Source organism: Saccostrea echinata, unplaced genomic scaffold (assembly GCF_033153115.1).
Source record: "Saccostrea echinata isolate AGI-Se365-2 ecotype Australia unplaced genomic scaffold, CSIRO_AGI_Sech_v1 ptg000002l, whole genome shotgun sequence".
Classification (NCBI taxonomy): Eukaryota; Metazoa; Mollusca; class Bivalvia; order Ostreida; family Ostreidae; genus Saccostrea; species Saccostrea echinata.
In genome coordinates this window covers 20,013,301-20,157,479 of record NW_026889751.1, presented here as the reverse complement: position 1 = coordinate 20,157,479, position 144,179 = coordinate 20,013,301, and the positions used below count along the sequence as shown (strand labels likewise).

The following is a 144,179-nucleotide window of genomic DNA, read 5'->3' as shown; positions in this document are numbered from 1 at the left end:
AAGACACTCGTTAAACTTTACAGCCTTCCGATGTTCGAGTACGACTGAGTCAGCCATTTTTTGTTACAAGTCACCTACATATTGACGTCATTTTCACATTGTGACGTCACAAACATGGAGCAAACATAATGTTACAACTGCTATTTATAGAACATGATTATGACTATTTGTGTGCAAAATTTCATACAGATCTGAACAGTGGTTTTGTAAATATAGAGATAGTTCGCGAAATTTTTGATCACCCCTCGTATATATATATATATATATATATATATATATATATATATATATATATATATATATATATATATATATATATATATATATATATATATATATATATATATAACATTTAATTTACGATAGCTCTCAAACTAACATAAACATAGCTGCCCCAGCTGAAGCAATCTGTACGTTCCGCTATGGGATTGGAACCCCCGACGTTCCAACTCCTTACTCCAAGACCCAACCAAGGCTGTATCCTAATTATCAAAAGAATTCTTATTTTAAAAAGTTTCAGAGTTATTGTAAATTAATTGTGCTTTATATAATGTTTATTTAACTGCAATGTGTATCGAAAAATATTCTCTAATAAAACTATGTATGTTCAAATACTCGTGTCTCATATTCATACTCAATGACCGTGTAGTGTAGGGCGGTGCCGCGAGAATTTTTTTGATTTGCTTAGAAGCGCTGTACTGCTAGGAGACAGACTCCGTAGGCTGAGAGTTAACAGAACAGTCTTAATTTTAGTCTGTATATTATCTGAGTCTTGAATACCAACATCTTTGACCTTTTGACCTTGACCTTGGAGTTTGACCTACTTTTGAAAAACTTTAACCTTGGCCATAACTTTTGAACAATTGGTGCTTGAGATTTCAAACTTCACATGTGTATACCTTGTGACAAGACCTTCCTTCAAATATCAATAACTTTGACCTTGATAAATGAGTTTGACCTACTTTCGAAAAACTTTAACCTTGGTCATAACTTTTGAATGGTTGGTGCTAGGGCTTTCATACTTCACATATGTAATCCTTGTGACAAGATCTTCCTTTAAATACCGACATCTTTGACCCTTTGACCTTCTGACCTTGACATAGGAGTTTGACCTACTTTCGAAAAACTTTAACTTTGGCCATAACTTTTGAATGGTTGGTGCTAGGGCTTTCATACTTCACATATGTGATCCTTTTGACAAGACCTTCCTTTGGATACCAACCACTTTGACCTTGACCTTGACGTTTTACTTATTTTTAAAAACTTTAACCTCCGCCATAACTTTTGAACAGTTGCAGCTAGGGATTTCAAATTTCACAGGGATATTCCTCGAGCCAAGACCTTTGTGTACCAATATTTTTTGGCCTGGATTTTGACTTGCATTTGAGAAACTTTAACCTTCGCCATAAGCTGCCATACGGGGACATCAGTGTTTCACAAACACATCTTGTTTAATGCTGCGGTACTTCAAACTCAAATAACCGTCACGGTAGCTCAATCGGTAAAGGCTCGCTCCGTGATCGGAAGGTCGTGTGTTCGAATCAAGGCTGCGACTGACCTAAGTCGATAGAAACTAGGTAGCAACTGTTCCTTCGCCAAGCGTTTGCCTCTTTGGAGTGGAAGTTGCGGGTCTTCGGAGGAGACCTTAAAAACTGAGGCCCCGTGTCACGGTAGGCATTGGCACGATAAAGAACCCTCACTGATCAATGGCCCTGAGTGATGAGTAAAGGTTGCCCATAACTTTTGACCGGTTTGGAGCTATGGCTTTCATATTTCACATGTGTATTCCTTGTGACAAGATCTTTCTTTGGGTACCATGAATTTTGACCTTTTGATCGTGACCTTGGAGTTCGACCCATTTTTGCAACATATTTTTAGAGTGTAACCTTGGCAATAACTTTTGAATACATGTAGTTGGTGATAAGGCTTTCAAGCTTTACAAGAGTATACCTAGTGACAAAACCTTCCTTCAGATACCAACAACTTTGACCCTTTGACCTTGACCTTGGATTTTGACCTACTTTTTAAAAAATGTTAACCTTGGTCATAACTTTTGAACCCTTAGAGCTAGGGCTTTTATACTTCACATATTTATTCCTTTTGAAAATCTTCCCTTGGATACCAACAACTTTGACCCTTTCACCTTAGAGTTTAACCTACTTTTGAAAGACTTTAACTTTGGCCATAACTTTTGAGCGGTTGTTGCCAGGGTTTTCATATTTCTTGTTAGAAATTCTTTCCTTGGGCACCATTAATTTTAACCATTTGAACTTGACCTTGATGTTTGACTTACTTTTGAAAGACTTTAACCTTTTCCATATCTATCCAATTGTTGCTGCTAGGATGTTCATATTTCAAAGATATTTTCCTCGAGACAAGACCTTACTTTGGGTACCAACATATTTGATTTGTATTACCTTTGATATGAGTTGCCATACGGGGGCATCAGTGTTTCACAAACACATCATGTTTTTAATATGTTGACGGTGCGACCGCTGGGGTGAGCGCATTGTTCACTCAACTTTAAGATCCGCCTCCCAAACCGCACGAGACATTTGGAACGTCTAGACTGTGACGTCACATGATGTCATATGTTAGCTGCATTCAAATTTCCATAAACCAAGTTTAAAAAGTGCAAAATTTTAAAGAACGTTTTATCTACTATCTGTATGCAATATCCATTAAATTAAGGTAAGTTCATTTTATGTGAACTTTTAGTTGTTGCTACTGCACGAACGAAGTTATCAGCGAGAGCACAAGCGTTGCATTGTGGGTCCAGAGTTACTGCGTCAAAAAATTCTATTGAATGAATGTGCTGTAGTCCGAATTTTCTCTTCGTTAGAGCTCGCAGTGACGAGCGGCTTTTAGCACCGCTTGCTGCCCTCGCTATTATTGATTATGATCATCAGGTTCACCCCTGCACCCCTTGCCACTAAACAAACAAAAATATTTTTGTTTGCTTGGGGGGGGGGGGGTTTCAGCAATCTTCAAAAACAAGAAAGTTATGAAAAATTTGAGTTAAAGATGGGGAAAGAAGTTTAGGAAGAGGGGGTTAAACATACCGGTATTTAATAGATAATTAATGATGAAGAGAATTTTGTCTATATTTATGCAAAGGGTCAATTTTTCTTAGGTTATTTTTCTCTTCATGCTTTTATTTATCTACAATTAACGAAACTGAAATTCAAAGTGGTGGTGGAAAGGGGGTCTATCTCAGCTGCATCTTTCAAGATTTTTATTTATTGAGATTCCTTCTTTATATATACTAATGTAATGTTTTTAATTAAATGGAAACATCAGAAAGTTTCAATTCTGAACCCCCCCCCCTTTCCATATATCATCTTATTTTTGGAAACAGCATCAGAGACAGTTAGATTTAGTTGATTTGGAAGTTCTTATTAAGATAAGCCGCACGAGCTTTTAGACGAAAACCCCACCCTCCTAAAACATATACGAAAACGGCCTATTTTTCGTACGTTTTGCTCCCGAATCATTTATTCTTCTAGCACATAAACAATGTTTTCATTAAATAAAAAAGAAACAAAGATAGATTTCACCTTTTATTTAAAAATTCTCACAGCCTCAGAAAATATGATTCCGCGACTATGATTTTTCCTATAAAGTGTTTATATTCTACCTTATGGACATTAGGGAGGGGGAGGGAAACAACCAAACACCTTCAGTACCAAGCAAAAAATTCCTTCAGCAAAAAAAGTTCATCAGAGGTTATTATCAATGGTACACAAGCATCAACTAGCTATGTTTTCTTTGGTATACTATAAATCGGCAAAAATATTGGGGGGGGGCACTTCCCCCCCCCCCCCCCTTGCCCCTCCTCCTCTAGTTCCTGCGACCTTGTAGCATAATGCAACGTAATAAATTTTATGCTTCACGAGTTGACAAATTGCAAGACTATGAATTTCAGTGATATCACAATCGATCACAATAATGTATAATTCCCCGCCTATTTTAAAATGCCGACGTCAGACATAAATAAACAAAAGTAATAATACATAAAAATACATGAAATATATAAAAAATAAATTTCTTTGAGCACAAAGTTAAATTAATGAAAGATTTCGAAAAAAAAAATCCATGATGTAACATGGGGATGGAAATTCATGAACCATAATGAATTAATATAATTAAACATAATTACCATCGGCAAATTTTAACTGTGCAAATAGATTTTTGTTTTTCACTTTCGCTAAAGAAGGGGTGGCAATAAATCTTCTTCGTCTGTCAGTTACCTGTCTATCTATCCGTCTGTCAATTAGTTTGTCTGTCACAAAAATTTTAATCTTGGTCATAACTTTTAAAATGAGAGGAGATAGGGTTTTTTTACTTCACATGTTACGTGTCACAAGACTTTTTCGAATGTATTATGATTTTGTCCTCTTGGCCTTGACTTTAAAATTAAACATTAAAAAAAATTACAGTGTTGGTGATAAATTTTGAATACGAAAGATCCCTGGTCTTTTCACTTCACATGAGCATTTCCTGTGACAACATCTTTCAAGGAGAATTATCACTTTGTAATCTCATGACCTTGAATTTGAGGTGTGACCTACTTTACATTGGCTGTAGCTTTTATACGTGTATCTGAAGAAACAGGGCTTCCCTACTGTTATTTTGCATTATCTGTGAGACATGTAATAGCCTTTGTTAACATATGATGACTTTTTTACCCCATAACAGAAACCTTAAAGTTTGACCTACTTTTCAAAGATTTTAACTTTGACCGTAACTTCTGAACCTGAAGAGGAGGGCTTTAATACCTTTATACATATGCATTTTTTCTTGTGACAAGCATTTAATTTCTGAATTTACTAGGATTTTTGAAATCATGATCCAGACCAGTTTGATCATATTTTCCATAACTTTTGCACCAAAACAAAATGCCTCCATTATTAAACATTTCATGCATGTTGTACAGAAAAGCAAGGACGGATGAGACAGTTAGGATATGCTACAAATCATTGCTCCCGAACTAGTAGGACCCCGAAAGTGGCGGAGCACAATTCTTAAAATTTGCTTGTCGGTTTTGAATTTGCTTACATATTGTTTTTTCGATTTTCCAGACCTCTGCTTCAAATAATTGTTTTATGTATAATCATACCTCGGTGAGAATTATATGGCTTTTGTAATTTTATTAGAATTGACATTCCTAAAAGGCAATTTCTTCTTAGTGCCAATGAAATTTTATTAGACAAATCTAATAATTTTATAATTTACCATTTTATTTTAGCTGCTACATACAGTAAAAATACCGCAGATGGAAATGCTTACAATAAAGGAATGTATGCTTTTTGTAATTTGCCAATGAAAATAAATGTCTTGAGGAGTTTATTTTCAAATAATAAACTGTTAAAGATGCCATGTTTGAATTTTCATGGCGACTCTTTAGAGAAAATATTGCAAAATGTGGTGAAAATAGTAAAAATATAACTTTGTTACCTAGGTCTTTGGTCTAGATATCTGAATGTACAATGCTTACTAAAAAAGTGTATTTTTTAAAATGAAAGAAGCATACTGGTATTTTAGCAGGTTGTATTTCTTATCCTTAACTTACATTATTACTTAGTAATTCTACATTTAACGTCACCTAAAAACCTTCAAACGAAGGAGGGAGAAATTAAAATTAAAAAACAAAACATAAGCAAAAGCAAAACAAAAAAAAAACAATTTAAAAGAGAGAGAGAGAGAATTCATGAATAAAAACACTGTGAATATTAGAGAAACATGTAACCTTAATCTATTATTAATTTTTATAAAGCAAAGATATGACAATGGGAAGGAAAAAATTCATTGGGGGTAACCCAATTAAACGTCAAAAAGGACCCGAATGTTGCCTTTTCCGAAGGAATGCAGATTTAGTTGCGTAATTTAGGTAAAATAATGTATTAACCTTAATAATATATTGACATTTTGTAAAATATGGATTTCCTTTTTTGCAGTTTTTGTTCCTTTTTAAAGAAATATCTCTGAAACTACGCAAGCAGGTGATGTTAAACATAAAAAAACCTCATAGTATTTGGTGTTGCTGACCTTAAATTGGTTTATCAATATTATATGATATTAAATGAAAGAATAATATTTTCCTTGATCTTTTTTCGGTTTCCGATTGTGAAAGAAAATAAAACTAAAATTATTTTAGGAGCTTGGTACAAAATGACACAAAACAACCTTCGCATTCTTTTTTCAGAACGTCTAATTATGCTCCGATAAGAAACAAACAGCTGGATATTCTTTTAGCTTGATACATGACACAAACACACTCTGACAGGAAAAGAACAGTCTGCGGGGAAACATTATTGAAGCGCTGTTGGAGAGCTAGATAAAAAAAAATATTCGGAGAAAGATATTCGTCCGAACATACTAGATATTTGTTCGGACGAATTAATTAGATATTTGTTCGGACCAATTAGAAATTGTTCAAAGAAATTAGAAATTCGTTTGGACAAATTAGATATTTGTCCGAACAAATTAGTTATTTGTCCGAACAAAAGTTTTTCGTCGAACGAATTAGTAAAAATGGCAATAGCTGACAGAACACCTCGATTAATGCGTGATTTGCTCGGAGACGTTCCATCCCACACAAAAATGAACTTTAAAATAATCCATACCTTAACAGAGCATAATTATAGGCGTACCCTCCTAGGCGTAAGCCTTACTGAAATTTTTTCTATGAAGAAGGACTAAAGAAGTCAACGGAATGTTATAATTTATTTTAAAAATTATTTACAAAATTTAGAGCCGGAATAAATATACATCTTGAAATCATCTATTAGTATTTTAATCTTTTCTTTGCCAGAATATTTTCAAGTATTCCCCCCTTTTAAAAACAATCCATTACTTTAATCTTGGCAAACTAAACCATTGTATGTTTGTACTTCTAAAGACTTAACTTTATTACAGGATTCCCTCTTGAAACCTTTTCAGTATTTTTGAAAAGTAATGTCCTTTTTAATTGTTTTTTTGTTTAACAAGTTTTGGACTTTTTTTCTGGGGGGGGGGGGGGGTTCTCGGGCTGTTATAAAACATATTTGTTTATAACCAATCCCCACGAGAAATTAAAGTCCAGGCTTTTTTACATCATTGACAGATGCTTTTTTCTGTTAAAATGGAACTCGTAAATTTTATAAATTACATGTAGTTACCTTGTCATTGGTCATTTGCAAAATTATTTTGTTAAAAAACATTTTGATTGTACAAAGAAGTAGTCTGAAGTTGATATTAAAAGATGTTTGGGTTTCTGATTGACAATATCTTTGTGGGTTTTGGAGACCAGGTCTTCCAACAATCTGTTGCAATTGCAATGGGTACCAATTGCGCCCCGTTGTTAGCAGACCTATTTTTGTATTCATATGAAACATAATTTATTCCAAATTTTATACATAAGAAAAAAGAAATCTCTTGCTGTGGCCTTCAACCCGATATTTAGATATATCGATGACGTATTATCAATTATCTATAATTACTTCAATTCATATGTCGACACGATATATCCCAGTTAGCTTTAAAATAAAAGATACCACAGAGCCTGACACATCTCTTTCATATTTGGATATTTTACTAGAAAAAGACGTTCATGGTAATCTAACAAACAAAGCTTTGATAAACGTGATGACTTTAACTTTTCAATCGTCATCTTCCATTACTTATGCAGCAATGTACCCTTATCACCCCTGCATATGGGGTTTATATCTCTCAGTTGATTCGATACGCAAGAGCATGACATTGAACGAATGAACAATTTCTAATACGAGGTAGTTTTTGACAAACAAGTTGCTGAAACAAGAATATCAACAGTCTTGTTTAAAGTCATAATTTCGTAAGTTCTATGGTCGATACAATGACCTTGTCAGCAAATATAATCTACCATTAAGTCATATGCTTACTGACGATTTTCACACTAATTGTTAGGCCATTATTTACACACTGAATTGTCGACGCATTTTCCCGATATTTCCCGATCATGGCAAGGAGCACACGGCGAATGTGACCGGTAGGCAGGGGATGCTCGCTCGGCACCTGATCCCACCTCTGATGATTTTGGAGGTCCATGTTTGCTCTGCTCCCGATTTGTATTGTTTTAATGGACTTTGAGCTTAAATACTGTTCATTATCTCCTTATTTCATACATGTACTTTCATAAAACTTTTAATATAAATACTTCATTTTTATTTAGATTTTTACAGATCTAAGTAAAATACTACTTGGTATATTGAACGACCACTGCTTGGAATGGATTCAGAGCTCCTCTTTTGATCCTTATCCTTTCATCAAAATACTTATGTGAGAAAACCGGTATGGGACCAACACTTCAAATTTTGAGCTAGTATTCCCCAAGCTGAATGGTTTAGACCATAGGGGCAGGGGACGTCGATGTTTCCGAGTCCGATGTTTATTCATTTAGTATAATACAGTAAGAATAAAACTTGAGGAGTAGGGTGGATTTCTTGATTTTGTTTTATTTACAGAAGTAGTAACTGACCACTGGTACCACAGCGTGAAAATTTCAGCAGCAAAGGAAATAGTTTTCTGGTAGCTAGAAACTAATATTGGTTTATGACAATAGTTTATTCGTCCGAACGAATATATAATTCGTCCAAACAAATATCTAATTCATCAGAACAAATAAATATTTTTTTATGGTCCTGTAGCGGCGCTTCTTGATGCGATACATTAGTACTATTGTCTTGAATTTGACATTTACCCCAAGTGGTTTTTGTAATGTCACCTAAATACAACAAATATCAATAAAAGGCGTGGTAATCAAAAAGCATAATGCACGTGGTATTTTTTTTTTCTCTCTCTCTCTCTTTCTTTCTCTCTCTCTCTTTCAGTTCTTATTATTAATTTTATTTACATTTTATATCATTAATAGTCAATTCCCATGCACATTTGAAATATACGCTGTTGATTTTTTTTTTATTTTTTTCAAATAATATGTATTGATGTGTTTTTATTAATAAACTTTCAAAAATTGAAAATATGTATGTTCACACTTCACAATTATTACAGCGAGGTCAATATGAAAACTGTTCTAAAAATATACATGATATTCAAGTAGGATTGAATAATGATTTAAATCAACTTGAACAGTGGTCTAAACAGTGGCTATTGAAATTTAATCCTTCGAAAACCTAAGCTATCTTTTTTAGTACTAAGAAAAATGTAGATCTACAGTGGCTTAAATTTCAAAATTGTTATTTAGATTTTGTATCATCACACAACCACTTAGGTATTCTCTTTTCAAACGACCTTACATGGTCAGCGTACATTGATTCTATCAAGGCCAATGCAAATAAAAAATTGGGTCTACTTAAAAAATTGCAGTTCGATCAGGGTCAGTTCTAAAACTTTATCTCTTTTATATACTACTTTTATTAGACCTCAGTTAGAATCCGCAACTGAAGTTTGGTGTGGGTGTTCTAGTCAAGTTTCCGAAAAACTAGAAAAATTACAGTTAGCAGCAGCAAGAATAGTCACTGGATTAACTTCTTTGGCATCGCGAGAATCTCTCTATTTTGAAACTGGATGGGAACCACTTGCTATTAGAAGAATGTCCAAAGAAGAACAACTATATATAAAATTTTTCATAATATGGTACCCGAGTATCTGAAAGAAATATTTCCAAACATTCGATCACACGAATCAAATTACGTAACAAGACAATCACAAAATTATTGCATCCCTAAGTGTAGATTAATATTCATAAATCATCTTTTGTCCCAATGGCAATAAGGGAATGGAACTCTTTACTTCTTGAAACAAGACAATCCACTACTATATGTTCCTTCAAAAATTGTGCAAACTCTCAAAAAAACACCTACTCCTGCCTTTTTTTTTCTTTTGGTGTTCGTTACTGGAATGTAATTCATACTAGATTAAGACACAATTGCATTCGAAATAAAGATTTATCTAGGTGTAGCATTATTGACAGTCCATTTTGCACTTGTGGAAAAATAGAAGACGCATATCATTACTTTTTTTCTTGTGCAAAATACACTGTCCCAAGAAACGATCTGTTTAATGCTATTTTTAGAATGATTAATTTACGTATTGTAGACAATCACGTTCTGTTATGGGGAGATGATTCGATTAGCATTTCTGAAAATGAAAGCTTATTTTTAAATGTGCAATTGTTTATTAAGAGATCTGGTCGTTTTTGAATTTATATATTTAGATTCGTTTGTACATACTACATCAAATCAATTTTGAACTTGCATAACCTATGTAAGCTGATAATCATATTGACCTTCGGTTCCAGTGTTGTTTAATTTTTGAACATTATTTTGTGTAATTAATTGTTTTAAAGGAGAGGACGTTCTAAGTTTTAAGAACTTGTGTCCGATCCTTTTGTTTTAATATCTAAACAATAAAAATATGTTCAAACACAATATGAAATTTTAAAAATTTCTCTGGTAAACATTGTGAGGAAAAATAGTACAAAGTGATAACAACGGATTTAAAATACTCGATTCTGCAAATAGCAGACAAACCAAACACAATCTTAAATTTAAATGAGATCGAGATTACGTATTAGAATAATTGTAATTATAAATACACTCACGGCTGGAAATCAAGTGGTGAATTGTAGCATTGGACAGGTCAATCGAAGTCAAATTAAGGTTAAAGCTGAACACGATTCGTAAAGGAATGTGCGCCATATTTCTCTCCAACTGCAATTCTTTCTTGTGTCCCTATATACGCTGTTCACTTGGACACGACTCAATGTCATACGTTTTTCAGGGTTTACCTGTGTTGACGTTTCTATATTGCCACTGTATATACATGTACATGTATATAAAATACCTGATAGAGACAAAAGTAGCTGCTGTGTGCTTCTTCCACGACAGGAGAAAAGTGAACAAAGAAATACGACATCAGTTGCACAGGTCAATGCAATACAAACATGAACTGCAAATGTAAACAAAGGCAATGTAAGCTACGTATCGTTCATTCCATGCACGTAGCCAGAAAGTAATCAGATGTAGCGAATGCAAAGGGTAAGTACTGTATACCCCAGTGCTGACATGGGAGATAGGAAAACTATTATGGAGTATGGCTTTTTACGAGTCGTGTTCAGCTTTAAATCAGTCATAACAGTGGAAGCGACAAGTTTGTTTTAAATATTTTATTTTTGTAAAACTAAGTATGAGAGTATGTTTATATATCGCCTCATCTCCTTTTGATATGGCATTGTTTCGTTCAATATACAACTTTAGTTTTCTTAAGAACATCAAACAAACATACGATGAAAAAAGCATGAACCTGATTATCTGTTTATATTCAAGAAATATTCAAGTCTCATGCCTTAGATTTTTAGTTTTTTTCCTTTAATAGAAGTCATATCTTTTATGAAAAGATCGTTAAGATATCGGTGATTTACATTATGGAAAGAAATAAACATTTGATAAAACTTCAATTTACTGTTATTGAATTGGATAACAAATTAAACGAGATGTGTTCAGCTTTACAATCGTCAACTTTCCTTATTTATGTAGTAATATTCCGCTTTCATCCGCATATGGTCTTTAAGTCTCCCAACTTATTCGATACTCAAGAACATGTCCGAGTAAAAATTAACAATTTTTAAACCGAGGCAGGCAACCTACAGATAAGTTGATGTTACGGGGATTTTAACAACCTCCGTTAAAGTCAGCATTTGTAAATTCTATGGTCATGTTAGAAAATATAAACTATCGTTGGGTCGTATTTTGGCTGACGTGTTTCAAACCAATTATAATTCCTTTGTTTTTATACTGAATTTGACTACGAAATCTTCCGTCTACCTGATCAATACGTAGGGCGCTCACGGTGGGTGTGACCGGTTAGCAGGGAATACTTACTCATCCTAGGCACCAGATTCCACTTCTGAAATTTCCGGGGTCCGTGCTTTATGCTCTCTTCACAGATTTGTAATGTTTATAGATTTTTTTGAGATCGATCACTGTTCGTTATCTTCACCTTTTTCATTTAGAACTTTTTAGATTAGTCATTCTTTCCCTTTGAAATCCCACTAAAACTAAAAGAAAATAACCATCTCTTTTTTCTTATTTGTACCTATTTGTTTTAAGCATTATATACTGTATATACCAATTTCCTTTTACATATTCTAGTATAATGATTACAAAGTGTCTGGTTTAATAATGAATTCCATAAAAATTATTATTATACATTTAAGAATTGTTTCCTATATAATTCTGTGCTTAAAAAAGTCTAACATTTCTAATGCTTTACTGAGTAGTTATAAACAAAAATGTGCAGAGGAAAGGGGTATTTCGAAGAACACTGATTATGCACATTGTTTTGCATGTAAACACTGGCCACCAATTGCCAAATCTTTTATTCTGAGATGGAAGTCTAACGGATGGCCACCGAATCATAGTTTAAAATTCATCATCAACTCTGGTTGTCATGTTATACCAATAGGATTGAAAGGATCACCAATAGAAGATTATGAATGGAGAATCTCATTTCCTCTTGCTGAACATAAACTTGTATTCTGTATGAATCACACACAGTTCATGTGCTATTATTTGCAGTTTTATTCTGGGTAATTCAAAAACATACAGTCATGGACTGGAATCCATTAACCCTATTGTCAGGATTTTGGTTGTGCTTCAAGTTTTTATTGTCGTGTGTATATAATGGTCTTCTACCAAACTTTTTATAACTGAAAACAACATGTTTACTTCTAAAGTATGTGGATATGCATAACAGGAGTTGTATGAACAGCTTTTTCATATGTACAAGCAAGGCATTGAGTGCTTATTACATAGTAAATCACTCAGGTGTATCTTTATTTCCGTGCTTTGTAACAAGCAATGTGTATTAAGTACGAATGAATCAGATATGTCTGCATATCTCATCGACTCAGAGCTTTTCTCTACCATTGATCATGCAAACGACTTTATAAAACTTTGTTCTAACCTACGGAGGTGTTTCATTATATTGTTTTTCACATTCCGATGCAAACAAATCCAAAATGTCAGTCAATGGCAACAGATTGCTCTCAGGAATTTCATTTCATCAATACTCAGATGTATGGTTTTTCACTTTAACAATATATCAAAAACTTCTACAACAAAGACAGATTAAAAATTATGTATACTTGTGTGAATATGTTGAAAGTTAGTACAGAAATGGGAAGTATTTCTAACAGGACTTATCTGGGTTTTCTTTTATACTCTGTTGGTAGAAATAAAGATGCAATTAAGAATCTAATTATGATAAAAACAAATTTAACTCCGTGAGCCTTATATAATGAGATGAGGTACGAGACATAAACAGAAGTATTGTGAAGAGGTGGGAGGAAAGGCACCGATCGAGTGAGAGAATTAAAAGGGTTTTTGCAATGCGCTTCAACTCAGGAATTCTTATTATAAAAGAGTTAGAATTGGAACACAGAGTAACACCACGGTCAGATCTTATTGTACCTCCACTTGTAATGGCACTTGTGTTGCTAGTGTTATGTTATCGAGATAACCCACCAAAACAACAGAAAATGCTATATGAACTGTATACGGTTCTCCATCATGATGACGAACAATATATTCCTACACAACTCAGAGAGATATCATGGCAGATACTTGGAATCTGTCAATCGATCTGTGGGGACCTGAACGCGGCACTTGAGTCCTATGTTAACTCTCTTTACCAAATACCAGTTCAAAAGATACAGGAAGCAACTTATTATAGAATACAAGATGTCAAGCGTAGAATTCAGCACTCATGAGCAAGTGAATTGTTATGACAGAAAAATGGGTTTTTTTTAATAAACATGTAAACAACTTTTTTTTACATTCTATTATACTTATTTAAATTTCATTATTATTTTTATATGTACGAGTAGTCATCAAAATGTTTGCAAACTAATTGAATAACGTCAATTTAAAAGAAATCAAATTGAATTCTAGTATTTATTCTTTTGTAAAGAAGAACTCTCCTGCATGTTTTAATTTTCACAAATGCCACCGTTCTGCCCACGCACGAAACACTTGGTCCATGCTGTCACGTAACATGCCCCATAACGTACTGTTTATATGCACCATAGCTACTGTTTACATGCTCCATAGCTACTATTCATAGCAGTTTAAAGACTTTCCCGGAGCTTTTCTTACGTACAACAGTGATCGTTTTTTTTTTTTAAAATAAAGAATGTTCAATCAGCACAAAATTATTAGAATGTGTGGAATAAGTGTTTATTTCCCAGTATGAGCTAGCATGAAGTCCATAACTTGAGTCCGTGGTCTTGGAGGCACCATGTATCTATTGGGGATCACGTATGGGTGTCGCCGAAACCTTGTGCAAATCATTATATATACGAGGTTTGGTCCAAAGGTAATGTAACGTGCTTAAGTCCGTGTATTTGGGTATAAATCCTTAATCAAGACAATGAATTTAACAAATGATTAGAAATGATAAGTGACAAAGCATGTGAAAATAAACGAGTCAATATACTAGTATACAGATATAATAATAGGATTCCCTATCCTAAACATAAAAACCAACAACTAATGCGTATGGGTCTGGCACCCGGAGGGGTCTGTGTCCTGGATGTATCTATCTGGACCGGTACGTATCTCGAACCGGGATGTGTCCTGTACACGGACAGGTCTAGGACAGGTACGGGTCTCCGAGGTTTCTGTCCTATACACAGACAGATCACTGAAGAGAGTATTTACCACTTTATTAAACCTCAAATACTCTACGTATATAATTAAACCCAGTATACTAGACACCGTATACTATATCACCGTAAGTCTGCCTTACTGCAATTTGTCGTACCTCGCTATATTAGACCGTCAACCTTCTCCTTTGAGCTCCGACTGGCAACTATCAGTTTTCTACAGAAAATTTTACTAACATTTGATATTTTCTTTAAGTCTTTGATTGTTTAAAATTTAAAACTAAATTCATTGTTCTATAGTAATTTTGAGAAGCAGAAAAGGAGATATATTTTCATATGCCGCCGTTCCGCCAAAAACATAGTCCCTGCTATCTTTCAAACTCAGTTTACCATTTCTATTTAAAGTGTACAATTATGTTGAGGAAAGAAAAATATGATTTTTTAAATCCCTTACATCTAAATATATAAAACATATAAGCAAATATATAATTTGAATATTTCATTTAGTCAGAAACCAGACAAGAATCCCTTCTTAAAGGGATATGTCGAATCAAGTGAATGAAAAAGAATATTGTTAATTGATTCAACGTCTTCGATAAATTGAAATGATGGCTACAGCAAGAGACTTCTTCGTTCAATGTAGAAGTTTTTGAATGTAAATGAATCATATTAATACAAAAATATGTTTGCAAATAATGGGGCACAATTATTATCCATGAGCATTACACTGATTGTAGAAAGGTTTGAATTCCAGAAAATGCGTAGAGATATTGTTAATCAGAAACCCGCGTGCATCTTATAAATATAATCTTCGGAGTACTTGTTTTTAAAATCAGAATGTTTTTAACAAAATAATTATGCAAATAACCAATGACAAAGTAGTTAAAGTAATGAGTTTCATTTTAGTAATAAAAAAAAACCCAGTTGTCTATGATGTCAAATACTATATTTTTTTCTTTGAACTCTAAAGACAACCCTTGTAATCTGTTAAAAAGGTTTTTTTTTTTAAAGAAAATATTGGAATATGTAGTAAAATGAGAGATAATGAAACGTTTTGACTTATCACTGGTGTCTTAAATGAAACTCTCTAAAATGTTTACAAAATGTTAAATGTAAAAGAAAAATATATATCTACTTAAAAAAAGATATTCCCTTTTAAAAAAAATTTCGAAGCATACTCGCGCTTTTGACATTCAATGTCAGTTTTGTTCATTATTTTGTGTTGAGAGGAAATTCGTTTTTCAATATTTTTTAATAACAATGACGCACTCACAATATTTCCGTGATCTTTTTTTCTGGTACTGATGGAAGAAGAACACGGGTATGGCGTGTAAAACGTTGCTTTATTCGAAAATCTTGTGATATCACGGGACAGAAAAAATTTCACGTGATTCAATGTGACACAACTTCCAGGAACTTTTTTCTATTTATGCTCCGTTCTGAAATTGCTTTTTTAACTTGATACAAAACGACACAAACAAAGGTTAATCGCATTTCTGAAAAAAAGTACCAACAGAAATTCGGTGAAATTAGGGAGATATGCAAAACAATTGAAACCGAAAGATGAATGCCGCAATTATACATTTACATTGATTTAACAGTTACTAGCATTTCCTGCCCCTGTGTTGTGAACTAAGAAGCCATTAAGTATGAATGGTGTTCGCGTCTTCTTAACGGTCTAAAACCACGATACTTTTTCATTTTAAAGAATGGGTCTTAGGCTTATGGTGTGGATTAATATATTCTTGTATTAAAATAAATATTCTTTCAAATATTTTACGCTGTTACATGTATATATGCATCATGTTTTTGATAATTCATTCGTACATTAGCGAAGATTTTCTCTGAAGCCCATTTTTGTGTTACTGTATCTCTGAAGATATCTGAAGTATGATGGGTGTACATATAAATAAAACTTTAGGGAAAAAAGAATTTTACTCATATAAAGTGCCAATGCTATTTTAAAGTGGTTGGAGCTAAACACATAAACGCTTAAACACGTATTTCGTTTATTTATTTTATTTTTATTTTTCCAAGAATCATGAAGATTAGGAGTAACATCCAATGAGAGGAGCGATTTCTCTGAGTCATGTTTCATGTGTTATTAGAACATGTTTTAACAAGCATGCTGCCCGCGTGGCGCAGTGGTTAGAGCGTCTGCTCTAGAGTCGCTGGGTAAGGAGTTGATCCTTACGTCGCGGGTTCGAATCCCACTGTGGGACGTGAAGACCGGTCCTTCGGATGAGACCGTATAAACCGAGGTCCCGTGTCGCAGTAGGTGCTGGCACGAAAAAGATCCCTCACTGCTCAATGGCCGTAAGTGCCGAATATAGGACGAAATTCGCAGCTCTCCACCGGCAAGTGGTGGCGTCTCCATATGAGTGAAAAATTCTCGAGAGAGATGTTAAACAACATACAAACAAACCAAAAACAAGCATGCTTCTAGATTTATGCAATTTTTTTATCTTGTTATTTGTACCTATACTTCAAGCTGTTCTGTCAAATTTCCTTAATAGATGCGTAAAGTTTTACTATATTCCTTGTTTGCACCAGGTTAAAATGAAATAAGAAATTCCATATCTAGACTTATAGCCATCTGAATAAAATTTTCCTGGATATACATGTATTCATGTTGATAATGATCTGCTGATTTCTCTTTCAGAGTTTTCTCTAATTTCATGTGTAAGTTGCAAAAACGAACAGTGTTTAACACAGGCATATTTTTTGACACATTATCATTCATCATGAAAAATGTCTCGCTGAAAAGCATCAGATAATACGTTAAAAAACTTTAATAAAACTGAATCTCTTTCTGGTGATATAAGTTTTAACCTTTTTTAAATTCAATTTATTCAAAAACTTCTACATGAGAAGAAAACAAAAACATGTGCTGTAGCCTTCAACTGGACATTAGGATATTATCGACGACTAATAATTATCAATTAACAATAGTCATTTCTATTCATATAATCGTGTAGCTCTATACTACCGTCACGGTAGCTCAGGCGGCAGAGCGTGATCGGAAGGTCGTGTGTTCGAATCAAGGCCGCGACTAAAATCATTTAAAATAGGTAGCAACTGTTCCTTCGCCAAGAGCTCGGCACTTTGGAGTGAAAGTTGCGGGTCTTTCGGATGAGACCTTAAAAACCGAGGCCCCGTGTCATGATAGGCGTTGGCACGATAAAGAAACCTCACTGCTCAATGACCCTGAGTGTCGATTAAAGGTCAAAATTCATAGAAACCTCATTATAGGTTTAATTTTACAAACTAACGTTCTGTAATGATTTAGTAACAGATTTGACTGATCATGCGCAATAAAGATTTAAATAAATCTTTTTTCATATCAATAAAGATTTAAATCTCGCTGAAAAATAAATTACTAACAGTCAATGGACTTGGATTTGTTATAAATATCATTTCTGTGTTCAGTGTGTCTTCGTTTAACTTACATGCTTAAAATTTTCTTCAAAATACAAACACACTCAGTTACGCATACAAATATAATCAATGAACACCGATAAAAAGTCCCTAACTTAACATAACATGGTTATGTTTGGAATTAGAGTCGAATATTTTCTTTGATCTACAATTTTACAAATCATAGATTCTTATTGTTTAAAAGAAATTTTCTTGTGAATATCGTTTGATCAATTCTTTGTGATTATGATTGTGGTGAATTAGCAACTCAGATATCGATATTTTGATTATTAGCTTGTTCAAACTCAATCAATACTAGGAGAAACACTTTTCTTTCTGTTTTATCTCTTAATGTAGTATCTATGTATATATATACAAATACAAATATCTATTGGCACAAACACAATTGCAATAATTGACAAAGACCCATTGAACATAATTAGACAATGTTTACATAATTTAAAGTAATTGACTTCTATGTTCAAAACAGTCTGTAATAAATTTCACAGTTATTTTTAAGACTTTATGTATATCACTGTTTACATATACTTGTAACATGTGTCTTTCATTGTCAAGATTAATATTTTCTTTGTTATAAATATTTTTAAGATATGTTTTTCTTACCTTAGAATAAGAATAAGATTTAAGTTGAAAAAGAAAATGAATTTCATCCTCAATCACAATGTTGCAAGCATTACAACATCTTTCGTTTCTTGATGTGGAATTATATCTACCACTTTCTATTGCTAGTTTATATGCACTTAACCTAATTCTACTAAGAGAGGATCTCTCAGATCGTTTTCTGAGTAAATCCACATATGGACTTCCTTTTCTTGTGTATATTTTTTTTAAAAATAAAATTCAATTTTTTCAGAACCAAATGTTTTTTATGTTTGCTCCTGAGTGCACTGGTCAATGATTCTTTGTTTTATGTTGGGTAAAAGGTGTTGAATTGAACCTTTATATTCTATATAAATCAATATAAATATAATACATATAAATAAATATACATTTATATTTATATATACATCTGAAATATATGTAATTCTATTTTTTTTTTCATATATTGTTTTACGAATAATTTAAAAGGGTTTTCGAAGCAAGAATCCATAATCATTTTGCTCTGTCATATATATTTTGGAAAAAAAAACATGAATTCATATTGCGGCCAAAATCTTTGAAATAAAAATAGGGAATGGATGTGGACAAGTACACAGGCAGCAAACTAAAAAAAAAGAATACTTTGTTATTCTAAACCTTTACAACATACTTATTAAATTAAATTTCATTCACAGATTTTTGAAATTCATTGACTTCAGATATCCAGAATCATATGAAAAGATGCTCTCATTTAACTTCTTTACTGATGAGTTCAATGAAGATTCGGATCTAAAATCGAAGCAAAATATATATAAATATAGCCCTATATACAGAAATTAGTTCTATTTCAAATTTTTGGGGTCAAAACACCTAGACATGGAAGTAAAATTAATATTTCCTTGTTGTGTTTTTTAATTAAGAATTTTTCTGCAATGACGTGAAAAAGATGGAATTTTCATTACTAAGTATTATGATACGAATTTATCTTTTACATAGAGCAAAGTTGTAAAGACTTATGGTAGCACTGAATACCTAAGTAGGTGTTAAGGCGCGAAACTCGGGCAAAACCTGTATTTTTTATATAGGTGCATTGCAACATAGGAAGTATTAAAAATGTTTAAATCATCACCCCCGAGGGTAGTATATAGGGTCACATTTATGGGCAATTGTTTTTCATGGAATACAGGAAAACAATCTTTAAAAATCTTTTCAAGAACAGCATTGTTTAAAGTCATATTTATATGAAAGCATCCCAGGGTAGGTTAGATTCAAGTTTGTTCAAATCATGACAACCAGGGGTAGGATGATGCTACAATATATGAGATTTTTCTTTTTACAGAGGAATATCTAGGGAAAATCATTTTGATTTACGACTGCATTCATTCAGAAAATAACACAACCCGTTATTTGTGAGCAGGTTATGTATTTTTCTGCAATGGCTGCGACTGTCATTTTAAAGTTAAAATAAACAAGATATGTTTGTGAAATTGGTACCCATGAGAATTCCGACTGTTTTGATCTCCAAAGACTTCAAAAATATTGACAATCAGAAATTCAAGCACTTCACTAATATCATTGTGGACTTCAACTTGAAGTATGGTAAAATACTGGACCTTCATGTGATTAAGAATATTACTGCATCAGTTCCTTTGATGGCAAATTGAAGTTTGAGGAACAAAAGGGTTGCTTGAGCAGTATCCTCTTCTGTCAAACGTGGCGGCTTAAAAAGTCTATGATTTGCCAGATCCATAATCACAGATCCGAGTCTGTATTCTGGTGTCGAAAAATTCAAATATGGACTTTCCTTAGCTTTTTTTCAAAAAAATCATTTCAAAGGGACAGAGTAAAGTTTGGTACGACTGTTATGGAGACTTAACTGTTTATTTACGCAAAGTAGAAGTGAATCAAAATAGACATCGTGTATAATCAATCAGGTGCGAAAAAAGGAGTAGACTTAAAATATTTTGAGTTACATGTTGTTGTGTATGTGTGATAAAGGTCAATATAGGTATTTAACATCTCGGTACGTTACAATCCTCCCATCTGGTGTTAGGATCAGTCGTATAACACCACAGACCGTAATGATTACTAGGGTTCCGACAGAAGTTCTCCTACAATGGAATATATTTATCGATTAATTACTGAATTCATTAATTGCTTGATTTAGTTATTTATTTAAAATTTAAAAAAAAACACACAAACAATTTTGCTTCACACCATCAATGATTTTAACACGGTACTTTCTTATTATCTTTCATAAGTCTAAAAAAGAGTGCGATCATGTCCCAAATTCAATTTCGATCCCTAAAAAGATGTGTATTTTTAGTCATATCACTGACTAAGTGTAAAAATTCATTACGTCTTTATTTTATTGAATAATGATATATTCAATGAGTAGACGTTTAAAAAAATCAAGTTAGTTCATTGCCAAACATACGCTAAAAACTACTCATATTATCACCAAAGAACTACTCACATCATTACCAGGAAAGATATAAAAAACAGGAATATGGGGACTTTTGGCGTCCCACCGCTGACACGTTTTCCCTGTCATAGTTACGTTCCTCTTGCCTCTATAATTGATTTGTTTTGGATCATCCGCTCCTGTACACTCTAAATTAAAAAAAAAAAACTAAGTACCTAATCCTTTTTTTTAATATTTTAAAATTTAATTCAATTGCAATACATACCGTGTATACTCGCCTATAAGTCGGTCCGCCTATAAGTCGGTTGTATTTTTAAAGCTTAAATTAGAGGAATTGACCCGCTAAAATACCAATCTTTTCATAACTCGCGTATAAGTCGGATAAAGAGTTTTCAACCAAAATTTAACTCCCAAAAACCGACTTATAGGCGAGCATATACGGTATGACAAAATAAAAGATAAATCTATACCTTCACACATTGCGGTTTCCCATTTTTCGGTCTCCAAACAAGATATCTGATTCCGACCTACACTTAGTGTTCTTGGTGCACAAGTATAGTTGACTTTTTCCCCGACATAACTCTCTGATGTATTTACGATACTGAAATTTGGTTCCACTGGAACATATCCATCCAAGTAGTGAATAATTGATGCTCCACCACAACAACCTAGTGGTTCGATGATTTAAAAATTTAAATAGATATGCATATCCTTATCTAAAAGTAAACACATTTACCTCTTAGAATTATTTAATGCATCTGATAGTTCCCTTTTGTATAGAGCACAATGAAGCAAAGAGATTGGGAAATAAGAGGTACTTTACCGCTGCGCTCGCTATAAACAGAAAGTCTCGGATTTTACTGATCAGATCTGCATTGCTAAATTGATTTCAGAGAATTAGTACAGAGAATTGATTATTAGAGAATATATTTCTTACCACTTTCACAAAAATATTGCCATCCTTCTTCGGATTTTGTAGGAAAATTGTCAAGGCAATGGATTTGGTAATGCAGTCGACACCGGTTGTCTTTCATGTTGTATCCGAAACACTTGCAGTTGGCTGAACACTCTATCGCGCACATGGATCTAGAATCAGCATGGAGATGTCTAAGAAACCCAACATAGCTGATTTTATTGTCCATATCCGATATAGCTTTGAAGAAATGAGTTTCTGTGATCAGGGACACAGGGATAATGTATAATAAAAATACAAAAAATGTTGATTTTATAAAGATGTGGGAGAAAACTGAGAACATGACGCTTTTATTTCGATCCTTTCGAAAATGGTAATTATGTATCAAACCAGACACAAGAAGTTAAATGCAAGTTAATCTCCTTTGGGTGTCATTTATCATCGATACTCAAAGAAAATTGTTAAAGACGGATCAGTATGGAGGCGTGGCTTATTTTATCACATTTGAATTCATGGTTATCCTGAAAACCCGTGTAATCCTATAAACTTCTTTAAACTAATTAATTTTTAATTATTTTGTAGGTTTAATTTGATGTACATTTGCTTAGGAATAACAATCTTCCACTGTATTTTGGAGTAGCCCTCAGAAACGTTTAAAAAAAATTAAAACTTTTATTGAAAAGTAGAAGTGTCTTTATTTGAAAGATAAATGATATATAAATATAGACATAAACTCATTTATTTAAGACTGAACAGTTTTAGAGAGCAAATACTCTTTTGTAAAATTTCAATTTTTTTTAAATAAATGACCAATTTTAGTTCCATGGCAACTGCAGGTATTTTGGATATTTAAACACCAGAATCTTGGAAGACACTTACACTTTCAATATTTACATGTAGTTTGATATACAATAAAAAAAATTCAGAAACCATTTAAATTTTGACCTGATCAAAAAAAAAAAAAAAAAAGAAAGAAAGAAAGAAAAAAAGAAAAAAAGAAATTAATACTTCAAAAGAATTGGTGGAACAGTTACAGAGAAAAAAAAAGATTCAAAATTTTCAATTTTCATACTTCGTGTTTCAATGGAACTAGTCGCCATTTTGAAGATTGATTGATTAATTATTATTGTTTAACGCCGAGTCGGCAATATTTCAGCCATATTTCGGCGATCATTTTGAAGAAGGGACACTTGTAACAATATTTTGCCCCTCCCCCCATCCCTCATACAATAGTACGGCCAAGTTATTTTATTGGGGGGAAATTGGCTCGGGAGAAATCGCACCCTATTTAACTATTACACAGAGTAGGACTTCTCCCCGGAAAATTGAATCTGGTGTGGGATTTCCGTAGGGAAAATGCTAGAGTCATTTTTCCATGGGGGAAATCCTACTCTAGAGCCAGTTTTCCGGGGATAGCCTACTCTAAAAGATCGGATTTAAAAAATCCAAAGAAAAAAAACAGATACAAAGACGGAGATAACCTGGGCCCCGTTTTAAAAAAGAATTCACGACTGAGATCAAATATATTGTACCGAATAATTTTTTTTTACTTATTTTTTTTAACAATTAAGAAACTTGTTTACACAATATTATTTTAATTAGAAAATACCAGGTAGGCAAGATGTCAGAAAAAGCTAAAATTCTTGTTCTTAGTCTTGAGTTCTTTTATACAAGGGGGACTTGTGACTTGTGAAAAAAAAGCCAAGGGGTGGGAGAATAAAAATACTCTTTTCAATGAATAAAATTCAATAAATGCTGACGCTTTTTAAAAAAAAAAATATTTCGAAAGTCTACCAATATAACAAATGGATACATTTTTGGTTGATAATTCGTTTAAATATTTTATTTAAAAAATGTTTACTTGTTTTTTTTCCTTAATGTTCCAATCCAACCTTCTCGGTGAAACTATAGGGAAGTATTCAATAAGCTGATTTTAATTGGCAGAAACCATGATAAAAGATAAAAAATATCATTTAAAAAAAATACACTGTAACAAACAGTATCAATTATTAATGAGAAAAGCATCGATTCCATAAAGAGAGAAAAATGTTTGGTTTGTATACCTATGTTTTCGTGTTCAATTTAATCTTCAAATTTGGAATATCAGAACGGAGAAGCGGATTTCCGGATCTATTTATATTATGAGTCAGTAATTGTTATATTAAAGGCGTAAATATTTTATGGCAAAGAAGGCGGTAACGTGTTTGTATGTAAACTAATTTTGTTTTTTATTATTAAAAATATAATTAAGAAAAATGTATATTCACTTCTTTACGAATTTTTAGAGACATGTGAATGATTTTCTATAAAACAGCATAATATGTTTAATGAACTGTGGATGAACATTATTGTCAATTCGATTCCACAATTCTCTCTAGGCTAAAACATATGGTTAAAAAAAGGAAAAATATCAGTTAAACATTACAATCAATAAAAGTGCACACATCAATGCATTCACAATCTTAGGATACGTTTACGCATATAAATACTTCATGCAGCATAGAACAGACTTTACACAAAACTTCTTTCATTTATTTCACCCATATACGGCTGAAATACTGCCGGTATGATATTAAACAATAACTAATCAATCAATCTTTAATTATGGTTTATTTTTCTAATAAATTTTGACTGTGAAAATAATTTTGTCAATATTTCTAGAGGACATTAACATTTCTCATTTTTCTTTATTCTCAATTTCCTTTGCATCTTTGTAAACGACACAATAACTCGAGCATGTAACATCTTTGTACTTACAATGAACTTCGAATCCACACTCAGAGCTTTGGAGAAGCTATTAATTTTTTTTCTTCATTACTTATTGACATTTTGCAAACAACGTTTAAATTATTTTCATTTCTCCAAAATTTTGTAATTAATGGCTCCTCTAGGTTGAGCCCTAGGATTTGGCTAATTTGGTCATATATATAAAAAAAAAAAACATTAAATTTTAATAAATCTTTACTTTATCATCCCCCCTTCAAAGAAGGTGTGGTTCTTCACTTGAACAAAATTAACCTGAATTATAAACTTTACTAAATAAATGTATCTACAACCAGTAGAGCTTCTACATGTAGGTCATGAAAGTAGGAATGAGTATCAATACATAAAAACGTATCATGATATATTGGTATGTTGAATTGTGTATCATAATACGTATCATTTTTTCATCCTTGTTCCCTAAAAAAGGTTTTTGAAAAATTCTACTAGCACTGTAATATCTTCAGGATAAAAGTACTCTTCAACCTACAGACACATGAATAGCTTCGAGGGTTTCGAGTATCAATTAACCAAAATTTTATCTCTTAATTTATAGGCAATTTTATTAAATTGCAAAGTGATTAACTAAATGATGTGAATTCTATTTCAAAATCCATAGCAGAGAAAGAAGATTTTTCTGGACTGCCGCACAGGTAATCAAATTCAAGCAAAATGTATCATGATATACCCATATTTTGTTACAATCCTACATGAAAGTATGGTTCCTACATGTGTTTTTAAAAGTATATACAGTTGAACTTCTATATCTTAAACTTAAATATCTCAATAAACATGGATATGTCCAAGTAATTTGGAAGTTCTAGACACCTTTACTCTCTTAGTTTCGAGATAACGAAGTTTGACTGTACCATTTATTTACATGTATAAAAATTTAGAAAATATCACAAATACATGTACATCCATAAAATGCATCCACATTAGCTAACAATCTTCCTAAGAAAAATATGTTAATAAAATTCATTTTTCTCCAGAAAAAAGTAAAATAAATAAAATTACTCTGATTAGATTTTGGATATATTTTCAAAGAATAATTCAAAAATACTGTTTTGTGACTGAATTTTTCAGAGCATGAATATTTCATCAACACATTGTTTGTTATAATTTACTGATTGTGTTTAGATGGCTGTTAGACATTTGTTTATTAGTTTGGAGTTGGTTGGAGAAGAATTCCAGGATCCTCCACCAGGAATCTTCCTGAGCGTAGCTGTGAGCTTTTGTTTCTCCTCCCCATAGAAAGTCAAATTCTGAAAAAAAGAATTATCAACAAAGTATGGCAAACGTTAATTATTTGTTCAAAAAATATATATTATCAAAAAAAAAAAAAAAAAAAAAAAAAAAAAAAAAAAAAAAAATAGGCCCAAGGGCCTTAACAGTCACCTGAGTATGCTATAGCTAGTAATACAACCATGTTAAGGATCTATGGAATGGTAAATATTAAAAAAATATGCAAAATAAATTTAAACTCAAAAAACAAGAGATATAGGATGATAGGGTGTCAATAAGATATTTAATCTAGTAGTACATGTAATGCCAGTGCTATCTACACCATCAATAGCCTGGTACATAACAATTGCTTTTACATACAACAAGGTACATTGTATTCACGGAATACACACTCTGACCATTTAGCTTCTTTTAGTCTTTGTATAGTAATGGTTAATGTACAAATGTAAGGTATTTTTGTCTCATTTTATCCATCAATTATTCACAAGTCTACATGACTACTGGACTTTTGCTAGAAACGCTGACTTTTTCAATCGACAACTTACTTTTACACTAGGAAAATATATACGGAAGCTCTTTTGCGATATAAATATTTAGCTTTAACATTAACTAAATCGATAATAATCAGCCATTTCAAAGCCCATATTACGTTGTCTAGGAAGGGAGAAGCAACTGACATACAAACAACCTCCTTCCTTCCCATCTTAACCAAGTTCTGCCAAGTTTTCCTTCCGGAATGTTTTTTCTTCATTATTTAGTTCCTGAAGAAAATGAAAATAAAAGGAGATACTATCTCTCATGAATAACGCATTTTCAGTGATTTCATTCTATCTCCAATAATCCCTGGTGTTGGTAAATGATGTGAGTGCCTCTAATGCCATAACTTTAACCATTATTAGTGTTTTCTTTTCTATTATCAATTCCATACCTCCGTACATAACACAGGTTTAAATGTCAAAGTAAGCCGTCAACTGTAAAAGTCAGTGTTCTCGCAAAAGTCCATTAATAACTATGAAAGTACATCAGTGCATTTAATCTGTGAGTTTGCAAATTCTTTTAACTTCCGCCAAATATAACCCCTATCCTATAAACTCTTTGTAACACAGAAACTGCAAATTTTTACCACATAAAAATATAAAAGTAAAGAATCGAACTTAAAAATTTCAAGAAAAAAATCCACTTCAAATTTGAATCTGAAGGAAATTCTTCCTGTAAAATGCTCCTTTATGTTTATATTCTACAATCTGCTTTGTTAGGGACTTACGGAATACTTTATGGTAGGAATGCCTGCAGTGAGGTGAATATGGTGGCTCAATAAGGTGCCCAGTTTTGGGGTACCTTATAACCTGGAACCGATGTTTATGTTCTTTTGGCACCAATTCCATAAAATTTTCAACTGTGGAGTACTTCACACATCCATCGTCCTCTCCCATAATAAACAAAAATGCAGCTTCACTCTCCCATCCCTACAGAACAATGAAAAATCTCTGTATGGCGCATATCTCATTGCCAAATTTGGATGATTTTATTCTGCTTGAATTTAAGATACCAATTTAATATGTTCTTAATAAATTCATTTACTTCCACCAGTATTGGTGAAATGAGTGTCACTGTAAGCTCCAACGGCACAAGAAGATGGGGGGGGGGGGGAACCATTTAACTCTTCTTCTTAGACATAGTTATATTGAGCATGCATTCTACTTAGTAAATATAAACGATTTTTCATTCAGCAAATGATGGGAATAGACAGTTTATGTAGTCAATACTGACCTCCTTACATTGAAATAAACAGATGTTTGGAAGAAATACTGTAAACGTACATTTAGTACAATAAAAATTTAGCATAATCTTCATCAACTGATTTACAGAATTATGAATTAGGGCATTTGGAGCCAAGGTTTTTTAATACACTTTTTAAATCATATATTGGTGTGTATTTAAATTAGCGGACAGGTAGTAGCATGAGAGGTGCTAAAATATTATTATTTCTGCTAAAGTAGGTACATTTACAGTAATAATAATAATAATAATAATAATAATACTTTATTTAGAGAAGGTAGCCTGATTAGTGTGACACACTATTCTTCCCCAGGGCCTTCTAATTACAACAATATTACACAAGTACATCAAAGTAGCAAAGATTAACAACTAGCAATTGAAATATAATACACAAACAATGTCACATGATAATAATGACAATCATCATAATTATAATAATAAACATATATATTATGATGACAAATAAATTTATATACATTTGTAAGATTTGACACAATATACATATACAAAAGATATAAATCAGAGTAATGAAATTCTATTGTTGAAGATATACTTTTCTACATTTCGTTTAAAGACTGACAGAGTTGGTGCACATCTTAAATCTAAAGGCAAACTGTTCCAAATATGAACACCAGAATACTGGAGGGAATTTTTAAACAAATTAGTTCGGTGTTTTGGAAGGCGAAGGTCAAAATTAGATTCTGAACGTAAAGTGTAAGCATCAGAAGTTTGAAAAATAAATAAATCTTGCAGGTAAGCAGGGCTCTGATTGTTAAATATTTTGTACAATAAGATACATTTGTGTAAAGTAACTAAATCAAAAACAGATAGCCAGCCTAATTTTTCAAATAATGCCTTAGATGGAGCATCAGGGGCAGCATCAAGAATAATTCTAGCGGCCCGTTTTTGGAGCTTATGAATTCTCTCCAAGTAACTAGCTGGTGCATTACCCCAGACCGTCAGACAATAATTAATAGAAGGCAGGATAAAGGCATTGTAAAACAGTTTTCTAGTTTTCAGAGGAAGAAATTTCTTGATTTTTCGCAAGGTATATAATTTATATGTTAAAGATTTGCAGACTGAGTCAACATGGTTATGAAAATTTAGCGTTTGATCTATATGTACCCCAAGTAGTTTTTCTGTTTCAACATTGTCAAGGTGTTTGTCAGAGACATGTAAATTGAGATTTGGATTTTTTAATTTCGATTTTCTTTGTTGAGTTCCCACCAGCATACATTTTGTTTTATCAACATTTAAAACCATTTGATTTTCTAAACACCAATTTTCAATATTTATTAAGTCAGAATTTAGAGCTGTTTCAATACTCAATATATTTTTCTCATAAACATGCAGAGTTGCATCATCAGCAAACGTATCAATTTTTGTATGACATATATGTAAGGGAAGGTCATTAATATACAACAAAAACAATAAGGGACCTAATATTGATCCCTGTGGCACTCCTGCTGTGACAGGTAAGACATCAGAAGACGATGTACCAATTTTAACGCATTGTGTCCTGTTATTCAGATACGAGTGAAACCACTAAATGGACAATTCATCATAGTTGTAATTCTTTAATTTATCTATAAGAATGTCATGACTCACTAAATCAAAAGCTTTGCTGAAATCCAAAAATGTTGTGCCTATGAGATTACCTTGATCCATAGCATGCAACCAAGCATCAGTTAATTTAGTAAGTGCTGTTTGACAAGAGTGAAATTCTCTGAATCCAGATTGAGATTTTGTTATAAGATCAAAAGTTGAGGTGAAATCTCGCATTTGGTTTGCTATGTGCTCTTCTATTAGTTTAGATAATGTTGGTAGTATAGAAATGGGACGGTAGTTACCGGGGTCTGCTTTGTTGCCCTTTTTGTATACAGGGGTGACTTTTGCTTGTTTCAACTTCGATGGAAAAATACCATTACTGATACTAGCATTAATTAAATGAGTGACTGATTTACCAATGATACTAGATGATAGTTTTAGGAGACGAGGTCCTATGAAGTCAATGCCTGCCGATTTATTGACATCAAGCCCGTTCAACAAATTAATTACTTCATTTTCACTGATTGGTGTAAGGCTAAAAAAGTTTTCATTACCAAGTTTAGATTTTGTGAATTATCTTAACAATTCTGGGTTAAATCTGCAGTTTGGAAGATTAAGTAAAGTTTACTTGAAATTCCTGTAAAGTGTTCATTAAAGATATTAGCAATTTCTTGTGAATTGTTTGTTTCTGAGTCATTATAAATGATATGGGTAGGAGTAAAAGTTTTAGAATTAGATGCCAATTGATTAAGATATCCCCACATTTCTCTACGATTTGAACTATCTTCGATGGCTGATCTGTAATACAAAGTTTTTGCATTGTCAATCAAGAGTACAACTTTATTTCTCCATGCTCGGAAATTTCAAACTCTCCCTTATAGTGGTAAAAATCTCGTAAATGTCTAGCTTCATTTATTTCCTTCGTTAGCCATTTTGGTCTAGTTTCACTTTTAACTCTTTTACATTTAACTTTGGCATGTCTGTCAAGGACATTATTAAACATTTTATAGAAAGTATCAAGAATGTCATTAGGATCGTGTAATTCTGCAAGACTATCAAAATTTTCATTTTTTAAGTCAGACAGGAAATTTGATTCGTTAAAGTTTTTGAAATTACGATATTTAATTTCTAAGTGTTTGTTTCTACGTTGCATGCAATTAGATTTCCGGGTTGCACAAATAGGGTAATGGTCAGATAAGGATATTGGGGGTACGTTTACTTCACACATGTTATCTGATATGGTAGTATAAAAGTGATCAATGAGCGTACAAGAGGTGTTAGTAACTCTAGTAGGTGCATTTATTACTTGTGTTAGTCCAAATTCCTCTAAAGCAGATGTCCAGCATCGCGGGGGGTCTTTGAATAAATCAATGTTGAAGTCACCTGTAATAATAATTTCACTGTCGTCACAGTAGGAGGCGAGGTTTATCTCCCTTGCAAAATCCTCTACCCAGCAGGAGTGGGCAGATGGTGGACGGTAGACAGAGCAGTAAAAAATAGGTTTAGAATTTTTAAGATTGATTTCTAGCCAAATAGTTTCAATATTGCTTACTTCAAAATCTGTTCTATGTTTATAAGTAATATCATTTGAAACATACACAACAATTCCCCCACCTGACTTAAAACGTCTATCCTTTCTCTCAAAAGCAAATCCACTAATATCTAAACCCGAGTCACAGAAATTATCATTTAAGAATGTTTCACAGAGCCCTAAAATATCAAGAGAATGTTTGTCTTGAAGCAACAATTTGATTTCGTCAATTTTGGGTATTAAATGACATACATTCAAGTTTCGAAAACGTAAACCTCTTTTAACCAGTCCAAATCCAGAAACATTACTTTGTGTGTATGTCTTTTTGGGTGAATTTTCTTTCTGAATTAAATTATTCTGAGGACTTATCTGTGTAACATTCTTAGTAAGGCTAATTTTTTGTACCCCTTCATGAACACTAATATCAAACATGTTTTTGTTTTGAGCATTTGAACACTTATTGAGCATTTGAGGGGTGTACAAGTAGTGTTCACATGTACAATTAACATTGTTACATTCATCACATAAATTATTTAGCACAGAGTAAATACTGTTATTTACAGTAGACAAAAGTGTATTTGAGACAATAAGTTTGGGATCTTCACGATTTTGTTCTTCGGCATTTCTTTCATTGCCGATTTCCTAAAAGGAACATAACTTTTGCTTATGTCCCATTTTACCACAATGCCAACACAATACTTTTTTCCCATGTCGGCAGTTCGAGTAGAGTGGCCCTCTTCTCCACAATAGAAACAAAAACACTTCCTTACTGCAAATGAATCGGTATGAACACTGTTTTCCTTTTGTTTAAGAATATGAGCATACTGGTTTGTGTTTTTAGTAATTCAGCTGTGCCTTTATCAGACAGATGAATGCCATCTTTCCAGTAGAGCTCGTTTGCTTGATTTTTTTTGGAAAGACTTGCTCATCAGGATAAGAGTAGTTCCGTATTCTTTGCACACGTATTTAATAATCTCATTTACCACACTTTCATCTGCATCCCTACGTGGCAAGACTTCGGAGAGGTACACTTGTATTCCTGGGTGTCGTTTTTGTAGATCACAAATAATTTCCACGAAGTCGTTTTCAGTTGCATCCGGATCGCGGTTACTTGAAACATCATTCCCACCTGCCTGAATGATAATATTACGAAAGGGCGACACATTCATTTTGGCCAATTTTGCTCTTATATGGGACACTTTGGCTCCTCTGTTTGTAGACACTTTCACAGATTTATTCAATCCACGGGTTCTCACTCTTTGGAGGATTGAACTTCCAATTATGAGAGTTGATCCACTTTGAGATTGCGGTGCCTCTTCATTTTTTGTTGTTTTCAGGGTTCTTGGCGTTTCTGCTTCTGCTTCCGGGGGGTAGATTTCTGTGTTAGTGCTCGACTCAGCCTTATGATTCACAGTGTTGCACTGAACATGTCTAGAAATGCCGTTAGGCAACTTTGTAAGCCTCTCTGTAGATGTCTCCTTATGCTTAACTGCCAGTTTGTATGTTTGAGTATTGGTAGACACCAGCGATTTGGGTTCTTGAGTGTTCAATTTATCTTTTAGTTTTTCTATCTCAAGGGTAAGGAATCTAACAGTCTCGGTCACTTGTTCTATTGTAGCTGCACTATTGCAGTTGCTGCATTCGTTTAGCTCATTGTTTTTACATTTATTTTTTGGTGTTGAAGCGAACTGGGGTTGTGGTTGGGTGGATATTTCAGCTACGACAGGTTCCATATCATTTACAAGTTCCTGCAGAAATTTTTTGTACCAACTAAAAGCAGCATCTCCTTGGATATGGAGAGAGCATGTAGATTTGTAAATTGTTACAGTTACTGAGTTACATGGAGTCTTATAAATCCATCCATTTCTGTTACTCTGATTGTAGAATATCAGGTTCTTCTGCAGGAGTCTTGATATTTTAGAGTACTTTTCATTCTCAAAAGTAACTGTAAAACTCTCATTATTTAACTTCACTTTTAAATTATCTGGTATACTCACATCTTCTGGAGTCAACTCATTATGACTGGTAACAAATGAATTTGAAAGTCCACTAAAAGAGTCCAAAATTGATCTAAATAAACTTGTATTTGCACTAACATCCATTATTATCCATCTTGTAATCGTTATCTCCTATAGAATCTTGTTTGAGATAAGAGCATCAGAAAACACGTCTGCTCACCTTGACTGTCTTATCTTGACAGTACACTTGTGTATTTAACAGTTGCATTGCCTGTCTGTCCATGCATAGAAAAATTAACTTCAAACAATATTAACTTTAAGACAAAAACAACTTTCACAAAATTTAGTTTTCAAGAATATTTACTAAACAGTAGGAAGGAAACATGAAAGAATGTCTAAATGCAATAGCATTAATGATCAAATTAAAATAAATTTCAAAAGATAACATGATGTATTATTATGCTACCTGTCAGTTTGTTTCTATATAATCAATACTCAATTATTTTTGCATAGTGTTCTAAGGATTTATATAGCGTAAGCATACTATGCCGAAATAGTGCACGACTTCTTTTTCTGAAGAAAATCCGACAGCACCCACACCGGGGATCGAACTCACAACCCCAAGATTGTCAGTCCGACGTGCTACCAATTTGTATTTTAATATACATAAACTGAGTTTCAAATATTTGATACTTAAAGAAAAAAATGAACAATTTTCTTAAATAGTTTCTTGCAACATTTTTACCTTCACTCAACTAAAATTGCATGAAACTCTCTGTACATTATACCTTATTGCATGAACACTCAAAGTTAAGAAAAAAAGATTATGACGTACATGTACACAACGTGATGTCATAATAGGAAGTAGTGAACATAGAGGTAATGAAACATTGGAAATGGAGAAAATATTGTCATTTTTAAACAACAGTCAGCATAATAATAACAATAGTGTTGTGCTTTGCATGCACCATGTGTCAAACCCTGACTACTATTTAGGCATTATGCATGCAAAGCACAACACTATTATATAAATATAATAACTTCCCTGAGGTGTTAAGTGCAATTACTTACTTTGATGAAGAATTCATCTGTGGGATGATAACAATTTGAAATGTCAGTTCCTTCTGGTGTGGCCTTCATTTGATCAAACTGAAATCTGCAAGGAAACAAACAAATGAACAATAACATTATCAAATGTTCACAAAAATGATCAAGCATTTCTGAAAATTCATTAAAGTCATATTAAAGATAGTTTCTCTTTATGAGTTGAAAATAAATGTAAATAAAATGCACTGCTTGAATACATATGGGTAGCCATATATTTCAAATCAAAGTCAAGGTGACCTTCTTCTGGATTATGACACACCTAAACCCCCTCTCAAGGGACATTCACTGACAATTTTTGATTGTCTCACGATGTGAAATATATTAGTGGACACGGTAAAAAATAACAGATGAAAAGAAAGACAGATGGACAGATGTTAAAACCCATACCATAACATGGTCTGTCAAAAGAAAATAGTTTGTCAGAGATATAAGGTACATTTAAGTGACATTGTCAGGTATGTTATCATAACTGTTCCATTTTTCTGCAAATCAACGCTGCTTTCTGAGAGAAAAAAAATCCCTTTTTTCCACTAGCAAACATATTACCGCTTTTCTGTTATTTCTTTAACTGTTTAAAGGTACTTCTTCCAGAAGCATGGAAACAGCTTTTTCCCTTTGCTTACCATGAAGAAGGGGGGGGGGGGGGGGGGAGTGAGTTTTGGAGTATGAAATTGTGGTATAAATTGTGGTATTGTTCTCATATATGAATTTGCTTCTCTTAGAAACTGTTTTTGACTTACTCTAAGTTTTGTATGTCTCCTTTGCTGTACTTGAGAGGAGCATCAGAATAAAATGTTACTCCATTTACCAGAACTACAGCTTTGATCTGAAGAAAAGAATGAATAAAATTGATAAAAAAGGATTACATAAAGAATCTGTGAAATACATACATATGTAAATGATGGCAATGAACCCAAATATATGACTCTGTATTATATGTCTCAAAGTAACCGTGTCACAAATTTATCAAACTGAAGACCTTTAAGTTACAAGATTTGTTTCAAGGTAATAAACATTTGAAATAGATAATCATATAATTCCAAATATCATGTGAATATCATATATATAATTACATCCTCACAGTTCAAGATATGAAAAATAGATTTCAGATGAACCCTTTGCTTGCATCCATTTGTTTAATTCAGATACTCATAGAACAGAACCTCATCCCCAGTTTTTAATACACCCTTGCTCGGAGCAGAGTATCAAAAAATTCCACTACAAATTTGTCTGAAGTGTGATAAACATGTATCCACCCCCCAATAGTCTGATCTTCAAATTTGATGGCAATGTACCCAAACACACATGTGAATTGTGTTGAGAAGAATGATTATGGCATGAAAGTAATATGGAAGAAAATAACTGATCTGATGCTCTAAAAAGTACTGTTACTACTAGAATTTGCAAATTACCTCCATATATTGATATGAAACTATTTAAAGTGTTTTTTTCCAAGTGGGGAGAGTTTACAACAATTACAAAGTAATCTTGATGAACCCCCCTCTCCCATATAGTATTCACAAAAATATCCAAGCTCTGCATTCATCATCTTGTGAAGTACAGGACTGTGTGTCTTACACCCAGGTGTAGTTTTTGTCTTTCAAAATCTTGACCTATAGCCTCCACATGTAAATATCCACTTTATGCATATGGTATAAACATTTATTTAGTTTGATTACAATTACGCAAAGAATTGTCAAAAAATTGGGTGGAAAGTACAGCTTTAATATCCAACTGATCATGTAACTGAATGGTTCATAGTAATTTATTCATTTCTTTGATTTTTGCTTGCTTGTTTGTTGTTTAACATCCCTTTCGGTAATTTTTCACCCTTATGGAGACACCACCACTTGCATATAAAGGGCTGCAAATTTTGACCTATACTCGGCACTCAGGGTTATTGAGCTCTGAGGGTTCTCTTTCACACCAGCACCTACTGCAACACAGGACCTCGGTTTATATGGTCTCATCTGAAGGATCCGTCCTTCATATCCTGCAGAGGGATTCGAGTAAGTGACATAAGGATCAACTCCTTACACATTGCAACTCTACAGCAAACGCTCTAACCACTGAACCAGTGGGTGACTTCACTTCTTTGAAGGGGAATAAAAAAGTAAAATAGACATCCTCAAATCTACTAACAAATTACTTACCTGTGGCACATGTCTACAGAGCTCCATGGCATACATGCCTCCCTTTGATAGGCCTATTATACCAATCCCATCATGCCTCACTTCTGGTAGCCCAGCAAACCACTCCGAACTCTCCTTTAAGACATAAAATTTTAATAAACAAATTTGACTGACTTATAAGCATGTATGTAAACATTCAGGAACATATGTTTCATTTAGGTATCAAAATTTTATCAGATATGTAATTTAACTCCAATATACACAAAATAATTATAGTTGAACCTTGATATCTCAAACATCAATATTGATATGTCAAGTTATGAGAAAGTCCAAGGAATGCTTGCAATGAGATAGTCCAGTGAATGCTTACAATGACATAGTCCAGTGAATGCTTACAATGAGATAGTCCAATGAATACTTACAATGAGATAATCCAGTGAAACATCTGGCAAAGTTTTTGGTAAATCTTCATATGCAAAAAAAGGCAGAGCAAAGACACAGTACCCTCTGGAGGCTAATAATGCTGCACGATGATCAAAGAGCCCCCCTCCACTACCAAACATGTCAATTATCCCAGGAAATGGCCCTGGTCCTAGAGAGGAAAATATCCCTCTTTTATTCATAGAATTCAAAATCAATTTCATTGAAGTCAAATTCTGATTGTTAAAAGGAGAAGAAATGTACAAAGCATTGTTCACAAAGATTATAAATTTAACTTTTTTTATTGTCTAATCACAGACAGTCAGACATTAAAAATCTGTGTAAAAATGATTTTGATATGTACTGAAACTTACCAGGGGGGATGAAGAGTGCACCTCTCATGTTGCCCTCACTAACTCTCTCTCTTCTAACATTCTTGTCTTTGTACCATCTATACACATCTAATGTAGCTAGAGGTTTCGGGGGTGGATCAAACAAAGTTTCCCAGGAGTGGTGACCTTCAATAACTGACAATGTTACGACAATGGGAGAGGTCACATCCTTTTTAAGAAGTCTAATATTCTGTCTTGTAAAGGGCTCAGGCTTCATGCTCCAAAATAACCCCATTGGCTCCAAACCTGTATTTTATGTAATGAAAATTAAGTTCTATTAACTTTGCATAGAATTTTATTTCTTTAATAACTATGCCCCAAGGACTCACCTCACAAGCATTTTACCAAAAGAGAAAAATGTGCAACAAATAAATTGTGTGAAAAGTTGCACATGAAAAGTTTTACATGAAATTTGCATTAAAATTTTTACACAAATCTTACCAAAAGCTCTTGATATGTAAAAATTCAGGTGAAAGAACTTAAGGTCACCTTTCTCCTCCATGGCACCTGATCCAGTGTTTTCCCTTTATTTCAAAGTATTAGGGTTATAGATCAATTGTAACAGGCTTTGAGATGAAGTTTATGAACAGAATCTCTGTGGACCTTACAAAAATTATTGTTTTAAAAAATTTTTAATTTCTAAGTGGCATTTTCATCAACTGAAGTGGTCAATTTGGCCAGTAGCTGGTTCTTAGGGAAAACACTGCTGATCCACTTCTAATGTTTTTGAGGTCCGTGTTTGTTCTGCTCAAAAATTTGTATGTTTAATGGACTTTTGAGCTTGAATGCTGTTCGATATCTCCATATATTTCACTTTAAAAAATATTTGCTTGTCCCTTCCTAACTCTGGATGAAAAATAATGGGTAAGTAGGAGGAAATATTTTTTTTTAATTCAACAACACCTGCCAATATGAGGTTAAAATGGTTAATTAAAAAATATTTTTTTCCTGGTGGTTTAAAAAAGTTTTGAGTCTGGTCGTTTTTATTCAGTTGATTGGAAGATGGCAAACAAACAATTTATTGAACATGGCCTTATGACTTTTACTTTGAGCTCTGTTTACATGGACTTTACATAAACAAATTCGCCTAATTATGCATTGTGATACAGACCTGTATAGGTTCCTTGTACTGAAGCTTGATCCTCCACTATAACATGACCCTGTTCTGTTGCTGTATAACACCCATATGATGCAAATCTATTGTTGCCCTCTTGTACCGAGGCCTTGATTGTGACAGGTCCGTTCTTAGGTAGACCATCCACTTTGATGTGAACACGCTCATCCACTAAAGCATTGCGTGGAATAACTGATATTTTTACGTCATTCATATGGAGAGTTGATGTGGAAAAGCAACTCATTCTCTGCACTGTTGTCGCACTGGAAAGCAATTCTGAAATATTTATAAAAACAACATCATCAAATCGTAACAAATACAAGGTACAATGTATATCATTAACAGCTATTTTATTGCCTGGGACATAATCTGAATCTGCACAGTATGGGTACCAGCAAATTTTAATATGACCAAATATGCCCTATCCCTTGAGAATACTTTTTAAAATGTTTTTTCTCTATATACTCTGTTGTAAAACTTTAACCCCCTACTGATCGAGTTCAATTCCCTGCCCAAGGACTGTGATTGGAGCAAACTTTACTGTTTAACTTCACATTTCATTAAGAATGATATATAACCGTATGTTGGACACACATGCAACAGATGATTAAGCAGGTAAATAGGATTATATCATTTTAAACCTATAATCAGAGATGTATGATATGATATATACTATAACTATCACAGAATCACAACTCTTTGAGATCTCTCATCTCTGAACATTATTGCTTACTTTTTTTCAATTCTCACAGTGTAAATCATAAAAATCTTTGAAATGATCAATATGATCAAGGTTAGCGAAATAAAAAAAAATTTTCATTCATGTCAACTATATCAACATATATCCTCAACGATATATATACGTATCATTCAAACCCGTGTTTAGCCATTTCAAATGTCTTGTACTGTATTACAAACGTAGATAAAACTTTTTGTTAACAAGTGAATTTGTATCCTGTAATATAAATTTCACACAACTGCGCTTCCAACAGTGGTCGCACCGTCAACATATTTGCCTCTTGAGGCCCTTTCACAATTGGCACACAAGCAGACGCGACAAAATATTCGTGTGACTGAAAAAAATTGATTTGGATTGTAAACTGTTGCCGAAATAATTGCATATGAAAATGTGTTCGTATGAAATTCACAAGATCTAAAGAGACCGTTGTGCGATGCAAACGCATTAAATCTTGCAATATATCTTGCGACTATATGCGACTGATGTACAATGAAAGCGAATGTTGTAAGATAATGCAATAGGATCCCGCGAGTGGTCAGGTGATCGGACGATTGAACGTGCGCCAATGCGATTGGACATGCGGCGCTCGTCCGATCATGCTTTCCATGGTTCGAGTGCATTTAAGCAACACCCATCAGCCACACAATTCTAAATTTAGAGAACCCGACAAAGTGCTGTGATTTTTCTTATTTCTTCTAATATTGTTATCGTTTAGAATGTGCGTAATTAATTAATGACTGTATTATTATGACATCAAAGTGTTTCGGCAGTTTGATATCCTATTGGTGTATAAATATAATATATATGGTGTGTATTTATATAATATTTGCATGGCAAATTGAAGCTGATAAATCGTGTTATAATAGTAAAACGTTGCAAGATTACATGAGACACGTTGAGCAACAGTCTCATGGTCACAAAACACTGGTGCGATTCATCTTACGACCTTTAAAAATCGTGCATCACTCTTACGAGTACATAAAACGTTGTAAGACGTTCGTACTAATGTTCGTGCGTTGCATTGCGATAATTTGGATCGCATTCGTATATATTCGGTCGCGTCTGAATAGTGTGCATGTCCACTATTTTGAGGAGACTTGATGCGACCACTAAAACGCATGCAACGAATGCGAGAGCTAGTGCGAAGCTAAAAAATTCCGATCGCAAAGTGTTGTAAAGTGCTCGTGCACCAATTGTGAAAGTGCCTTTAAAAAGCAACGCCTATGCGAAGACAATTTCATTCAATGTGTTGCAATACAAACTTCTTAATGTATTCTGCAGGACCATACTTTTTCAACAAAATATTCCGCAAATAAACTGTAGCTTTTGCATGTTTTTTTTCTATCCCAAAACATATACTGTTCTCAAAACTTAATCCAAACTATCTGTTGTCCGACGAACTCTACTTTCGTTTTAATTTGCTTATCACAATTTTAAAAAAACATAAATGCCGATCCCGATTCAAATCTGAAATTTCCTCCAAGACTTTTTTTAATGTAAAAATTAAAAGATACAATAATGTTAAATTCTACACATTTTTTTTTGTTGATGAAATTAAAAGAAAAAAAAATGAGAGAATTCCTCTTTAATGATTTATATTTTTTTTTACACAAGCGGTGTGAATCCAATCTAATTAAAATTAGATCTTTGATCCGCTCTGGACAACTAGATCGCTACACAAAGCGTAGCGATCTAGTTGGAGCGGATCAAAGATCTAATTTTAATTAGATTGGTGTGAATCCGACGCACGAATGAGGGCGAATGCAATACAAGGCAAGGACCAGTTCCCGCTCTAGCTGTGATAATATATTTCTCAATTTTCAAATAATTCGTGGACAAGTAATAAATAATAATAAATATTATGTTGTTAGACATGTCATCTTTAAAACACTTTATGGAATAACTTATTGATTCATTGATAATTTGTTTTTAAGTTAACAATCAAGCATAATTTGTGGAAAACGAGTCTATTGTAGCGATAAAAAAATGAATGGAGCAAGTCTTTATTCTAATTAAACGTTTAAGCAACAAGAAAATGATTGCAAAATGTACATGCTGTGAACTTTGAAGAACGTTCAAATTCTATATGATTTTTTTTAATTCTTTAAAAACATGACTGAAAAAAAAAATAGATTATTAATTTTATAGTCGCCCGCATCCTCGCAATGCCAGGGTACGTTGCCGTTGGAGCTGGCAAATTTTAGGGCTTGCTTCTCTCATTGAGAAGCACCAATCAAAATTAAATAGTTCGATAAAGGAAACAAAAAGGATTCAGTTGACACCTCAAATATATATATATATATATATATATATATATATATATATATATATATATATATATATATATATATATATATATATATATATATATATATATATATATATATATACACACATACATATATATATATATATATATATATATATATATATATATATATATATATATATATATATATATATATATATATACACACAGTTGTTTATCATAGAATGCATGGCTTGATGTGTTTGGTTGAGAGATATAACCAACCAAAATTCGTGCTGAATTTTCCCGAAAGACGTCGCTACAGTCAGTCCATGAACTTTCGTTGCGGGTTCGAATCCACTGCGGGGAGACCGGTCCTTCGCATGAGACCGTATAAACCGCTGTCCCTTAAAAAAATTGTCGCATGCAGTAGGTGTTGGCACGAAAAAGATCCCTCGCTGCTCAATGACCCTGAGTGCCGAGTATTGGTACAATGTATATACTGTATATGTAGGTATAAATTTGCAGCTCTCCACCGGCAAGTGGTGGCGTCTCCATATGAGTGAAAAATTCTCGAGAGGGACGTTAAAGAACAAACAAACAATTAATATTTTATCATCAATAAAATTAAAAAAAAAAAAAGAAAATTGGTATTATCATCGTGGAAAGATGATAATATTGACAAACAATTTTGAAAAAAAAAAAATAAGAAAACTCTTTCATCAAGTTTTAAAAATTGAGAAATATCTTGTCTCAGAAAGGGCTGGGTTGGGTGGGGGAGGGGTTAACTTACTGCCCTAAGATACATCATCCATGCTCAGTTGGTTAAAGTAGGACTAAAATTCACTCACGAGGAAAACAAAGGTCAGATTCAGCATCCGAAGCAAGTTGGGTAATCACAGTTCAGCCCTTAGAAGTATCATTCATGAGAGTGCATGTGGTTCAGGTAGGGATCATACTTACATTGGAATGGACCTGCTCCAAAAACTTTAACCTAGACATTCATTTATAAAATTTAGGTCAGATCCAACATCAGATGCAAGTCTTGTAGTGTCCATCCATATAGATGCATCATCCATTGAAGTTTGGTCCAGGTAAGGCTTTCAGTTATACTTCGGAATGGATCTGCTCTAAAAACTTTAACCTGTATACTCATCTGGAAAACGTAGTTCAGATCCACTATCCATGCAAGTCTTGCAGTGTTTACCCCTAGATGCATCATCCATGAAAGTTTGGTCCAGGTAGAGCTTACAGGTATACTTCGGAATGGACCTGCTCCAAAAACTTTAACCTGTTTACTCATCTGGAAAACATAGGTCAGATCCACCATCCATGCAAATCTTGTAGTGTCTATAAGACCCTAGATGCACCATCCATGCAAGTTTGGCGAAGGTAGGGCTTAGTTTTGATTTCGAACACTTTCCGGGTATGAAAGCAATATTCAATCACTTATAATTATTTAGTCAATTCGCTGTGTGAAAATTGATTTTCATTTTATTTTTAAAAATTAATATCAATTTACCTCGATAATTCACAGGTGCCAGTAGTAGCCCAGGGTTCAACATTAAGGCACTTCCGACAGACTCAGACTAGTAAAAGTTAGGTCCGGTCTAGTTTATTTTGTTTCATGGTAGCCCGACTGCATGGTCGTGTAAAAATATTTCGACCGAAGTTCAAATGAAGCAAAACTTATACAACAAATTTACAGATTTTTCTTGTTTATCGATTTGTTAGATCAGGTTTTACTTTCAATTTTTGATCCCAATGAAAAATAAAACAACCACGAACCATAAAAATTATGTTTGTTTCCTGTATTGCTGTAATCCGACCGACCCACTCAAATATTGCAGCCGGGTGGATTTTTTTCCCCTGCCAAATCTGTGTTTGATCGATCAGCTGATGCAATTTTTGAGATATAAATATGTCAACCTAGTCAACATTCACTTTAAATCCGAAGAGTAATGATCATTATTATATCATCTAGCAATCCCCCACAACTTTTTGAACTTCGTTTTCTTTAGTCTTTAGTCTCGTTCAACCAGACACTCTGTTGTCTCCGTAAACTCCGACGAGCAGAGAGTCTGGTAAAGAAGCACGTTAGCGTTTGTAACCGTCAGAGGGCGCTATCTTGTTTTCATTTTGATGACCCTGTTTGAAACGAATGTTATATATGTGGATTGTGACTTTATATTAATAAACTGATCTTTAATTAGGGATACCAAAGGAGAAATAACAACTAGAGCTAAGCTCGTTGCAAAGCAACGAATAGGTCTTCCTTTGGGGCTGCGGAAGGAAGAAGTGACCTTGAGTCAAGGTCATGCCACATTCTAAAGTTATACATGTAAGCGATCTTGTAAGGGGAAGCAACTTACAATGTTTCGCTAGGAAAAAACTGTAAAGGAATGTACATGACCTTGAACATTCCAAATAACCTTGCATCAAGCCAGGACACACTCTGGTTATAAAACCCAAATTGTGTGTTGCCTACTTGAAAAGTTCACAGTGACACGTGTTCTTTTAGTCCATACATCCAGTCAAAACATCTTATCCTTAGTGACCTTGAACTTGAGTGAAAGCCACTCTGCATGATACCAGCAATGTTTCCTAGTAGAAATACGATAGCGAATTTACAGTTTCTCTGTCAGTGACCTTGACTCGTCCAAATGACCTTGCATCAAGGCCATAACACACACTGGTTAAGAGCAATCCCAGTCTGTGGAGTTCTGACTGGATAAGTTCAGCCATGTTTTTTCAGACCATACATCGAGTCGGAATAATTTGTTATGTTTAACACAATGATTTAACTAGAAATATGTCCATAGGACATGAATGCCCCGCCGAGGGTATATTATTAATGCAGCATGAAAATTTGTATTAGTGTATGAAATTTGATGAGAATATCTTGAATAGTTTCTTTAAATTGAAATCTAAAAAGTTGGATATAGCTGATAAATTCTCATCAAATTATATATAAGTGCATAAGCTTACATAAATACATCTTAAAGGGTTTCTTTAAAACTAAGCAAAATGTAAAGTTAAGAAAAGTGAGATCAAGGTCACAGGAAAGTTCAAGGTCAAACATTTTTGATGCAGTTGAATAGTTCTCACAAATTCGTTACAGCATATTTCTAAAACTTAAAAAATGTAACGTATATATAAGTTTTATATAAATATTTTGAATGGTTTATTTAAAACTGAGCTAAAATTTGAAATAAATGAAGTTAAGGTCAAAGTAAAGGTCAAGGTCAAAAAATGTTGATGCAGTTGAATATCTCTCATCAGTATGCATCAGCATATGAAGTTTGATGAAAATATCTTGAATGGTTTCTTTAAAACTGAGCTAAACACTAATTTAAGACAAGTGAGGTCAAAGGTCAAAGGAAAGGTCAAGGTCAAAAATGTTGATGCAGATGAATAGCTCTCATCAGTATGTATCAACATATGAAGTGTGATTACACTATCTTGAATGGTATCTTTAAAACTGAGCTAAACACTAATTTAGGAAAAGTGAGGTCAAGGTCAAAGGAAAGGTCAAGGTCAAAAAATGATGCAGTTGCATAGCTCTCATCAGTATCTATCAGCATATGAAGTTTGATGAAAATATCTTGAATAGTTTCTTTGAAACTGAGCTTTGAATTGAGCTTAACGCAAGGTGCGTCGGAAGGACAGACGGAACGATGGAAGGACGGAAGACGGACATGTCAAACACTATATGCCCCGGCTATTTTCATGGCGGGGCAAAAAAATTCATTGAGAATGTTTTATGTACAGTTTGGATAAGTAGTAAAACGTGGAGATCGGTCCTTTGGATGAAACCGTATAAAGGTCTCGTGTCGGGGTAAGTGCTAGGATGAAAAGGATCTGTCACGTTATAAATTTCGAATTTACCGGGTGGCAGTAAATACAAAATTTACAACATGACATGTCAATTTTGTATTTACTGCCAACCGGTAAGTTCAAAATTTACAACATTACAGATCCATGGCACTTGATTCCACCTCTGATTTTAAAAGGTTCGTGTTTGCACTGCTCCTGATTTGTATTGTTTGAATGGTCTTTTAAGCTTGAATGCTGATAATTTTCTCCGTATTTCATCCCTTACTGCTCAAAGACCGTAAGTACCATGAACATTGTACATGTATAAATTTTCAGCCATTCACCATTTATATCCTATTAATTTTTTTTTAAAGTCCATCTATTTTGTTAACATTAAATTGCTGGAAATATAGTCAAAAAATCCGGAATGAAAAAAATAAATGTTAGAAATGAAATTTATTAATTGTCGGAAGTACAATGCAAAGTTCCGGAAATCAAATGCACCGAAAATGATACCTCCCCCCACCCAAAGAAACTAATAGTAAACACTTCGACGCTCAGTTGACCACTCCAATGAACACATAAAATCGTTACATTTTTTAAGGTTTAGAAATAAAATGAAAGACCTTAAAAAGTTTATAAAATAAGAAAGCTTAATCACGGATATTAATCGTTGCAGACCTTGTTTTTCATTCATTTGACGATTCGCGAATAACAACTGTCGCGTATGATTTTTGGTTTACATTAAAATAGGTTGCGAATTTCTCTCGGAATTCAACACCAGCCCTCACCTACATGTATTCGTACCTGAACAAACCAACCGATTCACATTCTCGTATGGAACGCCGCAGCTGCCTTATGTGGGGACGATTCATTATATGCTGATACTTTAACATTATATGCTGATACTTTAACATTATATGCTGATAGTTTGTCATTATAATTATGCTGATACTTAAACATTATATGCTGATACTTTAACATTATATGCTGATACTTTGTCATTATATGCTGATACTTCAACATTATATGCTGATACTTCACTATATGGTGCTTTAAAAAATAGGTTAAACATCGGGATCTTCATACTAAAATTCTTTAACAATAGAAAAAATCCAAAAAAAATTGTTTTCAATTCCAAAATTTTAGTATATATATACATGTACATGTATTGGTGTATATACATGTACATGTATTGGCAAATTGATGGGACGAAAAGGGATAGGAGGTACGTGTTAGCAGTCTTAAATATACTGGCGTATTTGGAAAGGGGTAGAGAGTAAATATATAATATTAAGAGTGAACTAAACGAAGATAACTTTGCAAAAAGCGCGTGTACTGCACGAAAATTTAAAGATAGTTTGGAAGTTCATAAACTCTTTATGGTATTAAAACTTCGCTGTTTTTTTAAACATCAATGATGTTACAGGACATCAAAGCAGAATAATGCAATTTATAGAGGACAAACATTGATTCGTTTGGGGGGGGGGGGTGCAGTTTTTTTTTTTCGAGTCAGATTATTTATTTTTATGTTACTTTGTGAATGAGAGATTATTCATTTTCTAGATGACCAGGTACAGGTTATTTATTTTCTCACAAAACAAAAACGTCTAACTAAACTCGAAAACTCCATTTCTTTGAGGAGAGGGGTGGGGCTACCACCACGCCAAAGTCATCTTAGTACAGATGATTAATTCACATAATCTGATAACATCCCCCCACGCGTATTGCACGGTCGTTCCGGCCTCAGAACCACGCGTCAGCACTTAAGTTTTTGATAGCTCTTTTATGCCCTGTTCACACGGAGAGTTTAATTCGAATTAAACGTAAGTTACTGCGAATTAAATTTGATCCGCGTTCACACGGAGAATTTAATGCGAATTAGTTTAATTCGAATTAGTTTACTGCGCATTAAATTACTTCGCATTAGCTCCGTGTGAACGCTAAGCGAAGCTAATTCGAATTAAATTTTGACGCATGCGTAAGGGCAGAATTAAGCCACAGGCCACATGTCGATGGTCAAATATAGGTACTTGTGCCAATTTTGAGTCGAAAACAAAGGAAAATTATGTTAATCACTAAGATGTGTACAGACACTATGACATTATGTCAAATGTATATCAACTGTGCACAATATGACGTGATTTGTAAATGACGTCATAATAGCCTCACTGAATTGCCTTGTTGTAGAAATAAAAATATAATTCGCATTAATTTACTTCGAAATAATTTAATTTCGTTTGTATTCTAGCCTCTGATTGGTTAATATCCAAAAACGAACACAAATTATTTCTGTATAACCTGGTTTGGTATGGGGACACCCCCCCCCCCCCTGACAACCAGCTGAATCACCTGTATCCATACGATCTTCTCATTTCCAGTCCTTGGGTTTCATGGAAAATTCCAGATTTAATAAATGTACCTTTAACTTCAAACAATAATTCGATCTTACCACATGTAAACAAACAACAAGGCTGCTAGGCCTATGTATCAGTTTTTACCTCCCCTCGCTTCCCATCACTTCCGTTACTATGGTTGTATTATTGAGCGGCAAATTTGAACTAATAAAAAGCAACGAAATTTTACACCCATAGTTATTTAATGATTTTAAAATTAAATTATAAGGAATGACTCAAATTCTTGGCCAAATTATTCGAGTATAACCTGGTTTGGGTCAGTTTACGCTGTTTTATAATCCGCTTCGCTTCGCGGATTATAAAGCGTAAACTGACCCAAACCAGGTTATACTCGAATAATTTGGCCAAGAATTTGAGTCATTCCTAAATTAGCTGTCATGTGAACGCAATTTAATTCGCATTAGTTTAATTCGCACATCATTTTATGCCCTGTTCACACGGAGAGTTTAATTCGCAGTAAATTAATGCGAAGTAAAATGATGCGAATTAAACTAATGCGAATTAAATTGCGTTCACACGACAGTTAATGCGAAGTAAACTAATGCGAATTATAATTTTATTTCAACAACAAGGCTATTCGGTGAGGCTATTATGACGTCATTTATAAATCACGTCATATTGTGCAGGGCAGATATACATTTGACAAAATGTCATAGTGTCTGTACACATTTTAGTGATTAACATAATTTTCCTTTGTTTTCCACTACAAAAAGCACAAGTACCTACATTTGACCATCGACATGTGGCCTGTGACTTAATTCTGCCCTTACGCATGCGTCAAAATTTAATTCGAATTAGCTTCGCTTAGCGTTCACACGGAGCTAATGCGAAGTAATTTAATGCGCAGTAAACTAATTCGAATTAAACTAATTCGCATTAAATTCTCCGCGTGTACGCAAATCAAATTTAATTCGCATTAACTTACGTTTAATTCGAATTAAACTCTCCGTGTGAACAGGGCATTACTTCGCATTAATTTACTGCGAACTAAACTCTCCGTGTGAACAGGGCAATATATGTAATTTTCAAATCGGTAGGACAGGGGTTGTTGTTCAGGGATTTCATTGTAATGACATGGACAGAGTAGTTTAGGCTACTAATGACTCAAAAGCTTTTCCAGAATCTAGCTGCCATTGCATTTTAACTGGACTATTTAAGTTGGTCTATACATCCAGTGCCATGCATGCGATCATTCTGGAAAACTGGAAAATCACCGAAACTGAGCTTATGAAGTTAGTTTCAACTTTGTGAATATTTACGGAGTTGTAATCTTGCCAACACCCCCCCTTCCTAAAAAAAAAATTAAAATTTATAAACTCAAAAATAATATTTTTAACATCCAAACAACTAATATAATATTTCACTAAAAATTCTTCAATTTGAATTAAATTATACCTCATGCAGTATAAATTTATCCATAAGAAATATTAAAATACATGCATTTACTTGTATTAGTTATATTTTGCAATGCTACATATAATCATGTAACTTGAAAGCCCGTAAACACATTCCAGAGGGGTATACAGGATTTCAAGGTGGGGGGGGGGTGTTTTGTTTGTTTGATTATTGTTTAACGTCCCTTTCGAGAATTTTTCACATATATGGAGACGCCACCACTTGCCGGTGCAGAGCTGCAAATTTTTTACCTATTCTCGGCACTCAGGGCCATTGAGCAGCGAGGGATCATTTTCGTGCCAACACCTACTGCGACACGGGGCCTCGGTTTATACGGTGTCATCCGAAGGACCGGTCTCCACGTCCCACAGAGGGATTCGAACCCGCGACGTAAGGACCAACTCCTTACTTCGCGATTCTAGAGCAGACGCTCTAACCACTGCGCCACGCGGGCGACGGGGGGGGGGGGGATATTAATGACAAAATGACAACATAAACTAAAAAAAAAATACTTGTAGTAAAATTGAGTATATAAGAGCAAAGATTTTCTCAAGATTCAGGTTTTCTCTATTGAATATCAAGAACATAAAAGTTTTCTAAAACTTTTCTTTCTTTCAACCTCTTACTTTTTTCTTCATTTTTTTTAAAAACGTATATATATACCACACCTATATACTCTATGTGTACATATATAGATTGATCGATCAATCGATCGATCGATAGGTATGGTACATCTTTTTTAAGTATGCATGCCAAGTTTAGTGAAAATATACCGTCTGGTTAAGTTTAAGGGACCATCTCAAAATACAGGTACATTTACTGTAGGATTATATAGGAAAATACCATTTTTCGCACTTCGGAGCAAATTATACAAATGCTACCATAGACTTTTTGCTCAGATTATATTATTTGATGGGTAATACTATATTGTACATTTTGTGCAAGAAACACAAAATTCTACCGTTTGGTTTCCAGAGGGGGCGTCTCAAAATGTCAAAATTCATAATATTTTCCTATTTTTATGGAGTACAACAAAACATGACAGATACCACAGATTTACATAAAAAATAATAAATATGATTGTTAGATTCTCAATTTCCTATGTTTAAAATTTCAAGAGCATATATTTTGTACTTTTTATTTTATGGAATAATTAATGACCCAGCTTAAAGAACTTCGGTTATTCATAACGTCAAAAACACACTATTACGACGTCTATCTACCTATCATTTGAAAAATCTTTTTAAAAATCAGTTATTTGAAAACGTAATTAGATTTTTTAACTTGAGATTTCCTAAATTTGTTAATTTTTATAAATTATGTAAAATTAGTTGCTTTCAAAGAGTAAATACGCTTTATTTTACTATGCTGCGCGAAGTATTGCGCAATGAAAACCCCAGTCGGCCCCCTTAAGATACAACGTAACTTAGTTTTCCTTGAAATAATGAATGTGAACAACGATCGAAATGTCTATATTCACTTGAACCTTTAAAATCCGGCCAAAGAGACCTTATTAGCTGAGAAAAGGCGTACATACGTTGAACAACCTGCAATATTCCATCTTATTAAAAACTTCTCACACACTCTGTTAATACATGCGTTTTGGACGATTTTGGTATCACGATCCCGATTTTTAACCTATTTTAAAAGCACCATATAGTGAAGTATCATCATATAAATGTTAAAGTATCAGCATATAATGTTGAAGTATCAGCATATAATGTTGAAGTATCAGCATATAATGACAAAGTATCAGCATATAATGTTCAAGAATCAGCATATAATGTTGAAGTATCAGCATATAATGTTGAAGTATCAGCATATAATGTTAAAGTATCAGCATATATTGTTGAAGTATCAGCATATAATGACAAAACATTCAGCATATAATGACAAACTATCAGCATATAATGACAAACTATCAGCATATAATGTTAAAGTATCAGCATATAATGACAAAGTATCAACATATAATGACAAAGTATCAGCATATGATGAATGTTCTCCACATACGGCAGCTGCGGCGTTCCATATTCTCGGCTCTGAAGGAAAATATTGTATTCATTAAGGGGGGAGGGGTGTACCGTTCACGGTAGCTCAGTCGGTAGAGCGCTCGCTCCGTGATCGGGAGGTCGTGAGTTCGAATCTCGGCCGTGACTGACCTAAGTCGATAAAAAATGGGTAGCAACTGTTCCATCGCCATGCGCTCGGCACTTTGAAGTGAAAGTTGCGGGTCCTTCAGATGAGACCTTAAAAACTGAGGCCCCTTGTCACGACAGGCGTTGGCAGGCCTTGTCCCTCACTGCTCAATGGCCGTAAGTGCCGAGTAAAGGTCAAAATTTGAAGCCTTTCACCGGTATATGGTGACGTCTTTATATGAGTGAAATATTCTCGAATGGGACGTAAAACAACATACAATTCAACCAATCATTAAGGGGGGAGGGGTGTACGTATCGTGATGAGCGGAAATTTGATCACCTGTCAGTCCATTAAACATGAAAGATTATTTGGAATATTTGTATACAACTGCGTGGCGTTCTTAGAACCACATTAGTATTTGTTAGAAAAATTAAATAATTATTTAGCTGTTTAAGATTTGTTACATATTTGTAAGAACCACTTTATTTACAGAACAAAGTTTCATCCTTTTATAGACGCCGTGATATATTTGATAGGCTGTTTAATTACTATTCGGATATATTGCCATTCAAAGGACTTACACAGTTTTTTTTTTAATATTACCAAAGGTCGTGGTCTAAAACAAATTGACAAAACCAGACCACGCCGTTTTATTTAGAACACTTAGGTCTGAAAACGTTCGTTCATTGAAGTTAATTTGGATAAAACGTCCGACATTTTTCAACCTCGTTTGCTATAATTTACCGAATCGGATCTTTTTTCCGTATAGTCGAAATGCATGGACGAAGGATAAAAAACTGTATGCTGATCATTCAAAACACATCATTGCGATTGTGTATTTACATGTAATTTATGGAGACATTTTTTTTTCTGTTTTTCCTTATCTGTGAATTACCCGTTTGCTTTGTACACAAGCATGTGTTCATACCGCTGTTCATACGTGCTATCAATGTGATCAGAGAGAACAAGATATCCCCCAGCAATTTATTTCTAATTATGATAACACTCAATGAAAACAATTTAAGGGAAAATAAATCTACTGACACCTCAGTATATACATGTCTACTTCGATGTCACCAACCGTAACAGTGCCTGACCAGAAGGAATTTAATATTACCGTTATTAAAAAACTCATTATCAGCTGAGCAGACCGATAATTAAAGTACCTCAAATAAACAGAAATTCAGTAATTAAGAAAAGATTTAATTTAATTGATAATTCATTGTAGAGATAATGAGAAACATACAGAATGTAGGGAATTTTCTATTTTGTTTTTCTTCGTCAACTATTCTGAAATCTCGGGATGTATATATTTTGGGCGCTCTTCCATGTAAAACTGCATGTGCTTAAAAAGCATGTATCCGTAAAATCGTGTAATTGGGATATTCTGTTTTATTCGACGAAATAAAAGAAATGCATAAGTATATCATTCTCTACAATACAATTATAAGTTTGGTAGCAGGTAATGCAAACACAGAAGTGATTAATTTAATTTTCGATTTTCCCGAGAATTGAAAACGTCACCTCCACTTACAATTATCATGCATATGAAATGGGGTTCGTTTATATGAAAATAATGACAAACACCATGCTGTCTCGTTGTTGATAAATATAATCTATCTCAGTATCATGTATTATCACAGCACTGAAAGATATATAAACAATCATTAATATTCTATAACAAAACATACATATAGATCACTTGCCTAATAGCACGGTCAAATGAAGAGTTATTTCCCTTTAATTGTGCTCATAGCTGAAATCTTTTAAGAGTTATCTTTCTTAATCAATAATTACGTACAGATCATAAAAACTCTGGCATATATCATAATATACTGTCCTCTTCCATAATAATATATATAGACATTATTTAAGATATAATTCATACCTATATGTGATATAGAGCCATAACTCCAATTATATACAAAGCTGAACACAGCTGTGCTCTATTCAGTGATCTGTGTTAGTATGAATAATATAAATATAACTTTACTGTTTTGCACACTTATTCTCAAAGATATAAAATATACTCATTATTCTGAACATTTAAAAAGTCATAAAATAATCACACAAACTAAACTTTCATACTTTATATTAGAATATTGTTATTTTGAACTTTAGCAGAAAAACAGCTATATAGAGATAATGAAATTAGAAAAAAATTAAACTTACATTCTGTCCTTTCTTGGTCATTGTCATAAATCAGTCAACATCCACAAATATCAAAAAGCCAATATGTCTGCTCAGACCAAAATCTGAAACAAAAGTAATTAACTAGGTAAAACCAAAAGAGAGGGAAACAAACCAACCAATGAAATCCAAGTTGGCCTGGACACTACACAAGATATAAATAGGAAGGGACAGGGGTTTAAATGACCACTGTGATGTCATATATCTAAAAATAACTCAACACACATATTGATGTAAATAATTCTATGTAGATCTATTCAAATAAAGGAAATGCTGTAAAGAAATAAACATGATAATTTAACTGAATTAATTAAATCCTGAAATATAATAATCAGTATATGAAATAAATCACCCTATCACACATATGTACAAGCAGTTTAAAACATGAGACATAAAAATAAATTGTTGCAAACCTAGTGGTTAATGATTTCAAACCCAGTTTTCCATTAATCGCTGTGACTACACATTGCATTTTAACACCGATATGACCGCGGCTCGTTGATCTCTGCGGCCACGTATGTTACAAAATTCAAATACAAAGCGACAGAGCGGAATGTAAACTGTGTGTTGTAAGAAGGCGTGAATTATTGTATGTTTAAATGTATTATTTTATGTATATAGTTTATTTAATATTAAATGAAAAATTAAATGAAGAAACGAGAGACTGATAGTAAAAATTATACGTAAATTACTTTACACAAGTATTAATACTTAATACTTCCATCATTAATTGCAATTATTTGCCGTAGTATCTTTTCAATTAAAATTGAAATAGAATACAATAATACGGGATAGAGAAATAATTTTTTTTTAAATCGTATTGTTGTGTCGACAGTGAACAGGCCGGTGAAAGCGATTAAAATTCGAAATGATTTTATGCACTAGTGTTTGGAATTAAGATTAAATCAAAGATGAGATTAAGTTATCCGAAAGATTCGATATAAATTAAAAAAAAAACATAATGTTTCATTAATCATTGTTTCTAAATAATGGATTTAAAACGCGATCACAGTCTTCACAGATGTTTGTTTTGTTTACATGGTTTATGTCCGCGGGTGGCTGGTACACTGGTGACCTCGGCAACGTTGGATCGCGGGTTGTGTTACATAACTATAAACATCGAAGTGAACGTGGAGAACGTAAAATGCGTACAGTCAATGATCAATAATTATTCGATGCTTAAAGTTTAATATTACTTATATAGTTATATAGAAACATTTAATTCCTTCCTTTATTTGAAGACGTGTTCCCTTTAAAACTAAAATAAAAAAGAAAAGAAAGTTGTAAAAAATAATTTATGAGTGAAACCACAGAACACGTTTAAAACCTTATTTAGAAGAAAATTAGCATTAAATACAGTAGGGTATATTATTTATGGCAAGTTTGTTTAAGTTATACACATGAAGAGTTCCAATTTACTTGCCGAACGAAAACGCTTACCTGTTTACGGGACCTGCTTTTTACCGACATGTTAAGCAATACTCGAAAAAAAACAACATTTTTATGAGATCAATAATGTGTTAAAGAACAACTTTAATTCCGAAAGCCATATCGAAATATTTATTACCGTTTTTGAGTTATAAAGCGAAAACTTTCAAGAGCTCTGGATCCCTAATTTTAAGGGCCAGCCACTTTTAAATGACATCAAATGAAAGCTCTTGCAATTATGCACAACTTTTATTCTACATGTTTTAACAAAATATTTTTAGTTTTAAAGATATAAACGAAAATATGTCAAAATTTTTTGCTCTCTTCCGCGTTCTAACTTTTGACCCCTCTCTAGCGCCATTTTTAATGCAAAAATCAAAAAACAAAAACCGATGTGCACAACTTCAATGCTTCTTCTTTTCAATTTCAAAGGGTTTTTTGTTCCAATTATTACAGTCTCAGCTAGAGCCTTTGTCTGAAAACCAAAGGCCTTAAAATTTCAATCAAAGGGGAATAACTCATGAACAGAAGGTAATTTCTGAATTGTATTACAGTATTCTGAGAGTGTTTTGTAAAGTCTAAAAGCTCTTAAAACTTGAACAAAATCCGTTCAGGAATGAGGAAGATATGAAGCTTCAAAGTTGGCGTCTAGGAAAAAAAAAGGATAATAAGAATAATCTTCACCATCAGAATCAGTAGAAGGTCTTCCGTTTGGAACGGAAGACCTTAATAATCTTAACCATCAGAATCAGTATAGAAGGTTTTCCGTTGGAACGAAAGACTTCAATAACAATCGACGAAATGTGTACTATGCAGGTAGGGTATACTGCTATCACTTTTGCTTCCGACAATAATTTTGGCAAGACATTGTATAACACACCCAGCCATAACTGCAGGGCAATACTATAAACTATTCATTTCTAGCTGCTATAATTTGTAGACATTCAACTTTTATATCTTTAAGTGATTTTTCTGCCGATTTATCATGTATTTGTTTCAATTGTGGTGGTGTGCGCTTTTCATCCAATAAAAAACTTAACCAGGAAACAAACCTTTTTGTTGCCTTAGTATACATATCAATATTTCATTAATATTGCTGCCATTTGACTTTCTCTTGAACGCTAACTCTACCAAGATTTTTCCTTCCTGCTAGGTCATTTACAACAACTGTTGCATGCTGTGCTTTTAGTTTAACCAGTCATAGAACTAAATCAAATTGAAATACATCTCCCTTTCTGATATTTTCTTGAATTTATTAAAAAGATGTTTATTTTCTTTATTTAAACCAACGTTTGAAAAGCATCGATTTGCTTACACTGACGATGTTATTCGACTATGGATTTTCTCTTCATGATCATATTCTTCAGATTATAATATTAACTAGTTCTAATTGTAACGGGAACCGTTACAGATGTTCCCCAAACGCTCCCCCTACCCCCTTTGGGACCCCATTACCTATATGCTTCAACAAATTAAGCAAAACCTTTGTATTAGAGACTTAAAGAACTTATTTTCAAAATTATTTTGAAAAAATAACAATGCAAATATAGCACAGCTAGCATAAGCAGATCAGACTTATGTACTTATGCAAGCACACGATTTCAAAAAATACCATTTAAATGTAAAAAAAAAAAATAATAAATAAATTAATTAATTAAAAAAAGCTTTATTTTAAATTTCAAAGAATTTCACTGAAAACAGAGAAAGATACAGCAACATAAATAATAATAAGCAAACAGAAATCAGCGTGAGTGAGTGCATGCATGAACATGCCTTATATTATATATTATATTATATATTATATTCATTTCTGATGATTGAAAATATAGGAACTTTATTATTTGTATATACTTCGAATTTCAGCTTCTTTCGTTAATAATTAAGAATGTTAATATAAATACTAACAACCATAGCCAATCAGATTTCAGCACACGTGCTTGCGCGTATTTTCTAGATTTCTCGCATAAATATTCTTATAGTGCCCTATAACATATACCAACGTCTTAAATTTCAAAGAATCATATTGAATATATAGTAAGAGAGATAAGACCTATAAAGTATTAGCCAATCAGATTTCAGCACACGTGCATGCATGTCCTTGCATTCAATTTTGATAGAAGGATAATCTAGGAACCCAGTTTTTGCTGATTTGACCATGTCATCTTGTCTACACTACAAATCGTCTTTATATTTTGAGTATCAAATCATTTAATTAAAAAATATAAAAGTTATGGCTTTATTAGGTATATCAGTCATTTCACTCATTGCATGTGTATGCATGTGCGCGAAAAATGATCTTCGTTCCGCACATCTACACAACATGTTTGTTAACCCTAAAAATGTTTCATCTCCATTGGATGAGTAGTTTCCGAGAACATTCGAGGACAAAAAAATACAGGAGAAGAAATTTTGAAAAAAGAAAGTAAAAACAATATATTCCCAAACTTCGTTTGGGTAACATAATTGATTGAGTAAACCTCGTATATTTGGTCAGGTCTAGTGAAAGTGAGGTTAGGTCTAGTAAAATTTCCAGGTACTAGTCCGACTGGTCTAGTTAAGTTGAGCCCTGTCAGTAGCGCCTGTCCAAAACCAATATTTTCTTCATTTGTATTTAAGAAGCAGTGTTTGTACATTTATGTAAATATATAGCTGGTCTATGCTTAAAAATGAAGCGGTGCAAGAAGAGGAAACAGTATTAATGAGGAAACAGAATGATTAGAAGGTCTTTCGTTTAGTAGAAATACCTCAATAAAGAAGGGGGTTCGTGGATCGTGAAAGAAGGAAAGCGAGAAAGGCACGGACAATCTCCCGATCTGAAAGAAGATATTTTTCAATTCTAAAAGTAAGGAAAAATTATATTTTTTCAAAAATTATATTGTCAATATAATTTTTTTTACACATTTGCTTCCTATATTTTGTTGAGAAAATTATTGACAATTTATTTTCACTAATGTTTTAAGGTATGTGAAAAAGAAAAAAAAAGCTTCACGCATGATTCGAACTCTGTCTACAGCTCACGGTAAGGCATAAGCCTGAGTGCGTTAACCACTATGCTACGAAGTCTGCTTGTCTTGTTTGGTGTCAGTGTGATTTAAATAAACGAGTTTGTTGAAGCGTATTTTTTTCCAGAAATGTTCGATTTTCATAAAGAATGGGTTCAGACTCCATTTTTTAAAAACATGAAATAGATTTTGCATTTACTTTTCCGTCATTTAAACGTTAATGAAGAATGGAGACTTGACCCATTCATATTCAAAAATCATTTTTTGTGGCTCTAATAAACCCATTTTCCACTAAATATGCTTTACTGTCAACTTATTAAAAACAAATTATCAATGAAAAAGTCGTTCAATAAAAGAATTGAATTTATTTTAGAAAAATATAACTTTTCCGTGAACTTTAAAAATTAAGAAATATATTGTCCCAGCGTGGGGGATTGTCCTGTCCTTGCACGCCCTCTTTCTTTACAGACAAATGATACCTGCAAATACGTATACATGATAAATCGATTTCAATAGGCAAATATTACCCGTACCCCTATGACGTGTAGTAGACTTTAAATATTCCGTTGAATTTTGTTCATCAAGCAAAATGAAAATGGAATCTCATCACTTGTGCTTTTTGGTCTTTGCAATAATATGTTTAGTCGGCAAGTAATAAATATACCTGAACTGTTAAATTTGTACATATATACTGGCAATTTTCATGCAGAGAATTAAACGCCCTATTGTATCTGAATGTGAAAATAACACTTTACACAAAATCTCGATGTTAAGGACAGATATACAAAATATAAATGTATATTTGGACCAATTTTTGTTGTTAATGATAGCAAATTTCTAAAATATTAAGAGATTGTAGACCTTTTACGATATTCAAAATTCTACCATTCTGCAATCCTTATTATAAATCTGTACATTTTTTACCACCTTTTAGCATAGCATTGCCATTGTGAAATTTTTAATGTAAAATTAAAATTTACGGGGTTAAACATATTCATTTTACTTATATAAACATGACATTTATAAAGTATATGTCGTTTATTTATAGGTTATATATCATTTTACCTGAGATGACTTTATTCTATTTATAGTCATTTTTATTTCTAAAGCAATTTACTTCTACCTGACAACTAAAAAGCTATGTTTTAATTTTTGTTAACATTGAATGCTAGCATTCAATGGTTTCCCTTTGATTTCTATTTTTGATAGCATAAAAACCTACTGATCTTGGAGAACTGCAAGCGGTCGGTATCAGGTGCGGATCCAGGAATTGAAGTTAGAGGGGCGCCAAAAGTAGGCAGGGGGTCTGGGGGCCGCCTTGAGGCCCCCAGTGGGCCCAGTTCGAATCCCTGGTGGGGGCCCGAGGGCGAAGCCCCCGGAAGCTCCTGGATTCTAGAGATTTTATAGGGAAAAAATGAGGTCTACCGAGTGGACATTTTGGTATTGATCAACAAGTAGATCTCGAAACAAAACGAAAGTAGGAGCGAAACAAAGACATGATCGATTTTAATCAGACTGAAAGCAGTTCATATGTGCGAAATCATCTTGCCCATATTAAAAATAAGCTAAGATATGAATAAACAAGATGTGTTTGTGAAACACTTATGCCCCCGTATGGCAGCTTATGGCGAAGGTTAAAGCTTCTCAAATGCAAGTCAAAATCCAGGCCAAAAGATAAAAAATGTTGGTACCCAAACAAAGGTTTTGTCTCGAGAAATATACCTGTGAAATTTTGAAAGACCTAGCTGCAACTGTTCAAAAGTTATGGCGAAGGTTAAAGTTTTTTAAAAGTAAGTAAAACGTCAAGGTCAAGGTCAAAGTGGTTAGTATTCAAAGGAAGGTCTTGTCACAAGGATTACATATGTGAAGTATGAAAGCCTTAGCACCAACCATTCAAAAGTTATGACCAGGGTTAATTTTTTTTTTCGAAGTAGGTAAAACTCATATGTCAAGGTCAAAGTGGTTGGTATCCAAAGGAAGGCCTTGTCACAAGGATTACATACGTGAAGTATTAAAGCCCTAGCACCAACCATTCAAAAGTTATGGCCAAGGTTAAAGTTTTTCAAAAGTAGGTCAAACTCCTATGTCAAGGTCAAAGGGTCAAAGTGATTGGTATCCAAAGGAAGGTGATGTCACAAGAATTACATATGTGAAGTATGAAATCCCTAGCATCCGCCATTCAAAAGTTATGGCCAAGGGTAAAGTTTTTGAAAAGTACGTCAAACTCCTAGGTCAAGGTCAAAAGGTCAAAGTGGTTGGTATCCAAAAAAAGGTCTTGTCACAAGAATTACATATGTGAAGTATGAAAGCCCTAGCTCCAACCATTCAAAAGTAATGGCAAAGGTTAAAGTTTTTCAAAAGTAGGTCAAACTCCTAGGTCAAGGTCAAAGGGTCAAAGAGGTTGATATCCAGAGGAAGGTCTTGTCACAAAGGAATATACGTGTAAAGTTTAAAACCCCAAACAGCAACTGTTCAAAAGTTATGGCCAAGGTTAAAGTTTTTCAAAAGTAGGTCAAACTCCAAGGTCAAAGGGTCAAAGTTGTTGGTATCCAAAGGAAGGCCTTGTCACAAAGAATATACATGTGAAGTTTGAAACCCTAAGCATCAACTGTTTAGAAGTTATGGCCAAGGTTAAAGTCATAAAATTTTGCAAAAGTGGGTTAAACTCCAAGGTCAAGGTCAAAAGGTCAAATATGATGGTACCCAAAGAAATGTCTTGTTACAAGGAATACACATGTGAAATATGAAAGTCATAGCTCCAACCAATCAAAATTTGTGGGCAAGGTTAAAGTTGACAACAGACAAACGGACAAATAGACAGACAGGGCAAAAACAATATACCCCCGAGATCTTTCGATCCGGGGGCATAAAAATTATCTTACTAGAGAACTGACTATCGTTATCTATCTGTTTGTTTAATACTGTGATTAAAGGAAATTTCGTGTTAATATAGCCAAAACAAAGTTCCGCACTTTTGTAAAGGCCCAAAGGTGACAAAACGAAAATTTTTATATATTGGTATAGCTATTGAAATTGTGAAAGAATTCACTTATCTGTCAAGAAGTAGAAAGGTTACTAATACAAATAAACATTTAACAGAGGAAGCATCTAACTTTCTTTATGAAGTTTTACGTTAAATTACTAATTGTCAAATCATCCTGTTTGAAAAGGTCGACAGTTCAATTTTACTTTATTCCTGCAAAGTCCTGGACCGTTCAATTTTAGATATAATTGGTTGAATTGGGGAGAGTACTTTTAACTGTACATACTAAAATAAGAATTACTGCATACTGGTAAAACATTTTACTTTGCATATTGGTAAAACATCTTACTTTGAAAACAGTCAAATTTTTGCTGTTTAATGTATAAATTACTTCTACTACGTGCTAAAATTGACATTGGTAATTAATCTAAAGGGTTAAAAAACAAAATCTATTTAACTGATTGTGGATATAGAAATTAATTCAATTATTCAGTAGTACATGTACTTGGTCAATTGAGAGTTTAAAACAAAATTAACATGATCACTTAAAACAAAATAGGGAATCAAATTGCAATAATCCGTCAAAGGGATTTATAAATAATCTATCACGAACTTAAATTTTGAATGTCAATTTTATGTAGATGATGTCTTCAGTAATTATAAGGAATAAATTCTAGCTAAATTCAAAACTTCAAATCATAAACTATCAATATTGAAACGGAAAGATGGAAGGTACCGTAAAAAATATGTCATAGGTGACGAATTCCACTATGCATTGTCTTTTATGCTGTACAAAGTTAAAAGATGAAAGAAAATTGTACATTCCCAAATATTATACGTTAAGACCAACTATTATCAAATTTAATGAATTGTTTTCTTATAAAAATGTAGGCGTATTAAGGATATCAACTCCTCAGCCCGATAGGATAACTCTTAAAATTATAATTTAGTTCAAAATGACACTTGAATCTTTTAGTGCAACAATTTTCATTTCATGCACATCAATATGAGTAAAGGTTCTTTGAAGTCTTAGAAATGATATTGTAAAAAGTTTATATTTGTAACCCCCCCCCCCCGCAAGTACAAAAAAATAGTATTACATTTTTAGAAAAATCAAATTTTCTTTAATATAGCTTCAAATACATGAACCAATGCTTGTCAGTATGATCTTAAATAAGAAGTGATCCCTGATGTCTTGCAATGATTTACTACTTTATCAGTATCTCTTTTTTGTTATTTAAATATTACATACATGTGTGAGCAGAATATATAACATATATACAAAATGTGTGTATTACATTGTGTTTCTAAATAGATATAAAATTAATGTTATTAACCAGGAGGTTTGACTTTCTCGTTTACAGTTTTTATAAACGAGCAACGTTTACTTTAATAATCAAACATTTTTGTTTTTTGTTTGTTTGATGTTTAACGTCCCTCTCGGGAATTTTTCACTCATATGGAGACGCCACCACTTGCCGGTGGAGAGCTGCAAATTTTGACCTATACTCGGCAATTAGGGCCATTGAGCAGTGAGGGATCTTTTTCGTGCCAGCAACTACTGCGACACGGGACCTCGGTTTACCCGGTCTCATCCGAAGGACCGATCTCCACGTCCCACAGTGGGATTCGAACCCGCGACGTAAGGATCAACTCCTTACTCCGCGACTCTAGAGCAGACGCTCTAACCACTGCGCCACGCGGGCGACTCAATCATTTTTGGAAGAAAACATTTCCATTTTAAACTTCATAACATTTGCTTTTGAAACATAACACTTGGGAATATACAATTTTCTTTCATCTTTTCACTTGTTATATCATAAAATATAGTGAAATTCGTCACCTACATCATTTTCACATAAAGGCATATTCTGCTATCTCTTTCTGTCTTTCAGTACCTTCCTATCTTCCCGTTTCAATTGGTAGTTTATCATTTGATGTTCTGAATCTACCTAGAATTTGTTTCTTATGATTACTTAAAACACTAGGCCTATGTACATAAAATTGACATCTAAAATTTAAATTTTTGAAAAAATTGTATATCATACCATTTGAAGAATTATTGCAATTTGATTTCAAATTTTGTTGAAACTGATTTCAACTTTTAATAAGCCCAGCACTATTGATTGATTGGTTCTGATTCCATATATTACTATATCCACAATCGTCGTAAATTGATTTCAAATTCTTTAACATTTAGATTCATTTCCATTTGTCAAATTTAGCACGTAGTAATTTGTACATTATACAGCAATATTTTGAGTGTTTTCCATTTGGAATTTTTGAACAATATGCAATAATTCTTGTTTTGATATATATACATGCAGGTAAAGGTACTCTCCCCAATTCACCATATACCATAAAATTGGAAGTATATGGTTTTAAAAGAAAAAAGCATTTTACAGAATTTTAGATATACTATCTCTATAATTTCAACATACCATGACCCCCATACTTCACAGCCATATAAAAAAATTGGAACAACAATCTTATCAAACAAATACAATTGATCATCAAGAGAGAGGTGTAATTGGTTACTTTTTATCAAAATAAAAAACGCTCTTTAAGTAGAATATTGTTTTGTCTTAATAAATGAACCAGATGATGAGAATATAACTCCAAGATATGTAAAATGCTTAACAATTTCAATTTCTTTGTTTTTGTAACAAAAAACATTCTGTGGTGTACATGTACTTCCTCTCGAAAAAATCATTATTTTGTTTTTTGTTTGTTTGTTTGTTGTTGTTGTTGTTTTTTTTTTTTTTTTTTTTTTGCAATATTAACCTTAAGTTTCCAATTTTCACATTACAATAAAAAAAACTGAGCAATTGATTATGTAAATCTTCAGGTGATTCAGAGAGTAAAACTGTATCGTCTGCATACAAAATAACCAGCATCTTTAACAAAATACCAAGTTCTTATTTTTATCTTATTTGTTGAGACTTCAATGTTATTATGTGTACTTAAAAAAAGATTCTACATAATTTAGGAATTAAGTAAATAAAATGGCAACAGGTTTTTTTCCTTGTCTTACCTTTATTCTGCATGGAAAGTATTCAGTATCCATATTATTTACTGCTATTCTCGATTTGCCCCCAGAGTACACATATTTTCACAATCACATCAAACATTTTCCAGTAATACCATTTTGAATAAAGCATTTGCCATAGTCCTACTCTCCATACATTGTCAAAAGCAGCCTTAAAATCTATAAACGCACAATACATTTTCTTTTTCAGTAAAATGGATAACTCATTTAACGATTGTAAGGTGAAAATATTTTCTATTATTGAATAATTTGACATTTTTAAAAAATTGTAAGTTCTATGGTCGATACAATGACATTGTCAGCAAAAACAATCTATCAATAAGTCATATGCTGACTGACGTTTTTTATACTAATTGTTACGCCATTATTTACAAACTGTCGACGAATTTTTCAGTTATTTACTGATCATGAAAAGGAGCACACGGCAGGTGTGACCGGTCGGCAGGGAATGCTCACTTCTCCATGGCACCTGATCCCACCTGATGTTTTGGAGATCCGTGTTTGCTCTGCTCCCGGTTTGTGTTGTTTAAATGGACTTTGAGCTGAATGCTTTTCGTAATCTCTTTATTTCATGTAAATAATTTAATTTGGGTTGTAACGCTTCATTTGATTGGATAAAAAGCTAATATATATCTTATTACCTGTGTTGCCAACGTCAGAATTACTTACGTCAAAAACGTATCAGTCCGCTTGACGTTATTTTTTCAATATGACCAATTTTGAAGGCGTTTTTAAAGGAGAAACTGCCTTCATGTCAATACCTCATGGTGAAAAATTAAATTATAAGGAATAAGTTTAATAGCTACAATCGAGGTGTAATCGGAGTTGGAACAGTTTACGTTTTTTATAAACTGCTTCGCGTTTTTTAAGCGTGAACTGCCCCAACCTAGGTTAAAGCAGTATAACTTGGGAAGCTTTTTAATCCATTCCTTAAATAACTTACACATGCAGCTTAGTAAAATAATGGGTCTATAATTTTCAGGGGCTTTGTCGTTTCTCTTATTTTTAAAGATATTCAAAATATTACCAACAATCCAAGCTTCAAGTAAAACTGCTGGGTTGAGAACAATATTAAATTTCATAACATATAATGGTAACATAAGACTAGCGGAAGATTTTATGTTTTCATTAAAAATTTCATCACCACCAGCACTTTTTTTTCATACTTGCTATTGCTTGTCTTATCTCATCTTCAGTTACTACCGAGTCTAATTCTTCATTAATACATGTACCTATAAACTCACTTGATACAAATTCTTTACTGTTTACATCACCCTTGTTAATATTTTTAAAGTATTCGTAAAATTCATAAATGTCAATATTACATTTTTTATGTTGTTTGGCTCAAGTTCAATTTCTTCAAAAGCTTCTATTGAACTATATTTAGAATTTTGGGGGGTATGTAAAATTTCTAAAATCAAATCTTCATCAAAATTAATTAAATTGGAATTTAATCTTAACCAGATCATACTTACAATTTGTGTGAAATTAGTTACATAATCTTAAATAGATTTGTTCTATCCAATATCAATGCCACCTGAATGTCTGTTGGAAAATTCGTGTTTATTTTTAGCATCAAAGAAAAAATCAATATGATCAATCAGTGTAGTATCATAATGATAGCACAAATTTTTTACACTATTATATAATAACTGAAATTAAAAGAATTAAAATACCGTAAAAATATTTTTTTTTAAAAAACGCGCAATTTTCTTCAAAAGGCTTGATACACGTATCTGTAATTTTTTATTCAAAATATATTGTTGATTTTCAATTAATTATTGCATAGCTGTTCTTTATTTGCTATTTCTGAAAATATATATCAAAATTGAGATTTGATAATATTTCCTTTACAATATGATTACTTATATTGATTTACAAATGTATTGGGTACACCTAAGTGAATATCTATTAGTAAGTGTGTACTTACAGGACTTGGAGAGTGTGGAGAGTGTTGTGCAATCCAAAATATAATAACGGGAGATATGGAAGATTATGGCACGCCGATTGCTTCAAAATTATTTTCTGCACAACGATCACGATTTTATACACGAGCTTGATGAAAAATATACACGAGTAAAATAAAAATGCACGTATCGGTAAAAATTGCACATACTTTGAAAGATTTTAACACAAACATAACGAAAAATACACGAATCCGAAATTTTTTACACGATTAAGGGGTATAAAATGCACAAACGTAAAATCAAAAACTGCACGAGCAGAGGAAACTAAAAATTACACAAACAATTTTACTGCGCATACAGCTGCGCATATCATTATTATGCACATAGAATATTCATTGTGTCCTTGGTTTTCTGTACTCTTTATCTCTTCATGAATGCTGGGTGTAATCGAGAGAAAATGGCGTTGACGATGATATGCATGTTTGTTTGCTTCTTTATTTCTTTGCTAAAACTCGATCCGATTTCTAGCTAATGCCAATCGAACGAATGAAATGTTTTCTTGTGAACTGTGTGAAAAAATTTAAAAGTTGTTCGGAGATATTATATTTTTCTTATATTGACCGAGATCCTAGCCAAAATATGGAGGTATTATATGATGCCGGACATAAATTGTGACAAGAAAGAAATTGCATGTTTGTGTTATAATGCGGGGGAAAAAAGTACCATTGCATATGATGCACTCGACTCCGAACTAAAAGTAATACGCTCTATTGTCTTTTAAAATTCTCTAACTTATAGATACAACTTTAACGGAAAGTACTTGTATAAAATAAAATTAACACATGCGTAATAAAACAATTAATAACGTGGATTCTTCATGAAAATGATGGCAAAATTATTGCTGATTATAATTATTTAAATTGTAGAATTTATTTTGGTACTCCTCATTTGTACTAATTATGAATTCATTTGGGCAGATTTTTTTTCATTTAGGAATATAGGAAATTATTCAGTTGGCTGGATATATTTTTTATTTTCAAAAAGATTAAAAAGTGGGAATTACCTGACCTTAGATATACACAGTATGTTTTTAAAGTCAAACATAAAAAATATTTTATTTCTAATTATACATGTATCTTCACTCATAAAATATGAGAATATCAATTTTGGTTGCACATCTGTAGCCTACACTGTTATGAATTCCTTCCATGATATCGCATATTTTCAGTCATAAACTACTCAATAAAAAACAAGACATTCCTAAGGGTAAGCGTTACCCTCATTCGTAATGGCGATAACTTGCTAAATGTTTTCACTTTTAATAAATAGGACCAGATAAAGGGAAAATATATATACTCTATGTGCTTTAGTACATGCGGTTTTGTGTTTTGTTACTTAAAATTTGTCCAAATGAAATAACAAAACTCTACTCAAATGATCCTGGCACCGGTAAAACATATCATCATGGCGGATCTGGTTCGTGGATTGATAGAGTAGCAACCTCTGAATCTACGTATTTATTAAAGTTTCAAATCGTTGGACCATGATGACACATCAGAAATTTTAAAACATAGTGAATTACTAAATACATCTACGTACAATGTTACAAATAAGAAAATGGGAATGGATATTATAATAAATAGAAAGAACAAAGAATGTGTTGTATCACTCTTAAATAATGCAAATAAAATTAAAATCATGTTCTTTATGGAGCTCGAGGTTTGACAAATATTTTCCAAGACAACAATTTCTCTTTACATTTCGAATTCGTATGCATAAAATTTTAATTATTTTCCGAACACTAAGTTTTTGTAATATAGGCTAACACTTTTTTACCCAAATCTATAGTCATTATAAAAAGAACATGACTGTATAATTATAAAATGAAAATAATCTTCAATAACATTCAAGGAACATATTTGATACAAGATTCACTTTTTAAAAGACTACTAGTATTCATGTGCATATCTAACGTTTTTGAAAAATCAGATTATGAGTTAAAAAGCCTAATCTATGCAATTTGTATTTTGTACGTATACATGTACAAATAATTAAAAAGTTTGCTTTATAGCAATATTGTACATGTGTATCAATGGCATCAACCATGCAGGTCTTGTTTTACTTCGAGCATGACTACGAATAAATATAAGAAAACATATGATGAATATAAACCTCAAGAAATCTTTGTTTTATTACCGTGTGTTCATTATTGTCAAAATCTGCATTGAAAATAAATGTGCATGTGTAGCCAAGTCCCAGCTAATTAAGTTCATCTTGTATGTCTTCTTGAATTTGGTCTTACAATATCGTTACAGTTCAGTTGAATTGCAATCCTGATTTCGATAGACTATTTTATGTACCCTTAAATTCTTAGAAAATATTTCAGGCACGTAGAATCAGGAGGGGTCTGCCCCCCCCCCCACTTTTTTTCCAAACATAACCTACTTCTATTGTAAATTTCCACTGAAAAGCTGGTTGCCCCCTCCCTTTGTTGTAGGATAGTTTAAATCAAAGTAATTTGGTATTATAATGTGTTTCGAAAATACTTGTTTTGTTTTTTTCAGGTAGGTTGTCAAAAAAAAAAAAAATCTGACCCCCCTCCCCCGCTTTCAAAAACGATACTACGTGCCTGTATTTTATAATTTTAAATTTTCTTAACTCCTTTATATGCATTTTAACTATTCAAAATAGACTACCGCCGGTACATTAAAAACAACATAAATTAAACTTCAATTTACATATATAAGTAAAACAACTGTATATTTTTTCTACATTTTCATGGAGTTTTTATGAAATCACCACACGTTGCTCAAAAGTTAAGACTACATGTACTACATGTACTTTGTAACATACATATACCAAAAAGTGAGATATGTGTTTCAATATTAAAATTTAAGTTGCACAATTAATATTTGCTCGATTTTCTTTACTGTTGACTTCCAAAAAGTTTTCGGTCAAATTCCACAACCCAGATGATCGCAACATTGCTTCAAAAAAAATTTATGAATTGCTTATAATATAATCTTTAATCAAAAGGTATTATTGGTGTGTTAAATAGCTATAAATCGATTAACATACATGTGTCTTTCGTTCCAGAACCAGCAGGGAAGGATCTCTGTATGAAAAGGTCACGCATGCACATCCTTGATTATTACCAAAAGTACACACAGTAGGTGGTGGAGGAGAAGAGTTTGATTTGTTGTTAACTCTCCTGTATTATATCACATGTTTTTATTTATTTTTATTTAGGCCTATATGTCATTGTTTTAAACTTTCAAAAGAAATTGCTATATAGAGGAATGACATACTTTAAAAAATCCAACAATTAAACACACAACTGGTAATATGCCTCCCCCTTTTTTACGTTATCTATAAAAGTATTCTGTGAAGAATGTTTTTTTATTCTGCGTTGTTCATATACTACAAGTTTAAGATTGTGTGCCTGTCAATTTATCTACATGTATAATATACGTTGTACATATATTCTTGAGAGTCTAGCGGAATTTTAAAAGAATCTTTTTTAAAAAGATTACCAACACGTTACTCCTCCTTTTGTAAAAATTTTATAGTATGTTTCAAGCATCCAAACCACATTGAACTGTTCTCTAATGAATATTAATGAAATGTGCGCAATGAGGATGCGTAGCATATTATGTCGATGTTGTATTCTCACTCGTGCAGTTTTCGTTTTTACGTTTGTGTAATTTCCTCACTATATCGTGTAAATATTTTGTTGATTGTGCAGTTTTTCTATAGTTTGTGTAAATTTCAATAGCTTCGTGTATATTTTCCTCACTTTGTGTAAGTTTTTGCTTACTCGTGTAATTTTTGTTTTAGGTCGTGCAGAAAATAATTTTGAAGCAATCGGCGTGCCATAGAAGATGATTGGTGTAAAGATTACTGCTGCCACAGCATTGGGAGAACGGAGTGCTGCAGCGACATCTCTAAGCGCGCTTCTGAAACGGTCCGAAGTGGCGTATGTGGAGCTTGGTTCAAAGAATATGTGTAAGAATTATTACAATATTTTTTTTAAAGATTCGTTTTGGCAGCACCTCAAAAAGTACATGTAGTGTTAGTTCACAAAAATGTTTTTACGAAGAGTCCCCTCAATTATAAATTAGGTGGGTTTTTTGTAATATTTTGTTTTGACATTTATCATTTCCATGTTACATGTTTAAGAAATTCGTGTAATGATTATTTGGAAACTATTTATTTACTTGAAAAGGTAACTCTACAGATACCTTAACTTAATTTTTGGCAATCAAATTGAACGTATTTGCATGTATTTTAATGTCCACAAGTACATTTAAGGTCATGAAATGAAATATAAAATTGTTGAGATACATTGTAAATTTTGAATACATACTTATTAAGTATCAAGCATACATAAAATCAAAAGGAAAATCAATATCTTTTTTAATTCTTGATGGTAGATGGGCGTGGATCATTGGTGGTATTTTTGCATTGGTAGTGGTGGTTGCAATATTAATTTGCTGCTTCAAGTGTCGCTCTTAACAATGTCGTTGTAGCAAGGGAGCATCCAAGTAAGTTCGCAGTCCAAAACTTCTATATTATAGAATGATTTGTGCCAAAATTTTACCAAAGTTAGGTGTAATTTATTAAAGTATGGGTTACCTTTCTATAACTCACACTTTTCTACAACTCCGCTAATCGAGTCATGGCAAAAGAGCATTTAAAAAAAAAAAACAAGCCACATTTTTTTTAAAATCGAACATTTATCGTACTTGATATATAAAATTAAAGCTGAAATATTAGTCATAAAAACAATCATTCTAGACAACCATTATCAACTAAAAACTTGCATTTTAGACTTTGACTTTCGTTAACAAATAAAAAGGAAATGGAGAAATCGCTTGATTTACTTTTTTCTTCATTTTTTCAAAAAAATATTCTCGTAACCAGTGAGACATTACCTACGTATAGCCAGTATTGGTAATGATTCTGTCGTTATCTCTTAAATGATTCTAATATCATTCTATTTACAACCAAGAAAATTTGGTACATAGAATTGAAAGAAATATGCCTCATTTAAACAGGCATATTTTTTCAATTACACGTTTGTACTACATGTAAAAGGTCGACATAATACGATCAATTTTAGTAAACTACGGTACAAGTCACTTACCCCACATAATATTGTTGATTATGTGCAGATACGATCCCTCGTGTCATTATGACCACGCCCATCTGGTATCTGCACATAACGAACAATATTTATGGGCTAAGTGCAACATACATGTAACCATTTTAGAATATGTTACTTTTTTGCAGATTTGATTGCCACAGTTTCGAAGCAGACTGTATCTACGAACTCGTAAATTTTCAGACAATATTTCCTATCAAAGCAATTAAATAACAAACTAATCAGAAGAAACAATTTTTCTTTAATCCTTTATAAACCTTTATACCTTAGCTTATCAACTAATTTATTGTGTCACAATATATCTATCCTTTTTTAAAATAAATACATGTATTTCTTTTTGGTTTTGTATTAATATTATCAAAGAAGCCAAAAAAAAAAAAAAAAAAAAAAAAAACAGCAACAGAAATTTAATAAAGACAATACTGCGAAAAATTAAATATACGTACATATATATTATGATAGTTACTGAATCATTGGCGGAATAGGTCATGTCTGCATAAATAAAATGTAAATAGAGAATTAATTTATGAATGACAGTCGATAACAAAAAGTCCATGACATACAGCTGAAGATGCCACAAAAGGATTGAAAATTTCTTCACCCTAATTATGTTTCATTCATAAAATGATACCATTGCTCTTCTGGCGATAAAGATGAGGCTGAAAACTGTACCATCTGACTGTTGAAATAAAGCCACAGTGATCAGTGGCACCCAAATACTACTTCTTTAATAATTACCACACTATTTGTAATAGCCAAATAGTATAGTTTTGGCATTGTTAGAATAACTAAAAGAAGCGTTGCATTAACTATTGCATCATAAGATTAAAGTTGAACGTGTTCAAATTTCGGTAATGGGGTTACACAGTTAATAACTTTGCTTTAACTTAAACCCCAATTAAACTTTTGCTGTTATTTTATAACTACAGTATATGAAATCCGGATGCAAAATCTCTGTAAAAAACCCAAAGGAGCTAGCCAATGCAGAATTAGATGTATAAATAATAACAAGGTAAGCATAATTTGTGCAGAAATTCACACAGAATTGTCACAGCAGATATAAATGTCTGCTGCAACTGCTAACACAGAATAGGCTCAATTTACTTAAATATTAAAAACAGACACGGATGTTATTTCCCAGCTTATAGATGTACAGATCCTTTATTTATTATACACAGCAAAACAGTACATGTTCATAACTTGCATATACCGTAGAAAAACAATATTTTCCCATTTTGTTCAGGTGGACGTCATCAGATAAGAAAAGTCTCAGAATGTCTTCTATATTGGTGTCTGATAAAAAAGGTCTCATTATTATCAGTCGTTTGCTCTCAAGGAATTAATAAAAGCTATTGTGGTAATTTGGGTTTCCAAAGAGTACTTTTTAGCATTTGTATGAAAAATGCAAATTTATAAGAATTACATCGATCAAAAACTGTTATATCATTTTCAGATAAAATTTGTGTTTTGTGTTAAAGTATTTGAATGTTAATGTCATAAAGGTTGAACAGGTGACATTCCATTCAACTATACACATGTATCGATGGTTTTAAATTGATTTAAGATGTTTAATTGTAGAAAAAAAGAACGTAGAAGAGACATATTCAAAAAAGCAAATATCACAAGATGAAACACTTCCTTTAAGTTTGGCTTAATGGCTTAATATAGGTCCTTAATGATGGTTTAATGGTTGTCTTTAAGTCACCGTTAAGCACCTTTAAGCTACCTTTAAGTAATAAATACACCACCATTAAGTTACCATTAAGCCAACTCAAAGTCCTTAATGGGTGCTTAAAGGTAGCTTAATGGTGGCTTATAGGTGCTTAGTGGTAGCTTCTAGACAATCATTAAGTCACCATAAAGCCACCATTAAGCCAGACTTATAGATGCTTAATGTCCAAACTCCATTAAGCTACCATTAAAGCACCTTTAAGCCACCATTTAGTCACCATTACGCAATCGATAAAACTGCTTTTATGGGTTAGATATTATTTTTATAATGATTTCTTTACAAAAATTATAAATGTCGAGTTTATACATTTGTTAATTCGACGAAAATAATGTAAAAGAAAGAAAATTAAAAAAAAAAAAGTAAATAAAAAAAACATCCACACTAGAATTCGATCCAACGACCTTTAGTTTGTAGGGCGAACGCGTTAACAACTGAGCTAGAGGGGTTGTTGAACTTATAGTGAAATATAACACATTTATTTTTTTAAAAAAACTTGTTTGGACTGGTACCTGTACATGTATTTTCTAATGTTTATATTTATTAATCAATAATACAAATAATTATATTAATTTTTATATATATTTTAAAAAAAGAAATTTTTATTAAGTTTTATATTACGTTAATATTTCATATAGTGGACCGGAGTTCGTTGTGATGGTGTGAAACAACTTTCTGTTTTTAAGTTACTGAATTCCTCATTCTGTTATTCGCAGATTTATAAGCATGAAAAGATTGAAATTCAACAGATAAAACAAAATTTTGTTATTAAAAAGGAATATATCATCGAAAGAGAACGCTGGAAAAAAACAGATTATAGTTCTTATAAATATGCTGCGGATATATATATATATATATATATATATATATATATATATATATATATATATATATATATATATATAAATCATATATATATAAATCATATATATATATATATATATATATATATATATATATATATATATATATATATATATATATATATACATATTGGCAATTTAATTGACAATCTTTGCGTAACATTTAAGTAATAAAATATTTTTTAAACATATCATCTTCAGTTTTTATTCTTTTTATATCATTATGGGTATCAAAATAATTGTCTTTTTGTCCACAATCATAATTTCTAATTTGATATGTTTTAGTAAATTTTAAGTTTTGTAAAAATAATAGATCGTCAAAATCTGTCACTGTACGTTCCCGTGTATAGTTTCCTGTTAGCTGACCTAGACTGGTGGGGACATCTAATTAAGGTCTATTGTCTAACCAGTCGATATATTGTACACTGTTTATTTTACCCCGCTTTCCAATGTGTATAAACCTGGTCGGATGCCCTGTTTAATCTGATCGGCTGTTCTTCTGAAAATTGATTTTGAAATAACAATCATTGAAGACCGACTATATTTTGATCAATTCTTACTTCTGCATTATTTTAAATGAATTCTTACTTCTGTATTATTTTAAATAAACTCTTACTTCTGCAGTATTTTAAAAGAAAGAAAAAAATAGCACTTAATCACGAATTAATTTAGATTATTCATGAAGTAATTCAATGATTGGCAATATAATCTGTACCTATATATATCTTTTATATCTTAAACATTTTTCTACCCAAAGAAAAATTAAGAGACTTAGAAATATTCCAGAAGAAATGACTCTAATTAAAATATTTCCTATGATTTCGGCAGCGGAACGTGGCTTTTCAAACACAAAAGAAAAATACGCTATTTTTAAAAAAAATATATATATATTATGTATTTATGGATAAAAATATTTTTAAAAGAAGTATTCAATAATTCAAACTGATTTTAGGTAGCGAAAATTTTAAGGCATTTAAGGCAGTTCCCGAGTTTACACCCATTGACAAGAATGTTAGAAATAGCGAGAAAAAAATTTATGAATTGAATAAGTATTTGCATAAATGATATTGAAACAACTTTACACTTAACAAGTTAGTTTAAAGACTTGATACTGGATGCGTTAAGGTGGTTTAATTAAGTCTGGACATTAAGCCACCATTAAGCTGCAGTTTTAAGGTGGCTTAATGGTAGCTTAATAAAGTTTGGACATTAAGCACCTAGAAGCTGCAGCTTAATGGTGGCTTAATGGTGGCTTAAAGGAAGTAACTTCTATAAGCCACCATTAAGCTACCATTAAGCCACCATTAAGCGATTGCTTAAAGGTGGTCTTTCGTCCTGTGTATTGAAAAAAAAACATCCAAGAATGGAACTTTCAGCATATAATATTTCTAGCCCCATCAGTTTTACTGTAACTAACAGAAATGAAAACAAACACTTAATGTAGATTCATGCAAAATAACGTTTTATCTTTTAAAAAGACGTTAAGTATTGTTGCCGTTCAGGGGTTTTCTCCCTTATGCAACTTGTGGTCTCCCAAGTCTGTATATTGGACAAAAGAACTCTAAGTCAGGATTAAAATGTATAAAAATTTATTCTTGCTTGTATTTAATTTTCACAATCTCTTTGAATGATTATCCCTATTTCTTGCTCCCGTAGGAATATTATTTCTCTCCCAAATAGAAATGGGAATAAAATATTCTCAAATGGGAGAATTAAGTTTTAGGGAATTTAAATAAATTTACAAAAGTATAAAAGTATTTCCCAGAAATACTGGGAGTCCCTTCACAATACAAATGATAGTCATGGGAGAGTTATTTCACCTCCCACTAATTTTCTCCCACAGAATAATTCAATGTAATTATTAAAAGTAAAAATAAAATATCCCAAAAAATTCATCAGCTCCCATAAATGAATTATTTTTCAATATGAGTTATCCATTGACTTTCACTCCCAGATATTCTGGAGATGTGAGCTGTAAAAGTCAACTTACAAACTGACTAGTCGATCGATCTGCGCTGGCTTATATAGGCATCGGGCTCGATTGTCGTGACGTCACGACAAAGTGAAAATACCCGCCATCTTTGTCAAAGCAAAAGAAGCTTTGATATGCTGCCATGCCGATCGGACCGACGAAAGAAAACACGCACCCTAGGGCGCGGATAATTTCTGTTTGGAACATTTGGGACTTATTGCTGATGAACTTCGTAAACATAAACAAAAGCAATCGTAAACAGTTAAAGCGTGACTTGGGAATGTAAGATGTCGAGGAATTTCGGGGTAACGCTAATAACCGACCTCGTTCCAATAATGAACATGGTAAATATACAATTGATGATAAAATAAAACATACAATTAATAAAACATATTATTCGTCGTTTTATAGTCCAATATGTTACAGGGAGTATTGTTTAACTTGTACTGTGTATTTCCACAGAAAGTGTTTCCCATAGTAGTGGGAATAAATAGGGAACCGTAACAGTATCTAGCTCGATAGATGTACTCGTTGAATGAACGCATTTTCATAACCTGTGTATATGTAAAGGACTAGAATGTCATACAAGTAGTGATGCCACATCTTTTATCACATTCTGTGAAAGACAATAAAGATATTTCAAAAACCCGACAAATTCCTTTAAACTTTTATTGTATGAAATAATTTATATTAAAAGGATTTAATTTTTGTGTCATAATGCTTCATGTCTAATTACAGCAAAGCTATAAAAGATACTATCGCCAAAAAAGAAAAGCAACGAATACATACAATGAACTGATTCCTATAACAGGAGGCTAACACAGCAGTATTTTTTTCCTTTGAAACGCACAAGTAAATGCACACCGAAAGTCAAACAAAAGTACAATTATAAGACTTTATATTAAACTTTTGTTTCGGATTGCACATTATAATTCCTTCACATTTTTATTGTCGTAGTGTACGCTCTCACTACAATAATATCTTGTCAAAATAGTTTATTTAATTCCTATGTTATCAAAAACACAAAATAAAAATTAAGCATTAATTATAATTTACTTCTATACTGTATGTAGGTCTCGGATTTCAGTTGAGAAGAAAAGAATTGATTGATGCGCCACCATGAATCTTCTTGCGCATAACTATGATGTTTGGTTTCTCCACCCCACCAAGCATCTTCGTCTGGAAAAAAAATCAAATGAATTTAAATATAAAGCAAAATACCACAAAGACAAAGTTAATGTGTTTGTGTGTGGTCTTCTTTTTAAATCTCGCTTAAGACAAACTGAGGATGCATGATCAAAAAAATTATTGCAGATAATAAATTAATGATAATATGGAATAAATCTCAAAATCATAATTGTCCACATAATTTCATTTATTCTGAAAAGATACTCGAAGAAATCACAAACTAAAGTTGTATTTCTCTTTGAATGATAAAACGGGGATGAACAATTGTCAAATTTTAGAAAAATGCATAAATCGCGTAAGGGTGACATTACATAAAACAATGTCCGAACTTAAAAGAGCCATGAAACATTTAACAATTCTTACATACTTTTTAAAAACCTTATTTAACTACGTTTACAGACAAATATATTCTAATAACTTTTTACGCTACCATTTTACAAAGCATATTTTTGTGTCTATAAATGAGGTAAAGTTATTTCGTTGATGATCATCTGAAACGCAATAAGTGGCCTTACCAAACGTAACATTATAAGAGGATCTACAGTGTGGCATATACGGTGGTTCTATCAGGTGCCCAGTCCCAGGATACTTAATCATCTGGAATCTATGTTTGTGTTCTTTTGGTACAAGTTCCATAAATCTCTCAGTAAGTTTTGGATTCAGAGTATGGTCATCTTCTCCCACAATACACAGCACGGAGGCAGTGCCAGTCCATGCCTGGGAAGATAAAATTCTAGAAGCTGATTGGTATTTTTATTCATACCTGTATAAATAAGACTGACCATTTGCATTGCTACGAAAATAACAATTGTCTTTATACAAACCTTGATGTAGAAATCGTCAGAAGGGTTATGGCATCCTGTTGTATCCACTCCATAGGGTGTGAACTTTACTTCATTAAACAAATATCTGAAGAAAATTTTGATGCTTCCTCAATAGTTAAGAAGTGTATAAATTTTGAAGTCTGAAATTCTGAGAAAATGCACATGAATATTTCTTGAGATAAGTTTAGAAATTCTCCTACTCGGTGCATTCCTTGTAGCCTTTGCTGTATTTCATAGGCACGTGAGAGTAGAAGGTAATTCCGTTCAAAAGGACTACTGCTTTGACCTACATGGTGAAAAACACGCTTATAAATTACGAATGAAATGTCATTAAACAGAAAATCCGAAGAATATTTCTCGTTCCAGCACATTTTTTTTTTCATTATACCATATCACTATTATCAGCTCTAAATATTATATGAATTGTTTGGAAATAGAACTGAGATTTAGGAACCATTTCTCCCCATTCAGTACCTTAGAGGAATGTCGAGCCATTTCAAGGGCGTATTCTCCTCCTTTTGACAGCGATAGGACCCCTATACCTGTAGACGTCAATACCGGTAATCTACTGAACCACTCTGCACTCTCCTAATTTGTAAAGAATACAATAAAAGGATTTAAAACTCTAAATTTTTTCTCTTAACATCATAAATCAAAATGACCTTCTTTAATAATGATACATGTATCTGAAGTTAATAATTATTCACAAAAATACAGTATATACATTCAACTGTATGATGAAAGCTAGAGATAAGGAACAGTGATCAGTCTCACGAATCCAGTAAAGAGACGAATCATGATTAGGTCAGAAACACGGAATTCTGGACAAACCAGAGATAGGATCAGATGCCTAATGGGAGTAAACATCCCTTGTTCACCGGTCAATACCACCATAGGCCCAGTTAAACTGTATAATTGGTAGTCGGAAAAGTGGCGTGAAAACAGTGTTCTGACAATTCCAGTCAAAATATAATCCAACGATGGAGGGATTGAACATGTAATTGCGAACAAAGTCCTTATAACAACCGTTGAAACTGCACAATGTAGATTTTAAAGGGGGGTCCTTGAAAGCAATAAAGCATCAACTTAATCGGCAGTAACCTGCTTTTTTTTTAAATGTATTCAGAACCGATTCAGTTGGGAGACATAAAGATCATAATCATATGCAGGTGATGGTGGAATATTACAGCATAAAATGGAAAAGTTGATGGGAAAGCTAAATTTATCCTGTTTGTAACATCTTTAAGCAAAAACTTACTATAAAATATTCCAATGTAACATCAGTCGAGAACTTAGGTAAATCTTCATAAGCGAAGGAGGCCAGTGAGAGAACACAGAATCCCCTAGAAGCTAGTAGAGCCCCTCTGTGTTCAAAAACGCTTCCTCCAGTACCAAACACGTCAATTACACCGGGAAACGGTCCAGGTCCTGTAATGTTTGATAAAATATCAAATTTAAGATTTTCTTCTGGAGGGAATTCTTTAACTAGGTTATTTTTAAGAAGACTTTATATAGTTGAAGAAACTGTGCATGATACATAAAAAAAGTTTTTAAAAATTTCAAATAAGCATCACTTTTTCATTAGATAAATAAAAAAAGACCATGCATTTCAGTGTTTGTCTGCATTTAATAAAAAAATCAAATATAACTGAGTAGGATACCTGAAGGAGTAAAAAGCACACCCCTTATATTTCCTTCCCTCACATTTTCTCTTCGGACACTTTTGTGTTTGTACCATCTGTAAACTTTCGATATGGCTAGGGGCTTATTGGGCGGATCAAAGACCTCATCCCAGGAGAGGTGGCCTTCATACACAGCAAGTGTCACAACGATGGGTGTTGTCACGCTCCTCTTTAGTAATCTATTATGTTGCCTCTGGAAAGGTTCGGCTTCATACTTCAGAATAGTCCCATAGGTTCTACACCTATGAAAATATGTAGTTGTTTTATATCTATGGTTATGAATGACATGGGTGGATGAGGTTGTTGAAATCCCTGTAACATCAACTTATTTTTCAGTGGCCCGCCTCGGTTTAAAAATTAATCGTACTCAGGGCATGCTCGTGAGTATCGAATAAGTTGGGAGATGTAAATACAATATGCAGGTCATAGTGGGATATTACTACTTATATAAGGAATGTTGACGATGGAAAGGCTGAGGTCATCTAGTTTGTCATACAATTTAGTTGTTGGTTTGCCTTTATCGTCTTTAGTCATTAAAACATCCAAATATGAAACGGAAATGGTAGACTCTGTGGTGAATTTTAACTCAAAGTCACTGGGATATATCGAGTCAACGTACGAATGGAAGTAATTATCGTTAAGAAATAAATACTTTTATAAACCCATTTTAACAATTTTTTTTAAAAGTCTATAGTCTGTGGGAGAATTAAGATTTTTAGAATTGAAGCTTAGACAAAAAATTGAAGATCTAACATGATTAAGAATGTTGTAACTGGTTTCATCTAATGAATATAGTCGACATTACATCTTTTACTTATAAATTCTATATGCAACATAAGCTATGAGTGTATTAAGTGATACAATTTTTCTAGTACGCTCAGAGCTGATTCCAGTCATTACACGTTTCCGTTTGATATCTATATTAAGGGAAAAACTTAATAGGTTCCATATTTGAATAACATTTTCACATTTAAAAATGAGATGTTTTGAAGTTTAGTTAATGTGGCATAATTCGCAATGTTTGTTTTTTTTCTCATTTGATTTATTCAGATAGGGATTATCAAAGAGAATATTGTTTAAAAGTTTATAATTAAATTCTTTAAGATATCTATCGGGCAAGACATATAATTTACATTGGTATATATTTTTCTATTCTGTAGGTTCAACATTGAAAGTACATGTAGGTTCAATATTGAACTCTGTTTCAAACTGTTTGATATCATGGTGTACAATATTTTAATTTGTTTACAAAATTTTCATAGAAAAAGCTGCATCTTTGATCTAAATCATTCACATATCCTGTGTAAAAGAGAAAATATTTTCTGTAGCATATGTTCACAAACTTACAATTTGAAAAATCAAATTTTCTTGTTAAAGGTCTGAAAACAGAAGTATGATTTTAAATTCACATAACCAGTTTGACTTGTTTTCTATGGAATATAAATGTAAGTAAGGTAGATCGAAATCATCTTGGTTGACTGGAATGTTAGAAGTATAAAACACTGAAAATTGACTTTTGAAGAATTTCATCTTTAGAAAGTGAACTGCGAGTATAAGTTGGATTTCCAGACGGGAAATTATAACTAGGTTCTTCTAAAATACACTTACATAACAAGCCTTACAAACAAATACGATATTGTTACAAGCCTTGCTGGCTAGAACCATAACATATTGTTCATGTAGTCTTTTTAATTCTTTCATCACCTTCCTTTTAGTGAAAACGGAAGCATAAATGGTCCCCATATTGCCTTTTAAATATCTTATACGATTTTGTAATATACATGATGTATTTCTAACACAATCTATTCTGACAAAGTGTTCTGATCTTCTTTTTCATATTTTAGTTAAAGTTGTCATAAATATATTAACTATCTTTTTACAGCTGTATTTTCTTTTTTTTTAAATTATGTTCTTTATGGACTAGTTTCTATTTTTTAAATGTAGTTTAAGTTGTCTCTTTAGTAATCATTTTATCTTATCACATCCCGATAGATGTGTATACTTGTTTGCAAGACACTGAGGTGGACTATTGATTATACGATAAAACCGCCTATCGATTTACAGACCTTTATTTCTCGTTGTGTCGGACAGTATCAGGTACAAGGTTCCGATTTCAACTCCCCAAAATGTTTACAAGCATTCGTTTTTAAAGATATACCTGATAATTGACGACAGTGAGCAAAAAATGTCATGAGTAATTCAGTTAAGTCACTTTAAGAACAGAACATATGGTCGTATCACTCATTAATATAATAATTAAATATTTTGTGATTGTTAGATCTGTCAGATTAATGGATATTTAACTCTTTGATAAATTATCGATAAGTAAAATTTTTAACTGAACATTTTAAAATAAATGATAAAATGTTTATTAGTAAATATTAATCTGTGACATTTTGTACAGCATTGTCTTATGATTCAATATTTTGGAAATGAATCAAACAAATCAACAAACACTATAAAAACAATGAAAAAATAAAAATATTTTGGTTGTGGTCGCAGACCTTTCTGTATTATTAAAAAATCGTATAAAATTAGATATTCATTCATTTTTCCTAATTAAATATATTTTTTATTTTACATTTTCACTTATTACACTTGTAATTAAATGAGTTTAATTTTATAAATCTCCGATGCTTTTATCTTCCCATACGAAAAAATACTATTAGAATTCAATCGGTTTATTCAGTTCGTTGACGAACAATTGAGCGTCAATTAACCATTAGTTGAACTTATGCCATTCAAATGAGGGAGTGTTTAACTCATTTTCATATAGATGACCACTGTTAAATGCTCCTATATATTCTTTGAAGTAGACCATTAGTTGAATGCTCCTATATATTCTTTGCAGTAGACCAAGTTAAATACCCTTCTATTTTCTTTGCAGTTGACCACTAGTTGAATATTTCTCTATTTTCTTTGCAGTTGACCATTAGTTGAATAATCCTCTGTTTTCTTTGCAGTTGACCACTGTTGTATACTCCATTAGTCAGTGCATGTTGCATTTCCAAAAAAAAAATGGAGAGAGTTTTGAAAACCAAAGGCAGGCAGTGTGCTTGGAAAAGCTGCCATATCTCTGAGTAGGATAGGAAAAGTCAAAACAATGGGGCTATTAAAATGATATACATCTATATATATAAATGCATAAAAATAAATTGAGCTGGCACACTCTCACAAGTTGCTATGCCTCCTTTATTTTCTGTGCAAAAAGTAGATTTTATTTTAGTCTAAAGCAATGGAATATTTTTACCAACAGCACAACAAGAAACACTACAAAACACTCGATGCACAACAAGTTTTCGGAATTCTTTCAATATTTTAACAAGTACACAATAGTAGGAACCTATACTAACCATATTATCATGTCTTTCTAATATCTTTTAGAAAAAATATAAAGAAAGAAAAATCTTTAAATTTTATACTTACATGGATTGCACAAGCTGAATCATTCATGAAAACAATTATTTCGATTCAAAATTCTCCACTTTCTAACAAAACACACACTGACACACGTTACTTGATTCAAATCTAGATTATTGTAAGAATTATGGAATTGAAAACCCGATCTTTAGTAATGTCATTCCAAACCCAACATAAATAGAGTCAAAGGGATTTTCTAATACTGGGTGGTCAACTATAGTCAACTCTGCAAGATTTCACAAATTCGGAGTGTTCAACAATGGTCAACTCTTTTCTGACGTGAAATTTTCAAAGTATTAGCATTCAACTAATGGTGCTCTCGGTGAAAAACAGTCAACCGACGGTCAACCGACCATTTTATCCAAAATAGTTGACAGCTTTTCAGAAAAGCATTTAACTCCTAGTGGTCAACTGTTTTCTAGTATTCAGTTGACGACTAGTTGACGGTCAACTAGACATTTTCTTATGGGTTGTCGCTTCTGCTTCATATAAAAATATCATTATATGTATATCCTTTTCTTGACAAAGTGATTCAACAAACAATGAAAAAAATTGAATAATTTTTTAATCGATCCTTGAAGTATCTGACCCACTATCAAGAAATACATGCAAAAATTAATAATCTGTCCAATGCTTTGTGCTACTACACCTCCCCCCCTTTCCCAGAAATAGAGTTTTAGAGTTTGCCCACCCCTTTTTGGGTTTCCTTGTCAAACTCGAACTTTTTTCACTGAAGAAGAGAATCATCTGCCCTGAAATTCTCTTTATCTGCGGCTTAAAACTCGCACTTTGTTGTAGACGTATTGTTTAAAACAGTCAACTGTTGATACACGTGTGAATCTGGGCATATCTGGACTAACGGGATTACAAGATACGCTTCAATGTATCGATACGGTACACTTCTTGTAAGGAACGGTTCGTTTCGTTTATGGGTTTAGTGGCACATTTTAGTGTATGTAGTATTTTATTAAATAAAACTTGTACAAATTTTCATTCATTTATCTAATATCTACTAAGTAACATTCTGTTATCGGCGTGTTACCTACCAGTATATGTTCCTTGTACAGATGCCTGCCTCTCCACCATCACGTGACCTCCCTCTGTTGAGGTAAAGCATCCATAGGAGAAGAATCTTAGACCTTCCTCCTGAAATGAGGCTTTAATAGTAATGGGTTTATTTTGGGGTAGACCTTCCACTTGGATGTAAACTCTTTCATCAACTAAGGTTTCCCTTGGTTTCACAATTATTTTCACTCCGTACATTATGTAACCGCTGTTGGTATACATGGGCACGGCTGAATATATACGAGGTGTATAAATGTATACTATGTGATTAAACCTAAGAAATCACATGACATATACCTTAATCCTTCAAAATATGCCCCACCTCACAATACAGTAAGATAAAGTTTTATGATTTTTTCCTCTGATCTATTTATTCTGTTAGAATAATTTGATCAAAGTATGAGACGAAATTCGAGTGCAAATTTCGTGAATTCGTTTTTCACTTGGACGTATCATTTTTACACTGTAAAAAATGATGTTTAACTTGTGTTTAATTTTTGAACAGTCGTGTTTTACAATTAAACATGGTGGGTTTACATGTAAATACAAAACATTAGCGTTTAACATATAAACACGACTATTTAAATTGGTGTTCAGAAAGTAGGATGTTTAATTATCCATCTTAAACATGCAATGTTCATATGCATTAAATCAAAAGAATTAAATTAGGTGTTGCTTCTCAGTATTGCTGTGTGCATTTGCCATTTGTACAATTTCTTAATTTATGAAGTAATTCCGTACATACTACAGTCCCTGAAACGTTCTACTTTCCCACTTGAACGGTGAGCGAACGCTGAACGAACGGTTAACTAACCCTGAACGAACGCAGAGCGAACGGTGAGTGAACGATATGTGAACGCTGAACGCAACTTGGTGAACGATGTGTGAACGCTGAACGGTGAGCGAACGCAGAACGCGAACGGAGCGCAAACGCAAAGTGAACGGTGAACGAACGGTGAACACAAGATGAACGATATATTCGGAATGCCTCTGATCTTTTCCTTGCATTGAAACTATTTCATTGTTTTATAATGTCAGGTGCCAAAAAAAATCAATCAATCAATCAATAATAGATAAGTAAACCAATAAATGAATGAATAAATAAGTCGATAAAATAAATTCTCCAAAATTGTCCTGAGAAAGACGATGCATGCACAATAAGTTTTTAATCACACGATTTTTATCGCATTAAAACATTGCAATTGTTGCCGAACGCTGAAGTATAAGTATTTTTTTAGTTGGAAAATGAAAATGTTTATTCTTATTTGATAACAAAATCAGAGAAAACTTCTGACTTATGGAATGAATTAAAGTGGTTTGTAACATCTATTTATATATCTCCGTGTTAAAGCGATTTCGTGTAAAGTAATGAAAAAAAAATTATTTACAAAGGTCAGTGAACGTTTTGCATTTATACGCTCGTATTTTAAATTTTTAATACAATAATATATTATGTGTCATTTCTATTTTTCATGATGATTTATTCAGGCCCGTAGGAAGCAAATTCGGTTTGGGGGGGGGGGGGGGCACAGCCATACATTTTCAGTTGATAGTTGAGGGGGCACTACCAAAAATTTCCTGACAAGCAAAAAAAAAAAAATAAAAAAGGTCATCAGACTTTTTATTGCGGGGAGCACAAGCATATAGTATCTATGTTTACTATAATAATCTATATATCGGCAAAGTTATTGGGGAGAAGGGGCACGGCCCCCTTGCCCCCCCCCCCGGTTCCTACGGCCACGTTTATTGAGCAGACCTCTACATTTATCTGTAGATGGCCGTGATTATACTCAGACAAAATGATACAAAGATACATATTCATATTATTTGTTATAAATTCAATTTTCAGAACTTGATGTTCAAGTAATATGCTGTTATAGTTTTTATTAAACAGACAAATGAGAGAGAGAGAGATTCCGTTTAGCTCCCCCCCCCCCGTTTCAGGCTTCACTAAATGTTTGTACCTATATCAAACAAAAACTCTGAAATTTTTTTCTAAATATATCAGACAGTGAAAGCAACTTTTTTTTTTAATCAACAAATCGTATCCATCTATTTGACAGTCATACTCGTTTTTATTTTCCTGCTTCAAGTTCACACGAAGTCCACGTGCTTGTCCTGTCAATCATTCGACACTGTGCGGTGTGAAAGTTTCGACACATCGAAGACGAAGTGCGAGTATTCCAACAAGTTATAACATTTATTTTTATCATTTCTAGATTTGATTCCAACATTTGAATAATAATTGAATAAAGTACATTGGACATTAACACTTGAATTTGAAACATACTCTCTGCAAATTCCAAATACCACCGCCGCCATGTACATTTTGAACTACTATTGTTTTGTGACTTTTTTAGATGCATGTTTGTTTTGAGACTGAAAATTTTGTTCTAAAAAAGACCTTAACTTTTTTTAAAATGTTAATTAAAATATTCTGGAAATACAATACTGACTAAGTAACCGATTTAGGGGGCAAAAGGGGGGGGGGGTATTAATCATATTGAATGGCAAACATATAAAGTTACGGAGAAGAAAGATTTTTTTCTCTATAACTATAGACTTTATAGTAGAGAAAATTCTGTAGTGCATTACATTTTAAATAAATATTTCCTTTAACCACAATATCAATTTAATTCGCTCCAAAGATAATAAATTAACATGATATCCGCAGTACTATGTATAACTCTCAGAACTAGTTCTATAATATTTTCTGTAGTAATTAAAAAAAAAGTGTTAGAAATAGATATTTTCGTAATTTTGCTGCTTAATTGTTTGACTTGGATAATTATATCTCCATTAACGATTTGTCGTCTTTAACAAAACAACAAAATGTTGCAGTATTTGAAGTATTTGCATATTGCCTTTAGTTAAATTTAATATTTCAGCATCATTCTACATAGGTACAGAATGTGCTTATACATGTAACAACATTTATTTTCCAGAGTAATTTAATAAATAACCTAACAGCTAAGTTAGAATAATAAAAATATATATCGTAGATATTTTTCCCCATGAAATAATGATTCTTCAAACACGATATGTTAGTTATTAAATTAAAAAACCTGTAACTCCTAATCTACAAAAAGATAAGTCCTTTCACTTCGGAGTTCCGAATGACAATGAAAACTGAACGATAGGTGAACCCTGAACGCAAGGTGAATGCAAAGTGAACGGAACGAAGAGCGAACGCTGAACGCTTTGTGAACGGTGAACGCGAGCGCACGGTGAACGGTGAACGCAAAACTGTGAACGGAGAGCGAACGGAAAAATGGGAAAGTAGAACGTTTCAGGGACTGTAGTAGATGTTTTTCGACACAGAAAAAATACGAATAACCAGGCAATACGTTGACTTTAGATCATACCAAAAGCAATTACAATTAACATTAATTTATGGTAATTTTGTGCCAAAAATTCATAAATTTCATAAACTGTTAAAGGGGAAAGAGAAACATATATTATGATGACTTTTATAATTTTATCAATATTTTAATCACCGGTGTTTAACACGAGTGTTCATTTCTTAACCATCATATATTTATAAATTAAACATATGGTATTATATAGAAATTGCAAATTAAACACCTGTGTTTTAGGCCTATCGTCTGAGTACAAATGCGGCCATGTGCAGCCGTCGGCATAAAATATTTGTAGTCTTTAAGTATATTGCGATATCTAATTAATTTGCAGGGACGTTCATCTCTTATTGTGAATCCTGACAAGAATACATTACTTGATAAAGTAAAGTGATTTTAAACGAAGTTCACACTTAACCTTGAGAGGTGAGTCTAAAGGGCATTTCAAAGAAAAAGGGTCACCCCCCCCCCCCTACACACACACCCTCACACACACCCACACAAATATCATTGTTTCCTAGCCTACACTAGTTTTGGGTCTCCCAGTAATATGAAATTTAAGTAAATGTAATCCAATTACCTGCCCTTGATAAAATTTATGCTCCCTATCACGCATTATTACGTTGTATGATTATTTAATTGCTGACCATACATAACACATAAGCGTTAACAACAACACCTTTCATCCCCTGCCCGCGCATGTATTCTTTAAGGAGACTTTATATTTTTGGGGAATGTTATTTACATGATAGAAAATGCCTTGGGTAGCCCCCCCCCCCCCCGTCTCTTAATTGTTGCTGTTGGGCTGCTCCTGCAGGTACATTAATATTTATTTTTTTAGTGTATGCACTGTTTGTATGCTTATATGATTTATTTGTATTGCAGATTTTTATTTCAAATTTGTTTCTCAGTATGTATTATATAATTAAAATTGACGTGAAGGATAACAAATTCTTTTTTTTTATCTCAATGTATTCTTTTACAGATAATTTTCTGAATTTGCATAGTAAATATTTTTTATCTATCTATTTTTCAGGATATTTCTGATAAGAAGAAGGAATTAGAAATACTAAGGTTGAATAAAATTTTGGAGAATGGAAAACTGGAGATCATCATCCGTGGCAGAAGAACCTGAGTTTTACACACAAGTAGAGGAGACTGTTTAACTCGGTTAGAATATTATATGAAATTTAGTGAGTGATACCCCGGCAGCTCTCGTGAAGTTGCAAGAATATTTAATGAATTAGTCGTTTACAGGTAAAAACTGGAAAATTTCTTCATTTGGTTAAAACTCTGAATATTAGTGAAAGTAAAATCATACAGGTACAACTGGATTTATTAACTGCAATACATACGCAATGTACATATCCCGTACCCAGGCAAAAATTACATTTTCAGTCTTTAAGCATTATATTTAATTGTGAATTTGTTTGTTTTATTAAAAAAAGATGTAATGGACGCCCTGTCCCTTTTTTAAAATAAAGTTTCAAAATTTTATTCCTGAAAAATAATATTTCATTTTATTAATCGATTTTCCTATTTCACCCCCCCCCCCCCCCCCGCTACCAATTTTATTGAATTTTAGTTCACATGCAGGTTTTACATGTTCATGCTTTTTTTTTTGTTGTTGTTGATAATCCTATCTTTCAACTTAAATTGAATAATCTATCTACATGTGTGTTGATAAATGTTATAATTGTTTATAAAGTTTGAATCTCTATTCAACATTAAATCATTTATTAATTAAGCTTTATGTACATGTTCATCATCAAGAACAGTGTGTTTTGTACTGTTTTATGTTTGTTTCAAATAAAAATGTTGAAAACTTATAAACACGTATAAGTGTTTATTTATTTTGTAAATTAAACACATTGAAGTGTTTAAAAAATGACGTATAAACATGTTCAAGTGATTATTATCTGTTGCATCGAAGAAACATGTTTAAAGTGTTTAGGTTGAACGTGTTTATTAATAAAACATGAAATGTTTAAATTTTAAACACATACGGTGTTTATTTAGTAAACTCCTTGTGTTTATTCAGTGTTTAATCTTGAAACGTTTTGTGTTTTTGAAGTGTTTAGTATTTAAACAGAATAAGAAGGAAGCATTTAAATATTAAACCTCATGTGTTTAGAATTTAAACATTCTAACGTGTTTATTTCTTAAACACTTCACGAAGTGTTTAAATTTTAAACGTCTTAAAGTGTTTATTATCTGTGGCAATTTGGTGTTTATTTTTAAAACACTTATTTTTTACAGTGTAGTTTATACAATTAAAGAACATATTTGATCGCGAGATTTCATTCCTTCGTGCATATAACGTGTTAAAAAAGTACCAAAGATCGCGTTTTCTTTTAAGAAAAAGGAAAATCATTCTCCGAACAAAAATTAAGGTTAGTCAAACACAAATCAACAGTCACATACACATTTTGAGCATATTTTTTGAATATGTATTTCAGATTTTTTTTTCGGGGTGGGGGGGGGGGGAGGGGGTATTTGAGAAGAAACTTAGTACTCTGTAATTAGGTCCTGCATTCTCTTTATATTTCTAGTACCTGTTTAACTTAGATCTATACCGTTTGGTGTGTATATTTACATGCTGTTTATGTGACTAATTTTTGTGTTTTTATAAACTAGTAAAATTGAGGCATATTAAAACACAAACGTAAAGATTAACTGCATTAAAAAAACTTATCATCATCCTTTTCACGTAACATGATTTTAGTTCATTATGACTTGGATAAAACTTTACATGAAAAAAGAGTTAACGTGGTTTTTTATCCTTGTTTTTTTTTTTTTTTTTTTTTTTTTTTTTTTTTTTTTTTTTTGAGGAGGGGACGTACGGAACATTTTCTTAACATACATGTATGATGTATTTGATTGATCGAATGGATTTGTTTTGTTTTTTTTTTCTTTCAAGTCAAAAGACGTGTTAATGACGCACATCTTTAATTATAAGTTAATCTCAACTTTTTTGTTGACTGCAGTTTATTTATTCCTATTACGGAAAGGGTGAGGGGATCTTAATGAGCCTGTGCTTGAGTGAGCAATCACCTTGTAATCAAACATTATGTGAAAGACAATAAAGATCTTGGGGAAAAAACAACAAATTTCTTTAAATTTTTTATAGAATAAAATAATGATTATTTATATATTTTGTGTCATATTGCTTTATTACTAATTACAGTAAAAAAAATTACAATTAGAAAAATATAATCTCCATGAAGGAGCGAATACTTACAATGAATTGATTCCTTCAACCGCCTAACACCGCAGTATTTTTTTTTTCTTTGAAACGCACAAGTAAATGTCCACCAAAAGTCAAACAAACTTTTTATTAATTTGTGTTCCGGATTACTCGACATTATAATTCCTTCACATTTTCATTACAATCATATTTCGTCAAAACGGTTTATTTAATTCCTGTGATATCAAAACACAAAATAAAATTTTTAACATTAATTACAGTTTACTTCTAAACTGTTAGTAGGTTTCGGATTTCCACTGAGAAGAAAAAAATTTGCAAGATAGCTATGACGTTTGGTTTCTCCACCCCACCAAACGTCTTCGTCTGGGAAAAAAAAAACAAATGAATTTAAATATAAAGCAAAAATAACACAGAGACAAAGTTAATATGTTTGTGTGTGGTCTTCTTTTTAAATCTCGTTTGAGGAAAAACTAGGCATGCATTATGAAAAGACTATTCCAGATTAGCTGTAGATAACATAGTATAAGATAATAATAATAAAAAAAAAAATGATGATACGGAATGAAACTCAAAATCAGAATTGTACACGTGATTTCATTTATTCTGAAAAAGATACGCTAAGAAATCACAAACTGAAGCTGTATTTTTCTTTGCATGGTAAAAGGGAGATGAAAGATTGCTAAATTTTAGAAAAATGCATATACCGCGTATGGGAGTGAAATTACATAAAACATTGTCCGTTCTTAAAAGAGTCATGACAATTTTGACATTTTGATATTAAAAAAAAATCTAAAAATGCATCTAACTACCTTTACAGACAATCATAATGTGATACTGTAGTAACTTTTTATGCTATCGGTATATGAAATATATTTTTGTGTCTATAAATATGATCAGAAACACAATTAGTTGCCTTACCAAACGCAACATTATAAAAGGAGCTACATTGTGGCATATATGATGGTTCTATCTGTTGCCCCGTCCAAGGATACTTAATCATCTGGAATCGATGTTTGTGTTCTTTTGGTACAAGTTCCATAAATCTCTCAGTAAGTTTTGGATTCAGAGTATGGTCATCTTCTCTCACAATACACAGCACGGAGGCAATACCAGTCCATGCCTGTGAGGATAAAAAAATCAAGAAGCCAATAGATGATCTTTGTTTATGCAAGTTAAAGTTAAAGTTAAAAGTTATGAAGATAACGAACAGTATTCAAGCTCAAAGATCATTTGGACAATACAAATCGGGAGCAGAGCAAACACGGACCTCTAAAAATATCAGAGGTGGGATCAGGTACCATGGAGGAATAAGCATCCCCTTTGGACCGGTCATACCCGCCGTGTGTTCATTGTCATGATCGGGAACCGGAAATTTCCATAGACAATTCAGTGTTTAAATAATGGCCTAAGAATTAATATGAAAAAAACGTCAGTCACCATTCGACGTAATGATAGATTGTATTTGCTGACAAGGTCATTGTATTGACCATAGAACTTGGGAAATGATGACTTTAAACGAGACTGTTGATATCATTGTTTCATTAACTTGATTGTCAATAGCTTGCCTCGTTTTAGAAAGGGAGCATGCTCTTGAGTATCGAATTAACTGGGGAGATAAATCCCATATGCAGGTGAAAACAGTCTATTGCTACATAAATAAGGGAAGTTGACAATGGAAAAGTTGAAGTCATCCCGTTTATCATAAAGTTTTGTTGTTAGGTTACCATTAACGTCCTTTTCTAGTAAAATATTCAAGTTCTGTTATTAAGACAAATAAAACATTATATCATTTCTGTATCAACGCAACTAAAAACAAATAATAAAAAATGCAAACCAAATATCGAACGAACACCAATAATGATAGCACATTTTTCAGGTTCTATAATTGTTTAAATCTGTCTAATAAATGTTTCCCTTGTGATTATGCATATCTATTTTTTCCTATAATGTATAAATAACAATGAAATTTACAAATGTAGATCAAACTTCAAGGTCACGGTCAAGAGTTTAAGAATGTAGGTACCTCGGTACCCCCAACAAGGACTTGTCACAAGGAAAACACAATTGAAATATAAAAGCCCTAGCTCCTACCATTCAGAAACTTTGGAGAAGGTTAGAAATTTTTAAATTTAAATCATACTACAAAGTCAAGAGGTAAAAAATATTGGTAACAGAGGATAGATTTTGTCACGGAGAATACATAAGTTAAAGATGAAAGCACTAACTGCAACAAATCTGAATTTACTAGATGAAATCACGCGCAAGCGCGGGAAATTGAATTTATACCACTACCGACAGAAAATATATTGTAGTTTCTACTGACAGCCTATAGGCTTTTAGCAGGAAGAAATGCTTTGTTCAAAATCCCGCATGAAGTAGATGTACATCTCCACTCCCTCCTGTTTTGTAAAAACTTGAAAAATAATACACATGTGATTTCATTAATTGACGTTTATTGTGAAATCTGTTATACTATGTAATTGATATTGCTCTTATTTCATTTCCGTCAAGGATGAAAGCAGCGAATATGCACATTTTACTGATAAACTGATTTTTTTTAGGGGGTGGGGGTGTAAAAATTCATAGGTACTTGGGTATGTAAAAAATGTACTTTACTTTTTTTTTTACATATCAATAAGATATATACATATTTATAAATCAAGACCTAAGTATAGGGTCTGTGTAAAAATTTGCTTTTAACGCCTTATGAATAGGCCGAGTATTTGATATAAAAGAAACGTATTGATAAAAGCACACAATTTTACAGCTTTAATTTGAACATGCCTTATTCATTAATTTTCTCTTTTCATGTAAATAAGTTCATTACGAAGCACAAATTGCTCTCAGTAAGAAATACATGTGTATACAAATTTTACCGATAAATTTATTAGGAAAACCTACTACATATAGGTAATAGTCTTTCGATATATAAATATATTCACAACTTATAGTGTTTTACAATTATTTCAATGACCATTCACACAAAAGCTTTTTTTATGTTCTTGCAGCTATTTCTTTTTAACATCGGGCTCGATGCTATATGATGTTCTAGAAGCTTCCGTCAATATCAAGATCGGTGAATGACGAAAATAATTTGCACATTTCCCTTTTTAATCGGTTATCACAACTTATTTCTTTTGTATCATTTAAATCAAGTTTTGATAGAATAATTCAGTGATGACGTTTCATGAAATAAATGAACGATTGCTTGTTGTCAGTTTCATTAAAAATCGCCAGTAACTTTGATCCGCCAACCGGAAACGCCACCGTACTCACGTTTTTGCAATTTTATGGCTGTTTATAGAAAATGAAAGTAGACTTTTAATTTCATGTACGATACTTACTATGCGAGTGAAATCTAAATATAGTTTACGGACATCATCTTGTATTTAGTGTATTGTAAGAGGAGTAAATAAGAACCCTGGTGCACGCGTTTCGGAGTTTATTTGCAAAAGGGGGAGTTTCGATAAGGCCGCTCAGCGGCCCACTTTTTTTCATAAAAATAAATTTCAATTTATTTTTTCAAAACTAGTTTAGAATACAAGATAAATATGTTAACTTTTGTTATTTATATTTCAAAAGTTAATGTGAGATGAATTCACAGCGTAGCTGATACGTACTTAGATGTACCCTCAGATCCGTTAACATTAGGCTTATGGGAAAATATAAGAGGGTGGCATTTATAAATCGATGTTTAGAATATGAAGTGCATGAGGGACACTCACCTAAATTTGTTCAGTAATTAGATCTTCTCTGCACACTAATTTCTTGAAATATGATGAGTGTCGCGTGTACACTTCATATCCAAAAATTAAAAATTACATAAAATTTGAATATCTAAAATTAGAAGCTCCTGGTTTCTTGATCTGGCTCTGTGTTAAAATACTATGCCAAAAGTAGCATATTTTTTAAATCAAAGAAGATTCTCGATTATATTAACAGTAGAAAACATTATCGTATCCTATCTTCATTTCGATACTTTTTTGTCGCCAACGTATAACGTTGACGTCACATATTTAGCTCACCTCCTCGAAGTTGGGGGAGCTTTTGTAATACCGTCGGCATCGGTGTTCCAGGTAAAAAGTTTTTGAAGCAGATTTTTTTTTTCAAGTATATCTATGCCCTATATTGATCAGAGTCACCTGATCTAGCGTGTTTCCTTGTCACCAGTCAGGTTCAGATACTGGATTTTTAGCCAAAGAATGACCAGGTAAATGTTTCAAAAGTAGGTTTAAGCTTTTGGAACAGAGCACTTGTTGACCAGACTTGCTTCATGATGCATCTATGGACGCACACTACTAGATTGCTTCAGATGCTGAATATGACCTACATTTCATTAATGAGTGAGCAGGTTAAAGATTTTGAAAACATTTTTTGAAAACATAATGCAGATCTATATGGGCAAATACTTCTAAGTTTCACAATGAAAAGGAAACACTCAATGTATTATAGATTTTCCATAATTTGGCAATTCACATATTACGTATCATGAAAAAATATTTTTCACTGTAATTAATATTGTTCATATTATCAAATACATTGCAATATACTGAAGCCGGTAGGTGCTAGGTAAAAACAAATATTATCTGGCGGCCGCCAGATCCTGCCATTGAAATATCTGGCGGTCGCCAGATAAAATTGTAATGTTTTTGCCAATCAAGTTGTAGCACCCAATGACGTACCTTAATGTACTTGATTGACAAAGGTACACAGACCGGGTATTTTTGAAGGCGATGCTTAAAATCTCTGCCTTTAACGACATCTACAACTTCTGTTTGTAGTTTCATGCCCTATTATTTACACTTTTTACAAAAATTCACTTCATAAGGTCTTCAACTCATAACTTTAAATTATTGTTTTATTAGATTACATGTCTACACCTCAAGAAGGCTTCTAGGTATTTACGTGGCGGCCACGAGTAAAGTTTCTGGTCGCCGCCAGTTATTTATGTGGTGGCCGCAGGAAAAGTATTTGGCAGCCGCCAAATATATTTTCTATTAGCCGCCGAATAATTATGTGGCTGCCTCCAGATAAAATATTTTTCTTACCTTGCACCTACAATATACCGGCTTACGTAGCAATATGATGCTTTCAAAGAAACTATGTATGTATGTATGTATGTATGTATGTATGTATGTATGTATGTATGTATGTATGTATGTATGTATGTATATAAAGTTGCATTTATTTTTTAATTTTTTTTTTATTTCAAAACATTTTATTTAATTTCAATTTTATGATATTAAGGTATATTTTTATAAAACATGTAGTTGTATAACCTCATTGATGAAAATGTACTGCATATACCTTTATATGACGTTTTTACGTTTACTTAGCTCATGTCTACATATCTTTTCATTTTTCGTATGGGAAAATGTTAAATATTGATTATAAAGATTATATATAAACTGTCGATTAATTATGTGGTTAAACTTTCTATATATATTTACGTTTTATGAGTTAAATTCATCCTCTTTTAAAGAAAAGTAACATTTAACACATCAGAAAAATATCGCACCTTAAAAACATTCGCATAAGATCAATACCATTTTCCGTAAAAAAAATTGTTGAAATTGGTTAATTTATGTCTTTATTCATATTTATCCTATTTCATTTACGATTCTGGCGGGTAAAAAAAATCCACTTTCCCCCTATAAAAATGTCTACCCCAAAATATACGAAAGGGGGTATACTTAAATTTTCAATTATCACGTAACTGGAAAATGCATAACATAGATTATTTTCATATTTTTTGGAAGATAAGGAGTTTTTCTACAAAATATCAAAATTTCATAAAATTTCGTGAGGGGCCAAAAAACGGCCTTATCGAAACTCCCCCTTTATTAATTTATAAGTATAGATAGTTGAGTTCAAATTTTTTTTTTCAAATATAGGTCAAACTCAGAGGTCAAGGTCAGGAGGTCAAATATTTTATATCCAAAAAAGGTCTTTCACAAAGAAATACAAATGTGATATATGAAATCCCTAGCATAAACTGTTCAAAAGTTATGGCCAAGGTCAAAGTTATTCAAATGTAGGTCAAGTCCAAAGGTACAAAATGTTGGTATCAAAAGAAAGATCTATTAAAGTAGAGGGGGCACAATCCGTTGACACTATTGCAATAATTTTTTAAAGTTTTTCTAGTTATGTGTTGAACAGAGACATGTAGGTGTCTCAGTATAGATTAGAACGCTGAACCTCTCTCATGCCAGTCCTGTGCTCTACAGATCGAGCTATAGGTTTAACCCATAAGCCCAAAATAGTAGGAAGGTAAAAATGTATTATCCAACACTTCAAAATTGTCGCCCTCTATGAGTTAGGGATGTCCTCATCTCTTCTGGAGTGCAAACCCTTGTGGGGCAAATTTCTGGCAGCCAAAACTTTCATCTGCCAGAGAATATCCAGGTCTTAACGTGGGCGCCAAATGTAACAGAGATGAGTATATGTGTATATGTGCCTCCAGATGGGTTTGAACCCCGGACCTCTGCCATTGCCCGAAGATGTCAGTCCAGTGCTTTACCGATCAAGCTAAAGGATGATCCCACTCGCCCAACCTAGTAAGACGCCATTGTATATATCTAATACTACCAATTTTTTTTCCTGTTTACCCCAAAAGTTGACTGACCAGTCCGAATCTTTACATTTACTGTATGTCTATTGCTGAAAACTAAGGATTTATATAATTTCCACCCAAATTTTCAAAGCAGGTTTAGCAACTTTATACTTTTGATATGGAATTCTACAAACGATGCCAATTGCTTACTGACAACTGATCACTTTCACCACTTATAGATCGATGATTTTGCTTATTGAGTTAAACGCATGTTTGATAAGAATAATGTACAGTAAAGAAACAATATCACAAAGCTAAATAAAAATGGGACTGATTCAGGAATATTTCATGAAGAAAAGTATTTTTTAATGAAACAAAACGCCTAACTCAAAACTCTCTTACAAACAAAAGAACCAAGGAACTATCTTAACGAGAGGGAGTGGTTGGGGGAGGTTCAAATATAACGACAGAAAAAAGAGGGGGGTTAAAAATCCAAATTTAAGATTTCCATTTCTGAAGGAAATATAATTCATACTACTTGGTTTGGTGGGGGGAGGGGGGGGGGGGGCTTTACAATATACTCTTATTAGGGTCCTCGCTAACATGAGCTGATTTATTCCTATGAAAAACATTTTGGGAAAAACCAAATTTTCAAGGGTAAAAATGTATTAAGATATCTTTTGGCTTTTTCCTTTTAACATAAATCACAACGCAATTCAGTCTATGCAAAATTCTGCTACTCTAACAGTTATTGTCAGTATTCTCCAATAAATAACGAACATTATCAAAAGATTATAAGATCAGTGACATTTCACTCTGTGAACCTATTGCCAAAGCAATCAAATCAACAACAGATTTTGATAATTTTTAATCATAATAATTAACTGATTTACAAATGTTGCAAACAAATTTATTAATGATTAAAGGATATTTGTATTCCTAGGAAATTTCTAATCGTCTGCATTCCTTTCGATTCACAATCGATTCACAAGTAGATCCTCTTGGTGACATGTAACAGCCAAATCACGAAATGGATTTCCTCTTCGTTTCTCTGTTGAGGAAACATCATCCGTATTGTAGAACTGTTATTAGAATCGAAATAAAATTCTTCTTGTCGTGAATGATGCAGGATAACCTCCTCGGTTCCGAAATGTTGTTTGAAGTATAAAACACTCGGCTAACGCCTCGGCTTTTATATTACAAATCAACATCTCTCGACCTAGAAGGTTAACTTGCATCATTCACGAAATCAGAACTTTATCTCTAATGAATAAGTATATGTGATTTTTTTCATCTTACTGTATGTGTACTTTAAAAAGCGGCTTTGGCGCAGACAATGATGCGCTAATTCATGAATACCGCTAAGAAATCTCTTATAAGTACAATATACGGCACGGACATGTATAGCGCTAATTCATGATTTCGCCAACAACTCCATACCCATTGGTTGCGCTAAATTTTGAATACGCCAATTTATGTACACGTACATTATTTAAATCAGCTTCATAATTAATGTAACCAAGGACCCTATTAGGAGAATATCATTATATTTCACCTACTTCTACATGTTTTTCTCTTTTGGTTCATAAGAGTGTTAACTAGCCCTCCCCTTTTATGATCACCGACATGCATTTGAAAACCCAACTCTTGTCAGTATCAAACATTAAAACCCTGTAAAAAATTACGGTCCTGATTTCATTGCTTTTTAACCAAGGTGAGTTCGATCTTCCTTACCTGTACTGGGTTCCTGCAATTAATAAAAATCCTTACTAACAGAGATGCACTACCGGGTCCAGCAAAACTCTGCCAAGCCCTTATTGTGGTGTAATTCAGATGTGGATTCTCAAAAACTCCAAAGAACATTTATAAAATTTTAAATCGCCATTTTTTTTCGAAGTCAGTAACATCAAGACATATGATTTTCCACACTTTTATAACCATTCCTCACGATAAATTAAAAACTAAGCTTTTCGATATTATAGACAACTGCCTCTTTAATAAAAATGAAAGTCGAAATACTTTCGTATCTTGTGATATTCATCTACAAAATTACTTTGTTAAAAATTACTCTGATTCTACACATAAGTACTCGGAATTTGATATTAAAGGGGCTTAGACACAGATTTGAAGTTAATATTTTCACAAATTTTCTGTAAAATATCATGACTTATATGTTGCTTTAGCATTTCACACGAAAATATAATAAAAAAAAATATTTTATATGGAAATTATTGAAACTACGAATTTCGGGACGCTTTTGATTGACACATCCTTGCACTTTCACCAAACTAAACTTTATCCTTAATACTTAAGAAAAGTATATATTTTGTTGTGTATTAATGAAAAATATTAAAACTATAATCCAGAAAATTCAGAGTAGAAATGTGAGAAAACAAAACCAACTCACCAGTATTGTTAGTCCGTGCTCAGTGATGTGTGCAGAGTTTTACAAATTGAACACACCCGGTGAAACGTAAACATTAACAATAACAGAGCTCGTGCCCTGTTTACGAAAACAGTTTAGGTTTACCGGGTGTGTTCAATTTGTTAAACTCTGCACACATCACTGAGCACGGACTGACAACCAAACGCGTCCCGAAATTCGTAGTTTCAATAATTTCCAGATAAAATAAGTGTTTTATTATATTTTCGTATGAAATACTATAGCAACAAACAAGTCATGATATTATAAAGAAAATTTGAGAAAATATTAACTTCAAATCTGTGTCCAAGCCCCTTCAAAAGGATGCTGGAATTCCTCATTGACAACATTATTGTAATCTCCGGAAACCATGTCTACCAACAAACTGTTGGAATTTCTATGGGCACTAATTGTGCTCCTTTATTAGCCGACCTGTTTCTGAAGCAGATTTATTCAAAAACTTCTACTGGAGAAGAAAACACTTGCTGTGACCTTCAACTCGGCATTTAGATATATCGACGACGTATTTTCAATTAGCAATCGTTACTTAAATTCATATGTCGACTCGATATATCCCAGTGAACTTGAAATAAAAGACACCACAGAGTCTACCAGATCTGTTTCATACTTTGATGTTTTACTGACTATAGACGAAAAAGACAAACTAACAACTAAATTGTATTACAAAGTATATGACTTTAGCTTTTCCATCGTCAACTTTCCTTATTTATTCACACTATCACTTGCATATGGTGTTTACATCTCCCAACTTATTCCATACTCACGAGCATGCTCCGAGTACGATCAATTTTTAAAACGAGGCAGGCTACTGCAGATAAGTTGATATTACATGTATTACAGCAACCTTGTTTAAAGTCAGCATTTCGTAAATTCTATGGTCGTTAAAATAACCTTGTTGGCAAATATTACCTGTCATTGGGTAACGTTGGCTGACGTGTTTCATACCAATTGTTAAGCCTTTGTTTTCATAATGAATTTGACTACGGAATGTTACGTCTACCTGATCTATACATAGGGCTCACGGCGGGTGTGACCGGTCAACAGGGAAAACTTACTCATCCTAGGTACCTGATTCCAAATCAGAAATTTCCAGGGCCTTCCTCGTACTATAAATGTGGTATGCTTTGTGGCGTTCACTGACTGATGAACGACAGTGGTTTTCTTAAGAAATAAAAGAGATAATATTCACTGGATGTAAATATTAATATTTACAGTACAAGCAGTAATTCAATCAATTTCCTATTGATTTAATTTCTTGTTTAGACTTTTATTTTTAGAAAATTAAAGAAACTACTCTGCTGATTTATTCAGACTTTATATTGAGGTGAGATGAGTGGTTAAATTCGGACAATGCCATACGGCCTCTCAATAATAAATCTGATTTTCATTTCAAATTTTTGAATTTTTAAAAGTAAATATCATAACCTTATGAAAATCTACAACAGTGTGCAGTTTATAAAGTCATGAACTTTATTTTTTTTTTACCCCCTCATTCATTACTGTACGTATCAGTACTTTGATTTAAATATAACTCCCTCCTTTAATCTATTTTACCCAAGTTCACTTAAGATTTTTTTTATCCTTGAAGTATTTGTATATCAATGAGTAAAAATTATCCTTATGATTATAAAAAGAATGTCCTTAAGTCTATCACCTTATTTCAAGATTAGACACATCAATATAAAATTATTTAACCTTGTTATTCTATACGGGACATGTTTCTCAATATATGAAGAAACTGACTGAATGGTCTTGTTTTTTCCTCAAAAGAAGTGCTTATATAAAGTATACCACCTTTAAATCTAAACAAGGTTGAACTATTTTATTGACTGCTGTTTATCATTTCCTATTACCAAAGGGGGAGGTTTTAATGAATCAGTGCACTATGTAGGCAAACATTCTTTGAAAGATAATATAGATCTTCAAAAGCAAAAAAAAAAAAAATCCTTTTTTTCAAATAAACCTTTAATTTTTTGAATTTTTTTTTTTATAAAATACTAATTTTTTTTTTTATTAAAGGAACTTAATTTTTTGTGTCTTAATGCTTCATCATGCCAATCAGTTGTTGAAGTGAATTTTATTAATTGCTTTTTTATGTAATTCTATGTTTAGATTTTTCATTTCTATTTCTCATCATCGTTTATTATTTGATTGTATTACTCATATCTCTTCACAGAATATGTACATCTTCATCACCGTTTAGATCCTATATGCATAGAGTATGCTTTTTTGTAACATAATTGGCATCATCATTTACTGAATAAAAAGTAGATATTATATAAATTTTGCATGTAGTTGAGTGTAACATTGAAAATTTTCACCCCGAGGCGCAGCCAAAGTTGACAATGGTTTTCGAGGGGTGAAAATTTTCAATATTACTACGCCTCGGTTGATTATGTTTTTTGGGGGGTGAAAATTTTCAATGTTACACTCAACTACATGCAATATTTATTATATTATACTGAATGTTTTATACAAATAAATATTACAGTGAACCTTGCGCGCATAAATTCTGCGAAGTTAATATTTTTGGAATATCACCCGTCATCAAGCATTGTTGACTGTTGCTATGCTAATTTACAAGAAAGTATAGTACAGATGTTTATAAAATTAATGTAAATCTTATGCAGTACCAATTTTGATGCACCAGATTCTTTGATAATTAATATAATGCTAGGTATTTCATGTCTTCAGTATTTTTAACTAGATCCTTAAGTTAGAGCGATTGTCCAATCATATTGCAAGGCCGTATCACGTGATATTTAGATAGCGTCGGTTCATAGAATTTTAGTGTAAACAAGGGGGAATTTTGTTAACTTAGTGGCTGATGCAGTTTTCTGGATAAGAACGTATTTCTTAAGTAAAGAAAACGAAACTGATAGTGAAATTTCGTTTTCATGAACTGAAGTAAGCAAGAAAAGTAAGTTCAATTATTTTTTTCCGTGTTTTCCCAGAACAAGGCAGGCTCCGTCCATTCCGAGAAAATGGCGATTGATTGATTGATTGATTGTAGTACGAATATTGTATATAATATTGTACTATATTCTATGATACTTTAAAAATACTTTGGTGAACTTGATTCTGTAAAAATATTTTTACAGAAGTTTTAAGAACTTGGTTCCAACTACGTTTACAGATAAATATAACCCTTATTATGTTTTCAGTATTAAACATATCTAATATATGTTTCAATTTAATATGTCTCCTTCTGAGGATAATTATATTTGCTATGTCAGTAGAATAGGTCAATGTCTGTTATTCGGATACAAGTAAAGGATGATATTAGACGTTAGGTGATATCAAACTTGCCAATATGTTCATTGGTTAAAGATAAAGACATGAAATCTTCTTGTTATGTTATCTTTATGTTATCTTTATGTGAAGTAAAACTTCAATGTTTGTTCGATGGGGAGTTAAGGAGTGGACGTGAATTTTAGTTTTTTTTTGGCTGTGACATTGATCTTGCCTATAAATGAGGTAAATTAAAGTAACTTTGTTGATGTTATGCAACACAATTAGTGGCCTTACCAAACATAATACTATAAGAGGATATACAGTGTGGCATATATGGTGGTTCTATCAGGTGTCCCGTCTCAGGATACTTAATCATCTAGAATCGATGTTTGTTTTCTTCTTGTACAAGTCTTGTACAAGTTCCATGAATCTTTCAGTAAGTTTTGGATTCAGAATATGGTCATCTTCTCCCACAATACACAGCACGGAGGCAAGACTGGTCCATACCTGTGGTGATAAAAATCTAGAAACTGTCTTAATATATACAGGTAAAAAAAACTGACCGTAGGCGTTGCTACGAAAATAACAAGGGTCTTTAAACTTACATTGATGTAGAAATCGTCAGAAGGGTTATGAAATCCTGTTGTATCGACTCCATAGGGCGTAAACTTTACTTCATCGAATAAATATCGTCATAAGCGAAGAAGGCCAGTGAGAGAACACAGAAGCCCTTAGAAGTCAATAGAGCCCCTCTTTGTTCAAAAACGCTTCCTCCGCTACCGAACATGTCAATTATTCCGGGAAATGGTCCAGGCCCTGTAATGATTAATGCCATTTTAGATTTTCCTTTTTAAACGAATTCTTATATTAGGCTACTAAATATGAAGACTTTATATAACTGATGAAACGAGGCATGGTACTGAAAAAAAAAACTTTTAAAAAATTCAATTAAACATAACTCTTAACATCATAAGGACCACAACTTTTAAAATGTGCTTTGTGTGCATGTATTAAATAAAAGTCAAATATGATATAATCGCATGGATTACCTGAAGGAGTGAAAAGTACACCTCTAATATTCCCTTCCCTCACTTTTTCTCTTCGAACACTCTCGTGCTTGTACCATCTGTAAACTTTTGATGTGGCTACGGGTTTAGTGGGCGGATCAAAGAGCTCATCCCAGCACAGGTGTCCTTCGTATACAGCAATTGTCATAACAATGGGCGTTATCACGTTCCTCTTAAGTAATCTAATATGTTGCCTCTGGAAAGGCTCGGGTTTCATACTCCAGAATAGTCCCATTGATTCTACACCTTATCAAATATATAGTTGTTTGATAATTGAGGTTCTGATTGAAATTGGACAGACGATCGTAACCCTAGGCATATTTGAATCTCTTTGCTATCATCCCATTCCTCCAAGATCATTTTGATCTTCATAAGCTATGATGATAATACATAACAGTGATTTTTCTACACCCAATGTAGGTCCGAATATCGGTCCTTTCACCTCTCAAAAATTAACGATTTTTTTCCCAATTTCAGTAGTTTTTTCCCAGATTAAAACCATTGCTGTTTTTGTTATATACGACTTATCTAAAATGGAACGCTATTGTTCTCGGTCATTCAGACTCTTTGAATAATTGTGAAGAACAGCAGGTTATTTTTTGCGTTTACAAGACATAGCAAAACACATGGATCATGATATCTGTTAGCTTTATTTGTAAATCCGAGTACTAGTAGTTCTACAACAAACATCCCTGATGCCAACTGTCAAACTGTTTCTACACTCGGCAGATGCAACTAGTATTGCAGAGAAATTGCAACAATATGATTAGGGAAATTTAGAAAACTTTAATAATTAGCTAGAATAATAAATTATTTGTCATAAATCATGACAGATTTTTCCATCTTCAATGGCTATTACGAGAAGGATTTTCTCTTAATTATTTGGCAAAATGAAAATATGGGACGGTCACAATTAAATGACAACTTTCAACTATTAAAAAAAAGTTAAAAATGTAGAACTGTGTCTAACTTGTTTGTTTGTTTGTTTTTTGTAGCAAATAAATTGAATAAATTGTTATATTTACTTATATATTTTATTTTACCTGCCAATTAAGGTTTATTTCAATCTCATTGATTATTACCCAATTTGACACAAATGTCGATGATTTTCCCAATTGTAAAAGTCCAGGCCCCTTTTAAATAATGTAGAAAAATCACTGCGTAGTACTTTGTACAAGGGGTGATGAAAAAGTTCGCGAACTAATTGAATTACTTCCATAAAAGAAATAAAATTAGGTTTCAGTGCTTATTATTTTTTTAACGTAGCCCCCTCCGATTTTAATGCACATCTATCACTGTTCTGCCCATGCGCGAATCACTTGATCCAGGCGGTCGCGTGACATGCTCCGTAGCGTTCTGTTCACAGAAATTGAAAGATTTTTCCGAGTCATATTTCTTTTCATGCAAGTTTTTATAACAATTGATTGATTGATGATATTTTGTTTTACGTCAGGTTCAAGAATTTTTCACTCATATAGAGACATCACCATATACCGGTAAAGGGCTTCAAATTTTGACCTTTTCTCGGCACTCAGGGCCATTGAGCAGTGACGGTTCTTTATCGTGCCAACGCCTACCGTGACACGGGGCCTCGGTTTTTAAGGTCTCATCCGAAGGCCCGCAACTTTCACTTCAAAGTGCCGAGCGCTTGGCGACGGAACATTTGCTACCTATTTTTATCGACTTAGGTCAGTCGCGGCCGTGATTCGAACACACGACCTTCCGATAACGGAGCGAGCGCTCTACCGACTGAGCTACCGTGACGGCCTTTTATAAAAAGAATAGTCCATTTGTCACAAATGACCAACTCTCGGCAAAAGGATGGATGGATATGGATATCTTTCCCTAGAATGAGCATGGTGACCATCACAACCCGACTCCTCTGTCTTCAGTGCGTCGTTTATCCGGTGTGGATAAAGTATGGGCGCCTTCTTTTTATTATATCTGATATGATTAAATCTAAAGTAAACGATATTTTAGGGATTTAATAATTTTTTATTGTTAAGATATTTACTTATTTTTTTAACTGTAACTTGACGATCTTTCATACCAAATTGCTCAACTAAGGACACATTTCTTCCCCAGCTTACTTTAACCATCTTCCTTGTTTCCCTAAAACAATCAATCCAATTAAAGATTAAACTTCTAGCAAGTCTTTTGTCTTCATAAACCTTGTACAAATTATTATAGGCCACTGCAAAGGAATTTCGAAGAAATGCGTTAAACTTTACAGCCGTTCGTTGCTCGAGTATGACTGATTCAACAATTTTTTGTCACAAGTCATCTACATATTGACGTCATTTTCACATTGTGACGTCACACACATGGAGCAAAACATTACTTAACATCTGCTATTTATAGAACATGTTTATGACTATATGTGAGTCAAATTTCATTCTGTGACTTTGTAAATATAGATATAGTTCGCGAACTTTTTGATCACCCCTTGTATAGTGTCCTATAAACTCACTTTCCAGCATGCACTACTAGTATACTATCAAATAAAATTCATATACATTTCCATTTACCTATCAAATATTTACTAAGTACTTAAGTATATGCAGAATATGAAATAAATTCTTTCATACTGGTATATTTATTCATTTAAATTTCTTATAGCAACAGGCAATATGAAACAACAGCGTGCTACTTACCAGTATATGTTCCTTGTACAGATACATGCCTCTCCACAACCACGTGACCTCCCTCTGTTGAGGTAAAGCATTCATAGGAACAGAATCTCAGGCCTTCCTCCTGAAATGAGGCTTTAATAGTAATGGGTTTATTTTGGGGTAGACCTTCAACTTCAATATGAACTCTTTCATCAACTAGAGCTTCTCTTGGTTTCACAGTTATTTTTACCTTGGACATTGTCACTGCTATATGTACTCACGATTGAATATTTACGAGAAGTATACATGTTATTAAGCATAAAACATCATAACGAAAGTACATCAATAGATACCTTTTAACTGTACTCTGTCTTTATTCTTATCACTCAAAATGTGCCCCACTTTTGTATTAAAAGTTCATGCATGGATCGTATAACACTCATCACACCTGCACATACAAATTGTGCATTAAAATCTGTTATTATATAGAAAAAGGTTAATGATTTTGTTTTTTATTTATCTAAACCTTCTTAGAACCCAGTCCCTCGGTTCCTATGCCAACATCTCTTCACATTATTTGACACATATACCTGACATTTAGATATAATTTAAAATTTTGAATATGACAACCTTGTAACATATTAACAAGCAGATATAACAAAGTGTTCTACGAAATTCATTTCTTCACGAACTTTACGTCGCTGGTCTGAATCCAACTTCGGGACGCGGAGACCGGCCCTTCGGAAAAGACCGTATATATAATACGAGGTCCCGTGTTGCAGTAAGTGCTGGACGAAAAAGACCCCTCACTGCTCAATGGCCCTAAGTGCCGACTATAGGTCTTAATTTGCAGCTCTCCACCGGCAAGTGGTGGCGTTTCCATATGAGTGAAAATAATCGACAGGGACGTTAAACAACAAACAAACAAACAAACATTTCTTCACTTTGGGTACTAGTATTTAGCACTGTTGTATTTCGGCCCGATCGCAATCTCGATAGCATGTTTGAAGTCATTTATCACGTTTCATGTTTGAACATTCACCGTCACTGTTTATATCAACTTAATAGTTAAGTAGCTACTTGTACTTATCATATTTTTAAGATATAGTCCCATTTGATATCCCGTGGATATTAACGATTTTCATACAAAAACATCATTGTGTGCACTTTTCCTGAATTGTTTATTCCAGAAGTGGCGTAGGGTCGTTTCGGGTCAGCAATTGGTTATTGAGGCTACCAGTGGGTACTGTAAGACAATATAAGCAAAAGAAAATTCGTCTGCTACAGGTGAAAGGGGGAGAGATTAGGAGGAAAACAGAGATCTACTAATATTATCCCAAGTAAGTTCTCTCATTTATGCCCACCGTTCAGGGTAGCTCAGTTGATAGAGCGCTCGCTCCTTGATCAGAAGGTCGTGAGTTCGAATCTCGGCCGCGACTGACCTAAGTCGATAAAAAAAATGGGTAGCAACTGTTCCTTCGCCATGCGCTAGGCACTTTGAAGTGAAAGTTGCGGGTCCTTCGGATGAGACCTTAAAAACCGAGGCCCCGTGTCACGGCAGGCGTTGGCACGATAAAGATCCCTCACTGCTCAATGGCCCGAAGTGCCGAGTAGTCCAAATCTGAAGCCCTTCACCGGTATATGGTGACGTCTCTATATGAGTGAAAAATTCTTTAATGGGACGTAAAACAACATACAATCAATCAAATATGAATGTCCTGACAAAAAAGTGTGTCAAGTCTATTTGCTGCTGGCAAACCGTACTACATGTACATGGGGCATTGGAAGGCATTTTACGTACATTGGGTTGTCGAATATTGATTAAGGGTTGGGGTGGGGTGGGGGTTAGTTGGAGGTTGTGATTTGACTTAAATTTCAGATTTTCAATAGCATATTGATAATTATTTCTTTTTGTCATCAACCCGGTAGCATTTGAAATAAAACAAAATTGTATTTTATTATGATACCGTGAACAAAAATAGGCATGCAAACAACATTCAAAATGGCTGACTTTGTCATGGAAACAGAATAAGGCGAGATCGGGGTATATTATTTCGTATTTAGTATATTATCGGGGTATATATATATTTCTTTTAATTACAAATCTTTTGTTTTTCATTTGAACTCAATAATGATAATGTTTGGATATAAGTTACTGGTCCTTCCTTTTTTCATCTTTTCATTATTTATCTATTTTAGTAATGTTTCATATTTTTCTTTGAAATTAAAAGAAAAAATGTTTCCAAATGCATCTAAACCGACCAAAATGGTACCATTTATATAAACAAAGTCTAGTTTAGGGAAATGATACTCCCTCTATACAATCCCCTGTACAGCCTTTCCAGAAACCCAGGAACGGACCCAAAGACCTCATCGCACTCGGCACACCTTGGCCGATTCGTACATGTACCTCATCTAATTTCAAATTGATAATTCAATAGTTTGATGAAAGACGGAATCATTCGAGATTTGCCGAATGGACCTCATTATAATTTATCCACGGATTGGATGTAAAAGGTGTAAAGAAGATATGATCGAGTATAAAAAAAAAAAAAAAAAAAAAAAAAAAAAAAAAAAAAAAAAAACCAACAACAACTATCCCACATATATCAATATTTTGCCATGTTTATCATGTGTATTGATACGTATAACTTTCCAATTTTGTTCTATAAAAAGTTTTTTAAACATCACTTTTCAAAAATTTCATTTCAATATTGACAGGTGTAAAAGTATTCTGCAATCTACTCGTACAAATACAGAATAAGAATACACAAAAAGAAACGAATTAAATTTTGTAAAGCAGGAAATGACGTAGATTCTTTTAATCGTTTTTTATTCGTATAAAAAAGAAGATATTTCAGATAATCGATAATCGATTTTAAGCGAAAAGGATTACCATATCTCGGGATATTGTTACACCTCCTATTAATAGACCCGGTTTCAAAAAGGGGGGGGGGGGCGGCTTCCCCAAAAATCTGACAAGCACGAAAAAAAAACTTATACTGACCAAAAAAGTGAGGGGGCCAACTGGTATAAAATACGCTTAAGGAATTTGAAATGAGCTGGTCGATTAATATTTTCAATTCTTTCATTCTTGAAATTGAAATGCAGAAATTTGACAAAATTAAGAAAATATTTTTGAAAATCTTAAAGTAACCTATTCTAAATTTACAATAATACAGTTTTTTTTTATAAGCTTCTAATATGAAATGAGCTGAAAAATATGTTAAAAGTCTTATCCTTCATGACTTACACGTTTGGTTTAAAGATTCAAATCTGAATCTTGATGAAAGTTTGTACGAAACGGTCTCCGAAACACTCTTTGCTAAAATTTATGAGCATAGCAAAAAAAAAAAAAAGTATGCAAACGCATAAAACAGGTAAAACTGTATCCCAAGGAGTACGAACCTACGATCATTATCCAGATCTGTGAGGCACGTTGCAACGCATATAAAATAATAAGGGGGGGGGGGATAAAATTAAATATTTTTTTGAATAAATACAAAACCTCCAAAACTCCCCCCAAAATCCTTTTCATTGAGAAAGTTGGGGGGGGGGGGGGTCGATCGGTTTTGTTTCCTCTCCTTTTATTAAATGAATTATTTGAAATAGTTAGATCTACTGTATCAAAAAGAAGTACTCAGCATGTAAGTGTCTATGCGAGGTCGGGGGTTTAAGGGGAGGTGGGGATATGGGCTTTGAATGAAAAAAATTAAATTCAATGCTAAATCAGCAACATTTCTACACTATACTGAAAACAGAGGGCTGGTACTAGGGCCTGCTGATATGACATGAGATTATTTTGATTGTGTCTCAATGAAATAAAAAGCAGATAAATTTAAATATGATGTCAAATGAATTTTGTAATTTCTACCGAGCTTTTCATTAAATGAGGCAAATTATGCACATATTTCCCTCCCGCAATAAGCATGCAAAATAGCAGAGAATTTGATTATTTTGATTATTTTCAATGAACTGCATTGTATATTTGACAACATACTAGGTTTTATATTTTCTCTGTCATAGAAAATGTAGGTCAAAAAAGTAACGTCACATTCATTTTCTAACGTCACGTAATCTAACGTCATTTTGACGTTACCAAAATTGACACCAACATCGTGCGCGACGTCAATTGAATTTCCTTTTGTGAAAATTGAAATGATTTAGAAGTAGACAAGTAATCGATTCCGGGCATTTTCGTTATCATTTAAAAAGAATTAGTCCGAATTTCGTTAAACTGTGAAATCGATTTGTCGATCTATTCGTTTACTTAAATCGAATAAATTATCAAAATAATAAGTCAGAAATAATTAAATACATGTGTAGGTTGTTTTAATGAATCACACTGTGTAATTTATAGTTAAAGTTTAATTATATTCAATTGGAAATCAGACTTATAATGTGCATGTCTAGTTAAATGTGTCTGTTACATGTACGTAATATTTCCAGACTCAAAGGACGAGTTTTAAAATGACGGATTTTTGCAAGGTGGTACATGGAGGTATATTTGTTATTAATTGATGGTTTCAGAGTTTCAACACCCCCCCCCCCCCTTTCAATTTCTTTCTCATATGAAATTCTAATGCGAGTTATGTCGAAGCTTTATAAATAAAACAATATGTTATCAATCCAAATGAAGTTTTAACGAATTTCAGTCTGGCCCCATGCCAGAGACATGGATATGCTTAGCATTGTAAAGTTTTACATCTGTCAGAGTTAAGTCCCCGTAATACAAAATGTCCCCATCCCCCATGTCTGCCGCCAAATAAAAACCTTGCAAGCATAATGTTCATGTTTTTTGCAGTGTATTTGTAGTATTTTATTACATGCACAAATAAGACCTGAATTAAACTACATGTAATTCTAAAGCATTATTTAACAAATAAATTAAGAATAAAAAAAATACGTTTACATAATTCAAAGGCAAGTTAAGCAATAGTATTCCAAAGCGATAAGAGCTTATATATCATTAATAAAACGCGTAATAATATGACTTATACTGATGTTTTGTTCATCTCATTATTTTCGTCATTTCTAATGTATGCTATAATTTTGCTCAATTTGTTTTTGCTATATCTTCAGTAGTGTTGATATCTTCACATATAATTAAAACAGTCCCTCCCTGTTCAATAATGTTTTTCACGAAATTAATAATTGCAGAAATCCATTCTTCTCTACATTTACAAAGAATTCCTGTTTCCTCATGAAATTGTTTCCAACAAAATATTGGTATCTTCATGCAAGACAGTTTATACATATCCTTAAGGAATTCTTTTTCTGGATCTTCCCCTAGTGTTCCGGACAATCCAAATACATTTTTCGTATCGTCTTAAAAAAAGGCTTTATTTGACATAAAATTTGTGTTTATATTCATGGGACTTCTTTTCAGACTTTGTTTCATTTCCAAAAATTGATGTAATCCATCGCTCCACTTAGTACTCAGTCCAATAACATCTGTTGATTCGTAATCAACAAGTATAATATTGTCATTATTAAATAATGCATGTCAGCTTCGATACGAGAGGCCTGAAATGTACTCTCTACCCAGAGAGGTTACATTTCATTTACAAATTTTGAAACATGAGACAGACCTCCTTGAATATCTTTAAGAAGGCGCACTTTTTCTGTAAGATCTTCTACATTGCTATATATATTACATACCCTACCATTTCCTAAGACTAAGACCGGTACTCCCTCTTCCATTTCCTGAATATTAGTATGTACATGTTTACTTTGGAGCACATAAATTGAGAAAAATATGTGTAAGGAATTAGCCAGATAATTTAGGCTAGCCACAAGTCTTTCAATGTTAAGGCATGAGATATTATTTTCGGATTCTATATTATCTTTTCCTTCACATGTATTAATTTGTAAATTTAATAATTCTTTTTCATTGAGTGCCATAAAAAAAGCATCAGATTTGTCTTGGGAACTTGTAAAATTATACATGAGTGAATCAATTGTGGTTTTCCTACATAGCTTTTTTTTCTCAGCAATATTTATCTGTTGAAGGAATGCTTCTTCACTCCATTTCAACAATAACACAGGGATGCTGAATACCAGGCACTTGATGCAACAAGTACATGTATGTGAACTGAATGTCTTGATCTAAAAGCATGCAATCTACCTCATCTACGATGAGTATTTAGTAAAACAATCGAAACGGTCTCTATTTTCTTCTGGCTCTTAATTACAGGAAACTTTGATTTCAGACATTTCGTAAAATTTAGCCCAAAACTTGGCATCTCTTTCAGCTAATACAGCGAACAGGATATATTATCAACTTCTTTTCCCCTTAGTGCATTATAAAGTACAAACATTGCAATGATACACGACTTTCTCTCTCCTGTATTTACCTGCAGAAGTTTTCCAGAACCTTTATTATGAGAATCCACCAGGAAATACAAAGATATCAACTGTGTTTGTCTTGGCCAGCATTTATTGAAATGCTGAATCCCTTTACATATTTCAAAATTGTACCCTAGAGTATTTTTTGGATTGCTTTTCAGCAAAGCAAGTTGTGTCGGGCATGGTTTTGCAAATCAACTTGGGGTTTAGTTCATCCAGTTTTTTTTTTTTTTTTTTTTTTTTTTTTTTTTGAGGAAGCATTCTATTTCTTTCCATTCGTTTTGTCCTAAATTCTTCTTTTCAATTTCGGACATCAAGTCTACAATATTTTTATCGCAATTCTCCATGGTAGAAGTTGAGGTCTGCATTGACAATTCATGATTTTTAAAATGTTCTTTTGCTAAAGTTTGTTCTTCTTCTGTTGATAGATTAGTTGAATCATCTACGTTGTCGTAAGAAGGACTATCCTAACGCTTTTTTTCTCTTAACTTATTTCTCTCAGATAAAAAGATATTTCAACCATTCTTGTTTCATAGATTCTCTCTTTTATTTGAGTATATTTACTCACTGTTCTTAATAAGTGTTTTTCAATGCCATCCTTTTTGCTATTGCAATCTCTATACATGTTTTATTAATCTGCTCTCGTTAATTATCTTATCTTGACTCTTCCTGCTATTAAGTTCTTTTTCCTGTTTTGTCTTTTCCTATATTCTAATTTCCTCTTCCTGTTGTCTTTGGTATAATAGCTTATTATCCTGTTTTCGCTTTCTTCTTGTCTTGTCTTTTCCTCTTCTTGTCTTTTCCATCCTTCTTGTCTTTTCCTTTTTTCTTGTCTTTTCTTTTCTCTTGTCTTTTCCTTTCCTCTTCTTGTCTTTTCCTTTCCTCTTGTCGTTTCTTTTCCTCTTCTCGTCTTTCTCTTTCCTCTTCTTGTCTTTCTCTTTCCTCTTCTTGTCTTTTCGATCCTTCTTGTCTTTTCCTTTTTTCTTGTCTTTTCTTTCCTCTTGTCTTTTCCTTTCCTCTTCTTGTCTTTTTCTTTCCTCTTGTCTTTTCTTTTCCTTTTCTCGTCTTTCTCTTTTCTCTTCTTGTCTTTCTCTTTCCTCTTCTTGTCTTTTCGATCCTTCTTGTCTTTTCCTTTTTTCTTGTCTTTTCTTTCCTCTTGTCTTTTCCTTTCCTCTTCTTGTCTTTTCCTTTCCTCTTGTCTTTTCTTTTCCTCTTCTCGTCTTTCTCTTCTTGTCTTTCTCTTTCATCTTCTTGTCTTTTCCTTTCCTCTTCTTGTCTTTTCCTTTCTTCTTGTCTTTTCCTTTCTTCTTGTCTTTTCACTCTTCTTGTCTTTTCCTTTCCTCTTCTTGTCTTTTCCTTTCCATCTCTTGTCTTTTTCTTACCTCTTGTTTTTTTCTTTTCACTCTTCTTTCTCTTGTCTCTGACGTTCTCTCTCCTTCTCTGTCTCTGACGTTCTCTTTCCTTCTCTCTTTGCTGTTCTTGTTCTTGTTTGTCTTTTTCTTTCAGTGTTTTTTGTCTTTTATCCAAACATTCTGGACAAATGTAATTGTTATTCGCATCTAATGTCGACATTTCCTCATACCACCATTCACAGAATCTTTTGCCCATGTTACCTCCCCAGTACACACTAAATGGAACAATTGTCGAATAATCAACACACGACGGTCTACTGGCCCACATTCTGAGTCCTGTGTTTTTACTCCCTTTTTTTCAAAATTTCCATAAAAATATTTCGTTATCATTTAACCACTCCAAAAGCAAGAAAGATATATAGTTTGGAAAGTTTTTCTTCAAACATAAACATCATTTACTATATATAGAACAAAATCCTTAGCAGCTTGAGATTTTTTAATCAATATGCTTATCCTCAATTGAAAGACATTTTTTTCAAGGACAATAACTTCATCAAAAGGGTAGCTATAGTGATACTATCATGAAGATCCATCAAAGGATATTCTTATAAGTCTTTTTGATTCTGTTATCATTCGTCATGAAAGTAATTTTACCTCAAATATTGCTGGTTTTGGCGTAGATTTTCGTCACTTTAAGATTTATCCACATTTCACAAAACGACAAATATATTTCTGAATTTTAGTTTTTGTCTTTCACTGAATCTCAAGGAATAATTTTCCCAAACAGAAATTCCTTAGGGGTACCTGAAAAAACTTTCAAAACAGAGTAAAGACAGAATTTTAAAAAAAATGTTTCTTTTGTAGGTTAGAACTACTTCGACAAAAAAAAAATTCAACGGTGAACAAACATTGTTGTAGTCAGTTTCTTTAAAATAAATATTGAAAATGTGTATTGTCTACTATAATGATGCTAAACTACATAGGTATATGTACAAAAAGAGAGTTTTATGACAAAAAATGTAATAAATGAAACCTAAAATTTGAAGAAAATATTCCTGAAAGAGATTCTAGTGCATTTATTGAATAAATACAGTATAGTGGTTAAAAACAAAACGTTATTTACATACCTTTTCAGTTTATCATGTCTGCATGTGCTAGTCAATGCAATAATATTTCTTAGCTATACCTCTATGAATAATTTACCTGTCAGTGATCAACTTTCAGTCTAGCTGTAGTCCTGTAAGAGTTAATGAGAATTCATTTCGCTGATCAAGGTAAAAAAAAAAGGTTTCGAAAGCATTCGTAGTGTTGATTAATTGTGTTAGTGAATATTTAGGTAGAGTAGCTTAAAAATGAAAAACAAAATTTTAAAAGCTATAAAATTTTAAATAACTCGTTTACCAAAATATCTTTAATAGATGAAAAAAATGTATTCAATTCGTTAAAACAATGTGAACAAAAATATTATCAAGTTATAATAAGTTTCCTTTGTTCAGCAAATGACAATTTCAAAACAGTAATCAAATTGTGCCACACACCTTTAAAATTATCACATTTAACAAAAAAGATTTCTTATATTTTGAAAATCTGGATTTGCGTTTTATTAAAAATAAGTCATAATATGTGATATACATGTAGTTGAATACAGTTGAATACGCGCAGGTGCTAAACATAATTTATTAACTGTTTTGTAAAGATATTGCGCAATCATTCCTTACTAAAAATATTGCTAAATCTAAATCGATAACATGGAGATTTAATCTTGACTAAAGCCTAATAGAAACCTTATTTTTCAAACCACACGTTACATAATTTTATCTACTAGTAAAACACAATGGTTTTTGCTCTGAGGGCAATATTTTTTTGTACAAGTTTTTTTCCTTAAACCAGGTCTTCTCACAATTTGTGAGAATTTCAATGACAATGATTGTGCTCCTTTTAATCGATCTTTTCTATATTCCTATTAAGCAAAATTTACTCAAAAACTTCTACATGAAAAGAAGAAATCTGAACTCGATATTTAGATATATCGACTATGTTTAATCAATAGACATTAGTTATTTTAATTCATAAGTCGACTTAATATATACCAGTAAAAGATATCATAGGATCTGCTACATCTGTTTCCTATTTGGGTGTTTTACTGACTATAACCGATAATAGCCCACTAATGACTTAACTGTATGACAAACGGAATGACTTCAGCTTTTTTCATATTAACGTCCTTTAATATGAAGTAATATTCCAAAATCAACTCCATCTGGTGATTACGACTCTCGATTTTATACAAAATTACTTGCTCGGAATGCGATCAATGTTTTGACCGATGCAGGCTATTGACAAATAAATTGATGTTTCAGTAATTTCAACAAACTCGTTTAAAGTCAGCATTTCTTTGGTCGTTATTATTACCATGTAAACAAATATAACCTATTATTGGGTAGTATTTTTGCTGATGCGTTTATGTTTCTAACTAAATCTTACGCCTTTGATTTATGCTTAATTTAACTACGGAATGGTCGCCCACGTGGCGCAGTGGTTAGAGCAACTGCTCTAGAGTCGCGAAGTAAGGAGTTGATCCTTACGTCGCGGGTTCAAATCCCACTGTGGGACGTGGAGACCGGTCCTTCGGATAAGACCGTATAAACCGAGGCCCCCCGTCGCAGTAGGTGCTGGCACGAAAAAGATCCCTCACTGCTCAATGACCGTAAGTGCCGAGTAAAGGACATAATTTGCAGCTCTCCACCGGCAAGTGGTGGCGTCTCCACATGAGTGAAATATTCTCCAGAGGGACGTTAAACAAAATACAAACAAACAAAAAACTACGGAATGTTCTGTTTACCATTTATCTGATCAAGACATAGGGCTCAAAGCAGGTATAACCGGTGGACAGGGGATGCTTACTCCCCCTTGGTACTGATCCTACCTTTGGAATTTCTGGGGTTCCGTGTTTTATGCCCTATTTGCATTGTTTGAAGATTTTTTTAAGATCGATTACTGTTAATTTATCTTTACCTTTTTTTTTCATTTTTTCAAATACACACGCATAACCTATTGTTAGGTTGTATTGTATTTGACATATTTCACACCAATTTTCAGGTTATTGTTTTAAACTATATAGATGTATGACTTCGGATTACTCCATCTTCCTGATCAATACATGGGGTTCACGGCAGTTGTGACAAGTCCACCGGGTATGCTTACTACTCTACTCTTAGGTGCTTGATCCCCCAGTTAATTTTTTAGTTTCTTTGTCTATGAGACTGATCACTATTCATAATCTTAACCTTTTAAAAATCTTGTAAACGTTTAACTTTCAGCGAGACATTAACATTTATCTGGATTAATTTATCATTACATCTAACAGCACCTGTAATGATTTTAATATTGCATTTTAAAAACATGTTTTACCATAGATATAAATAGAAATTAGGGTTTTATTCTGTGGTGGTAGCTTTGAATATTTGACTTTTAATCAATTTTATGTCTTCTCTGTCATTTCTATTCATTGAAATTACAAAACACATCTTGAAGGAATGTAGGCATTTGGAAAGTGTAGAATTTTTCCTTTTTTAATGACAGTTTATGTTTCAGATCGATTTTCGTTTCCTTAAGGTGATTTGTTACGCTTTTGTTTAGTTTACAAGATTTATCATCATGTCTTTTAATGCATGACACTTATGACTTTCAAAAAATCATAATTTTTTATTATGAATAATGCACCAGTACATGTAGTACTTATTTGAAAATTTCAGTCAAGTCTATAGTGCATAAGAGTTAGAAAACTGATAACTGCAACGAATGGGATTTTTTAGCTCAATACTGTCTCATTTCCACTTATTTCAAGTTCAACAAATTTCCCAAAAATTGTAAATATCAAATTACTTTCCGTAAATTGCCTTATATACCTGTAATTATGAAAGAAAAACGTTAGCCTACATGTGAAAATATACATTACTTTAAAATAATATCAAACTAAGACTGAAGAGTTCTTAGAGAGCGCAGTCAAATCTTCAAAACAGTTTCTATCCTGTGATAATCTTGCTTCGAAAGATTGCTATACCTAGCCATTTTTAAAATGTCAGAGCACAAGGAGCTATCATCTTCATATGTATAGGCTCACAAGTATTTTCGTGAAATATTTTTAACATGAAATTAACTTTTAGTAGATGCCAAAGATATGAATTGCTATTACAAAAAAGACTCACCATCAAAGTAACTCGTTAGGTTCTTTTACATAATTCCGGGGAATGATTACTGTGCAGACCAATGGAGTTGTCATCACTGTCTGGTAATATGCCTTCAACTTCAAGAAGATCGTCATTCTTTTATCAAAAACTAATTACTGATTTGCTTTTGAAAGAATGTGGGTCTATGAGCCTTATCTACCGTCGCAGACTTCGTTAGTAACGAATTGTAACCAATTGTAAATTGCCAATATAGAATGCTACGTATTAGACTTGGTTTACTTTGACTGTGCAAGTGAATCTGCAATAAATTGATGTGATCTGGTTGGTTTTGGCTGCACAGAATACACAGAAAATGCCTTTAGAAAAGTAGCCCTAAAACAAGATACATAATCCAATATCTAGATATGATGAATTGTGTAATATCTACAAAAGGGATCTGTTATCTTTTAATAACTAGCATTACAACAATCACCCGTTGGTAAACATTGTAATCGTACATCTTAATTAGAAAAAAAGATAAATATTTGAAAAAAAAACCTGCTGGTTAAATAATGTATTGTACCCTGTCCAAGTACCATTTAACGTAAACTTAAGGTTTCTCTGGCTTTAAGTGCTTTTTTGGTATAACAATCTTTCGGCAATCACACAGTTTCTCGTTGTGTTAAAGGAGAACGTCGTTTCAGCATCTTGAAAATGTAGAATGCAGCAAAACCATAACTACATGTACAACAAGTTCAGACAATTATTGTATATACAAGTAGACACATTTACTACATCATACATATATTATCTCCCAAAATATGTATAGCAGACCTAATCTGAAGTTAAATCACATAAAGTATCTGCATTATACACTTGTATGGTACCAACAACACCCTAAAAGTAATAAATCAATAATACATTGAATACATGAAAAGACAATATACTACATAGATATGCTGTTACGATTAGCAGACTTGATCAAAACTTCTATCATTATCTAATCACCATGGGTGCTGCTGAGTAACTCATGATATCAACCACTACAACAAAGTTTGACTTACTGCTAGCCAACATTAATTATTCATACATAACGATGTGTACAACGTTTCAGCAGGTGTTACCGATATTATATGAACAATTCCAATCTAATTAAAGAATTACATAAACGTTTCCCAAACAAGTAGCAGATATATTCTGAACTACTGTCTTGAGGAACTAGTATCTATGCACCGAGGCTTTTACGATCATAAAAAAAAATTTAAGTGGGGAAGATAAACCAACTACCAGAAACTAGGTGCAATAAGACACCATAAGTCCATGTACTACCATAACTTAAGAGCTAATCCACTGACATAGAAAACGCTGGTGTACGTATGTAGCGTTTTACAAAATCTGATTTCGAACACTCGATATTTTGAGTCACATTCTCTGAAAATCCTAGATTTGAAGCATAAGTAGCAGCGCCTATTCTGAAACTATGACCCTTGTATAATGCAGGATCTAAGCCAATAAATTGAATGATTTGACGTAACCATCAACAAATTGAAAAAGAGGTCCATCATTATGTTGAAACAATTTCAAATAGGTAAAGAGAGCCCGAACTGGACAGTTTGCAGGTATATATCAACAACTTCTAAAGTTATAACCATAGGTTTTCCCTGCTTAATCGTTTAAAACTGGTGCAAAGCTAACTGAACTTGTTAGAGCTTATTTCCTGATACTTCAAAATGAACATTGTAGAACCTCACTTGTGCTTATTTAAGAAATAAGGTATCATTTTTAAACATCTATCGGGATATAAATACGGGTTGGTCACGAGATCAAATTCCATAAAGCCCGAAGGGCTTTATAGTAAATTTTGATCTCGTACCAATCCGTATTTATATCCCGATATATGTTTTAAAATGACACCTTATTACTTATATTTACATTTGTGACTTATTCATATTATATATTAGCCTGATTATAACCTTTAACTTTTTTTCAAACTCAACGGCACAAGTTTGATCTGTTGATTGCGCGTCGACCCTTTATGACGTCACTGAGAAATTACGTCGAACGTTTATGACGCGAGGAACCCGTGTTTATTCAGATACAGATACGCGTTGTTTTAATAGTGTTATATAAAAGAAAACATTTGCAAATGTAAATATTTTCTATTGACAACCAATTCCCCTTGCCGAAAAAATCCATATAAGGCAACCAAAAAGAATGCTTTAATTAATACTTGCTGATCTGAGCTATTCACTACATTTGGAAGAGCAATCCACATTCACATTTCAGATTACTAGTATTTAAAAGTTTATGGAATCTTCATCCACTTTTAATTGTACTTTAAAAATGCCCGATAACGACCGCGACTATTCGAATTTATGGAAGTTAGCCTTTGCTCAGTCTCAGATCAGTCTAATAACACATTTTTTGCAATGGGAGAAATTCATCAAAATTATTAATATATTTTTATTCTATAAATGATATATCGATATCTGTCCCAGAAAACGACAAGGTTTCTATGCTTTAATCATCGATTGTGAATAATCGCTGTCTTAATCGGAGTTCACTTTTCCAGAATTTGCGAACGTGTAGAGAATACTGAAGCCAAAAGGTATCTAGAAGGTAAATAAATAACTCGTTAAAACTAAATGATTATCTCATTATATCGAGTTAGCATCTCGCTACAAACAGTAAGTATCTCGTTATAACAAGATTTTATTTTGTTTTGTTATACATGTAACGAAATAGTATCCCATAAATAACGAGGTAACATGCCTGATAAGAAGAAGAAAATCTTTGCCTATCTCTAAAGATATCAGAGGATTTTGCATATCTCATATCTTATACCTTGGATTAAAGCATATAAACAAAAAAAGATTGAATAAGAATAGGGCAGATAAAAAGGAATAAGTAAAAGAAAATACTACAAGTATACAGTCTAGATAGAACTAAATTACATCGACCAACAAACATAACTGTAAAAGAGAGTCCATGGTAAAGAAAAAAAAGAGGCGACATCAGTAAACTTTGGTATTTTGTTATGACTTAAATACTCTTAAAGACGTATGATTTAGAAGAGTCATACTTTATTTTTAAAAACTTAGCTGTAGAGTGCATCCATTCTGAATGTTGTAGTCATAAAGAGTACAGTCATTTTTCAGTATTTTCCCCATGAACATCAGTCGCTGTTTTTTAGGGGGAAATCTTTCAAGATCTTCGATTTTTTCTTTGACATTTACGATAGTGTCTGAGAGTTGAACTTCAAGAGATATTGTTTTACTGTATAGTTTGACAAAAATATGTATTTTTTTTTCAAACGAAAAATTAAGCGAATAGAAGACCCCTCTCCAATGCTGTACGCATCAAGTGAGTGGTCATCAGACAGCGGCTTTCCTTCAAAAACTAGTTTCTGATGGTCTACAGGAATTCCTTGTTGTTCCTGAATTCTGGCCTTGAAAATCTCAATGGTATCTGAGGGATTTACCTCAAGTGCAATGGTTGCTTCGGATGGAGTCTTGACAAATAGTTGCATCCTTCTATTTAAATGGAGACCCAAGTGAAGGGCCGACCCATTCTGAATGTTGTAGTCGTACAGCGTGCAAGTATTTTTCAGTGGTTTCCCTAAAAATGTCAATACTTGATAAGCTGGAGGAATTCCTTCTTTATCTTGAATTTTCGCTTTAACTTTTTCAATGGTGTCTGTCAGTTGAACTTCAAGAGTGATTGCTCTTCCTGTTAGTGACGTGACAGATATGTGTAGTTTTTCCTTCAAACGAAGAACCAAGCAAATAGAAGACCCCTGTTCAATGCCGTACTCATTAAGTGAGTGGTCATCAGACAGCGGCTTTCCTTCATATATCAGTTTCTGATGGTCTACAGGAATTCCTTGTTGTTCCTGAATTCTAGCCTTGACACTCTCAATGGTATCTGAGGGATTTACCTCAAGTGCAATGGTTGCTTCGGATGGGGTCTTGACAAATAGTTGCATCTTTCTATTCAAACGCAGAACCAAGTAAAGAGCCGACCCATCCAGAATGTTGTAGTCGTACAGGGTGCAAGTGTTTTTCAGTGTTTTTCCTAAAAATGTCAATACTTGATAATCTTGAGAGATTCCTTCTTTGTCTTCAATCTTGGCTTTAACATTTTCAATGGTGTCTGTCAGTTGAACCTCAAGAGTGATTGCTCTTCCTGTTAGCGGCGTGATAGATATGTATATTCTTTCTCTCAAATGAGCAATCAAGCAAAGGTGGGACCCCTTCTGAATGTCACAGTCATAAAGTGAGCAGTCATCATTTAGTGTTTTTTCCTTAAAGATCAATTTTTGTTCGTCTTCGGGCATTCCCAATTTGTCTTTAATTTGGGCATTGACACTTTTGATGGTATCTGAAGACTCAACTTCAAGTGCAATGGTTTCCTCTGAGGGAGTTAGGACAAATATCCGCATCTTTTCTTTCATACACATAATCAAGTGAAGAGTTGATTCTGATTGAATATTGTATTGGAAAAGGGTATGACTATCTTTAAGCTTTTCTTTGTCAAATATCAGTCTCTGTTGATCAGGGGAGCAACCATCCTTCCGCTTAATTTTTCTTTTCACATTTTTAATGGTGTCCGATGGCGCAGCCTCAATAGTAATTGTCTTTCCGGTTAATGTCTTCACATATATCTTCATGATTCTAAAATAGAGGAAATGCCTCATAACCGTTATGACCATGAACACAACTCATATAAGGTCTGAATTAAGGTAAAAGAATATGCTTAACTTTTTAAATCGTCGATCTTTGTTTCTACTTTTCAAATGAGGAATTTGAATGACAAACTATATGTTTTAGAATTTACTTTCACTTTTTTAACTTTCGCTGAACAGATAAATTAAAAAGTATACGTAGTTATAAAACCTTTGCTTCCATGCCGATCCATTAAGAACGAATAATTTGAGGATATCACTACAGTACAAGGACCTTTTTTCTGTCAATGCTTAAACCCTTCGGTAGCAGGTTAAAAATTTTATGTGTTCAAAATAATTTTTATATATGACGAAAGGAAACGTTTAAAAGTACTTAATGATTGTATTTCATACCTAGAATTAAGAATTGCTATTTCTAGAATTGTTGTATATTTCAACTCAAGAATGATACAGACGTCGAGTCTTATTTAAAAATGGAGATTTTATTTCTAAAATTTTTCACAGACTGGATATTATTATTTTCAAAAAATTCATGTGCATTAACAATCTTGTAATTCCACATTACTTTCATTGGTTTTAGTGATTAAATTTTAATGAACAATTGATGAAGTTTTACGATAAATATTTTGTAGATATACTTGTATATTACAAAAATTATTCTGAAGTTTTGATTTTAAAATTAGGCCCCAGAGGCCTCTGTCCATCCAGGCTTATTATTGCTTATTTGGAAGCATAAAACTCTGTTTCTTATGAAAAATTGACATTAGATTTTTATTGACCCTAGGTCTCAGAATAGGGCACAATATATCACTTGGATGTCTTGAGACCAAGACTAATCTAAGGGGTTCTTCATTCTTTCCCAAAGTATTAGCTCAATTCAGTGCAAAGGATTTTTTAATCTACTGTCCAAAAAATTCTTTCCATATTTGTCAGGTTCTGTTTGCAATGTGTCTTTCAATAATTAACAATTTTCAATTGCCTATGAGTACATGACATATTAGTCATGTATTTATTGGCAATTGAAAATTGTTAATTGCTCGTAGTGAAAGACGATTGCATAAATCCACATCTACCTGAATGGGATCATCAATGACCAGACTACCCTCTTGTTTATAATGGTGCGATAAGAAAAGCAAAATTGTTGAATTCATCCGACAATAATTTAATTATTTAATTATGTTGCACGCCATTTGATTGGATAGAAAAAATCGTTTATATTGTATAACCAGCGTTGCCTACGTCACAATGACTGACGTCAAAATTGTATCTATCCGCTTGACATTACATTTAAAATCTGAATAATTTTAAGGCCTTTTTTGAAAGAAAATTGCCTAATTTTTCACACTTAATGGTAGAAAATTAAATTATAAGGAATAAATTTAATAGCTACCCTAGTTATACTTGTATAATCTGGGTTGGAACAGTTAACCCTTTTTTATAAACCGCTTAGCTGTTTATAAAGCATAAACTGTCCCACCGAGGATATACAGTACAACTTGGGTAGTCATTAAATTCATTCCTTAAATGTACGCACATCCACCAGTCTTAGGTGACCAATAATTACTAATGCCCCCAAAACAAGCTTTATATCTCTGTACTGTCATTTTTTATGATTTTAAAAACATTTTTTATCTCAGAACTTTTCAACAATGGTACTCACCATTCATGGAGTAATCAGAAATAAGGTGATTCTGTTTTGCTGACGATATGCTTTGTCTTCAATTTCTATAGTCGTCCCCTTTTGTACGTATTGTAGTTTTAAATGTAGCTTATGGGTGTCTGTGCCATCTTTCCCAATTAAAATAAAAAAAAATGTTAATTATTCCTAAAAAAAATATTTCTCTCTGTGATCATAATTACCTTGCTCATCGAATAAGAAGATACATCTGTATCGTCTCACTCTGAATTTAGAGTGAAATTGGATTGGAATCATTGCTTTCACTGAAATATATCACTATATTCTGACTGAATTGCCTGAAATTTTTTCTCTTAAGTTTTTTTTTTTTTTTACACATATGTGACACACTAATATACCTTTTTTAAAATATGCATTTAGACTTGTAAAATTGCATTTAAGAGTCCAAGCCCATATGCAAAGCCTGATGTTTCAATCAGAGGATAACCAAAAACAGAGATGTACGAGGGTTATTTAAAGAATACGTAGAATATGTCGCTCCTCGACATATAATATATTACATGTACAGTTTTTTCTTTGAGTGGGACTGTACCTCTCCGTCAATTACTTTTTTTTTTCAGATAGCTACAGTTCTGCAGCTATACTTACATATACAGGTAACTTACTGATTTAGTTGCTTGCTTATGCTGATCCTATGTTGACATCATTAGGTCACTGCTACCAAGAGAAGCACTGATGCTCTTAATCCTGTAGCAAGTACATGTATATACATTCAGTAAAGTAATATAAGCAATTGAATTCTAATATACGATTGGTCGTCTATATTTTATAGAATTTATCGTTTAATATCAAAAATATACCGTATATATGTGTTGAAATAGAATATTCCTTCCGATAGTTTGGATATTCAAGTGTTGCTGACAAACAACGAGTTGATGTAAGCTTAACCCTTTGATCGCAGGAAACATTTTTTTTTTGCACCAACTAAAACATTTTCTCCGCTAACTCTTGTTCTGGTGTGAAATATACAGTCTGGATCACTGTTTGCGTTAACAATTCACTCTGACATAAATATAAGCATGTCACCGCCTACTGAAAGTCCAAACTTTCGATAGATTTATAATAACTTACACCTCAGAAAATAGCTTTGACCGAATATGCTGATGTACATTGCTGGCTGTTTGCTGGCTGGTATATATACTAACGCTGATACATGTTTTAGTCATTCTGTATTTGATTTTCCGTAATTTTTTAGCATGAAAATGGTCCCCGTAATATATGTACATTGTACATTGAATAAAATCAGTAAGTCCATGTCTTTCTGCGGATCTTTGATTCGAATTGTATACAGGATTTATTTGATCGCGACCACTGCTTCAGTTTACAGTACGTGCAGTACTTTAATTTCTTATTGATTCAATTTTTGTTTGGATTATTTTTTTTTGATGGAAAACTACTCTGCAGATCTATTCTGACTTTATTTTGAATGGGTAGAATAAATAAATTTGATTTTTGCATGTCAGAATATTAAAGATAGACATTCTGTAACATGCTGATTTCTTCCATTTGTTTATCTTCGTAAAGTCTATTTTACCTATAAGTTCACGCAAAAATACTTTAACCTTGAAGTTTTTGACAATCAGTAAGAGACTATTAACCTTACATGTATGATATCCTTAATTCTATCGCCTACTTTTAACATTAGGCAAAACACGATAAAAGTATTTTACCTTGTTATTTTTCTTTTTTGTACATCCTTGGATTTCCTAATCGATCCTTGTTTCGTTTTGTTTCAAGGGACATACGGGGCATTTTGTTAATATATGCGGTTTTTGATTGAATGGCTCTGGTTTTCTTTTCTTTCAAGTCAAAAGAAATGTTAATGAAGTACATCACGTTTAAATCTAAATAAAGACTATTATTTTATTGACTACAGTTTATTGTTTCCTATTGGGGGGTGGAAAGGGGGGTCTTAGTGAGTCAGTACTCGAACAGGTTGGGAGCACTCTATACAAACTTATCATGCATAAAAGTGCAGAAAACTCATAAATACAGAGTTGATAAATTCATTTAAGACAATGACAAATTGATAATGATACAAATATGAGACTCAAAGTTACTTTGTTGATGATCTTTAACACATTAAGTGGCCTTACCAAACGTACTACTGTAAGAAGATTTGCAATGTGGCATATATGGCGGTTCTACATGTATCAGGTGCCCCGCCCCATGATACGTAAACATCTGGAATCGTTGTGTGTGCTCTTTCGGTACAAGTTCCACAAATCTCTCGGTAAGTTTGGGATTTAGAATATGGTCATCTTCTCCCACAGTGCACAGTACAGAGAGAGGACTAGTCCATACATGGGGTGATAAAATTCTAGAAGCTGATTGGTTTTCTTTATACACTCCAGGTAAAATAACGAATAGACAGATCCTAAATATTATTACGAAAATAGCATGGGTCTAAGATTTTTTATCACCTTGATGTAGAAATCGTAAAAAAAAATGTAAAGTAAAATGTAAAAAAAAAAAAAAATTGAGAAAATGCACGTGAAAATATTTAATTGATCTACTCTGTACATTCTGTATCATCCTAGCTGTATTTCATTGGCACGTGAGAGTAGAAGGCAACACCGTTCACACTGGCTATTGCTTTGACCTACATGGTTTAAAACACGCATATAAATTACGCATGAATTGACATAAATAGAAAATCTGAAGAATATTTCTTGTCCCAGCATATTTTAATTATTACAACATATCTCTTTAATTGGATATAAACATTACATGAATAGGATGGAAACAGAATAGAAGTTTGGAAAACATATTCATTCTTTTTAACCCCAAAGTGTCATACCTTAGTGTAATGTCGAGCCATTTCTACTTCGCGCCTTTTGACAGTGCTACCGGTAATTTATTTCATCACTTTATATTCCTCTAAATTGTCGGGAATACAATAAAAAGATTTTAACTTCTCTTATCTTTAAACATCATAAAAGCAATGGATCTGTAGCTCGCTGGTCTGAAATAAAGGAGAAAGGACAAGAGGGGTACAGTACCACCCATTGACAAAAATGCTGCTCTCTTTATTTCTAGCTATCTGGATCTGAAAATGAGAAATAGAAAATTTTGCTGCCTATTTATACTGTCAGTTTAGGAGGCCAGATCGACGTTCTTCGTGCACGACTTGTTCAAAAAAATCTTGGTGAAAGAAAGACATTAAAAGGTGGAAATAACAAACCGTGATCGATTTTATAAATCCAGTACAGAATACAAATCGAGAACATGGGAAAAGCACAGAAAACACCAGAGGTACATGTAGGACCAGATGTCATACAGAAGTAAGCATCCCTTTTTAAACAGTCACTACTCTGTGAGCTCTCTGTATTGATCGGGTAAAAGGAGTAAATCGTTGTTGAAGGTGCAGTTTCAATACAGTGGCTCAATAATTCCAGTCAAAATTTGATTCAACGAAGGGTTTTATTTGCCAACAATGTCATGTCGACCGTAGAATTTGCGAAAAGTTGATTTTAAACAGGATAATTGAAAGCACTTTAGCATCAACTTATTATTCAGTATCCTGCATCGCTTTCAAACATTTTACTTAGAACAAGTTCCTTCGTACATAATCATGATCATTTGGGAGACATGAACAACTTATGCAGGTGACAGCGGAATATTACTACATAAATAGGGAGAGTTAATGGAGAAGCTGAATTCATTTCGTTTATCATAAACTTTACCTGTACGTTTGCCATCAACGCCTTAAATTCTTACTATAAAATAATCAAATGTGACATCAGAAATTTTAGGTAAATGTTCATAAGCAATGAAGGCCAAAGAGAGTACACATAATCCCTTAGATATCAACAGAGCTCACCTGTGTTCAAAAACGCTTTCTCCGCTTCAGAACAGGTCAATTCCACCGGGAAACGGTCCGGATCCTGCAATGTTTTACTAGTATGCAATTCAGTGTTTCTTCCTCAGGAAAATTCTTAAATAAATAAATCAAATTTAAGACTTTAAAGAAGCTGTGGACAATACAGGAAAAAATCAAAGAAGAAGGTATGGTTTTAGCTTTATTGTGCCCTAAAATTTAATGTTTTCAAAAAGTTTTGAAACTGGCTTAAATATTAGTTGAGTATATGACTGTAATAAATCAGGAAAGAATATAGCATGATGGAGTACCATTCTTGATATATGACGTCATTAATTTGATGCATTTCTCTATTTTAAACAGAAAAAGCCTCAAAATGACCCATTTCAAGGGTTATTTTCCTAAAGAAAATAGTGTCCACAGCCGTCGCCCACGTTATTTTTTAGATATGTTGTGTAAAATTCTTTGAAAAATCACATATCTCAAAATCTTTGTGGGCGATGCCTGTGGACAATATTATCTGAAAGAAAATTCCATTGAAAATTGATGTCTTCTGCAACTTTTTAAGAAAATACGGGAAAATGCACAAGTTTATGACGTCACAATTAGCATTTGGAAGGTCATGTGAGAAAAAAGATTTGTATGATCTTTCTGCATGGAATTTCATTAATTCAAAAAGCATGCGTTTTAATTTTTTAAATCACTTTTATTTTTAAGAAAAACACAGGGCAAGATTTGTATTGAAACCGTACCTTGTTCTTACTTTCGAATAAACATCATTCCTCCCTTAAAAAATTAGAAAGACCATGTTTTTCAGCCATTGCGAGGGCTTATAAAATAAAAAACAATAATATAAACGCATGTTATTACTGAAGGAGTGAAAAGCACACCCCTTATATTTCCTTTCCTAAGTTTTTCTCTTCGAAAATTCTTGTGCTTGTACCATCTTTCGATGAAAACTTTCGATATGGCTAAGGGTTTAGTGGGCGGATCAAAGAGTTCTTCCCAGGAGAGGTGTCCTTCAAACACAGCAAGTGTCACAACAATAAGCGAGGTCAAGTTCCTCTTTAATGGTCTCATACGTTGCCTCTGGTGAGGTTCCGGCTTCATATTACAGAATAGTCTCATTGGTTCTACACCTTAGAAAATACGTGTATGCAGTGGTTTAATAATTAAATTAAGAACGATTGGAGAGACGATGGGAACAGGCATATTGGAGGTCTATGATTTTATCCCCGACATACAAGATCATTTTGACGTTCTATTAATTTAATTTGTCTAGTGTTTCATTTGAATGTGTGTTTTATAACACTTTGCAATACGCACTATAATAGTATTTTATATAATAAAAAAAAATTACTTAGTACATGCGTATATGAAAAAAAAGAAATATTTTTCCCACTAGTATATTTTTATTCAGATAAAATTCTGATAGCGTCAGGCATTATGAACCATCCTATAATCAGCTTTTTGCTTACCAGTATATGTTCATCGTATACAGATACCTGTCTCCCTACCATCACAGGACCAACCTATGTGTAGGTAAAGCATCCATAGGAACAGAATCTCAGGCCTTCCTCCTGAAATGAGGATTGAATAGTAACAGGTTTATTTTAGGGTAGATCTTCCACTTGAATATGAACTCTTTCATCAACTAGAGCCTCCTTTCGGTTCAGTTTTTTTTTTACCTCGGACATTGTTACCGCTACATGTATACACGACTAAATATGTTCAATTTTGTATACATGTCTATGATTAAGCTTAAAACAGCGTGCATCTGCAAAGTGCATCTACAGATATGTTTTTATTTTAATCATTCAAAATATGTCCCACTTTGTGTAAAAGATCATGTGTGGATATAGTATAGCTCTCAAGTCACTAACACTTACAAGTACAATTTGTGCATTTTAATCTATTTCTGTAAAATAACATATCTTTGGAAAGCCAAATATTTCTGTTTACAGGAAAACTGGTTCATGGGGCATTTGATTTTGTGGATGAAGAAGTGTTTTTTTATATATTTTAAATTTCACATTTCGTGGAGGATATGAATTCGTGGGTCTCATTTTAGTTAAAAAAAAAAAAAAACAACGAATATTAAACCCCATGAAAATGAAAAATAAATATTTCACAATATTTTGTAAAATAAAGTCTTATGATTTTCTTGAAATTATTGTATTTGATTATAGATCAGAGTCTAAAATAATTTGCTCGAATTCTGAGACGCATCTCTAGGGCTAATTATAAATATCAAGATGGAATTTGAAGTCAACATTTCGTAAATAAATTCTTGCATGGACGGATGAATCTTTGTTCCAAAAAGTAAGGAATTTCTTCGGTCGCAAAAAAAATCATTAGTTTGGTATCTGTTAAGTTAAAAACAATAGCAACCAAAGCATTTCTTTAAAAAACATTTCTTCAGGCAAAATTTAAGTTAAGTCACAAACAAATTTTGAGCATATTTTCATATATATTTGAGAAAATTTTTAGGGGAGGGGGTTATGAGAAGATATTTATTAGGTTATGCATATTGTTAATTTTTCGATAACTTGTTTTCCCTAGATCTATACTGTATAACCTGTATTTTTACAAGCTGCTTATTTGAATGACTGTTTTTATAAATCAGAAAAAAATAACACTTATAAAAACACAAACGTTAAAAATTAACTGCGTTGAAAAAATTGAGATTTTTGGCTTTCTAAACACACCAATCTTACACATACTTTTCAGCATACCGACTTACTTTTGGTAAAAAAAAAATTGCCATAATCCTTTTCGCCTAGCACGTTTTTTTTACATTATGAGAGATTGATTGATTGTTTATTGTTTAACGTCCCTCTCGAGAATTTTTCACTCATATGGAGACGCCATCACTTGCCGGAAGAGAGCTACAAATTCTGACCTATACTCGGCACCTACGGCCATTGAGCAGTGAGGGATCTTTTTCGTGCCAGCACCTACTCCGACACGGGACCTCAGTTTATACGGTCTCATCCGAAGGACCGGTCTCCACGTCCTAAAGTGGGAGTCGAACCCGCGGCTTAAGGACGTTCGATCCTGAGCTTTTGAGCAGATTTTGGTCTGGAGGTTTATTTCTAAAATTCTGCATTATTTTTAAGTTCTAACATTAAATCTGGATTCTACAATGCAAATTATACTATATCCAATGAAAAAACCGCGATTAAATTCCATTCAAACAGGATTAAGCCAGGAACTATATTTTGTGGCGGAAGATTTTTTAGAAGAAAATGATCATTTTTTCCCTTTTGAAATATAAACAGTACTGTTAAGTTTACATTCCTATTTTTCCATGCTGGTTGCACACAGAGCTATTTTGTGCATTGAAATGTTTAATGCTGGTTCTAAAATATTAATTAAATCAGTTTTTTTGTGAATTCTATCATCATATTGTGACAAATATAGAAAATATATTCTGAAACTCCAGGAAAAAATTGAGCCAATTTTATCATAAAATTAACAGTTTTTTAGTAATATCTAAAAAATAACATCATAGACCTCCACTTTTGATTTTCTTTTCTGAATATATAAGATAACTCTGATCAATCTACTTAAATTCAGCGAAAGTTTAAGACTTTAAATTATTTTTCTTGCTTGTTAAATTTTTAATGCCCGAAAAATGACACTTTGTGAGTGCAGAAAGGTCAAATAATTGATTATGCGAAGCAATTTGAAATTTTTTTTTTGGTCACAATTTGAATGTGTCTTTTTTAAGAGAGAATAATAGCATACTTTGTCCCATGATTTATTTGGATAAAAAATATTGGAGGCAAAACGTCGAAGATGTTATTTTTGATTAAGACACAAATTCAGTGCAAAAAGGTCATTTTAAATGTACTGTAGCGCCAAAAGAAGCATATTGACCCCCATTTTTTGTTTTGATTTTTAATTAAGCTATGTGTGTAGAAGCTAAAAATATACTTGACAAAAAAAGTTTAAGACTTTAAATATCAGGATCCAACGTCGTTAAGGATCAACTCCTTACTCCGCGACTCTAGAGCAGACGCTCTAACCACTGCGTCACGTGGGCGACCATTATGAGAGAAGAATTGTGCTATGGTAAAGGTAACACAGAACATAAAACTCTCCCATATAGCTATAGGCGGATCCAGGGCTTTGTTTAAGGGGTTCACTACATAATTGTTACACAGTTCACACACACCCTAGCTTCCCTATCCAAAATTAATTACAGCCTTTTATTTGCAATGTTACATCTGAGGGAAACTAATCTTAGTATTCAGTGATAATTTTATGAACCATTTTAAAGATCTGTTAAAAGGTTTTTTTTTTTGGTTTTTTTTTTGTTCCGAAAATCAGTTGGATCCACCCTTGTCCCGGATAGTGATGTTTTTATTCCTCAATATGCTTGTGCAGATTAACAAAAATTAGACCCTTCATCTCGCTCTACGTTTATATATTTGTCGTTCGTAAACAAGGACAAATACATGTAGATAAACAAATAGCGAATTGAAAAGTATAATTATACCTGCACTTCCTTTTATCCTGGTCTGTACGCCCACCGTCTCTTAATTTTCTTTTTTTCACAAGCTCCTCCTCCAGTTTATGCAGCAACCAATTCATTTTCTGGAATATGTAGTGGAATAGTTGGTGTCTTGTGGATGTTTAATAAATATGCAGGGTTTTTTTCATCCTAAGGACCAAATGGGATTCAAATACCAAAAAAAAAATTGAGGGGGGGGGGGGTGAAATTAAATGGCTGTGTCCTGAACATATGCAGTAAAATTTTGAAATTTTAAGTTTCACCCTGAGGTCAGATCAAGAATAAAAAACGACATTAATCAACAAAATCATGGTTCTCTGAACACCTCTATCAGGTGCCGTTTTGGTATTTATTACCATTTAGTATTATTATGCTTCCTGTCAGCTTGTCTCTACATAGTCAATACCCAACTATTTTCGCATAGTGGTCTAAGGATTTATATAGCGTAAGCATACTATGCCGAAATAGAGCACGGCTTCTTTTTCTGAAGAAAATCCGACAGCGCCTACGCCGGGAATCGAACTCACGACCCCAAGATTATCAGTCCGACGCGCTACCGATTACGCTACAGACGCCGTTATCTATAACACTGTATTATAATATATATAAACTTAGTTTCAAAGATTTTACACTAAAAGAAAAAAAAATAAACAAAATAATTTTTATAAAATAGTATCTTGCAATTTTTTACCCTTCACACAACTAAATTTCTCAACTATCTGTACATGGAACATTCAAAATATTAAAGACAAAAGATCATGACGTACATGTAGCACAATGTGACGTCATAATAGGGGTGTACTAACATGAATGTAAGAGGTGATGAAACATTGGAAAGGGAGAAAATATTGTCCTTTTTATACAACAGTCAGCATAATAATTACAATAGTGTTGTACTTTGCATGCACTATGCCTAAATAGTAGTCAGGGTTTGACACATAGTGCACTCGCCTCCGGCTCGTGCACCATGTGTCAAACCCTGACTACTATTTAGGCATAGTGCATGCAAAGTACAACACTATTATATAAATATCACCCATTCGAATAAGTGATATCACGCATTCAAATCGAATAGGTGAAATCGCCTAAAAGCTGACTACCAATATTCGTAAGTAAAACATTTTTTTTAAATTAAAAGGTTTATTAAATGTATGTCTTCACATTTTGTTGGCATTTACCCTTATCTAACACTTAGAAATCTGTTTTTCTGAAGGACAGGGTAATGTCGAAATGGGTCTATTAATTTTTATTTCTTCAGATCTAGTTTTCTGAACAATGAGTATAACCTCTTTTTATACTTCAAAGTGAAGATTATTTTCAATGTCAAGCATGTACTACATGAATTGCGTATAAACGAAGTTTATCTACTTCTTCTTGAAGTACTTGCTCAATTCTACAAGGACAAAGAAGGAAACCTTATATCATTTAATAATATCGGGGCCATAGAAGCAAGAAACAGTAGAGCTCTTTCCCTGAGTCGATATACCTCAATAAAAAGTAAGTCCTTGAATATGAAAAAAATACGGACAACCGAAACCTGCTTAGAAACATACACAATACAATCAATTTAAAGTCTTTAGCCAATAAAATTTTTCTTTACTTGCTTTTTGACTGTGACATACATTCATCTAGTAAGCTTCAAATATTCCTGGGATTCTTTCTGAACAGGGAGCCAAATGAAAATGAACTCTTATCACCTGTGCTTTTTTATTGTCGCAATTTTTTGTTTATTCGGTAAGTAACAAAATTAAATAAACTGTTTGTTTCCTCGTTACTTTACGATTATACTGTCACTATTTAATCAAGTTTCATTATCAATATGCATTACATATATTTTCATAAGTGTCATTATCTCATTAATTTATACATTCTTTATATCACCTGATACGTTATAATTATTATCTTATTTATTGTCGAAGTAGTGAATGCAGAGACATTGAAAATGTACTAATCTTCTGTAACGTGTATCATCTAATTCGAATCCTACCCAGAAAGTGTTAGGTAGAATGTGACATATTTAGTCGATTTTCAATGAATACTTGACAAGAAAAAAGGAAACCGTAACCGCCCACACTCGAAAATCAAATTTTTGGTGATTTGGGGTGTGGGGAGGGATAGTTGTGCTCTTACTTTTCTCTTACTGTTCCCGACAAAATTTTCTTTCAGAAACAATTACTTAAGGGAGTTCGTCTCTACTGCAAAAAAGTGGTTGAAAATTTTACTCAAAGATTTATAGTAAAAGAGTGTTTTCAAAAAGGGGGCGATCCCCTCATACTGTGTACGGGCCTGTTTGGCCAATTAATTGCTTCCTAAGAATTATTTTGAGAAGTCAAAATTTAGTGCGAACATATTTGTATTTTTTCATCTAAATGTACTTTTGTTACAAAGAAAAAAACAGCGTAGATTTAATAATCGATTCATCATTTTTGTTGTGAATTTAAACCCAGAACCCTTCAGATTTTTTTAGTTCTATATACACCCTTATCACCTGCATACGGGGTTTATATCTCTCAGTTGATTCGATACGTAAGAGAATGTTCTAACAATTTTCAAAACGAGGTAAGTTATTGACAAACAAGATGATGAAACAAGAATATCAACAGTCTCCTTTTAAATCATCATTTCTAAAGTTCTATGGTCGATAAAATAACCTTGTCTGCAAAATTAATACAATCTATCGTTAGTAAAATGCTGACTGACGTTCTTCATACTTATTGTTAGGCAATTATTTACAAACTGAATTGTCGATGCATTTCTCCGTTATTTCCCAATCATGACAAGGATCACACAGCAGGTGTGACCGGTTGGCAGGGGATGGTCACTCCTCCATGGCACCTGATCCCACCTCAGATTTTTAAGAGGTCCATGTTTGCTCTGCTTCCGATTTGTATTGTTTGAATGACTTTTGAGCTCGATTACTGTTCATTATTTCCATATATTTCATGTATCTAATTTCAAGATTTATTTTACCGTGAAAATAGTGAAAATAAATACATACAGCAAAAATACATACATAAAATCATCCTGGGAAAAATAATCTTAGTACTTTCATTTTGTGTTGCTAGGACTTATTCTATTCATCAATAATTTCTTCTAATAAAGAGCATTTAAATCATTTTTTTTCCATTTCAACAAGAGGCCCAAGGGCCTTCACGGTCACTTGAGTATACATGTCATACAGCATTGTAAAGGATCCATAGAAGTATAAAAATGGAGATACTGTGAGCGAGATCACAAATAATATCCGCTACAATATTCTAAAAAACCCATTCAAATTTTGCAAATATGACCTTCTACTTGCAAAAAAGACTTGTTTAAAAAATATGGCACATCCTCTGGTCATAAATAAACTATTAGTAAAAAAAAAGTGGCCTTGAATTTTCCACAATAAACTTGGGTCAAGGTTAGAACACACACCCAAATCATAAAATTTTTTTTTACTAAGTATGAGCTTCCAATGATTCTCTACTACAAAGTTACAGCCTAAACAAGAATTTATTTCTTTTTTCTGCGTTGAACTTCTGTGACTGACACTTGGTCAAGGTCTCTGTACCAAATATTACCTTCCTGTGATTTTCAATAGCCCGGATAAGATTGCACAGACAGACAAACAAGGTGATTCCTATATACACGCTAAACTGTACTTGCCCCATTGGTCACTATCACAATTCTGACTAAACAAATCAATATATGCTTGAGCACCATAAAAACCCAACTCATTCCCTCTCAAACTGGCCTGTCTTGTTTTTTGAAGAACCTTTGATGTACAAAGATAAGGCATTTTTGTCCCTTTATTTATGTAATATTTGTAGCTATATCCAATCATTATACCTAAAAAAAAAAAGTACTTTTTGTGTTATAAATGATCAAAATACTGAAACAATTCCTTTTTTAACTGAGCTTTCAATTACATTATGAACAGTGATTACTTATCGCAGGTGAGCAAAGGAGAACAACTTCTCTCAGTAAATTAAAAATTAACAGAGCCCCACGCTAGCACAAGAGGCCCTAGACCTAGACGCCTAGAAATTCACAATTTTAGAAAAGCTCCCTTACTCATCATAACCATGCCTGCAAAATACCCAGGGACACAAAAGAAAATTTTCAAAGAAATAATACATTTTCACGATATATTCAACAGAGCTCCACCCTAACACAAAACCCCTGACCCAGGGCTATGAATTTCATAATTTTGGAAGAAGCTTCCTTGCTTATCATAACTATGCAATTACTTTGTCTGCTAAATACTCGGGGACAGAAAAGACAATATTAATAGAATTTATGCATTTTCAATATCTAATCTATAAAGCCGTGCCCTACCACCAGAACCCTTGACCTTGGGACCATGAAATTGACATATTTTAAGAGGCACCCTTCCTCATCATAACCATGCACATTGTTTATCTGCTACAGTAAATACCCAGGAGCAAAGAAGATTTTCATAAAATTGATGCATTTCACTATACATGTATAATCAATAGAGCCCTGTCCTAAAACCAGAACCCCTGACTCATGAGTAGAGGCATTCCTCATCATTACTTTGCACTTATTTTGTTTGCTGTGTACCCAGGACCAGAGAAAAGGATTTCAAAGAAATACCGGTAATGTGCTTTCATTATATAATCAACAGAGCACCCGCCCCCTCCGAACACCGGAACCCCTGACCTTAGGGCCAAAAATTTTACAATATTGGAAGAAGCACCATATATATGCATAAGATTATTTGCTAAATACACAGGGACAGATAAATATATTCAAAGAATTAATGCCTTTTCACTATAAAATCAATAGAAAAAAATAAAGCCCGCCCTAACACCAGAACCCCTGACCCAGGGGCCACGAAATTCTTAATTTTGAGATACCCTGGCCACAAATTTCACAATTTTGGGAAAAAAAACATTTTGGTTATTATATCCGTGCATTTAGTTTATCTGCTGCGAGAGAACTTTTCTTTTAATTGTGTTTTTTCACTTAGTGATCATTAGAGCCTCATCCTAACTCCAGAACCCCTCAATTTGGGGCCACGAATTTCACGATTTTGGTAAGGGTTCAATGCCTGCAACACTCATACCAAGAGTTTGACTGCTTGATGTCCAGGAGAAAAGAAAATTTTTAAATATAGCACTCATTTTGATGGGTTTAGCCCGCCCCTCAGGTCCCAGGGGGCCGGAACCATGAAATTCATAATTTTGTACCTTTTATCCATTAATTGATACTATACGTCGAAATTGATTGAAATTGGTTCAGCGGTTCAAGAGAAAAAGCTGAAAATAATCAAAAGTTTACGACCGACGGACGACGACTGACAGATAGCAAATTAAGGGGATGAAGGACACATGGTCACATGACTCTGCTTAACTACGTCATAGTCTCCATTTATATAAGTGCAAAACGTGTAAAGCATCAGTTCTTGTATAATTTTTTGAAAATTTTTTAACTTTAATTACCATCTTATATTAAAAAAATTAAAAAGTTTTAACATTCTTGTAAACATTAACAAATTATGAAAAAGATTGATCCACTCCTCTGTTTCCCAAAACTGCGGGTCCAACAAGTCGGTGACGTCATACACGATCTGTTATTATTATGTAAAAACAGGTTATAATCAGTATATGATGAAATATTTTGAGAAACGGGGAACACAAAAATTATTTTTGCATGGCTGATGACGGAAATCTTATGTAGGTATATCTTATTTCGCTTATTTAGCTTACGTGTGACGTCATAGTTGGTTTTTCCCGTACTCGAGAAATGTAACATGACACCTTTTTTGTCATGCTTATGTCCTCTTTAACGATGTCCTGTGAAATAATGAGGTCAGCTTCATCATTCGAAACTTTTACAGTTGATCAATAATTTGAGGGATTTGCATTTCAACGTAAATTAAAAAATATTGAATGATAGAATTTTTTGTAAATTACGTTTTTTACTGTTTAAGTTGTCTTAAAAAGTGTGTTATTTTCCCTATCCAGATGCAGTGTGATAGACAAAACTTGCTTTTTCGAATTTTAAATCCTAGTTATACTCTGAAATATTTTAAAAGATACATGCCCACTTTGATATTTAATGTTTTATGTATGCTCAAAAAATCCCATTATGGACAGAGTAATGCGCCCGAAAACATGGAGAATTAAAACTCCACTTAGATACTGTAGGGCATAGTATATATCAATCAATATCTCCAAAATAAGGTAAGAAACCTAATGATTTAACTGCTTTAAGATATGTGGGACGTACTTAATTAGAAATGTACAAAATATGAAAAAAATTGAATGACATGTATTTTTTCAGCTCAAGGTCCTTCTCCTCCTTAAAAGGTCACCTTTGTGACTAAGGTGACCTAAAAATCGGACATTTCCTTCTCAACGGAAGGTTCTTATTGATTTTTTTGAAAGAGATGTCAGAGGTAGTGAGATATAAAATTGTTAGAGTTCACTGCCACAGTAGGCAAAAAGACAGTAAGAAAACCTAGACAAGTAGCAGAATCCCTGGATTGGAAATTGACATATACTTTACATTTTTAACTTACAGAATTTGGAGAGGGCGGAGAGTGCTGCAAAATTCAAAATATAATCACAGGGGATGTGGAAGAAGATTGGTGTGACGACTACTGCTGCCATAGTATCGGGAGAACGGAATGCTGCAGTGACATCTCTAAGCTGGCCTCTGAAACGGTCAGAAGTACCCTCTGTGGTGCTTTTTTCGAAGAATATATGTAAGTGCTATTTTGATATTTTATAGCCGCATATTTGAAGCTTATTGTGGTCAGAAAAAAAATGGTATGGTCCATCCGAATTTTTCAGACTAGCGACCTACAAATCTGAATTAGTTTTGAAGATAAGTAAATTTTTTGTTTTGCAAATCTTCGATGATAAGGTAGTATTATTACTAAATAAATTCTATTCATTAAGACCTAGTTCAATTAAAATAAATCTTTCTGCAATGAACAGGCCTGTAGGACCCGGGGAGAAAATTACCGTAAGAATTTTCCCAATGTAAATTATGCTGTAAAAAACATTAAAAACACAGCTACTTTACGGTTGGGTACCCTCAATTATAACGTCTGATGATCTTTTCCTCTCCAATGGAATTGCTTCCTACGAGCCTGGGCCAAATGAAAGCGTATAAAACCTACTCTAAAAGAACTTAAAGGTGCTTGGACACAGATTTGCACTTAATATTTTCTCAAATTTTCTGTATAATTTTATGACTTATATGTTGCTATAGCATTTCATACTAAAATATAATAAAAATCTTATTTCATCTCGAAGTTATTAAAACTTCGAATTTCTGGACGCGTTGGATTGGCACATCTTTGCGCTTTCACATATTTTAATTTTATTCTTAATACTTAAGAAAAGTGACAATTAATGAAAAATATTAAAACTATAACCCAGAAAATTCAGAGTAGAAATGTTCGAAAGCAAATCCCACTCACAGTATTGTAAGTCCGTGCTCAGTGGTGTGTGCAGAGTTTAACAATTGAACACACCCGGTAAATCGTAAACATTAACAATAACAGAGCTCGTGCCCTGTTCACAAAAACAGTTTACGTTTCACGGGTGTCTTCAATTTGTTAAACTCTGTACACATTACAGAACACGGACCAACAATACTGGTGAGTTGGTTTTGCTTTCGAACATTTCTACTCTGAATTTTCTGGATTATAGATGTATAAACAAAAGCGCTTCTTTTCTTAAATATTCAGGATAAAGTTAAAATTTGTGTAAGTGCAAAGATGTGTTAATCAAACGTGTCCGGGGATTCGTAGTTCTAATAATTTCCAAATAAAATAAGTTTTTAATTATATTTTCGTGTGAAATGCTATTGCAATATATTAGTCGTGATATTATACTGAAAATTTTAGAAAATATTAACTTCAAATCTGTGTCCAAGCACCTTTAAGGGATATGAGATTTCAGTTATTTTGATGATTTGTGAATTCATACTTCACAAGTATATTGCTATTCACACGTACATTAAATTCAAATGATGTATATGTTTTATTCTTGCTGGTAGATGGGCATGGATCCTTGGTGGCCTTGGGCTCATTGGTTTAGTGATTGTAATAATAATAATCCTTTGCTGCAAGTGTCGTTCATAAAAAAAGTCCTCTCATGTAAAAATCCAAGTAAGTTAACAGTCTTATACATATACTTCTTTTATGAAAATAATAATACCTAAAAATTATCATTGTTGCATATATACCATTTTCTACTTGCAGGTTTAAATGCCATGGTTCCAAAGCAGATTACATGTATAAATACGGAATTGATAGTTACAGCATCGATGTTTTAAAGCTATGTAGTACGAATGTTCTTAAGAAATAGATTTGGAATTATGATGGTGAAATAGCTAAAACAATTACAAAAAACAGATTGTGTTATTTAGAATTGGCACGATTTGAAAAACTTTTTTGTGAAATAAAAATTGTATAAAATAATTGCATGTCAAACTAATCACTATGTTTAATTATTGCTATAAACTCTTTCATGCAGTGTTTTAATTAAAAAAGACATATTTCATATATTTCATACTTAAGAGGTAGTGCATAGTCATAAAAATGTGTCCCGATGTTTTTATCTAGTGCAAAATTGGATTTATCGCTACAGATTACAGTGCCACCATCATTGCATTTGAAGTATGCATATTGGGAGATTCACGTGCGCGTTTCTGAGCTTTTCAGACTTTACAAAATATTCAATCACTTTTTGTACTTTTCAAAGTATTTACCAAAGAAATATCTACTATAATCAAAGGAAACAGCAAATCCCGACAAAAAGTAATTTAAAACAAGATGTCTTAGTGAAACACTGATGCCCCCCGTATGGCAGCTCAAGCTAAATTTAAGCTTTCTCAAATGCAAGTCAAACTCCACGTTCAAGGTAAAGAAATCAAAACTGATCGTACACAAAGAAAAGTCTTGTCACATGGAATACAACTGTTAAATATGAAAGCGCTAGCACCAACCGTTTAAAAGTAATGGCCAAGGATAAAGCTTTTCAAAAGTAGGTCAAACTCCAAGGTCAAGGACATATTGTTAAAACTGTTGGTATCCAAGGGAAGGTTTTCACATTGAATACAACTGCGAAATATGAAAGTCGTAGCACTTACTGTTGAAAAGTAATGGACAAGTTTTTCGAAAGTAATCAAACTCAAAAGTCATATGAAAAGGAATATCTGTCCATCCCTATAAATTTTGGAGGATTTTGCATACTCTTCTGATTAGGTTGATATTTGTGATATACAAACATTGTGATGAATTTATATTATTATTAAGTATACATGTACTATATTAAGCAAAAATGAAAACAATGAATTAAAAGCTAAGTAGACAAACAAAAAGATTGAATGAGAAGGGACCAATAAACAGAAATAAGTAAAGAAAAAACTACAAGTAATATGTGGATAATACAAATTTATTAGGAGGGTCAACCTTTAAACAAAAGGGTAAACAATTAGGAGGGTCTATGTGGCAGATTCTATGTTTACCACAGAGTAATAAATACTCAAATAGTTACAGAGTATATAAGCATTAGCCAGTGTCGCTTTTATTATATTGTTATCTTCTACATTTGCTTCATCTACGAATAGGACTAGTACTAAATATATTTATGAATGGAATGTCGAAACAATGAGGTGGGGGGAGAGGGATGTCATTAATTTTTTTTAGTCACAGCAAAATTATTATACATACTTTGAAAGCACATTATTTTTATTTCAAAGAGAGATTGCTGATTTTTATTAATAAGGAAAAAATTAAATTATTGCTAGACTTGCATATTATATATTTCATTTCTTATCAATTAGAATGATGTAAATTGAGATTTGCTTTAATGGGGACAACCAACCTAACTGATCATGCCAGTCTCAACTCCTTCTTCTTCAATACGTTTTCAACAAATATTTGAGACTTTAAACATGGCACATTGTTCATGTGGCGTCAATAAATCCGAGGGATGTGACGTTTCATTAGACTTACCGCGCCCGCGAAGTTAGTTGAAGAACAATATTTTCAAACTTTTCCCCAATAAATACTAGCATATTTATATCAATTTAACTATTATGCATATATTTTTATTTTTGTTGTCGAGCAAATTACATGGATATCTTAAATTCTTCTAATAAAATCAATATTTTTCAAATGAATATTTTTTTAAGTAGATATAACTTTTAGCAATAAAATCCATCATACAGAAAAGACGCTTTAAATTATGTGAAACTATCCAGATACAATACAAAATATTAATGAAAATAAGGAGTCATAACAGAATGTAAGTTGATAAGACAATAAAAAGTAAGACAATGTACAAAAATATAACACAACAAGTGTAGAGACTGTAGTGTTTGTACAATTGTTTCATGTAAGAATGATAACTCTATTTCTCTATGTCTAATTTTATGTTGAGTCCTCACCCTTGTCTTTGTCTTAGTTCCGGTTCAATAATTATATGTTGTCTTCAATGACGAGTGTTGAATTTGGTTGAATCCGTATATGTAGCCAGTGTGAACGCTACATTAAAATTGGCGACGAGGATATTTAAGATCCAGTAATTACGATGGCTAGTGTTTTGGTACCAGATGTGCAAGGAATCCCGACTTTCGATGTTGCAGACTTGACCTTCGTTGCATCAAAATGGAAAAGATGGCGTCGGGCATTCGAACTTTATGCTAAAGGTACAGGAGTAAAGGAGGCAGATCAAGCTAAAGCGTTGCTTCCCCATACAGCAGGAATGGACGTGCAAGATATATTCTTTACGTCACCGGAAGGAGAAGAAAAGGATGTATATGCCAAAGCGGTGAACGCATTGGACAATTACTTTAAACCTCGAGCAAATGTTCCTTACGAGAGGTCTGTGTTCAGAAGCATGGCTCAATTAGAGCATGAAACTATTAAACAGTATATTACTCGTTTACGCCAGAGAGCAGAAATTGTGAATTCGGGAACCGTGATGCGATTGACGAGAGGATACGTGACCAAATCATTGACAAGCGTGTTTGTCATAATTTACGTCGCAAATTACATGTACTAGAGAAAGGTTAGAATCTTACACTAACTCAAGTATGAGAAATCGTGAGAGCGATGGAAAACTCTGAGGATCTGAAAGCCACATCAATTTGAGGGTGGCACGCAAGGGACCGTAACTGTTGTAGTAAGCAAGGTTAGTGTGCAAAACAAGAAACATTTTGTAAAAAAGACAAACATTAAATGCTTTAGTTGTGATTACGAAGGACACCTGCGAAATGATTCTAAATCCCCTGCTAGGCGAAAGAAATGTCATAAGTGTAAGCAGATCGGACATTTTGAGAAAATGTGTAAAACCAAAGACCGTGGAGCAAAGGGGAAATCAGGGAATATTCGTCACATTACGAAGCAGTCAGGCCAGAGTGATGACGACAAAGTTTACGCATTTCGTGTCCACCAAAATTCTGTGCTAAATGACAGCCATGTTGTGAACGTTGTGGATGTTGACCTCAGCATAATCATTGACTCGGGATCGAGTTGTAATATAACTGGAATGCCATTATGGAACTATCTAAAGGAAAACCATATCAACTGTGTATTTTTCAAAGTTGAAAAACAGCATTATGCTTATGGAAGTCAACAATCTCTGAAAGTGGCTGAAATATTCACATCAACTGTAAAATACAACCAAACTGTCATTCCGGAATTCGTGGTCTTTGAGGGGAAAGGACAAGCCATGCTTGGTCGAGATACAGCTGTGCAGTTGGGTGTTTTACAGATTGTTACCAACGTTAGTGAAGCTGTCAATACAGACAACAGAACTGTCTCTGATAAAAACCCTAAATGCTACAAAGGTGTAGGAAAGCTGATTTTTTTTCAACTTGAAAAACCAATCAACCCAGATGATGAGCCAGTAATACAGCCTATGAGACGTATACCCTATAGTTTGC

At 33.0% G+C, this 144,179-nt stretch overlaps 2 protein-coding genes and 2 pseudogenes across 4 annotated transcripts; all 4 read right to left on the bottom strand.

Annotated features, from left to right (window-relative positions):
* Positions 1-25,865: 25,865 nt before the first annotated feature.
* On the bottom strand, positions 25,866-40,120 carry LOC133174046 (acyl-coenzyme A amino acid N-acyltransferase 2-like). Of its 3 annotated transcripts, none has more exons than XM_061309089.1 (9): positions 39,984-40,120; positions 37,980-38,258; positions 36,851-37,114; positions 36,479-36,648; positions 36,078-36,191; positions 34,665-34,750; positions 33,889-33,973; positions 27,266-27,467; positions 25,866-26,021 (listed from the first exon to the last, which is right to left on the bottom strand). In XM_061309089.1, the coding sequence occupies exons 1-9, from the start codon at positions 40,006-40,008 to the stop codon at positions 25,873-25,875; spliced, it is 1,374 nt and encodes a 457-aa protein (XP_061165073.1). In that variant the 5' UTR covers positions 40,009-40,120; the 3' UTR covers positions 25,866-25,872. The 3 variants fall into 3 exon arrangements, with proteins under 3 accessions (XP_061165073.1, XP_061165079.1, XP_061165085.1); XM_061309095.1 differs by having other exon boundaries at positions 40,011-40,118; XM_061309101.1 differs by lacking the exon at positions 27,266-27,467.
* Positions 40,121-76,068: 35,948 nt separating this feature from the next.
* Positions 76,069-83,400, bottom strand: LOC133178112 (acyl-coenzyme A amino acid N-acyltransferase 1-like; annotated as a pseudogene).
* A 19,020-nt stretch (positions 83,401-102,420) lies between these two features.
* LOC133174088 (acyl-coenzyme A amino acid N-acyltransferase 2-like) lies at positions 102,421-105,934 on the bottom strand. Its single transcript, XM_061309133.1, has 4 exons — positions 105,718-105,934; positions 103,046-103,309; positions 102,602-102,812; positions 102,421-102,503 (listed from the first exon to the last, which is right to left on the bottom strand). Exons 1-3 carry the CDS (start codon positions 105,932-105,934, stop codon positions 102,667-102,669), a joined length of 627 nt encoding a protein of 208 aa, XP_061165117.1. The 3' UTR covers positions 102,421-102,503; positions 102,602-102,666.
* Positions 105,935-112,773: 6,839 nt separating this feature from the next.
* Positions 112,774-122,213, bottom strand: LOC133178111 (golgin subfamily A member 6-like protein 26; annotated as a pseudogene).
* Between the last annotated feature and the right edge of the window lie 21,966 nt (positions 122,214-144,179).

Coding starts and splice junctions, on each gene's coding strand:
- LOC133174088 (XM_061309133.1), bottom strand. CDS start 105,934: ATGTCCAAGGTAAAAATAACTGTGAAACCAAGAGAAGCTCTAGTTGAT. Junction 103,310..105,717: donor TGTACAAGGAACATATACTG/GTAAGTAGCACG, acceptor ATATTTGATAAG/GTGTAGAATCAATGGGACTA. Junction 102,813..103,045: donor TGTACTTTTCACTCCTTCAG/GTAATCCATGCG, acceptor TAATCATTACAG/GGCCTGGACCATTTCCCGGA.
- LOC133174046 (XM_061309089.1), bottom strand. CDS start 40,008: ATGGTCCTGCAGAATACATTAAGAA. Junction 34,751..36,077: donor TCTGTAGACATGTGCCACAG/GTAAGTAATTTG, acceptor TCTTTTCTTCAG/ATCAAAGCTGTAGTTCTGGT. Junction 26,022..27,265: donor TTCCTACCATAAAGTATTCC/GTAAGTCCCTAA, acceptor TCTTTTTTTCAG/AATTTGACTTTCTATGGGGA.